We start from the raw sequence: 117,228 nt of genomic DNA on the forward strand, positions 1-117,228 counted from the left end.
GACAGAGTAGGGACAGACTGGGTATGTGGGGGACAGAGTGGGGACAGAGGGGGGACAGAGTGGGGACAGAGGGGGGACAGAGTGGGGACAGAGGGGGGACAGAGGGGGGACAGAGTGGGGACAGAGTGGGTCTGTGAGGGACAGAGTGGGGACAGAGTGGGTCTGTGAGGGACAGAGGGAGGACAGAGGGGGGACAGAGTGGGAACAGAGGGGGGACAGAGGGGGGACACGGTGAGGACAGAGTGGGGACAGAGTGGGTCTGTGGGGGACAGAGTGGGGACAGAGGGGGGACAGAGTGGGGACAGAGTGGTGACAGAGTGGGGACAGAGGGGGGACAGAGTGGGGACAGAGTGGGGACAGAGGGGGGACAGAGGTGGGACAGAGTGGGGACAGAGTGGGGACAGAGGGGGGACAGAGGGGGGACAGAGGGGGGACAGAGTGGGGACAGAGGGGGGACAGAGTGGGGATAGAGGGGGACAGAGGGGGGACAGAGTGGGGACAGAGGGGGGACAGAGTGAGGACAGAGGGGGGACAGAGGGGGGACAGAGGGGGGACAGAGTGAGGACAGAGGGGGGACAGAGGGGGGACAGAGGGGGTGGTGGGGGACGTTATCTTCTTTTGTGCTCCTTTTCTTTGGGAGGAAGCAATAAAGTAATAAAAGGCTTGGCTGTTGAGTCTTCCTGCTCTGCACTGGCTCCCCCTGCACTGCAGTGTGAAATACAGGGCCCAGTGACAGATTCATAACCACTAACGAGAGCTAGGCCTGTGTGTGTGTGTGTGTGTGTGTGTGTGTGTGTGTGTGTGTGTGTGTGTGTGTGTGTGTGTGTGTGTGTGTGTGTGTGTGTGTGTGTGTGTGTGTGTGTGTGTGTGTGTGTGTGTGACTGTGGATATATCCCTTGATTTTGTGACTGAAAGCAATTTCTCTGTGGTAGTACAGAGCAGGCAGCGCATTCAGATGAACTGTCTGACGGTGGCCAGCAGCGTTCATCTGAAATTCTCTCTCATACACTTGTATATATTTGTTTAGATTTTTTTGTCAGAAATATTGCGAAATTGCATTTTGAGTTATTTCATGAGTTAATATAAAGAAATGAAATATTCACCAGAAACCCACCCATTATTGTGGAAGTCATAAATGCCACAGGAATGACCCTGAAAAGTGGTCTTTAATATGGAAGAGGATTGAAAGACCCTAGGCTTTTGCAATGCACTATGGTTATTTATGTCAATACCTTTCTTGCATTCATATTCACTCTATGCTGTAATATATATGCTGTAAATATTTTAAGAAGTTATAAAGGCACATTTGTTTACACTCATTTGGTTTCCTCACAAAGTTTATTTCGCCTTCATAAATTGTAAATGATTGATGTTTTAATATGGCTTCACCATAGCTTTTGAGGATACTTCAAAACCCTCAGTCTCAGAAAACAGACACTACTGCAGGTAGCTAATATTCTTTATTTATTGTTTCCTCTATTAGTTCTGCTGTAATCTCTCCTTTCCACTCCGGCCCATATTCCAATGAGACCTTTGGCCTTAGGGGCCTGTTGGAGTTGAGGAGTAGAGGAGTAGAGGAAGAGGAGGGTGGTGGGCTGTGATAACAGGACCCACATGTATCGGCATAGTCTCTCACTCCACTACGCTGGCCAATAGAGACTGAGCAGGCCAGAGGTCATAGGTCAGGGCATCACATTAGTCAGGCATCATTTGGTGGTTTTGACTGATGCCAGGGTTGGGGTACTGGATAAAGCATCGGACTCTGCTGGACCTATGGGCTAAGATCTGAGTAATGGTTACAGTAATGCACATACCCCTGTTATGATGCTGATCCCCATTATCCTGTGATGCTGTTGATACAACACATTACTTTGAACCTGAAGGTGATGGTTGAGTGTGGAGAGCACTAGAACCTGGGACCTGTGTATTGGGATGGTCTCCCAAGGTCTGTATTCTCTGAGTAACATACAGTAGAAAGATGCTATGCTACTTTTCCCGACCCTCTTGTAGACACGACACAGCAGCACTCTATCACCCCCACTGTGACCCTGGATTGTGGACAGGAGTTCAAAGATATGTGCAGCCTCCCCATCAACCTAAGAATCTCTCCCATCGCCCCCGCCTCCCCCTCCCTCTCACCTCCTGCGCTGGCATCTGTCTTCTGTCCATATATCAGAGGTGAGTGTTGGCCGTAAAGGGGATTACTTCGAGGGGAGTATGTGCATCCATTTCCACCATTAAACAGGATTCAGGTGCTGCTGCCTCTCCTGCTCTCTATAGGCAACCTATGAGTAATGGATATCCCCTGCCTCTCTCTCTCTCTCTCTCTCTCTCTCTCTCTCTCTCTCTCTCTCTCTCTCTCTCTCTCTCTCTCTCTCTCTCTCTCTCTCTCTCTCTATTTCTCTTTCTCTCTCTCTCTCTCTCTCTCTCTCTCTCTCTCTCTCTCTGGAGACACACAGACACATAAACAAAGAAAGAAATATACTGTACACACACGTTGCGCGCTCAAGAATGTGCTAGGACGCACACAAGCATACACACACACACACATACACACACACATGTGCGCTCGCACACTTATATGCACTTTCCTTTAGTTATCTGCAGTCTGGAGGTACTCAGGACACGTTTATACATAGGAGACTTGTACTCAGGGGGAGGATTGTTGGACCATGACCCACCAAGAGATGGATCATTCAGCCTCAACTCTCCAATAACCCCCTGTTGTTTTCTACTGAACCCCCCCTGTCCTTTTCTACTGAACCATCCCTGTCCTTTTCTACTGAACCATCCTTGTCCTTTTCTACTGAACCCCCCCCTGTCCTTTTCTACTGAACCCCCCCTGTCCTTTTCTACTGAACCATCCCTGTCCTTTTCTACTGAACCATCCCTGTCCTTTTCTACTGAACCCCCCCTGTCCTTTTCTACTGAACCATCCCTGTCCTTTTCTACTGAACCATCCTTGTCCTTTTCTACTGAACCCCCCCCTGTCCTTTTCTACTGAACCATCCCTGTCCTTTTATACTGAACCATCCCTGTCCTTTTCTACTGAACCCCCCCTGTCCTTTTATACTGAACCCCCCCTGTCCTTTTCTACTGAACCCCCCCTGTCCTTTTCTACTGAACCCCCCCTGTCCTTTTCTACTGAACCATCCCTGTCCTTTTATACTGAACCATCCCTGTCCTTTTCTACTGAACCCCCCCTGTCCTTTTATACTGAACCCCCCCCTGTCCTTTTCTACTGAACCCCCCCTGTCCTTTTCTACTGAACCATCCCTGTCCTTTTATACTGAACCATCCCTGTCCTTTTATACTGAACCATCCCTGTCCTTTTATACTGAACCATCCCTGTCCTTTTCTACTGAACCATCCCTGTCCTTTTCTACTGAACCCCCCCTGTCCTTTTCTACTGAACCATCCCTGTCCTTTTCTACTGAACCATCCCTGTCCTTTTCTACTGAGCCATCCCTGTCCTTTTCTACTGTGCCATCCCTGTCCTTTTCTACTGAACCATCCCTGTCCTTTTCTACTGAGCCATCCCTGTCCTTTTCTACTGTGCCATCCCTGTCCTTTTCTACTGAACCATCCCTGTCCTTTTCTACTGAGCCATCCCTGTCCTTTTCTACTGAGCCACCCCTGTCCTTTTCTACTGAACCATCCCTGTCCTTTTCTACTGAACCATCCCTGTCCTTCTCTAGCCTTGAGAGGCTTGTCCACACATGAAAGCCAGAAGCGAATCTCTTACTGTACCTTGTCTGTGTTGTCGTTGAGTCCTCAGATCCCACACTGACCCACACTGAGTGCTAAAAGCCTTCAATGCATGGCTGTACTGGCTCTTCCGTTACACAGGAATGGTTTTCATGGCTGCCTGAGAGGATGACAGTGTCTGAGAGAGGATTCATGTGGAAGGGAGGCCTGTAACAGTTGCAGAGATGAAGAACCCTGTGATTTAGTATGGAGAGAGAGAGCTAGAGAGAGAGAGAGAGAGAGAAAGAGAGAGAGAATGCTCCTTAATTTCTTTCTCCTGTAAATGGAATGCATCAACAGGTCACACTCTTCAAATGAACAAACATAGATTTAAAGAACAAATAAATCAGTACACCAAGAGAACATCTGAGGCTCAACAGAGGAGATTACGGAAAGAGCCAAAACATTTGCAGAGCTAATTATGCTTATTTCTCTGAGTGGTTAGAGGTTGTGTGGAGAAGACACTGTTAATTAGCCTAGGGCTGCGTTGCTCAGGGACCATACTTTAACTTTTAATTACAGTCATCAAAATATAATCCTCTCCTTCCGTGTTTGTCTCTTACTGCTTTTATTCAGGTCCTCACAGTGTTTGGAATGACAACGTTTGTGTCTTTCAAAGATATGAGTAATGGTAGCAGTACAGGTTACCTGGGTTTGTTGTCTACCAATCATTTTTCATTGAAGTTCAAGATACTTAAAAAGAATGCTAACCTACTGTAGGACCTGAGTCACAGGAATAGACTGGATAGAGAGAGACAGTGTAATGCGTCTGTGTGTAGCTGGTGAAGATGAGTCAGGCGCAGGACAGCAGATATGAGTAATGTACGCAATTTTACTCAACAATAATCACAATACACGTCAAATAAATCCAAGGCCACAATAACGGACCGCAATACAATAAACAATCAATCACAAACAAACATGTGGGAACAGAGGGTTAAATAATGAACAAGTAATTGGGGGATTGAAACCAGGTGTGTAAGACAAGGACAAAAACAAATGGAAAATTAAAAGTGGATCGGCGATGGCTAGAAGACCGGTGACGTCGACCGCCGAATGCTGCCCGAACAAGGAGAGGGACCGACTTCGGTGGAAGTCGTGACAGACAGCATGTTGGAACTTAATGGAAGGTTCCACCTGAATCAAAGCCTGGAAAGAGAAGCCACTAATTTAGTCTCGTGATCTTAACTGTAACTCATGCATTCCCTGTCCTTTCCTCATCATCATTCCTCTTCACAGTCAACCATGCAGGTGCAGATATTTTATTCTGGAAGGAAGAGTTAGATAGTTAGAAGAACATGTAATTACGAAGCTATTTGTTGCTAATGTACATTCACGCTGCGTCTTAATTAGAATTTAAAACATGGCTGTGTGGCTTTGTTCCTGCTCCAACATGGTTACAGGCAGCCAATGTTGAATTGCCTTTGATATGCCTGTAAAAGCTGCTGGCTGGATAGGTGGTGATATGAGCATAGATATGAAAAGGCCTGACGCTTCAGTGTATGACACAGCTTTCTAAAAATAACAGTCCCTCGTCAAACCCTAAGCACAGGCCATAATAACCAATTACAGGCCTCTCCCTATATTTCAGATTTATAACTAATAAATCCTCAAAAATATTGTAGTGATGACGGTGAGCTGGAAGGCTGTACAGTGTCAATGTGCCGCCCGCCGTCCTCTCACTACACCAAAACATCTCTAATCACAACCTGGCCATGTTTAATCACCAGTGCTGAAAGAAGGACATCAAGAAAATGGGGTGTGGTGATCAAAACTCAGGTGATTTTACGCATTAAGACACTTGGTCACATGCTGATGGACTCTAAATGAATTAGGTGCTCGATGTCCTAATGGGGCTGTGTGTGTGTGTGTGTGTGTGTGTGTGTGTGTGTGTGTGTGTGTGTGTGTGTGTGTGTGTGTGTGTGTGTGTGTGTGTGTGTGTGTGTGTGTGTGTGTGTGTGTGTGTGTGTGTGTGTGTGTGTGTGTGTGTGTGTGTGCGCGCCCAATATGTACGGGCTGTGTATTCCATCATGGCTCTAGTGGAGAGAGAGCGCATGGGAGTCCTTGTCAGTGTGGAATCCATGCCTTTTGCCAAATAGGGTAATCTGTGAGAGGCTTGACATTCTGTTCATTAAGGAAGACTGCTTGTCATTGGCCAAGTCAATAGCTTACGTTACAGCAGTTTTACTAAATGCACTACCATGTGTTTTTTAAACTTTCACAAATTATAATGAATTTATATTTTTGTAGGAGTTGAGGAATTTTACTTTATTGCAAATCTAGTCTGAAATTGTAAAGTGCAAATAACACATTTTAGAAGTATTTTTAAACCTTGAATACACTACAATTTGAATTTCCTGCTGTGCAAGAAAATTCTCTGTGACAACAGAGTGATGAAATGAAGATCTGTAAGAGGCCTGTTGTATCATAAACCTGACCCTAACCCTCACCGTAAACATAAGTTAATGTCCACATATCGGCTCAACCCTAAACCAACCCTAAACCTAACGCTAAGGACCATGTTTTTTGGGCCCAACAGGTAACAGCCCATAAGGCTCACAGACTAAACACTGAAGTCATCTAGCGGTGCCCAAGACAGGAGAGACGGTGCTCAGTATTGTTCCGTTGCATTTGCACCAGTAGGGGTGCGTGGGTAAAATCACTGGGGAAGCCAAGCCAGAAAAAAACATAATACAACCTACAGATCCCTGTTGTGATAACTGTGTTGTCTGCTCTATAACCTGTTAGTTCATATGCCTTGACACCGTGATATATAGGCCTAAGGCCGAGACAATAAGAAGGCACAGTGGCAGAATGTCTTTCATTACAAAACCTGAGAGCAACATCTGTCCGGTAAGTCCACAATACATATTGCATGTAACAAACAGTTACTGTACATGACCGACAGCATGGTCAAGCAAGGTAATATTTCCGACATTTTCAGACTATTAAACAACTATTGATTTAGAACCATGGTGAGTTACCGCAAGTCACAAAGAAAACAGGAGCTGCCTCCACTAATCCAGCACCATTTCAACTTCAACATTTCAACATAATCTAATCACCTGTGCTTAGTCTAATACTCTAACAACTGTACCAAAAACAATTTAGTCCAACCAACCTACGCTAAATACGATGTGGCTGTCTATGGTACTGATTTTTGTGTGTGTTTGTGCGTACATGCATGCAAGTAGAAAAAACATCTTAACTCACCAATGCCATCCTCCTTTTTTCATGTTGCCTAAACGGTCTATGACTCTGTCATACAGTAAATGCTTTTCTTTTTTGTTGTCCTAGGCTACCTTGCTAAAATGCTTGCTCGCTAGCCTGACTTCCTTCCATAGGCAACGTTAGCTAGTTAACATTAGCCTTCTACATCTAGCTATATATTAAACTTCCATCCTCTCAGTCCAGGGGCACAATGTATGAATTTGTGGTTGGATCAGAACAACCCTTATAATCATTGGCCAGTACGGAGAATTAAGTAAAACCACAAGTCCAGATCCCTATCTCCGTCCATGGCTAATTTAGGAAAGGGGTGATTTTACCTAGCTAGCTAGCCACTATACGACAACAACACAATGAGACGCAACAATTACATGTTTTTTCTGTCAATTATGTTTGGCTTCTGATGTGATGTTATTAGTATGAAGCCAAATCCAGACTGGCTTCTCTTAAAACTTTTTTGGTGCGCCAGGACCATTCACAGCTGAGCTCACTCAGTTTAGCTCAACGCTGATTGGCTATTATTTTATATTATTTATCATGTGAGTCCAAATGCTTGCTGACTTCCCCTGCATTTAATGCTACGGGCGGCAACAATGTCATACTCTTTTTGACAAGAGAGCATCAGATAGATACACTACACATACTGAGACAGAGGGGCACTGTTTCGTTTGCTCGGATGCTTTCTCCGGTGAGATACATTAATCCTCTTGCGAATTGAACGAAATTTATGAAACACAGAGACGAAAGATAAAAAATAAATATTGGTACATTTTTTGGGAAGCCTGGCTTCCCTTGGCATCCATGAATACACACCACTGATCTGCAGATTAAGGGCTGAGGTGTGAGGGGTGACATTGACCTGTGTGAAACAGACATAAGGGAAAAGAGCACAGGGGAACCTGTGATGGCATGGCAACACACATGGCTGTGTTGGGGCGGTAAAATAAAACTCTCCCCCTGTAGAGCTCTACCTAGGCCATGTGTTTGACGTGAAACATTCCAGAAGCGTTAAATTATTCTGAATGAAACCCAATCCATCCTCCTTCTCGCCCAGTGCTAGCTCCAGTTCGGTCGGGTTTGATCATGCCACCACAGTTCAAAGTTGTCCTCTATGAAAGGCTGCTGTTTTTTCCCCTGGTTACTTCCTTTATTACAGGTAAACGTCCATAATAATTTAAGTCTCCTGGCTTGGGAGTAGAACATCTTTGATGAATGAACCACCCATATGAAAGGGGACCAGGAAGTGTCTCTGGGGAGCTTAGGTTATTCATCAAAGACCCTCCACGCTCCAACAGAACCAGAACCTCCGTTACCTCTCTCAAACAACACACAGACACACAGCAAAGCCTTCTGGAGGATCCTACACTGGACCCCTGCTAGAACACCTGAAAGACCTGAAAGAGAACCGACCGCTGGGAAATTCCCTATCCAGCAGCATATCGCAGAGGCATGGCGTAGAGTGGAGGTCTGTTGCTCTCAGAGTTCAGAGACTACTATGTAGCATGACTTAGATATATCCTTTTACTGTATCTCAGACCTCATATATCAAAGTCTATACTAAAAGTAGAGAAAATGAGACATTAATCCTCAACTAAGTATTATTGAGACAGCTATTTAGCATAGGGTGCGTGTAAGGTGATGTGCCTTTACGTTACGTGCATGGGTGTTGCCAGACTTTAAACTATGTGTTTCTTAACTATAGAGAGTGTTATTGCTTGCGACTTAAGAGCATGTGGGAGTTTAGTTAGTGTGTGGGCTGAGGTTATGTTTGTATATTTTGCCCTGACTCAGGGCGAGACAGAGAAGGACAGAGGGCAACTTAATGAGATGTACAAGACGTGACTGGATGACAGACGCCAACGGGGGGGACCTTATGCAAACAAACCAACTGAAGACAATGTCAATCAACAGACCCAGAATAGAGGTCAGAGTTTTAGGCTCTCACTCAGGACTAAAATCCTTCCTCTCCCCTTGACGAGAACAGAGCAGAGCTAAGAACTGAACTGACCCATATATAAACTACAGCACATTGACACAGGCTGCAGATATAACTTCAGTCCCATATGACTGTGAGAACACAGAATTTTTTAAGGCTGGTGGATCGATGTGTTTAGGGAAATCGCTCAATAACAGTGATTATTGTTTCCGTCCATAGAGCTATTATATCATAGCCTTCCATAGTGACAGATCTCATAGTGATTAAGGCAAGTTGATGGGCAAAGTTTTGCTGTTTAAAGCATCTGGTGAAGTTTATAAAGGCTGCCTGACTGTCGCTGGCTATTCCCCAGATCCCCACACACAGAGATTTACATCGCCAGAAACCAGGTGTTTGTTTATAATTGGCTAGCTGGGCGAGAGATCTGAAATGCCCGACTTAATCCCTCAAGTATGTAACTACCATGGACAGGAGATTGCATATCAGCCATCAATTGAAATACAGTGTTCTGTAGAATGTTGATGATGGAATGTTTACCATAAGACTACTTCTTTGGCTTGCCCCCGGTTCTCATGATGACAGAAGGGAAATGATGCATAATCAGATCAAAAAGAGAAAGCGGGAAAACAAACTTTCTGATATCATCTGACTAAAGAAACGTTCTCTGCCAAAGTTTACAAAGCCTCCATGACTTTGTCATCCCGGGAAGTCCCCCTTTACTGGTAGTGAGGTGAATATTTGTGTTTCTATGTTAAACGAACAGTAGGTATTGTTAATGTGATGTCTGAGGTCAGTAGTGTGGTAGGTTGTACAACTTGTACAGAGTCAATGCAGAAAGCAGGAAGGTAACAGAAATGACGTCAACGTCTCACCAGTTCATATTAGACAATGTGCTATTCTTATCTTTTCTTACTGCATACTGTTTGAGTATCGGGGTAAGGATGTGGATTCCTTTCTCTATAAACTATAAATCCAGACAACTGTATAAACCACATGCAGTGTATCTGTCGTAATGACAGATTGATGACACACACTATGTGATCTGTATCTAACAACTAAACAAGATTAACCAAGAAAATTAGATATTGCTATCTGGTTTCGCAATATTTTTTTTTTTTAGCAGTACACACTTCACATGGACATGTGCATGCTCACATGAACCCTGGTACACTCACATGAACACATGAGCGTGCCAGGGTTCACACTCGCACACTCACACATGCACACACAAACACATACAGTCTTGTACAGCTAACCTTGTGGGGACACACAATTCAGTCCCATTCAAAATATTTTTTTCCCTAACCCTAAACCTAACCCTAGCTCCTAACCCTAAAGGTAATTTTAACCCTAACACTAATTCTAACCTTAACCCTAAACCTCCTAAAGATAGCATTTGACCTCATGGGGACTAATAAAATGTCCCAAGTTGGTCAAATTTCTGCTTGTTTAATACTCTTTTTCAGAATTCTGATCCCCACAAGAATAGTTAAGCACGTCCACACACACACACACACACACACACACACACACACACACACACACACACACACACACACACACACACACACACACACACACACACACACACACACACACACACACACACACACACACTCACACACAATCAATCAATCACATTTATTTATAAAGCCCTTCTTACATCAGCTGATGTCACAAAGTGCTGTATAGAAACCCAGCCTAAAACCCCGAACAGCAAGCAATTCAGGTGTAGAAGCACGGTGGCTAGGAAAAACTCTCTAGAAAGGCCGGAACCAGGAAGAAACCTAGAGAAGAACCAGGCTATGAGGGGTGGCCGGTCCTCTTCTGGCTGTGCCGGGTGGAGATTATAACACACACACACACACACACACACACACACACACACACACACACACACACACACACACACACACACACACACACACACACACACACACACACACACACACACACACACACACACACACACACACACGTAGTTGCTTCAGGGGTGAGGAGTGCATAAACACGTGGGATTCCCATCGTCTCTGCTCATAGTTAGCTCTGTTTTACAGCCCCTCTTTATTCACGAATCTACAGCTGGTCCTTGGGTGATTTTTTTTGCATTGAAGTGAAATCACACATTTTATACATTTATAGATCTCACAAGCTCTTTTCCACACTCCAGCGACACTTGTAAATGCAATCTCTCTCTGTGGAGGGTTTTATGGTGTAACCCAATGAATTGCAAGAGGAGCAATAATGTATTAGAGTTCTTTCTCAATAGCTGCATGTGTGTGTCAGAGGAGGTCTGGTAATGTACAGCAGCATACATGTACTGTATGTGACTTGACAATGATTGGGAAGTCAGACCAGAGTTGTAATAATAGATGCACCTGGTTTTCAACTGCAACTAACTATTTTCCATAACAACACATTTCAAAACAAAGTTGTCCATCAGTGAATAATGCTGTAAGTCTGTCCGTTGTCTGACTTAGTGACAGGGGCCAAGGTCATTGTGTCTATGACATTAGTATGGACCTTATGCTCTCTCACTGCAATCAAAACCACAGAGAAAAGCACTGGAAACATGAACTTCATTTTGTCAGTACTGAATCCTTATCAAATCAAATGTTATTGGTCACATACACATGGTTAGCAGATATTATTGTGAATGTAGCGAAATGCTTCTGCTTCTAGTTCCAACAGTGCAGCAATATCTAACAATTAATATCTAACAATTCCACAACAAATACCTAATGGAATAAGGAATGGAATGGAATAAGAATATATAAATATAAATATATGGATGAGCAATGACAGAGCGGCATAGGCTAAGATGCAATAGATAGTATATAATACAGTATATACATATGAGATGGGGCGGCAGGTAGCCGAGAGGTTAGAGTGTTGGACTAGTAACCAAAAGATTGCAAGATCGAATCCCTGAGTTGGCAAGGTAAAAATCTGTCGTTCTGCCCCTGAATAAGGCAGTTAACCCACTGTTCCTAGGCTGTTATTGAAAATAACAATTTGTTCTTAATTAACTGACTTGCCTAGTTAAATAAAGGTAAAATGAATAATGCAAGATATGTAAACATAATTAAAGTGACTACTGTTCCATTTATTAAAGTGGCCAATGATTTCAAGTCTGTATGTAGGTAGCAGCCTCTGTGTTAGTGATGGCTGTTTAGTAGTCTGATGGCCTTGAGATAGAAGCTGTTTTTCAGTCTCTCGGTTCCAGCTTTGATGCACCCGTACTGGAAAAAGTACCCAGTCATACTTGGGTAAAAGTATAGATAACTTAATAGAAAGTTCCTCAAGTAAAAGTGGAAGTCACCCAGTAAAATACCACTCGAGTAAAAGTCTAAAAATATTTGGTTCTAGATATACTTAAGTATCAAAAGTAAATGTAATTGATAAAATATACTTAAGTATCAGTGGTAAAAGTAAAAGTATAAATCATTTAAAATTTCTTGTATTAAGCAAAGCAGACGGCACCATTGTCTTGTTTTTACATTTTCAGATAGCCAGGAGCACACTCCAACACTCAGACATCATTACTGATAGCCAGGGTCACACTCCAACACTCAGACATCATTACAGATAGCCAGGGTCACACTCCAACACTCAGACATCATTACAGATAGCCAGGGTCACACTCCAACACTCAGACATCATTACAGATAGCCAGGAGCACACTCCAACACTCAGACATCATTACTGATAGCCAGGGTCACACTCCAACACTCAGACATCATTACAGATAGCCAGGGTCACACTCCAACACTCAGACATCATTACTGATAGCCAGGGTCACACTCCAACACTCAGACATCATTACTGATAGCCAGGGGCACACTCCAACACTCAGACATTACTACAGATAGCCAGGGGCACACTCCAACACTCAGACATTACTACAGATAGCCAGGGTCACACTCCAACACTCAGACATCATTACTGATAGCCAGGGGCACACTCCAACACTCAGACATTACTACAGATAGCCAGGGGCACACTCCAACACTCAGACATTACTACAGATAGCCAGGGTCACACTCCAACACTCAGACATCATTACAGATAACCAGGGTCACACTCCAACACTCAGACATCACTACAGATAGCCAGGGTCACACTCCAACACTCAGACATCACTACAGATAGCCAGGGTCACACTCCAACAGTCAGACATCATTACAGATAGCCAGGGTCACACTCCAACACTCAGACATCATTACAGATAGCCAGGGTCACACTCCAACACTCAGACATCATTACTGATAGCCAGGGACACACTCCAACAGTCAGACATCATTACAGATAGCCAGGGTCACACTCCAACAGTCAGACATCATTACAGATAGCCAGGGTCACACTCCAACACTCAGACATCATTACAGATAGCCAGGGTCACACTCCAACAGTCAGACATCATTACAGATAGCCAGGGTCACACTCCAACACTCAGACATCATTACAGATAGCCAGGGTCACACTCCAACACTCAGACATCATTACAGATAGCCAGGGTCACACTCCAACAGTCAGACATCATTACAGATAGCCAGGGTCACACTCCAACACTCAGACATCATTACAGATAGCCAGGGTCACACTCCAACAGTCAGACATCATTACAGATAGCCAGGGTCACACTCCAACAGTCAGACATCATTACAGATAACCAGGGTCACACTCCAACAGTCAGACATCATTACAGATAGCCAGGGTCACACTCCAACACTCAGACATCATTACAGATAGCCAGGGTCACACTCCAACAGTCAGACATCATTACAGATAGCCAGGGTCACACTCCAACACTCAGACATCATTACAGATAGCCAGGGTCACACTCCAACAGTCAGACATCATTACAGATAGCCAGGGTCACACTCCAACAGTCAGACATCATTACAGATAGCCAGGGTCACACTCCAACACTCAGACATCATTACAGATAGCCAGGGTCACACTCCAACAGTCAGACATTACTACAGATAGCCAGGGTCACACTCCAACAGTCAGACATCATTACAGATAGCCAGGGTCACACTCCAACACTCAGACATTACTACAGATAGCCAGGGTCACACTCCAACACTCAGACATCATTACAGATAGCCAGGGTCACACTCCAACACTCAGACATCATTACAGATAGCCAGGGTCACACTCCAACAGTCAGACATCATTACTGATAGCCAGGGGCACACTCCAACAGTCAGACATCATTACAGATAGCCAGGGGCACACTCCAACAGTCAGACATCATTACAGATAGCCAGGGTCACACTCCAACAGTCAGACATCATTACAGATAACCAGGGTCACACTCCAACAGTCAGACATCACTACTGATAGCCAGGGTCACACTCCAACAGTCAGACATCATTACAGATAGCCAGGGTCACACTCCAACAGTCAGACATCACTACTGATAGCCAGGGTCACACTCCAACAGTCAGACATCACTACTGATAGCCAGGGGCACACTCCAACAGTCAGACATCATTACAGATAGCCAGGGTCACACTCCAACAGTCAGACATCACTACTGATAGCCAGGGTCACACTCCAACAGTCAGACATCACTACTGATAGCCAGGGTCACACTCCAACAGTCAGACATCATTACAGATAGCCAGGGGCACACTCCAACAGTCAGACATCATTACTGATAGCCAGGGTCACACTCCAACAGTCAGACATCATTACTGATAGCCAGGGTCACACTCCAACAGTCAGACATCACTACAGATAGCCAGGGTCACACTCCAACAGTCAGACATCATTACTGATAGCCAGGGGCACACTCCAACAGTCAGACATCATTACAGATAGCCAGGGGCACACTCCAACAGTCAGACATCATTACAGATAGCCAGGGTCACACTCCAACAGTCAGACATCATTACAGATAACCAGGGTCACACTCCAACAGTCAGACATCACTACTGATAGCCAGGGTCACACTCCAACAGTCAGACATCATTACTGATAGCCAGGGTCACACTCCAACAGTCAGACATCACTACTGATAGCCAGGGTCACACTCCAACAGTCAGACATCACTACTGATAGCCAGGGGCACACTCCAACAGTCAGACATCATTACAGATAGCCAGGGTCACACTCCAACAGTCAGACATCACTACTGATAGCCAGGGTCACACTCCAACAGTCAGACATCACTACTGATAGCCAGGGTCACACTCCAACAGTCAGACATCACTACTGATAGCCAGGGTCACACTCCAACAGTCAGACATCATTACAGATAGCCAGGGTCACACTCCAACACTCAGACATCACTACTGATAGCCAGGGTCACACTCCAACAGTCAGACATCACTACAGATAGCCAGGGTCACACTCCAACAGTCAGACATCATTACAGATAGCCAGGGTCACACTCCAACAGTCAGACATCACTACTGATAGCCAGGGTCACACTCCAACAGTCAGACATCATTACAGATAACCAGGGTCACACTCCAACAGTCAGACATCATTACTGATAGCCAGGGTCACACTCCAACAGTCAGACATCATTACTGATAGCCAGGGTCACACTCCAACACTCAGACATCATTACAGATAGCCAGGGTCACACTCCAACAGTCGGACATCATTACTGATAGCCAGGGTCACACTCCAACACTCAGACATCATTACAGATAGCCAGAGTCACACTCCAACAGTCAGACATCATTACTGATAGCCAGGGGCACACTCCAACAGTCAGACATCATTACTGATAGCCAGGGTCACACTCCAACACTCAGACATCATTACAGATAACCAGGGTCACACTCCAACAGTCAGACATCATTACTGATAGCCAGGGTCACACTCCAACACTCAGACATCATTACAGATAGCCAGGGTCACACTCCAACAGTCAGACATCATTACTGATAGCCAGGGGCACACTCCAACAGTCAGACATCATTACTGATAGCCAGGGTCACACTCCAACAGTCAGACATCATTACAGATAGCCAGGGTCACACTCCAACAGTCAGACATCATTACAGATAGCCAGGGTCACACTCCAACAGTCAGACATCATTACTGATAGCCAGGGTCACACTCCAACAGTCAGACATCATTACTGATAGCCAGGGTCACATTCCAACAGTCAGACATCATTACAGATAACCAGGGTCACACTCCAACAGTCAGACATCATTACAGATAGCCAGGGGCACACTCCAACACTCAGACATCATTACAGATAGCCAGGGGTACACTCCAACACTCAGACATCATTACAGATAGCCAGGGGCACACTCCAACACTCAGACATCATTACAGATAGCCAGGGGCACACTCCAACACTCAGACATCATTACTGATAGCCAGGGTCACACTCCAACAGTCAGACATCATTACAGATAACCAGGGTCACACTCCAACAGTCAGACATCATTACAGATAGCCAGGGTCACACTCCAACAGTCAGACATCATTACAGATAGCCAGGGTCACACTCCAACAGTCAGACATCATTACAGATAGCCGGGGTCACACTCCAACAGTCAGACATCATTACAGATAGCCAGGGTCACACTCCAACACTCAGACATTATTACAGATAGCCAGGGTCACACTCCAACACTCAGACATCATTACAGATAGCCAGGGTCACACTCCAACACTCAGACATCATTACAGATAGCCAGGGTCACACTCCAACAGTCAGACATCATTACAGATAGCCAGGGTCACACTCCAACACTCAGACATCATTACAGATAGCCAGGGTCACACTCCAACACTCAGACATTATTACAGATAGCCAGGGTCACACTCCAACACTCAGACATCATTACAGATAGCCAGGGTCACACTCCAACAGTCAGACATCATTACTGATAGCCAGGGTCACACTCCAACAGTCAGACATCATTACAGATAGCCAGGGTCACACTCCAACACTCAGACATCATTACAGATAGCCAGGGTCACACTCCAACACTCAGACATCATTACAGATAGCCAGGGTCACACTCCAACAGTCAGACATCATTACAGATAGCCAGGGTCACACTCCAACACTCAGACATTATTACAGATAGCCAGGGTCACACTCCAACAGTCAGACATCATTACAGATAGCCAGGGTCACACTCCAACACTCAGACATCATTACAGATAGCCAGGGTCACACTCCAACACTCAGACATTATTACAGATAGCCAGGAGCACACTCCAACACTCAGACATTACTACAGATAGCCAGGGTCACACTCCAACAGTCAGACATCATTACAGATAGCCAGGGTCACACTCCAACAGTCAGACATCATTACAGATAGCCAGGGACACACTCCAACACTCAGACATCATTACAGATAGCCAGGGGCACACTCCAACAGTCAGACATCATTACTGATAGCCAGGGGCACACTCCAACAGTCAGACATCATTACAGATAGCCAGGGGCACACTCCAACAGTCAGACATCATTACTGATAGCCAGGGGCACACTCCAACATTCAGACATCATTACAGATAGCCAGGGGCACACTCCAACACTCAGACATCATTACAGATAGCCAGGGGTACACTCCAACACTCAGACATCATTACAGATAGCCAGGGGCACACTCCAACACTCAGACATCATTACAGATAGCCAGGGGCACACTCCAACACTCAGACATCATTACTGATAGCCAGGGTCACACTCCAACAGTCAGACATCATTACAGATAACCAGGGTCACACTCCAACAGTCAGACATCATTACAGATAGCCAGGGTCACACTCCAACAGTCAGACATCATTACAGATAGCCAGGGTCACACTCCAACAGTCAGACATCATTACAGATAGCCAGGGTCACACTCCAACAGTCAGACATCATTACAGATAGCCAGGGTCACACTCCAACACTCAGACATTATTACAGATAGCCAGGGTCACACTCCAACACTCAGACATCATTACAGATAGCCAGGGTCACACTCCAACACTCAGACATCATTACAGATAGCCAGGGTCACACTCCAACAGTCAGACATCATTACAGATAGCCAGGGTCACACTCCAACAGTCAGACATCATTACAGATAGCCAGGGTCACACTCCAACACTCAGACATTATTACAGATAGCCAGGGTCACACTCCAACACTCAGACATCATTACAGATAGCCAGGGTCACACTCCAACAGTCAGACATCATTACTGATAGCCAGGGTCACACTCCAACAGTCAGACATCATTACAGATAGCCAGGGTCACACTCCAACACTCAGACATCATTACAGATAGCCAGGGTCACACTCCAACACTCAGACATCATTACAGATAGCCAGGGTCACACTCCAACAGTCAGACATCATTACAGATAGCCAGGGTCACACTCCAACACTCAGACATTATTACAGATAGCCAGGGTCACACTCCAACAGTCAGACATCATTACAGATAGCCAGGGTCACACTCCAACACTCAGACATCATTACAGATAGCCAGGGTCACACTCCAACACTCAGACATTATTACAGATAGCCAGGGGCACACTCCAACACTCAGACATTACTACAGATAGCCAGGGTCACACTCCAACAGTCAGACATCATTACAGATAGCCAGGGTCACACTCCAACAGTCAGACATCATTACAGATAGCCAGGGACACACTCCAACACTCAGACATCATTACAGATAGCCAGGGGCACACTCCAACAGTCAGACATCATTACTGATAGCCAGGGGCACACTCCAACAGTCAGACATCATTACAGATAGCCAGGGGCACACTCCAACAGTCAGACATCATTACTGATAGCCAGGGGCACACTCCAACATTCAGACATCATTACAGATAGCCAGGGGCACACTCCAACACTCAGACATCATTACAGATAGCCAGGGGCACACTCCAACAGTCAGACATCATTACTGATAGCCAGGGGCACACTCCAACAGTCAGACATCATTACAGATAACCAGGGTCACACTCCAACAGTCAGACATCATTACAGATAGCCAGGGTCACACTCCAACAGTCAGACATCATTACAGATAGCCAGGGTCACACTCCAACAGTCAGACATCATTACAGATAGCCAGGGTCACACTCCAACAGTCAGACATCATTACAGATAGCCAGGGTCACACTCCAACACTCAGACATTATTACAGATAGCCAGGGTCACACTCCAACACTCATACATCATTACAGATAGCCAGGGTCACACTCCAACACTCAGACATCATTACAGATAGCCAGGGTCACACTCCAACAGTCAGACATCATTACAGATAGCCAGGGTCACACTCCAACACTCAGACATCATTACAGATAGCCAGGGTCACACTCCAACACTCAGACATTATTACAGATAGCCAGGGTCACACTCCAACACTCAGACATCATTACAGATAGCCAGGGTCACACTCCAACAGTCAGACATCATTACTGATAGCCAGGGTCACACTCCAACAGTCAGACATCATTACAGATAGCCAGGGTCACACTCCAACACTCAGACATCATTACAGATAGCCAGGGTCACACTCCAACACTCAGACATCATTACAGATAGCCAGGGTCACACTCCAACAGTCAGACATCATTACAGATAGCCAGGGTCACACTCCAACACTCAGACATTATTACAGATAGCCAGGGTCACACTCCAACAGTCAGACATCATTACAGATAGCCAGGGTCACACTCCAACACTCAGACATCATTACAGATAGCCAGGGTCACACTCCAACACTCAGACATTATTACAGATAGCCAGGAGCACACTCCAACACTCAGACATTACTACAGATAGCCAGGGTCACACTCCAACAGTCAGACATCATTACAGATAGCCAGGGTCACACTCCAACAGTCAGACATCATTACAGATAGCCAGGGACACACTCCAACACTCAGACATCATTACAGATAGCCAGGGGCACACTCCAACAGTCAGACATCATTACTGATAGCCAGGGGCACACTCCAACAGTCAGACATCATTACAGATAGCCAGGGGCACACTCCAACAGTCAGACATCATTACTGATAGCCAGGGGCACACTCCAACATTCAGACATCATTACAGATAGCCAGGGGCACACTCCAACACTCAGACATCATTACAGATAGCCAGGGGTACACTCCAACACTCAGACATCATTACAGATAGCCAGGGGCACACTCCAACACTCAGACATCATTACAGATAGCCAGGGGCACACTCCAACACTCAGACATCATTACTGATAGCCAGGGTCACACTCCAACAGTCAGACATCATTACAGATAACCAGGGTCACACTCCAACAGTCAGACATCATTACAGATAGCCAGGGTCACACTCCAACAGTCAGACATCATTACAGATAGCCAGGGTCACACTCCAACAGTCAGACATCATTACAGATAGCCAGGGTCACACTCCAACAGTCAGACATCATTACAGATAGCCAGGGTCACACTCCAACACTCAGACATTATTACAGATAGCCAGGGTCACACTCCAACACTCAGACATCATTACAGATAGCCAGGGTCACACTCCAACACTCAGACATCATTACAGATAGCCAGGGTCACACTCCAACAGTCAGACATCATTACAGATAGCCAGGGTCACACTCCAACAGTCAGACATCATTACAGATAGCCAGGGTCACACTCCAACACTCAGACATTATTACAGATAGCCAGGGTCACACTCCAACACTCAGACATCATTACAGATAGCCAGGGTCACACTCCAACAGTCAGACATCATTACTGATAGCCAGGGTCACACTCCAACAGTCAGACATCATTACAGATAGCCAGGGTCACACTCCAACACTCAGACATCATTACAGATAGCCAGGGTCACACTCCAACACTCAGACATCATTACAGATAGCCAGGGTCACACTCCAACAGTCAGACATCATTACAGATAGCCAGGGTCACACTCCAACACTCAGACATTATTACAGATAGCCAGGGTCACACTCCAACAGTCAGACATCATTACAGATAGCCAGGGTCACACTCCAACACTCAGACATCATTACAGATAGCCAGGGTCACACTCCAACACTCAGACATTATTACAGATAGCCAGGGGCACACTCCAACACTCAGACATTACTACAGATAGCCAGGGTCACACTCCAACAGTCAGACATCATTACAGATAGCCAGGGTCACACTCCAACAGTCAGACATCATTACAGATAGCCAGGGACACACTCCAACACTCAGACATCATTACAGATAGCCAGGGGCACACTCCAACAGTCAGACATCATTACTGATAGCCAGGGGCACACTCCAACAGTCAGACATCATTACAGATAGCCAGGGGCACACTCCAACAGTCAGACATCATTACTGATAGCCAGGGGCACACTCCAACATTCAGACATCATTACAGATAGCCAGGGGCACACTCCAACACTCAGACATCATTACAGATAGCCAGGGGCACACTCCAACAGTCAGACATCATTACTGATAGCCAGGGGCACACTCCAACAGTCAGACATCATTACAGATAGCCAGGGGCACACTCCAACACTCAGACATCATTACAGATAGCCAGGGGCACACTCCAATAGTCAGACATCATTACTGATAGCCAGGGGCACACTCCAACAGTCAGACATCATTACTGATAGCCAGGGGCACACTCCAACACTCAGACATCATTACTGATAGCCAGGGGCACACTCCAACAGTCAGACATCATTACAGATAACCAGGGTCACACTCCAACAGTCAGACATCATTACAGATAGCCAGGGGCACACTCCAACAGTCAGACATCATTACAGATAGCCAGGGTCACACTCCAACAGTCAGACATCATTACAGATAGCCAGGGTCACACTCCAACAGTCAGACATCATTACAGATAGCCAGGGACACACTCCAACACTCAGACATCATTACAGATAGCCAGGGGCACACTCCAACAGTCAGACATCATTACTGATAGCCAGGGGCACACTCCAACAGTCAGACATCATTACAGATAGCCAGGGTCACACTCCAACAGTCAGACATCATTACTGATAGCCAGGGGCACACTCCAACACTCAGACATCATTACAGATAGCCAGGGGCACACTCCAACACTCAGACATCATTACAGATAGCCAGGGGCACACTCCAACAGTCAGACATCATTACTGATAGCCAGGGGCACACTCCAACAGTCAGACATCATTACAGATAGTCAGGGGCACACTCCAACACTCAGACATCATTACAAATAGCCAGGGGCACACTCCAACAGTCAGACATCATTACTGATAGCCAGGGGCACACTCCAACAGTCAGACATCATTACTGATAGCCAGGGGCACACTCCAACACTCAGACATCATTACTGATAGCCAGGGGCACACTCCAACAGTCAGACATCATTACAGATAACCAGGGTCACACTCCAACAGTCAGACATCATTACAGATAGCCAGGGTCACACTCCAACAGTCAGACATCATTACAGATAGCCAGGGTCACACTCCAACAGTCAGACATCATTACTGATAGCCAGGGTCACACTCCAACAGTCAGACATCATTACTGATAGTCAGGGTCACACTCCAACAGTCAGACATCATTACTGATAGCCAGGGTCACACTCCAACAGTCAGACATCATTACAGATAACCAGGGTCACACTCCAACAGTCAGACATCATTACTGATAGCCAGGGTCACACTCCAACAGTCAGACATCATTACAGATAGCCAGGGTCACACTCCAACAGTCAGACATCATTACAGATAGCCAGGGTCACACTCCAACAGTCAGACATCATTACAGATAGCCAGGGTCACACTCCAACAGTCAGACATCATTACTGATAGCCAGGGTCACACTCCAACAGTCAGACATCATTACTGATAGCCAGGGTCACACTCCAACAGTCAGACATCATTACAGATAGCCAGGGTTACACTCCAACAGTCAGACATCATTACAGATAGCCAGGGTCACACTCCAACAGTCAGACATCATTACTGATAGCCAGGGTCACACTCCAACAGTCAGACATCATTACTGATAGCCAGGGTCACACTCCAACAGTCAGACATCATTTACAGATAGCCAGGGTCACACTCCAACAGTCAGACATCATTACAGATAGCCAGGGTCACACTCCAACAGTCAGACATCATTACAGATAGCCAGGGGCACACTCCAACACTCAGACATCATTACTGATAGCCAGGGGCACACTCCAACAGTCAGACATCATTACAGATAACCAGGGTCACACTCCAACAGTCAGACATCATTACAGATAGCCAGGGTCACACTCCAACAGTCAGACATCATTACAGATAGCCAGGGTCACACTCCAACAGTCAGACATCATTACAGATAGCCAGGGGCACACTCCAACAGTCAGACATCATTACAGATAGCCAGGGTCACACTCCAACACTCAGACATCATTACAGATAGCCAGGGTCACACTCCAACACTCAGACATCATTACAGATAGCCAGGGTCACACTCCAACAGTCAGACATCATTACAGATAGCCAGGGTCACACTCCAACACTCAGACATCATTACAGATAGCCAGGGTCACACTCCAACAGTCAGACATCATTACAGATAGCCAGGGTCACACTCCAACACTCAGACATTATTACAGATAGCCAGGGTCACACTCCAACAGTCAGACATCATTACAGATAGCCAGGGTCACACTCCAACACTCAGACATCATTACAGATAGCCAGGGTCACACTCCAACACTCAGACATCATTACAGATAGCCAGGGTCACACTCCAACAGTCAGACATCATTACAGATAGCCAGGGTCACACTCCAACACTCAGACATCATTACAGATAGCCAGGGTCACACTCCAACAGTCAGACATCATTACAGATAGCCAGGGTCACACTCCAACACTCAGACATTATTACAGATAGCCAGGGTCACACTCCAACAGTCAGACATCATTACAGATAGCCAGGGTCACACTCCAACACTCAGACATCATTACAGATAGCCAGGGTCACACTCCAACACTCAGACATTATTACAGATAGCCAGGGGCACACTCCAACACTCAGACATTACTACAGATAGCCAGGGTCACACTCCAACAGTCAGACATCATTACAGATAGCCAGGGTCACACTCCAACAGTCAGACATCATTACAGATAGCCAGGGACACACTCCAACACTCAGACATCATTACAGATAGCCAGGGGCACACTCCAACAGTCAGACATCATTACTGATAGCCAGGGGCACACTCCAACAGTCAGACATCATTACAGATAGCCAGGGGCACACTCCAACAGTCAGACATCATTACTGATAGCCAGGGGCACACTCCAACACTCAGACATCATTACAGATAGCCAGGGGCACACTCCAACACTCAGACATCATTACAGATAGCCAGGGGCACACTCCAACAGTCAGACATCATTACTGATAGCCAGGGGCACACTCCAACAGTCAGACATCATTACAGATAGCCAGGGGCACACTCCAACACTCAGACATCATTACAGATAGCCAGGGGCACACTCCAACAGTCAGACATCATTACTGATAGCCAGGGGCACACTCCAACAGTCAGACATCATTACTGATAGCCAGGGGCACACTCCAACACTCAGACATCATTACTGATAGCCAGGGGCACACTCCAACAGTCAGACATCATTACAGATAACCAGGGTCACACTCCAACAGTCAGACATCATTACAGATAGCCAGGGTCACACTCCAACAGTCAGACATCATTACAGATAGCCAGGGTCACACTCCAACAGTCAGACATCATTACTGATAGCCAGGGTCACACTCCAACAGTCAGACATCATTACAGATAGCCAGGGTCACACTCCAACAGTCAGACATCATTACAGATAGCCAGGGTCACACTCCAACAGTCAGACATCATTTACAGATAGCCAGGGTCACACTCCAACAGTCAGACATCATTACAGATAGCCAGGGTCACACTCCAACAGTCAGACATCATTTTCTGATAGCCAGGGGCACACTCCAACACTCAGACATTACTACAGATAGCCAGGGTCACACTCCAACAGTCAGACATCATTACAGATAGCCAGGGTCACACTCCAACAGTCAGACATCATTACAGATAGCCAGGGACACACTCCAACACTCAGACATCATTACAGATAGCCAGGGGCACACTCCAACAGTCAGACATCATTACTGATAGCCAGGGGCACACTCCAACAGTCAGACATCATTACAGATAGCCAGGGGCACACTCCAACAGTCAGACATCATTACTGATAGCCAGGGGCACACTCCAACATTCAGACATCATTACAGATAGCCAGGGGCACACTCCAACACTCAGACATCATTACAGATAGCCAGGGGCACACTCCAACAGTCAGACATCATTACTGATAGCCAGGGGCACACTCCAACAGTCAGACATCATTACAGATAGCCAGGGGCACACTCCAACACTCAGACATCATTACAGATAGCCAGGGGCACACTCCAATAGTCAGACATCATTACTGATAGCCAGGGGCACACTCCAACAGTCAGACATCATTACTGATAGCCAGGGGCACACTCCAACACTCAGACATCATTACTGATAGCCAGGGGCACACTCCAACAGTCAGACATCATTACAGATAACCAGGGTCACACTCCAACAGTCAGACATCATTACAGATAGCCAGGGGCACACTCCAACAGTCAGACATCATTACAGATAGCCAGGGTCACACTCCAACAGTCAGACATCATTACAGATAGCCAGGGTCACACTCCAACAGTCAGACATCATTACAGATAGCCAGGGACACACTCCAACACTCAGACATCATTACAGATAGCCAGGGGCACACTCCAACAGTCAGACATCATTACTGATAGCCAGGGGCACACTCCAACAGTCAGACATCATTACAGATAGCCAGGGGCACACTCCAACAGTCAGACATCATTACTGATAGCCAGGGGCACACTCCAACACTCAGACATCATTACAGATAGCCAGGGGCACACTCCAACACTCAGACATCATTACAGATAGCCAGGGGCACACTCCAACAGTCAGACATCATTACTGATAGCCAGGGGCACACTCCAACAGTCAGACATCATTACAGATAGTCAGGGGCACACTCCAACACTCAGACATCATTACAAATAGCCAGGGGCACACTCCAACAGTCAGACATCATTACTGATAGCCAGGGGCACACTCCAACAGTCAGACATCATTACTGATAGCCAGGGGCACACTCCAACACTCAGACATCATTACTGATAGCCAGGGGCACACTCCAACAGTCAGACATCATTACAGATAACCAGGGTCACACTCCAACAGTCAGACATCATTACAGATAGCCAGGGTCACACTCCAACAGTCAGACATCATTACAGATAGCCAGGGTCACACTCCAACAGTCAGACATCATTACTGATAGCCAGGGTCACACTCCAACAGTCAGACATCATTACTGATAGTCAGGGTCACACTCCAACAGTCAGACATCATTACTGATAGCCAGGGTCACACTCCAACAGTCAGACATCATTACAGATAACCAGGGTCACACTCCAACAGTCAGACATCATTACTGATAGCCAGGGTCACACTCCAACAGTCAGACATCATTACAGATAGCCAGGGTCACACTCCAACAGTCAGACATCATTACAGATAGCCAGGGTCACACTCCAACAGTCAGACATCATTACAGATAGCCAGGGTCACACTCCAACAGTCAGACATCATTACTGATAGCCAGGGTCACACTCCAACAGTCAGACATCATTACTGATAGCCAGGGTCACACTCCAACAGTCAGACATCATTACAGATAGCCAGGGTTACACTCCAACAGTCAGACATCATTACAGATAGCCAGGGTCACACTCCAACAGTCAGACATCATTACTGATAGCCAGGGTCACACTCCAACAGTCAGACATCATTACTGATAGCCAGGGTCACACTCCAACAGTCAGACATCATTTACAGATAGCCAGGGTCACACTCCAACAGTCAGACATCATTACAGATAGCCAGGGTCACACTCCAACAGTCAGACATCATTACAGATAGCCAGGGGCACACTCCAACACTCAGACATCATTACTGATAGCCAGGGGCACACTCCAACAGTCAGACATCATTACAGATAACCAGGGTCACACTCCAACAGTCAGACATCATTACAGATAGCCAGGGTCACACTCCAACAGTCAGACATCATTACAGATAGCCAGGGTCACACTCCAACAGTCAGACATCATTACAGATAGCCAGGGGCACACTCCAACAGTCAGACATCATTTACAGATAGCCAGGGTCACACTCCAACACTCAGACATCATTACAGATAGCCAGGGTCACACTCCAACACTCAGACATCATTACAGATAGCCAGGGTCACACTCCAACAGTCAGACATCATTACAGATAGCCAGGGTCACACTCCAACACTCAGACATCATTACAGATAGCCAGGGTCACACTCCAACAGTCAGACATCATTACAGATAGCCAGGGTCACACTCCAACACTCAGACATTATTACAGATAGCCAGGGTCACACTCCAACAGTCAGACATCATTACAGATAGCCAGGGTCACACTCCAACACTCAGACATCATTACAGATAGCCAGGGTCACACTCCAACACTCAGACATCATTACAGATAGCCAGGGTCACACTCCAACAGTCAGACATCATTACAGATAGCCAGGGTCACACTCCAACACTCAGACATCATTACAGATAGCCAGGGTCACACTCCAACAGTCAGACATCATTACAGATAGCCAGGGTCACACTCCAACACTCAGACATTATTACAGATAGCCAGGGTCACACTCCAACAGTCAGACATCATTACAGATAGCCAGGGTCACACTCCAACACTCAGACATCATTACAGATAGCCAGGGTCACACTCCAACACTCAGACATTATTACAGATAGCCAGGGGCACACTCCAACACTCAGACATTACTACAGATAGCCAGGGTCACACTCCAACAGTCAGACATCATTACAGATAGCCAGGGTCACACTCCAACAGTCAGACATCATTACAGATAGCCAGGGACACACTCCAACACTCAGACATCATTACAGATAGCCAGGGGCACACTCCAACAGTCAGACATCATTACTGATAGCCAGGGGCACACTCCAACAGTCAGACATCATTACAGATAGCCAGGGGCACACTCCAACAGTCAGACATCATTACTGATAGCCAGGGGCACACTCCAACACTCAGACATCATTACAGATAGCCAGGGGCACACTCCAACACTCAGACATCATTACAGATAGCCAGGGGCACACTCCAACAGTCAGACATCATTACTGATAGCCAGGGGCACACTCCAACAGTCAGACATCATTACAGATAGCCAGGGGCACACTCCAACACTCAGACATCATTACAGATAGCCAGGGGCACACTCCAACAGTCAGACATCATTACTGATAGCCAGGGGCACACTCCAACAGTCAGACATCATTACTGATAGCCAGGGGCACACTCCAACACTCAGACATCATTACTGATAGCCAGGGGCACACTCCAACAGTCAGACATCATTACAGATAACCAGGGTCACACTCCAACAGTCAGACATCATTACAGATAGCCAGGGTCACACTCCAACAGTCAGACATCATTACAGATAGCCAGGGTCACACTCCAACAGTCAGACATCATTACTGATAGCCAGGGTCACACTCCAACAGTCAGACATCATTACTGATAGTCAGGGTCACACTCCAACAGTCAGACATCATTACTGATAGCCAGGGTCACACTCCAACAGTCAGACATCATTACAGATAACCAGGGTCACACTCCAACAGTCAGACATCATTACTGATAGCCAGGGTCACACTCCAACAGTCAGACATCATTACAGATAGCCAGGGTCACACTCCAACAGTCAGACATCATTACAGATAGCCAGGGTCACACTCCAACAGTCAGACATCATTACAGATAGCCAGGGTCACACTCCAACAGTCAGACATCATTACTGATAGCCAGGGTCACACTCCAACAGTCAGACATCATTACTGATAGCCAGGGTCACACTCCAACAGTCAGACATCATTACAGATAGCCAGGGGCACACTCCAACAGTCAGACATCATTACAGATAGCCAGGGTCACACTCCAACAGTCAGACATCATTACTGATAGCCAGGGTCACACTCCAACAGTCAGACATCATTACTGATAGCCAGGGTCACACTCCAACAGTCAGACATCATTACAGATAGCCAGGGACACACTCCAACACTCAGACATCATTACAGATAGCCAGGGGCACACTCCAACAGTCAGACATCATTACTGATAGCCAGGGGCACACTCCAACAGTCAGACATCATTACAGATAGCCAGGGGCACACTCCAACAGTCAGACATCATTACTGATAGCCAGGGGCACACTCCAACACTCAGACATCATTACAGATAGCCAGGGGCACACTCCAACACTCAGACATCATTACAGATAGCCAGGGGCACACTCCAACAGTCAGACATCATTACTGATAGCCAGGGGCACACTCCAACAGTCAGACATCATTACAGATAGCCAGGGGCACACTCCAACACTCAGACATCATTACAGATAGCCAGGGGCACACTCCAACAGTCAGACATCATTACTGATAGCCAGGGGCACACTCCAACAGTCAGACATCATTACTGATAGCCAGGGGCACACTCCAACACTCAGACATCATTACTGATAGCCAGGGGCACACTCCAACAGTCAGACATCATTACAGATAACCAGGGTCACACTCCAACAGTCAGACATCATTACAGATAGCCAGGGTCACACTCCAACAGTCAGACATCATTACAGATAGCCAGGGTCACACTCCAACAGTCAGACATCATTACTGATAGCCAGGGTCACACTCCAACAGTCAGACATCATTACTGATAGTCAGGGTCACACTCCAACAGTCAGACATCATTACTGATAGCCAGGGTCACACTCCAACAGTCAGACATCATTACAGATAACCAGGGTCACACTCCAACAGTCAGACATCATTACTGATAGCCAGGGTCACACTCCAACAGTCAGACATCATTACAGATAGCCAGGGTCACACTCCAACAGTCAGACATCATTACAGATAGCCAGGGTCACACTCCAACAGTCAGACATCATTACAGATAGCCAGGGTCACACTCCAACAGTCAGACATCATTACTGATAGCCAGGGTCACACTCCAACAGTCAGACATCATTACTGATAGCCAGGGTCACACTCCAACAGTCAGACATCATTACAGATAGCCAGGGGCACACTCCAACAGTCAGACATCATTACAGATAGCCAGGGTCACACTCCAACAGTCAGACATCATTACTGATAGCCAGGGTCACACTCCAACAGTCAGACATCATTACTGATAGCCAGGGTCACACTCCAACAGTCAGACATCATTTACAGATAGCCAGGGTCACACTCCAACAGTCAGACATCATTACAGATAGCCAGGGTCACACTCCAACAGTCAGACATCATTACAGATAGCCAGGGTCACACTCCAACAGTCAGACATCATTACAGATAGCCAGGGTCACACTCCAACAGTCAGACATCATTACAGATAGCCAGGGTCACACTCCAACAGTCAGACATCATTTACAGATAGCCAGGGTCACACTCCAACAGTCAGACATCATTACAGATAGCCAGGGTCACACTCCAACAGTCAGACATCATTTTCTGATAGCCAGGGTCACACTCCAACAGTCAGACATCATTTACAAAAGCTGCATTTGTGTTTAGTGAGTCCACCAGATCAGAGGCAGTACGGCAGTCTTGATAAGAGTGTTAATTGGACCCTTTTCTTGTCCTGCTGTCACGCCCTGACTTTAGTTATATGTGCTTTCTTTATTATTTGGTTAGGTCAGGGTGTGACAAGGGGTGGTTTGTTTAGTTTTTGTATTGTCTAGGGGTTTTGTCTTGTCTAGGTTTTTTTGGTTATCTATGGGGATTTTGTATTGTCTAGGGGTATGTAGGTTTATGGTGGCCTGAGTGGGTTCCCAATCAGAGACAGCTGTTTGTCATTGTCTCTGATTGGGGAGCCTATTTAGGTTGTCATTTTCCAAGTTGGTTTTGTGGGTAGTTGTCCTTGTTTAGTTGCCTGTGAGCACTACGTTGGCGGCACGTTTCGGGTTTGTTAAGTGTTCTTCGTTTAATAAATAGAAGAATGGGTAGTAAGTTTTAAGTTCCTCGGTGTACACATCACGGACAAACTAAATTGGTCCACCCACACAGACAGCGTTGTGAAGAAGGCGCAGCAGCGCCTCTTCAACCTCAGGAGGCTGAAGAAATTTGGCTTGTTACCAAAAGCACTCACAAACTTCTACAGATGCACAATCAAGAGCATCCTGTTGGCCTGTATCACCGCCTGGTACGGCAACTGCTCCGCCCACAACCGTAAGGCTCTCCAGAGGGTAGTGAGGTCTTCACAACGCATCACCGGTGGGAAAATACCTGCCCTCCAGGACACCTACACCACCCGATGTCACAGGAAGGCCATAAAGATCATCAAGGACAACAACCACCCGAGCCACTGCCTGTTCACCCCGCTATCATCCAGAAGGTGAGGTCAGTACAGGTGCATCAAAGCAGGGACCGAGAGACTGAAAAACAGCTTCTATCTCAAGGCCATCAGACTGTTAAACAGCCACCACTAACATTTAGTGGCCACTGCCAACATACTGACTCAACTCCAGCCACTTTAATAATGGGAATTGATGGACATTTATGTAAAAATGTATCACTAGCCTCTTTAAACAATGCCACTTAATATAATGTTTACATACCCTACATTACTCATCTCATATATGTATATACTGTACTCTATCATCTACTGCATCTTGCCATCTTTATGTAATACATGTATCACTAGCCACTTTAAACTATACCACTTTATGTTTATATACCCTACATTACTCATCTCATATGTATATACTGTACTCTATACCATCTACTGCATGTTGCCTATGCCGTTCTGTACCATCACTCATTCATATATCTTTATGTACATATTCTTTATCCCTTTACACTTGTGTGTGTATAAGGTAGTAGTTGTGGAATTGTTAGGTTAGATTACTCGTTGGTTATTACTGCATTGTCGGAACTAGAAGCACAAGGATTTCGCTACACTCTCATTAACATCTGCTAACCATGTGTATGTGACAAATAAAATTTGATTTGATTAGAATGGATTCAAATCACGCTGCGCCTTGGTCCACTCCTTTAAACGGCCGTGACACCTGCTAAGCATTCAAAATGTAACAAGTACTTTTGGGTGTCAAGAAAAATGTAGGGAGTTAAAAGTACATAATTTTCTTTAGGAATGTAGTAAAGTAAAAGTAGTAAAAAATATACATAGTAAAGTACAGATACCCCCAAAAAACTACTTAAGTAGTACTTTAAAGTATTTCTACTTAAGTATTTTACGATACTGCCTGTATTGGCCTCGCCTTCTGGATGGTAGCAGGGTGAACAGGCAGTGGCTCGGGTGGTTGTTGTCCTTGATTATCTTTTTGGCCTTCCTGTGACATTGGGTGGTGTAAGTGTCCTGGAGGGCAGGTAGTTTGCCCCCGGTGATGCGTTGTGCAGACCGCACCACCCTCTGGAGAGCCCTGCGGTTGTGGGTGGTGCAGTTGCCGTACCAGGCTGCGATACAATCCGACAGGATGCTCTCAATTGTATCTGTAAAAGTTTGAGGTTTTTAGGTGACAAGCCACATTTCTTCAGCCTCCTGAGGTTGAAGAGTTTGAGTTTATTTATTTTTACAGGGACAGTGCACATTAATCAACGTTTCAGTAAAAGTGACGGTTTTAGCCAGCCGGCTAATTTTCAACCGCAGTCCCTGGGCAGTTTATTAAACAATTACAATACAGACAGTCAATGAGCAGTGAGCACACGCAGAGCAACATAGGACAAGCAAGACGTAGCATACAGACAGCGCAACATGGCACAAAAAGCAACAAGACAAAATCCATAAAAGCAACAAAGTGTTTCTACACCTCACAAGCTACAGACAACAGACACAATGGAAAGCGGCAATACACAGCTAGGGATTATGTTCACATCTGATTGACCTTTAGCCATGTCTTCATGTATTTTGTGAAAGTGATAGGTGGTGCAGTTATGTGTGTCTGATGGCAGTGTATTCCAGACACGGGAAGCTCTCACAGAGAAAGCGGATTTACTAAAGGTGCTTTTCCTTAAGGGAACTATAGTCACCTCTCATGGCAGACTTTGTGGATCTGCTGCCATATGTTTGGGTTTTCTGTTTAACAAAATACTGAGTGGAGGGGGAGCCAGGCCATTTAGGATCTTGAATACAAGACATGCATTGGTGTATTGCACAAGATTTTCCCAACTCAGGAGCTCATGCTTTCTGAGGATGTAACAGTAATGATGGCTATTGGGCTTCCTATCAAGCACTTTGAGAGCCTGTTTGGAGACAGACTGAACGGGTTTTAATGTTGTACAGCAAGCTTGGGCCCAACTAGTCAAGCAGTATGTTAAGTGGGGGAGTATCATAGATTTGAAGTACAGTTTTGCTACCTCTGTAGTCAAACAATTTCTTATAAATCGGAAATTAGCTAGGTTGAATTTGGTTATTTGAATTACCATTTTCACCTGCTTTTTAAAAGAGGTTGGAATCAAGTATGATGCCAAGGTACTTAAAACCAGATACCACCTGGAGCTTCTCCCCTGACACATAGACATCTGGCTCAGTAGCATCTGTTGGCCTCTTTGTGAAGAACATGCAGACAGTTCTTTTCACATTGAGATGCAAACACGAGTCACTGAGCCACTTTGTAACCTGGACCGTTACAGTAGTGAGTTCTTGTGCAGCTTGTTTGCTCTTTGCATGCACATATATCACTGTATCATCTGCATACATTTAAACTTCAGACCCAGTAGACAGAATGCAGATCATGAATGTACAGGCTGAACAGGAGGGACCCCAGTATTGACCCTTGGGGCACGCCCACATCATAGCTAAGAGTGGGCGACAGCTCATTGCTCACTCTGACACACTGTGTTCTGCCTTCAAGGTATGATTTCATCCATCTCGGCATCGGGGAAAAGTTAAACTTGGACAATTTTGTGATGAGAATCTCATGGTTAACAGTATCAAAAGCCTTCCTTAGGTCCAGAAACACAGCCCCAACAACGCCCCCTTTGTCCATCTTGGACTTCACATTTTCCAGAAGAAAGCAGTTGACCGTTTCTGTGGAGTGTTTGGCTCTGAAGCCAAACTGCATGGAGTGTAATGTGAAGGGGCTGTTGTTGTGGGCAATCAGTTGTTCTGCTACACACTTTTCAACAACCTTCGACACCACAGGTAGTATACTAATGGGCCTGTAGTTACTCACATCAGCAGGGTCACCCGATTTAAAGATGGCCGTTATTATGGCCGACTTCCATACCCTTGGAAACACCCCCAGACCAATAGATGTGTTGGTGACCTTAGTAATGGGGCCAATGAGTGACTCTTTGTAGTTTTTAAGAAAGGTAGAGTCCAGCCCAAACACATATTTGGCTTTAGAGTTCTTTAGTGAGCTAATCACCTTGTTCACCTTTGACTCAAACATCCCTTATGATGAAGACAGGTTGAGCGTCATTTACTGACACCACACTCCAAGAGCCCTCACCTCCTCCCTGTAGGCTGTCTAATTGTTGTTGGTAATCAAGCCTACTACTGTTGTGTCATCTGCAAAGTTCATGATTGAGTTGGAGGCGTGCATGGCCACGCAGTCATGGGAGTGCAGGAGGAGGCTGAGCACGCACCCTTGTGGGGCCCCAGTGTTGAGGTTCAGCGAAGTGGAGATGTTGTTTCCTACCTTCACCACCTTGGGCGGCCGGTCAGGAAGTCCAGGACCCAATTGTACAGGGAGGGTTTGAGACCCAGGGCCTCAAGCTTAATGATGAGCTCGGAGGGTACTATGGTCTTGAATGCTGAGCTATAGTCAATGAACAACATTCTTACATAGTTATTCCTCTTGTCCAGAGGGGATAGGGCAGTGTGCAGTGTGATGGTGATTGCATCGTCTGTGGACCTATTGGGGCGGTGAGCAAATTGAAATGGGTCTAGGGTGACAGGTAAGTTGGAGGTGATATGATCCTTGACTAGTCTCTCAAAGCAATTAATGATGACAGAACTGAGTGCTACGGGGCGATAGTCATTTAGTTCAGTTACCTTTGCATTCTTGGGTACAGGAACAATGGTGGCCATCTGGAAGCATGTGGGGACAGCAGACTCGGATAGGGAGAGATTGAATATGTTCGTAAACACATCAGCCAGCTGGTCAGTGCATGCTGACCAGCCAGCTGTCGTCTGGGCCGGCAGCCTTGCGAGGGTTAACACGTTTAAATGTCTTACTCACGTCGGCCACAGAGGAGAGCCCACAGTCCTTGGCACTGTAATATCCTCAAAGCGGACAAAGGTGTTTTTAGTTTGTCTGGAAGCAAGACGTCGGTGTCCGTAACGTGGCTGGTTTTCCTTTTGTAGTCCGTGATTGTCTGTAGACCCTGCCACATACGTCTTGTATTGGAGCCGTTGAAATACGACTCCACTTTGTCTCTGTACCGACATATTGCTTGTTTGATTGCCTTGCGGAGCGAATAACTACACTGTTTATATTCGGCCATATTCCCAGTCACCTTTCCATGGTTAAATGCGGTGGTTAATGGGCCACTTGGATTTAACCACAAACTGTGTTCATCAATATTCAATTGGTTCTCTTAGTAATTCAGTGTTTGAAATAATCGTAACGTGTGGTAGACATCAGCATCTTTGTCAAATTAGACATGAGAAAATATCTCATGATGTAATTGCATATGTTTCTTACAGAACTCATAATCATCAAACCTAAAATCATATCATGATTTTTCCCATTTAAAGCATAACCTATGTTTCTGCACCTGATAAATCCAACATGGCAGCCGAACACAGCCAGCATATTCTAAACAGGCGACCCAATCACAGCCAAAGAAAATTGTTACTTGGCAACAGAGTAAAACAGTTCCTCAATCCAGCGTTGGCATCTGCTAATATACATTTATACATGAACATCAGGCATTCCAGGTCTTCTGAAGGTTCCTCTCTCCACTTACAGAGTCTACACTGAGACACATGATACGTATGCTGCTTATTAAACAGAGCTTACTGTAATTAACCCTCACAGATGCTTCAGTCTTCTCCTCTCAGAGTGATGAGTGAAGAGTAATGGGTTTCATAATGTGTTACAGAGAAATGACAGCCTGTTGAAAAGCAAGAATACAGCAACACACTTCCAACAAACTAAATTAAGCCAAACACTGTTTAGCCCTGCTTGCTGAACTTGGTAAATTATTCACAAAGTCCTTGCTGAGAATCTGTCATTAAAACATAATCTTCAAAGTTGTTAAACTGCCACAGTATTTATCAAGTCCCTGTGAAGTTAATGTAAGTGATATGGCAGTATAATTATGTCTTATATTCAGTAATATAGGATAATTAATATATACATTTCACTAGATGCGATTAAAGACGGTGCTGTGCAATTTAGCTGAGAACATGTGAAAAATCATCTTATCGGTCAACATACACATCATGGTAGGTGAAACCAGGGGAGGCCATTGAGACGGGATATGAAAGGTCTTTCCCTGTGTTTACCTGTTTACACTGGGAAGACAGAGCAGATAAGGACAAGTCATCCTGAAGTGAATCAACATGTTGAAAGATTACGATTGGGATAAATTACACTGTTTTTAATTCATCAGCTTCCTTTGTTTAACCATGCCCGTAAAACAAGGAAGCACTGTAATTAAATTAGTATAACTTCGGTGTAGATTTACATTTTAGTCATTTAGCAGACGCTCTTATCCAGATCGACTTACTGGAGAAATTATAATTAGAAAATCCCTTGCTCAAGGGCACATCGACAGAGTTTTCACCTAGTCGGCATGGGGATTAGAACCAGCGACCTTTCGGTTACTGGCCCAATACTCTTAACAGAAATAAATAACATACAGGTACAGTATTAAAGCTGAGCAGACAGACTAAACGTGGCATAACCCAGCCATGCAAAAAGGCAGGAAGCAACGTTTGCCCTGCACTTATTGCAAGCCAAAAGTGGTATCAGGAGCTGGTCCTTGACTGCGAATGTTCCTGATTCTGCATGTCTAGGCCTCCAACACCTCCCTCTAGACCTGCAAAGCACACAGAACACAGAATGTGTTTTACACAAAGATCTGGCAGCAAGTATGTCTTTCTCTCTCTGCTCCCTTGCCAATTAGTGTTCTTCCTCACTTCAAAAACCACCCTCCTGTAACGGTTTTCATCGTCTGAAGAAGAGTAATCGGACCAACGTGGTAAGTGTTCATGCTTTTTAATGAAACTGAACACAAATAACAAAGAATAACCGAAACAGTCCTGTCAGGTGCAAAACACTAAAAAGAAAATAACTACCCACAAAGCATCGGTGGGGAAAGCTACCTAAGTATGATTCTCAATCAGAGACAACGATAGACAGCTGCCTCTGAGAACCACACCCGGCCAAACACGAAGAAATACAAAACATAGAAAATGAACATAGAATGCCCACCCAAATCACACCCTGACCAAACCAAAATAGAGACATAAAAAGCTCTATAAGGTCAGGGCGTGACACCTCCTCCACATTCCCATTCTGGCATGCAGAGCACAGCACATTCCTCTTTCTGGTCTATTCTGTTCTCAACCTGCTCTACCTCACCAGGCTGGACACACAGGGACACAAACATGAGAAGAAACCTAAAAAAACAGCTAATCTTCCCATTTTTAAACATGGAGAGTTTATCTTTACAGTCTCCAGCTGGACTTTTCCTTCAGTGTGTGGAAGCAATCAGTTAACAGAGACAGAAAGAAAGGGAAGGAAAGAGAGAGAGGGGAAACTGAAAGCGATAGAGAAAGAAAGGGAGAGGGAGGAGAGAGAGATGAGGGAGAGAAATTAATAGAGAGAATGAAAATTGAGCGATCACAGACTGGTGCATCACCAAACCCCTAGAATAATTTATGGAACTCTTAAAATGCTCGTTAAAATAAATTCTGGTGTAAGTGCTTGGGCAATTGTCCACCAATTGATGCAGCATTGTTGCTTTTTTGTCGGTGAGGATGAAGGGTCAGTTTGTGAAAATTTAAACATTTCCTTTGTGTGTCTGGCCTACATGCCCCTCATCAACCCTGGAAAGCCACTTCAAAGCCTGTTAGTCACTCAACGACTGGTCCAATGGAGTGGATTGTAAGAGAACACAATTTCCACATCTTTGTCTCATATTGGTTCTATTGATGTACCCAGGAAGTCATTGTCAACCATATGACTGAAATGATGTGACTGTGATGTCTGTGTGCAGTTGGCTTCAGAACTTTAATAGACCAACCAACAACCCATCCAATAATAGCTATTTATTGTCTGTGTTCTCTATCATCCAACATTTTATGACGTGTGTCCCAGTGGAGTACACTAGTAGACATGTAGAACCACTGTGTCCCAGTGGAGTACACTAGTAGACATGTAGAACCACTGTGTCCCAGTGGAGTACACTAGTAGACATGTAGAACCACTGTGTCCCAGTGGAGTACACTAGTAGACATGTAGAACCACTGTGTCCCAGTGGAGTACACTAGTAGACATGTAGAACCACTGTGTCCCAGTGGAGTACACTAGTAGACATGTAGAACCACTGTGTCCCAGTGGAGTAGACATGTAGAACCACTGTGTCCCAGTGGAGTACACTAGTAGACATGTAGAACCACTGTGTCCCAGTGGAGTAGACATGTAGAACCACTGTGTCCCAGTGGAGTACACTAGTAGACATGTAGAACCACTGTGTCCCAGTGGAGTAGACATGTAGAACCACTGTGTCCCAGTGGAGTAGACATGTAGAATCACTGTGTCCCAGTGGAGTAGACATGTAGAACCACTGTGTCCCAGTGGAGTACACTAATAGACATGTAGAACCACTGTGTCCCAGTGGAGTAGACATGTAGAACCACTGTGTCCCAGTGGAGTAGACATGTAGAACCACTGTGTCCCAGTGGAGTAGACATGTAGAACCACTGTGTCCCAGTGGAGTAGACATGTAGAACCACTGTGTCCCAGTGGAGTACACTAGTAGCCATGTAGAACCACTGTGTCCCAGTGGAGTACACTAGTAGACATGTAGAACCACTGTGTCCCAGTGGAGTACACTAGTAGACATGTAGAACCACTGTGTCCCAGTGGAGTACACTAGTAGACATGTAGAACCACTGTGTCCCAGTGGAGTACACTAGTAGACATGTAGAACCACTGTGTCCCAGTGGAGTACACTAGTAGACATGTAGAACCACTGTGTCCCAGTGGAGTAGACATGTAGAACCACTGTGTCCCAGTGGAGTAGACATGTAGAACCACTGTGTCCCAGTGGAGTAGACATGTAGAACCACTGTGTCCCAGTGGAGTAGACATGTAGAACCACTGTGTCCCAGTGGAGTACACTAGTAGACATGTAGAACCACTGTGTCCCAGTGGAGTACACTAGTAGACATGTAGAACCACTGTGTCCCAGTGGAGTACACTAGTAGACATGTAGAACCACTGTGTCCCAGTGGAGTACACTAGTAGACATGTAGAACCACTGTGTCCCAGTGGAGTACACTAGTAGACATGTAGAACCACTGTGTCCCAGTGGAGTACACTAGTAGACATGTAGAACCACTGTGTCCCAGTGGAGTACACTAGTAGACATGTAGAACCACTGTGTCCCAGTGGAGTAGACATGTAGAACCACTGTGTCCCAGTGGAGTACACTAGTAGACATGTAGAACCACTGTGTCCCAGTGGAGTAGACATGTAGAACCACTGTGTCCCAGTGGAGTACACTAGTAGACATGTAGAACCACTGTGTCCCAGTGGAGTAGACATGTAGAACCACTGTGTCCCAGTGGAGTACACTAATAGACATGTAGAACCACTGTGTCCCAGTGGAGTAGACATGTAGAACCACTGTGTCCCAGTGGAGTAGACATGTAGAACCACTGTGTCCCAGTGGAGTAGACATGTAGAACCACTGTGTCCCAGTGGAGTAGACATGTAGAACCACTGTGTCCCAGTGGAGTACACTAGTAGCCATGTAGAACCACTGTGTCCCAGTGGAGTACACTAGTAGACATGTAGAACCACTGTGTCCCAGTGGAGTACACTAGTAGACATGTAGATCCACTGTGTCCCAGTGGAGTACACTAGTAGACATGTAGAACCACTGTGTCCCAGTGGAGTACACTAGTAGACATGTAGAACCACTGTGTCCCAGTGGAGTACACTAGTAGACATGTAGAACCACTGTGTCCCAGTGGAGTAGACATGTAGAACCACTGTGTCCCAGTGGAGTAGACATGTAGAACCACTGTGTCCCAGTGGAGTACACTAGTAGACATGTAGAACCACTGTGTCCCAGTGGAGTACACTAGTAGACATGTAGAACCACTGTGTCCCAGTGGAGTACACTAGTAGACATGTAGAACCACTGTGTCCCAGTGGAGTACACTAGTAGACATGTAGAACCACTGTGTCCCAGTGGAGTACACTAGTAGACATGTAGAACCACTGTGTCCCAGTGGAGTAGACATGTAGAACCACTGTGTCCCAGTGGAGTACACTAGTAGACATGTAGAACCACTGTGTCCCAGTGGAGTAGACATGTAGAACCACTGTGTCCCAGTGGAGTACACTAGTAGACATGTAGAACCACTGTGTCCCAGTGGAGTAGACATGTAGAACCACTGTGTCCCAGTGGAGTAGACATGTAGAATCACTGTGTCCCAGTGGAGTAGACATGTAGAACCACTGTGTCCCAGTGGAGTACACTAATAGACATGTAGAACCACTGTGTCCCAGTGGAGTAGACATGTAGAACCACTGTGTCCCAGTGGAGTAGACATGTAGAACCACTGTGTCCCAGTGGAGTAGACATGTAGAACCACTGTGTCCCAGTGGAGTAGACATGTAGAACCACTGTGTCCCAGTGGAGTACACTAGTAGCCATGTAGAACCACTGTGTCCCAGTGGAGTACACTAGTAGACATGTAGAACCACTGTGTCCCAGTGGAGTACACTAGTAGACATGTAGAACCACTGTGTCCCAGTGGAGTACACTAGTAGACATGTAGAACCACTGTGTCCCAGTGGAGTACACTAGTAGACATGTAGAACCACTGTGTCCCAGTGGAGTACACTAGTAGACATGTAGAACCACTGTGTCCCAGTGGAGTAGACATGTAGAACCACTGTGTCCCAGTGGAGTAGACATGTAGAACCACTGTGTCCCAGTGGAGTAGACATGTAGAACCACTGTGTCCCAGTGGAGTAGACATGTAGAACCACTGTGTCCCAGTGGAGTACACTAGTAGACATGTAGAACCACTGTGTCCCAGTGGAGTACACTAGTAGACATGTAGAACCACTGTGTCCCAGTGGAGTACACTAGTAGACATGTAGAACCACTGTGTCCCAGTGGAGTACACTAGTAGACATGTAGAACCACTGTGTCCCAGTGGAGTACACTAGTAGACATGTAGAACCACTGTGTCCCAGTGGAGTACACTAGTAGACATGTAGAACCACTGTGTCCCAGTGGAGTAGACATGTAGAACCACTGTGTCCCAGTGGAGTACACTAGTAGACATGTAGAACCACTGTGTCCCAGTGGAGTAGACATGTAGAACCACTGTGTCCCAGTGGAGTACACTAGTAGACATGTAGAACCACTGTGTCCCAGTGGAGTAGACATGTAGAACCACTGTGTCCCAGTGGAGTAGACATGTAGAACCACTGTGTCCCAGTGGAGTACACTAATAGACATGTAGAACCACTGTGTCCCAGTGGAGTAGACATGTAGAACCACTGTGTCCCAGTGGAGTAGACATGTAGAACCACTGTGTCCCAGTGGAGTAGACATGTAGAACCACTGTGTCCCAGTGGAGTAGACATGTAGAACCACTGTGTCCCAGTGGAGTACACTAGTAGCCATGTAGAACCACTGTGTCCCAGTGGAGTACACTAGTAGACATGTAGAACCACTGTGTCCCAGTGGAGTACACTAGTAGACATGTAGATCCACTGTGTCCCAGTGGAGTACACTAGTAGACATGTAGAACCACTGTGTCCCAGTGGAGTACACTAGTAGACATGTAGAACCACTGTGTCCCAGTGGAGTACACTAGTAGACATGTAGAACCACTGTGTCCCAGTGGAGTAGACATGTAGAACCACTGTGTCCCAGTGGAGTAGACATGTAGAACCACTGTGTCCCAGTGGAGTACACTAGTAGACATGTAGAACCACTGTGTCCCAGTGGAGTACACTAGTAGACATGTAGAACCACTGTGTCCCAGTGGAGTACACTAGTAGACATGTAGAACCACTGTGTCCCAGTGGAGTACACTAGTAGACATGTAGAACCACTGTGTCCCAGTGGAGTAGACATGTAGAACCACTGTGTCCCAGTGGAGTACACTAGTAGACATGTAGAACCACTGTGTCCCAGTGGAGTAGACATGTAGAACCACTGTGTCCCAGTGGAGTACACTAGTAGACATGTAGAACCACTGTGTCCCAGTGGAGTAGACATGTAGAACCACTGTGTCCCAGTGGAGTAGACATGTAGAACCACTGTGTCCCAGTGGAGTAGACATGTAGAACCACTGTGTCCCAGTGGAGTAGACATGTAGAACCACTGTGTCCCAGTGGAGTAGACATGTAGAACCACTGTGTCCCAGTGGAGTAGACTAGTAGACATGTAGAACCACTGTGTCCCAGTGGAGTACACTAGTAGACATGTAGAACCACTGTGTCCCAGTGGAGTAGACATGTAGAACCACTGTGTCCCAGTGGAGTACACTAGTAGACATGTAGAACCACTGTTTCCCAGTGGAGTACACTAGTAGACATGTAGAACCACTGTGTCCCAGTGGAGTACACTAGTAGACATGTAGAACGACTCTGTCCCAGTGGAGTACACTAGTAGACATGTAGAACCACTGTGTCCCAGTGGAGTACACTAGTAGACATGTAGAACCACTGTGTCCCAGTGGAGTACACTAGTAGACATGTAGAATCACTGTGTCCCAGTGGAGTACACTAGTAGACATACTAGCGCGTGGGGAAATCCCTCTTTGAACAGGCACGAATGTCTTCATCCACCACATGGGGTTTGAGTGAATATGTACATGTGAAAGTTCAAATATACAGTAGTGCATTAAAGTGTGAATTTCTCTGTGTGTGCATATGTGGTATGTACCTCCATGCTTACATGGACTAGTATGTCTGTGTGTAGCATTGGTGAGATAAAAAAGCCTCTTTAAACCTGGCTAGGACACTTGGTGCTCCCAGGGGCAGAGTATGACTCTGCTGTACCCCCGTTGGGCCTGTAGGTCTGATGGATGTGTTCTGTCCAGGCAAGGTGGCCCTGTGCTTTCATCAGGCTCTCTACAGGCAGACAGGCCAGGAGCGATGGAGAAGCATCACATGCTTCCTGCACTGGAGATAAAACGACCATCCTATGTCACCACGCGGGAGATAAAACAACTCTGCTCTTCACAGATCATACATCAACGTTATGCAGACTGACGACAGGAAACTGCAAGGTATGCTGGGTAAGTGACACACCTCAGAGATGGATGTCTTTAATCTGAGGAGTAAACATAAATGATCCTGCAGAACGAGAGACTCTTAACCATGGGAAGACATTTTCAAGTGAGGAGATCTAGAGATGTATGTTGAAGTGCAACAGAGAATAACAGCAGACATGACTGTAATAACCATACAACTATTGATAATGGTAATTATTTTATCTGATTCTGATTTTTCACTGTGAACCTGGCATGTTTTACGGTATAAATCTGATATCTGACATAAAACATGTCCTTTGTTAGCGTACGTACGTCTGTGGCCAGACACCCCGCTGGGATTTGGCATGTACAGACTGAGTAAAGGTCGTAAGATGACGCACACCCAAAAATGTTTTGTGGAGGTGCTGACTAACAGTCAACTATAAAAAGAAAGTGAAGAAGGCACTGCGTGCAGAAACGTTGGTTGCTATACCCATTTCAATCGGGTACAGGCTTAAATGAATGAACAACAGAGACAGAATGCAATATGGGATTTTATTAAATCATTTTGGGTAATGCTCCTCAGAGCCAGATTCTGATGACAGGTAGCCATTTGCTGGGCAGCTGGCATCGAACCCACCTCTGGGGTAAAGGAGTTCCAATGATGGGCCTTAAGGTTGTTATAGCTGGTGGTGGTGGGGAGGCGAATGGCTGTCGACAACCAGAAAGCCCATTGGTTGAGAAAGAGAAAGCCCGTTGGTTGAGAGAGAGAAGGCCCGTTGGTTGAGAGAGAGAAGGCCCGTTGGTTGAGAGAGAGAAGGCCCGTTGGTTGAGAGAGAGAAGGCCCGTTGGTTGAGAGAGAGAAGGCCCGTTGGTTGAGAGAGAAGGCCCGTTGGTTGAGAGAGAGAAGGCCCGTTGGTTGAGAGAGAGAAGGCCCGTTGGTTGAGAGAGAGAAGGCCCGTTGGTTGAGAGAGAGAAGGCCCGTTGGTTGAGAGAGAGAAGGCCCGTTGGTTGAGAGAGAGAAGGCCCGTTGGTTGAGAGAGAGAAGGCCCGTTGGTTGAGAGAGAGAAGGCCCGTTGGTTGAGAGGGAGGAAAGAGATAATTGCAGGACTGAGTCCATAGGTTAAACAGCAAGTTGCAGAATGTGCATTATTGTGCCGTGCTTATATGCTGAAGGTAAATAGGTGAATGACATTCCGCACATGGCTAATAGCAAAGAGAAGAATGAGACGCTATGCTGATTATGATACATTTGTATTCATGCCCACTATGCCAGTAGAATAGGAAACAAAGTGAATTTTGTTATGCTGCTTGATGAAGTTTAAAGAACATTCAGACCAGCCTTCCTGAGTGAACTTTCGTAAACTACATTAAATGTTTGGGAACATAATTACAGTGTGTGACTTTCTTTCTGTATGTACAGACTGAGTGACAGACTGACACCTCCCTCAGTGACACTCTTCATCTGAAGGTTAAATGGTTTTCTTGTCTCACCTTAACTGGCACCATAATGACTCATCAACAGCAGTACTCTTTTACCGCCTTTAAAGATATTCTATGAGAACGCAAATCAGCTGTCACCCAACTTAAAGGGGTCTCTTCAGCCCTCTTATCTGCGTGTGTGTGTTTGTGTGTGAGCGTTGCTGGAGACGGATAGAGTTGTGGACGGTAATAATATTCTGACAAACAGCTGACAGACTCGTTTGGCGGTTCCTCCTGTGTTCTCCACATTTCAAGTACAATTACACTTGATTGTTCTGTTATCCAGTGAGTGCTCTGAGCTCCAGTCACCCTGTCATCCTACTCTTTGCCACTTACCCAAATGTGGTTTTCATCTCGCTAACATGGTTTAGATTTCTCAGAGGAGCAGGGCTGCGTTTCCCCCCTCTGTGACCATGAACTGGGCCGCTGGGTGGATTACGGCGTGGTTGAGACGCCCGCTGCTCGCGGGGGACTGTTTATTTGGAGAGCTAGCCCTCACTCCTGCTGCAACACTAGCACCCAGATGAGAGCACTACATGCCTTAACTATTGGAGTTTGAAATGAGGCACTATTAAAATGAATGACCTCCATTAAAGCAGTATTAGGTAGAGGACAGATGCCTTTGCCGGTGGGGTGAACGTGGAAAGCAGGGGGGGGACACTTGACCCGACACACAAGTGCCTGAATAAACAGCTTGGCAGGTTTTCTTTCTCTCCATCTCTCTTTCTAAAGTCCCACTGTGACTGCCATCAAGATTACAACCACCTGGCAGTGCAGTCCAGCTCCCCCCTTCACCAAACATTTTAATCATGGATGAAATTAATTTATATGTTGCAATAATTGTCCCTAATTGTTTCTTTGAAAGGAGTGAGGCCGGCAGCATCTGGCTGACATATGGCTGCCTGCCCGCCCGCCCCGCCTGGCTGGTGGGAGAGTGACTTTGTGCCCAGCATGAAACTGCTGGCCCTAATCCTTTCCCTAATGCCCTTTGAGCTGTAATGGAGGTATGTCTTGGTGTTGACCTGCTGGCTGAGGAGGTTGACTGAGTACCCGGGGTAGGTGTAATGTGCTAATCCTCTCCCCCAGTGTGTGTGAGCCCCAGTGGAGCTGTGTCACCACAGGGACTGGCTGTCTGGTCTGGACCTGTTCTTTAGCTCAGGAATTCAGCAGCCATACTCCTTACTCTGGAGTTCTCCTGTCTGATGACACATTCCATACTCCTTACTCTGGAGGAGTAAAAATCAGAGTGTTTCTTGGTAGTCTAAACAACTCTACTTTGAAACAAAGTATACACCTCAAACACATGGTTATGGGTTTAAAGAAAATAATCCACCTGTACCATGTCAGATATAGAGTTGAAATAATCTTTATTCATTATGAAATTATGGAAAATATTAGTAAAATTCCACCCATGAGGCCAAAGAGGGCACGGGTTTCTTATTTTTTCTCATCTGGCCATTGGCTGCAGGAAAGGACTACCATGATTTTTTTGGTCACCTCCTTGACCAAGGCCCTTCTCCCCTGATTGCTCAGTTTGGCAGGGCAGCCAGCTCTAGGAAGATTCTTGGTGGTTCCAAACGCCTTCCATTTAAGAACGATGTAGGCCACTGTGTTCTTGGGGACCTTCAATGCTGCAGAAATTTTTTGGCACCCTTTATGGACAATTCCTTCGACCTCATGGCTTGGTTTTTGCTCTGACATGCACCTTATATAGACAGGTGTGTGCCTTTCCAAATCGTGTCCAATCGATTGAATATACCACAGGTGGACTCCAATCAAGTTGTAGAAACATCTCAAGGATGATCAATGGAAACAGGATGCACCTGAGCTCAATTTCGAGTCTCATAGCAAAGGGTCTGAATACTTATGTAAATAAGGTATTTCAGTTTTTTTCCTGTTTTCACTTTGTCATTATGGGTTATTGTGTGTAGATTGATGAGGGAAAAAATAATGTTATCCTTTTTAGAATAAGGCTGAAATGTAACAAAATGTGGAAAAACGGAAGGGGTTTGAATGCACTGTATAGTGTATTTTTCCTGATAGGAATAACACCATTCTCCATGCACTGTTATTTACCAATTGATAAGAGCTATTGATAAGATCTATTTAAATGAGCAAGCTGTCTGGATAAGGGAATTGTAAATATAAATGACAATTGTTTCAGATCTGTCTTATGATCGCTGGAGACAATGTGAAACTAGTCATATTTCAGCAAACGGAAAAACATGTCGACATGACAGGTATTTCGGCCTCTTTTTCACAAAGTAAAGTAGAAATAGCTGTGTCGTTATTCAGAATTGTAATTCTAGGCCTATGGCTTCAGAATTTGCAAGGCTGAAATTTGGAGACCCAAGCCGAGGCTGTATTCTATGGAAACCTGAGAGCACTGACATTAGTGCCTTACTTACCAAGTTGATGTATGCACTCTAGAATGTTTTAATTATATGCCTGGACTTTTCAGTATTTAAAAAAATAATTTCTATCATATTAAATATTAGCCACTGTCGGTAGCCACCGTCAATAATACCAACATACATAATAACTCACTTTACTGCAGTAGCCTACAATTGGTGCTGAAAAGGAGATGAATATGCGTGTATTTAGATGGCTTTCTTTCATTGATCCCTATGCTGAACCCATTCTCTCGATATACACCGAGTGTACAAAACATTAGGAACACCTTCCTAATATTGAGTTGCACCCCCATTTGCCCTCAGAACAGCCTCAATTTGTCGGGCATTGACTACAAGGTGTCAAAAACTTTCCACTGGGATGCTGGCTCCAAGTTCGCTGGAAGTCAATTGGGTGGTGGACCATTCTTGATACACACGGGAAACTGTTGAGAGTGAAAAACCCAGCAGCGTTGCAGTTCTTCACACCCTCAAACCGGTGCGCCTGGCACCTACTACCATAACCTGTTCAAAGGCACTTAAATATTTTGTCTTGCCCATTCACCCTCTGAAGGGCACACATACAGAATCCAATGGTTCAATTGTCTCAACCTGTCTCCTCCCCTTCATCTACACAGATTGAAGTGGATTTAACAGGTGACATTAATAAGGGATCATAGCTTTCACATGGATTTGATTTGATTTTGATTTGATTCACCTGGTCAGTTTGTCATGGACAGAGCAGATGTTCCTAATGTTTTGTACACTCAGTGTATATTCTAGTGAGTCTGTTGAGAAAATTCAAATTTAAAGGTATACTGTATTTAAAGAGATGGCTTTAGATAAATGTACTAAAAACCTTATTGAATGAAAACTCCATGAGAAAATCTGTTGGCCAGCAAGTGGGACGGTTTTCAGAGGTTGAATTACATTTATTCAGCAAACACAATGCAACCACACCTGAAAAGTCCATTACACACCTGCATAAGGTAAGTCTGAATGCCAACTACTGAAAAGTGCGTAGGAAAGGCCTGCGTAGGAAAGGCGTAAAATCTGAATCGGGCCCTTAGTGTCTCATAATTACTTCAGAATAGTTAAAAAACTTATCTTGGGTAGGGGGCAGCATTGGGAATTTTGGATGAAAAGCGTGCCCATATTAAACTGCCTGCTACTCAGCCATGAAATCTAGAATATGCATATCATTAGTAGATTTGGATAGAAAACACTCTGGAGTTTCTAAAACTGTTTGAATGATGTCTGTGAGTATAACAGAACTCAAATGGCAGGCAAAAACCTGAGAAAAAATCCAACCAGGAAGTGGGAAATCTGAGGTTTGTAGTTTTTCAACTCTTTGCCTATCGAATACACAGTGTCTATGGGGTCATATTGCACTTCCTAAGGCTTCCACTAGATGTCAACAGTCTTTAGAACCTTGTTTGTTGCTTCTACTGTGAAGTGGGTGGATTGAGTCATTGGTCTGCCAGAGCGCCACGAGCTGACCATGCGCATTCACGTGATAGTTAGCAAAGGAATTCTCCGGTTGGAACATTATTGAAGATTTATGTTAAAAACATCCTAAAGATTGATTCTATACATCGTTTGACATGCTTCTACGGACTGTAACGGAACTTTTAGACTTTTCGTCTGCACCTAGTGATCGCGCCTCGTGAATTTTGATTACTGTGCTAAACGCGCAAACAAAAAGGAGGTATTTGGACATAAATGATGGACATTATCGAACAAAACAAACATTTATTGTGGAACTGGGATTCCTGCGAGTGCAATCTGATGAAGATCATCAAAGGTAAGTGAATATTTATAATGCTATTTCTGACTTCTGTTGACTACACAACATGGCGGATATCTGTTTGGGTTGTTTGGGCTCTGAGCGCTGTACTCAGATTATTGCATGGTGTGCTTTTTCCTTAAAGTTTTTTTAAATCTGACACAGCGGTTGCATTAAGGAGAAGTGGATCTAAAATTCCATGCATAACAGTTGTATCTTTTAGCAATGTTTATTATGAGTATTTCTGAATATTGATGTGGCTCTCTGCAAAATCACTGGATGTTTTGGAACTACTGAACATAACGCGCCAATGTAAACTCAGATTTTTGGTTATAAATATAAACTTTACCGAACAAAACATACATGTATTGTGTAACATGAAGTCCTATGAGTGTCATCTGATGAAGATCATCAAAGGTTAGTGATTAATTTTATCTCTATTTCTGCTTTTTGTGACTCCTCTCTTTGGCTGGAAAAATGGCTGTGTTTTTCTGTGACTTGGCTCTGACCTAACATAATCGTTTGGTGTGCTTTCGTCGTAAAGCCTTTTTGAAATCGGACACTGTGGCTGGATTTACAACAAGTGTATCTTTAAAATGGTGTAAAATACTTGTATGTTTGAGGAATTTTAATTATGGGATTTCTGTTGTGTGAATTTGGCGCCCTGCAGTTTCACTGGCTGTTGACGAGGTGGGACGCTACCGTCCCACATACCCTAGTGAGGTTAAGGCTGGTGCTAAATCTGAGCTGAACTGTTTTGGCCTCTTGTCTCCAGGATACGGGGCTGTCCTGACACACACACGGACGCACGCGCGCACGCGCACACACACACACACTGGTGTTTTCCATAAAAACAAACATTATCACCAACCACAAATCGTCTGTCCTCGGTTGCAACACTCACTACCGAGTTGCAAACCGAGGACGTCAGCACAAACAACAAACAACGTCAGCACAAGAACTGTTCATCTGGAGCTTCATGAAATGGGTTTCCATGACGGCGCAGCCACACACAAGCCTGAGATCACCATGCGCAATGCCAGTCATCGGCTGGAGTGGTGTAAAGCTCGCCACCATTAGACTCTGGAGCAGTGGAAACGCGTTCTTTGAAGTGATGAATCACGCTTCACCATCTGGCAGTCCGACAGACGAATCTGGATTTGGTGGAGGTCAGGAGAATGCTATCTGCCCGAATGCATAGTGCCAACTGTAAAATTAGGTGGAGAAGGAATAATGGTCTGGGGCTGTTTTCATGGTTCAGGCCTCTTAGTTCTAGTGAAAGGAAATGTTAACGCTACAGCATACAATGACATTGTAGACAGTTCTGTGCTTCCAACTTTGTGGCAACTTGAGGTCCATACAGAATGGTTTGTCGAGATCTGTGTGTAAGAACTTGACTGGCCTGCACAGAGCTCTGACCGCAACCCCATCGGACACCTTTGGGATAAATTGGAACACCGACTGCGAGCCAGGCCTAATCGCCCAACATCAGTGCCCAACCTCACTAATGCTCTTGTGGCTGAATGGAAAGCCTAGTGGAAAGCCTTCCCAGAGGAGTGGAGGCTGTTATAGCAGCAAAGGGGGACCAACTCCATATTAATACCCATGATTTTGGAATGAGATGTTCGACGAGTCACGCACTTTTGGTCATGTAGTGTATGTTACACTTTGAAAGGAGGTGGAATTATGAATGAATTAAGTCAAGGTCAGAATATGGCGTATTTGTAAACACACCTCCACCACATCTTAATTTCTTTGATGTCCACCCCAAAGGAATAGCGGGTGAATAGCATGTTATTCTCATGCACAAGTTCAAGGTTAGAATACGTGTAGAGAGAAAAGTGCATCAAAATGGAATTATGTTCCGTTTATGCACGCTTCACTCAGGTTGGAATTACCCCTAAATAAAGAGTGGGATTGCCTTGTCGCCAGCGGTGCAAAAAGTCACTCCACATGAAGGTGATTTCAAGAGATGCAAGAGTCTCTGTGCCATGGCTACAGGGCTGAGTGAGGGGTCTCCAATTGGACCTCACACACACGCACGCACACTGGTGTTATCCATAAAATAAACATTATCACCTACCAAAACAGGGCACACATACCAGACTCAATCGGTGCACTTAAACACTGAAACATGCCCTTGTGTTGATAGATACACACACAGGTTGCCATTGAAGAGGTGATTATTTTTCTCTGCCTGAGTGATGTTTCAGTCCACTTTTGAGAGCCTGTCACTCATCCCCCCTTCATTGGATGTCCTTGATGATGACATGTCACATCTGGAAGCTCTTCTGTGTGTTTGATACATAGACATTCTCATAGACATTTATTTGCTCTGCTTTCCCATGGGCGGGTTGTGCTCCTGTGATGTGAAGAGGGAAACCAAGACCTCCACAACAGCAGTCAAGTCAATTGAAGTCATTCTGTTATTCACCACCTCAAGTTTTCAAAGGTAGGGCATTTTGGGAAATCTGGGTCTGCACCCAAAAAAGTGTTTAGCACAGTTGTTTAGAATCAACCCTTTAATGCCATTTGCTTTCTACAGGTGTGGCTGCAACCTAAGTAAAGCCAACCTTTCCTACATACAACATAGCAATATCAGTGTCATGCACACTGAATAAATGTGTAGCCACTAGGCCATGTTAGAGTAGGATATTGTTTCAAAGGAGAAAGTGACACTGGTCTAGATTGACTCCTAGGCACTGAGACACACACACACACACTTTTTTGGAGTGGACTTTTTGGAGTGTAAAAACTGTTTTCGCTAGCCACTAAACCTAAACCTAACCCTAATACTAACCCTTATCCTAACCCTAACCTTAACCCTAAACCTTAGCCCTAACCCTAACCTTAACCCTAAACCTAACCTTTAAGCTTAAAATAGCATTTAAACAAATTCAGGATCTGAAAAAAGTCCTGACTTCTCAAAGTTATTGTTTTCCTTCCTTTTCAGAACATTCGGGTGAAATGTTAGGACTTCGGGGTCCTGAAAAACACACCACTGATGTACCATCCCCCAGAAGAGGCCAGTCTGCTTCCAGTTTGATTGTACATAGTTACTGTTGATGTACAAAGGGCCGGATCCACTTTCAGGATATGCTTTTAATGAAACTCAAACTGTAACACATTTCAGATCTCAGAACAAAGAGGGAGAATCAAAAGCGTCAGAGATGACCTGGGGTAGAGCGTGCTCTCCGTTCTAAACACAGCACCTCACCATGATGATCCAACTGTAAACAAGACCTCTCTGAAGCCCATCTCAATTACCCAAACAGGTGGGTGAAAGAAAACCATGTTGGTATTTAGAGTTAAAGCTCAGTGATATAAGCATAAACTACAATTTAAAGTCAAGTTTACTTCCACAGCAGTAGAGCCCGAGTGAAGAGGCTACTGAAACTAACTGGCAAAGCTTTGAAGATGATAAACTATTTAGAAAATCTGTTAAATGAATGTTAATCCTTAACAAATGTGCTCAGCTGCCATCGAGAGTTGAGTTATCTTAGACGCAGCGAGGACACGTGAAAAGTAGCGAACGCAAATAGAACAATATGTACGTCAGCAGATAAGTTATGACTTTTCAGCAGCTTTGAAAAGCCACAACTCCATCTTAAACAAACGTATTATGAAGTTATGGAGTGAGCGATTTATTGGAAATAAACTCTTTGCCGAATGTTATAAATCACAACAGTCTCTGTTAAGTAGTGGGTTGTTCCACCCAGAAGAATGAAAGGAAACGCCATGCAGCCTCAAACCCACTGTAGTGCTGCCTCCGCCTATGTAGAACATAACAGTGCATTATGGAAGGTTTTTGATTAGATTATTGAATTGTTTACCTGAATATAATTTGTATCATTAGGCTAAGGATTCATAGATCAGAATGGGTTTTGAATTGTGTAAGTTAACTTCACAGAAATTGTTTACAGAGTTACATGTGAGGTTATGAGAACCAGCAGCCGCAAGTTAGATTGTGGGTGCTGATATTCTTTAATGTACTTATCTAGTATATCTTGTATCATCAGCCTACAGTATACATCTTCAGTGTAAATACTCCACCTAGAATAGGCCTTCAAGCCCCGAGCCCTGAGGCCACAGCATTGAATTGTACAGCCCTGTCCTATTACCTCTCCCCCCTGGAGCCCTGGTTGGTGGGCCGCCCGGCCTCCCCCTGGAGCCCTGGTTGGTGGGTCAGAACACACCTGTGGCCAGCGATGTTCAGAGCTGATAAATGCTCATGCTTAATGGAGTTTGGGAGGAGGCGCTCGCTGCTTATTGGCCGTGAAGAACATTCCATTTGAAATGGTTCTTACAGAGTGGCATAGCGCTGCCCAGTGTGAGCGGTCCACAGTTGTGTTGTGCATGAGTAAACTGGTGATGGTATCAGTTTAAACTGAGTGGTGGGATCGAGAGATGTGAGATCAGCGATAGTAAAGGTTTGCTGCAGAGGTTAAATATATGGGTTGCCCACATTCACGGGGAGAAACAAGCGGAAAGTCCTACAAACACAACATTGTGAGTTATTGAAGCAGAGCGAGTGAGGTTTGGGGTTTAGACACAGAGCCCTGGTCTACACCACCTCATCAAAGACTAGCTCAAGGACATAGACATAAACGGTCAGAGCCCTGGTCTACACCACCTCATCAAGGACATAGACATAAACGGTCAGAGCCCTGGTCTACACCACCTCATCAAGGACATAGACATAAACGGTCAGAGCCCTGGTCTACACCACCTCATCAAGGACATAGACATAAACGGTCAGAGCCCTGGTCTACACCACCTCATCAAGGACATAGACATAAACGGTCAGAGCCCTGGTCTACACCACCTCATCAAAGACTAGCTCAAGGACATAGACATAAACGGTCAGAGCCCTGGTCTACACCACCTCATCAAAGACTAGCTCAAGGACATAGACATAAACGGTCAGAGCCCTGGTCTACACCACCTTATCAAGGACATAGATGGTCTCAGTCACACACGCTGAAACCTGAGGATGAGATCAGGGCGTCTTTCATTTGTTTTCAGATTCAATGTTGTCGTCTATCTATCTGATGAACACAAACAACAGTAGCTGTTTCATGTTTTTGTCTGTATTTAAACCCTTCATTGTGCTCTGTTGTGTGTCATTCTTTCCTTCCTTGCCAACATGATTCACATGATGCTATCAGCTATTGACTGTGGTTTACAGTACACAGAAGCTTGATATTTTCCACATCTTCCAGTTGATGAGTGTGGACAAAGTTCGTATTTATAACAAGGGGATAATGGATGGTTGTGCGAGGGGCCCGGCCACTCTGTCCCCAGGTCAGCCTCTCTCTCTGTCTCTGTCTCATGAATCCTGCTCACTATGGAAGTAACAGAGGCAGTAAGGGAGAGCACTATCTGATCTCATTCACGTGTGCTGCTGCTGTTTTTAGACCTTGTCAATGTACTGTGAGAGAATTACCTTTCTACTGTACTGTTATAGTGCTGTCTTTTGCTGTACTGTTATAGTGCTGTCTTTTGCTGTACTGTTATAGTGCTGTCTTTGTAGTACTGTTATAGTGCGGTCTTTCGTAGTGCTGTTATAGTGATGTCTTTCGTAGTACTGTTATATTGCTGTCTTTTGTAGTACCGTTATAGTGCTGTCTTTTGTAGTACTGTTATAGTGCTGTCTTTTGTTGTACTGTGATAGTGCTGTCTATCGTAGTACTGTTATAGTGCTATATTTTGTTGTACTGTTAGTGCTATATTTTGTTGTACTGTTATAGTGCTGTCTTTTGTAGTACTGTTATAGTGATGTCTTTTGTAGTACTGTTATAGTGCTGTCTTTTGTAGTACTGTTATAGTGCTGTCTTTTGTTGTACTGTTATAGTGCTGTCTTTTGTTGTACTGTTATAGTGCTGTCTTTTGTAGTACTGTTATAGTGCTGTCTATCGTAGTACTGTTATAGTGCTATATTTTGTTGTACTGTTAGTGCTATATTTTGTAGTACTGTTAGTGCTATATTTTGTAGTACTGTTATAGTGCTGTCTTTTGTTGTACTGTTATAGTACTCTTTTGTAGTACTGTTAGTACTCTCTTTTGTAGTACTGTTAGTACTCTCTTTTGTAGTACTGTTAGTACTCTCTTTTGTAGTACTGTTAGTACTCTCTTTTGTAGTACTGTGTTAGTACTCTCTTTTGTAGTACTGTGTTAGTACTCTCTTTTGTAGTACTGTTATAGTGCTGTCTTTTGTTGTACTGTTATAGTGCTGTCTTTTGCTGTACTGTTATAGTGCTGTCTTTTGTTGTACTGCTATCTTTAGTTGGAGTGTAATAAACAGGTGACAGCCATTTACTGTTGAAAGTCTCTCAGTTGGTTTGGCATCTTTAGTTCATAGTCTTTGAATTATGTCCAGGATTTGGCCCCAATTTGTCCAACATGGATTTGGCCCCAATTTCAATATGGCGGCTAAAGAAGAATATTGAGTATGGGGCAGCCAACGCACATCTGATGTGACGATACTGGTGTCATAATGTCTTGTCCCCCTTGATTTCCCCAGAATAAACAGCACTGAGCACATAGAGTACACATGAGAGTATGTGTGTGTGTGTTTAGACAAGCAGCTCTCAGTGCAACAGAGGCAGGCTGTGTTTGCAAAGCACTGAAGCCACAATGTGTGTGGGAGTGAGGCATCTTTTATGAAGCAGGACCTCAGCCTTGCTCATCTGTCTCCACTCCACAGTAGCTGTTACCGTGTGTTTGTGCGTGTCTGCACGAGTGTGTGTGTGCATTTATGTTTATGTGAATCGTGTGAGAACTGTGTTTGAATATGTTAGACAGATACGGTCACAGTTAAATGGCTCAAACAACAAGACAGGAACACTGGATCCATTACATTTGTTTGACCAATAACTTCCTGTGAAAGATAGATGTGTTTTGGCCCAGGCAGGTGTTCATTCTGACAGCAGAGTCACTCCCCTTGCATGATGTCCCTGTATGCTGGGGGAATTACCATTCAGTGCAGTATGTGTCTGCCTGTGTGTGTTGGGAGCAGCAGGTTCAGCGTGCCTAATGTAAAGATCTCAGACAGAGACCCTGTCTCACCTCACCTTCACGCCACGCATAAAGGACAGAGACCCTGTCTCACCTCACCTTCATGCCACGCATAAAGGACAGAGACCCTGTCTCACCTCACCTTCACGCCACGCATAAAGGACAGAGACCCTGTCTCACCTCAACTTCATGCCACGCATAAAGGACAGAGACCCTGTCTCACCTCACCTTCACGCATAAAGGACAGAGACCCTGTCTCACCTCACCTTCATGCCACGCATAAAGGACAGAGACACTGGAGGCCATTCTCAGCATCTAAGTCACAGCTCTGTGTGTGTGTGTGTTTATGCGTAAATACTTGCCTGTGTGTTTTCAGCACATGAAATACTTGCCTGTGTGTGTATCCCAGGGTCGCTTTTCTCTGCTCTGAAACAAACCTTCAGTCTGGTGTTAAGTTTCTCAATTTCTCTCACACGTGGGATTCTGTGAAACCAGCTAACTTTCAAACACAAAAACAAATCGAAAAAGAGAACTTCCTCCTGCAAAGGGACAACTACAGCATTGTCAGTGTTAACATACAACTCTCTACATTTTCATTCATGCCACTCTCAAACAACAACAACCCTATATGTGTAGTTTACTACACAACATGACATGTATTTGTTTGTGTCCGCTCCTGAGTTGATAATGTATCAAGGCACAAATGGCGTGAGTCAGTCAAGGACTACATTTACCAGTGCTATTGTGCATGTCTGTATGGGTGAGTGAGCCCAAGGGCCTCAGTGTATGTCTCTGTGTGTGGTGTTAGGAGATTTGTGTTGGGCATTTCAATGTAGCCAAACCCTAAAAGGCAGTTTTGGGAGGGCAGAGAAACAGAAAGAGAGAGGGAAGAATGAAGGAGAGGGAAGAGGAAGGTAAAGGGACGAGTAACTGTCTGACCAAAGCAAAAGAGAAGAAATATGGTGGATCTCTCATCACGTTCACACAAATGTTTTGACTAGACCATTTAAGACATCTCTGTCATCACCAATCACCTAGCGATAAATCCCAGAACAGCTATGAGTGAACCTCGGTGGAAAGGGAATAAGAAGGGGATTCCTGAAAGATGGCTCTGGTTTAAAGAGGAGAGCCATCCACTACACAGCAGCAGCATTCAAAATGAATTAAAGAACGCCTTGAATTAGATTATGCAGCGGCTCTTGACATTTGTTTCTAGTTTCCTGAGCTACAACGAACCTTGGCAGCCGGTCAGAATTTGATAGGATCTTCTGTTCAAGTAGTGGATTTGTTGTTAAGGACATTTTGGATGGAGAAACTTAAATCGTTTTAGGTGTTATGTGATGTCGGAATCCTTGTCATTGTATCTATATACTGTATGTCGTTTTCTCCACAAAGATCTCATCTTGAAGGACACATATGTCTTTGTTAGTGTAAAATGAATAAAGTTGAGTTAGTGGAGATTTTCCTTTTCTTTAGGTATAATTGTTTGTAATTTTAATGATTTATCCTTTATTTAACTAGGCAAGTCAGTAGTGTGCTTGACTACATTTCCCAAGTGTTTCCCAGTCAACAGCCTGTAAGGTGCAGACAGGGCTGTGGTCACTAATGACACTGCACGGTGAAGGCAGGCGCAATGCACCTGATGACAGGACTGAAGACCACTGGGGCTATAGAGGTGGACTTACTGAATGATGCCTTTTACTCTTCCAACATTCATTATCAACATCCAGGTTTTCTGTGCTATTTTGCTTTTCTCTCATCCTGCCTCTGTCCAATTCTCCTCTTTCATCTCCCTCTCTCCACTGTGAGAAAAAGAGGGGAAGAGTTTGTTGGATCAAGAGAAACCTCAACACATTTGCCAGATATTGGTTAGAGCCTGTGTAGACCCCAGGCCTCAAATACAGTTACTGCTCAGAAGGAACATAGTATGTGACAGAACAGGGAAAACAGTTGTGTATATAAGATGAAATTCTTGAACTTTAACATTGTTTTGGGACAATGCCTGTTCAGATTTGTTCTCTGTACATTGTCACATTCATTGCGTTTCTCACGAGCCCCAGCTTCAGCCTGGAGTCTGAGACAACTTGTTCAAATCACATCCTGGCAGATACAGGGTAAACAAGGACACAATATCTGCATCTTCTCAAACAATGTGAGAAACCCCTATTCCTTTCCTTTTCAAGACCATCACTGAAATGCAACATGCTTGTGATACTGGGCTGAATTATGTCAAAGGATTTGGATTACAAGCAAATGTGCAAGCACATACACACGCACGCACGTACACACACAAGGACAGATTCATATTAGTGTGATGAGTTTGTATTGCTGCAATGCTTTCTTAAACCAGCAGAGGCTGTGAGGTAAAACCATAGATGTTTCACTTCCAATCTGTTTAACTTCAACCTGTTTTTTATTCTCTCCACCTATAACTTTCAATTATTTTTACTACATTTTTTTCAATTACTCTTTTTGCTGCTGGTGTTGTGTTACTCACTGTCAAATTCTTGACCTCCTAAGTGGTTTTGGTCATCAGGGTTTGTTGCTACCCATGAGTACCACTCCCTTGGTTTCCATGGACGCAGGCCCTCAGCTTTAAAGGAATGTCCAGGAATGTTGGAACGGACACCCAGAATAGACCCGCACACCCTCCCTATACATATAAAATGCCCATGGATGGCACCCTTCACGCGGGGCACCCAACAACTGTGCATTCCCCTGGTCACGGAAGTGTTCCAGACTATCTGTTACCACGGCAACAGCGGCCAAACACAGTGTTGAGAACTTTGTCCGTATCATTCCCAGCGTGACTGTGGTTTTGCCGTAAACCCCGGCTGGCGTGGTAATGACACTCCATGGCGGTTCAGCAGGGCGGTGGGCGTGGCTGACTGGTGCGGGGAGCAGTGGGTGGACGCTGGTCTGGGCCCAGTCTGGCCATATTCAGATGGGGAGGAACAGCAGGAAACTCCGGCTTCCAGTAAAAACATGCAATTAGAAACACATTGAGTCGCTGGGAGCCCCGGTGTGCATGCTCTGTATGTGGCGGTGGGGGCTGTCCCAAGAAAAGGGAATAGCCAACATCTTTTAGAGCCATTAACCCTCTGCGTTGAGGTGTAGGAAGAAAGGAGTATTCCACAGCTGAAAAAAGCAGCCATACTTTGTTTAGATTTTTTTTCTTTAAATGCCACTGTGTTTGAGAGTGTCAGCACGGCCCTGAGGCCTGACCACTAAGAGCAGGCAGCGGGCACAGGCGGCAGGCACAGGCACCGGGCACAGCTGAACCAGTGGGGAGCGTGGGCCAGGGCCCTGTGTGCAGGCTGAGCCACGCCCTGCCTGGACGGCCATGTGGTGAAATCAGTTCCAGAGGGAGTAGAGGTTAACATGGCCACATCTGATCTGAGAACCCTGCAGAACAGCCAGCTACCACAGTCCTCAGGGACGCTGGGTGTGTGAGTGGTGGAGATGCGCATGTAGAGACACGTGTCTCATTCCATATCCACGATCTCCCATGAGTTTAGCAAAGCAAGAGCAGCATAGGCCTAATCAGTCTCTGGGGGGGATAGGTGTTACTAGTTTTCTACATTGATTTATTGATTGATTTTACACCATATCCACATAAACAAGCACCCAAACACAGAAAATAGACCTACCGACTATTGGTTTTATAAACCGGAGTGTGATTTTGAGGAGACTGACTGTCAAACATGACAGGATTTATAGCCACTTCAACAGCACCGCAGCCTATTTGATGACAAGTTTAGAGAGACTTCCAGCTCAAGCATCCAACTGCCATTCAGGAGATTCTCACAGACTCAGTAAACCCTACAAACCAATGCCTTTGAGCCCTTCAGGAGCATCAGCAGTGGATGAGTTTGAGAAACGAGTCCGAGTGAGTCCCTTTATAGAGAGAGCAGAGAGTAGAGCAAACATCAGAGAGACTCTTTAGTGGGTGGCTTTAGATCAGGTGGTGATCAGAGTGATGACTGTGGCCTCTGAAAAAAGCACTTAAATTACCTCAGGCTCCCAGCAGACTCCCAGCCAACCCAAGAATAGGGGTTAAATTAACAACAACAAAGTCAACAATTTTAACCAACTCTCAAAGCGTTTCCGAAATACCCCAACGTCAACAGTTAACCAACACGCACTTAGAATGAACAGAGTAAATGTCTGTTTTGTAGGTAATGAGGCTTTTATGAAGTAAAAACATGGAAGTGTGATGTGAAATATTCACAGTTTGAGATGAACAGTAAAAGAGAGGGAATGTGTAACAGTCTGTGGAATACAGGAAGGCTATGGTCTGGTCATATAAAATCTACAGAGAAACAAACATAACTGCACCATCCATTAAATACATTTCCCATTTAACATACAGGATTACAAAAACAGGAGTGTAAACACAAAGAAACTACTTGGTCCCTCAGAATATGAAATAACCATAAAAAACATTCTTCTTTTGTCAAACCGTAACAGTAACTTTGACAATGGTAATGAATTGCATTTCCAGGCAATGCGTAGGCTGGAGGAAGGGAGTAGGCTGGCTGTGTTTGGTAAACATCTTTGGCTTGGAAACTCTTTGGAAAGTTTGTACCTGGTCACAATAGTTGTGGCAGAGTAAGACACCTGAGTGGAGGTGCTAAAGGCACTGTATGGTTGGCATGAGGTGGGAACCTAGAAGCAGACAGTGGGATAGAGACTTTTTGAACTAGGCTAGTTATTGTATTGTGCTGCATTGTCTGGAAATGTCAATCCCAAACTTTTATATCAAAATTACATTGAATGTAAACTACAAACAGGGACAAAATGGCAGTTTGGAAGCAGATCAGAACTGTGTGGGTCTTGTGCCTCATCCAAAAATCCCTGTGAATGTAATATCTAATGTTCATACTCCATAACTCATACGTACAGGATTTGTTTCAATATTTAAATGTATATTTTCCATATTCTGCATTTGCATATACAGTATTTAATAGCAACAAACACTGCGTATTGCTACATATGAAATGCATAGCAAGTCATCCTGTATGTATAACACTGTAAATATAGTATACTGTATCTTTAGTAAACTGTCTCAAATAGATGGGTTCCTTAGCCCTCGGTCTCTCCGTGAACGTTCTCCATGTGCACTTTGAGGTAGTCGTTCCTGGTGAACTTCTTATGGCACAGCGAGCATTCTGCCATGGGCCTGTTGGGGTTGTGGGTCAGCTTGTGCCTGCTCAGCATCTTCTTCAGACTGAACGACAGATCACACACCTACAGAGAGCAGAGCAAACAGAAGTGTGTTAGCTCTGTTAGAGATGGCAATTATCACACCTTAAATACGGTACATACAAATCTCTGTTTTAGTAGGTCTCTGACGGATCATATTGAATTAATTCAGTCCTAAACTAAAGGACTATGCTGCAGAGGAATATTAAGCTATGAAATCCCTATTATGGGTACAGCCAGCTAATTGAACCAATCACATGAGAGAAGGCTTCAAGGCAGAAATCATATTTTCCCAGTAAAGCAAGGAGGAAATAAATTAAACTAAACATCCATCACAAATGATACATTTTACACCCTACAAATGACTCCATCTCAAACTATCAATCATATTAATCCTGTATTGGCATGAGCACAGCAGTTCCCCACATGGACTCAGGCTTCCCAGCATGTCTTCTTCACACTCAAATACTGTATCCTCCATTCAAAATACAAACCATGGAGAAGTACCCTAAAGTCCACCTGCAGAGAGTGAGTGTTTCTGTGATTACGTCATCAACCCGGTTTAATCAAATGTGTGATACACGTCATCACACAGATGGCTGGAGATACCAAAGAAAAATAACGCTCAATACATTTAATACTGAATCAACAAAGTATTTCATCAACTAAATTCCAACACGGTCAGGAAATTATTACAATAAAGAAATGGCATTAACTGAGAGCCTTCGTTTCCCAAACCCCCTAGTGCTAACCCAGGCATTTTGAGCTTAAAGGACCCGTCATGTCAGACAGTTCTGAAGGTGAAGGAAACAGCAAATTTGATTGGCTTAAGGATTTAAAACTCTCTTAACTCAAAAAGACACAATTGTGGTTCTTCCATGAAACAAAATAAAAAGAGTGGAAGGAAAGATGTTTTCAATTTCCAGACATGGTTAGAGGAAAGTGAGGGGGATCCAGAAACTTTAACTCGTCTTAAAAGTTTCTTCCAGAGCATCATCAGGATCCATGGTCGCGTGTTTCTCTCTCTCTGAGAATCATTATCACTCCTGTGGTATTATAAACAGAGGGTCATTTCTCCCTCTGATCCTCTCACTGTGTTTACGTGAGATCAGCCGACTGCCTCTCCAGAGATCTTTATCTTACTCATATTGACTTTTAGCCCACATCTGGCCACGTGCCACAGTCTGGCTGAGCAGAGCATCAGCACACACATACAGAGACATGCATGGACATAAACATACGCGCACACACACACACACACCACTTGGAGTTATGGTTAGGGTTAGAGTCCAGAATAAGGTGGTTTGAGACTCACATCACACTGGAAGGGTTTCTCTCCGGTGTGGGTCCTCATGTGTTCGTCCAGACCTCTCTTCTGACTGAAGGCCTTGTTACACTCACTGCATTTATATGGCTTCTCCTGCAGGGACACACAGACAAACACACACTTTACAGACAGATCACCTCTCAACACACAGCTAATCTGTATACCACGGGTCGGCAACAGGCGGCCCGCAAATGTTTATTTTTATAAACGGTATTTTCACCAAGGATTCAGCTAAAAAGGAGTTTAATTTTGGAAATCTATTCCCAAATATCCCCCCCCCCCCCAAAAAAAAATTATGTGATCGTGTCTCAATGAAATTATTGTATTTGAACATCTGAATCTAGCTGCCTACCCCTGCTGTATACTGTACACAAATACTGAAACACAAATTAACTCTCTCACACATGGAAGAAACCTGGATAGCATTTAGCATCCCAAAAAAGTACCAACACCCACACACTCTCATATCCTCTCACTTCACACCCCGCCGCCCCCCAGTGAGTTTATGAAGATATGAAATGAGAGGTTGTACAGCACCTGCAGTAGGGAAGAAATGACCAGCGTAGGAACACATCTTTTTTTATTTTGTTTTTGGATCCCTAAGGAACACATGGATCCCTAAGGAACACATGGATCCTCTAAGGAACACATGGATCCTCTAAGGAACACATGGATCCTCTAAGGAACACATGGATCCTCTAAAGCGTAAGCAAAACATGGCACAGAAAAGCCCTTTGAACATATATCAGTGCACTGGCTCACAGGGGCTGTAGAATATCACTCCTGTCTCCACACCTCATCAGTTCACCAAAGACCATTTCCTCTGTGCCTTTCAGAGGCCTATCTGGGTGTCACTCAAAAGCAGTTATCGCTCTGTGGGTGTGTTATTGTGTGTGTGTGTGTGTTTCTCAATCTAGGTGTGTGTCTGACTTCAGGGAAATATTTTTGACACTTCAAAGCTTAGAGTTAAATAATAAGCACAGAGATAGCAAGACTTCTTGTTTGGGTGTCAGTCTTTGACAAGACTCACTGATAGCAAAATCTCTACCCATTTATGGATCAGTTGTCAAGGGTACAGGGTGAATGCAGGAAGTTGGGGTCCTGGGAAAAGGGCTATCATGTGGGCGGGACACAGTTAGTGCCCAGAGATACAAAAGGAGGTACAGATCAGGTTCAATGCACATGTCTGCATGAGTATGTTTGTGTGTGTGAGTGAGAAAGAAACATAGAGACACCTAACAGAGTGTATGTGGGTGTGTGAGAAACTTGGGTGTGGAGGCCAAACCAGAACATAATTGACAGTATGTGTATTGTAAACCACCAGTAAAATCTGCTAGTTTAAGGTATTGCTTTTCTAATAAAGTATCACTTTCCCACTTTGGGGAAATCTTCCCCCCTGAATGACGTACAAAAAAAAACAAAAAGGGTTAAAGTTCAGAGTTTAGGAAACACATGGATGTAGAGGGGTAATGTGGAGGACCCAGAATGCATCACTGTGGCCCCAGTAACATCTAACATCTATACCTGGTGACCTCTGCTCTTCAGCAGCTGTCCACCCTAGTGACCTTTGACCTGACCCTCTGACTGGCTCACCTCTGAATCTGGCCCCTCAGGAGTCAGTAGGGTTATGAATGGAGGGATAAAGCTCTGTTTATTTACACAGAGAGGCAGGAGGATCACATTTCATATCAAACGTGTGGTCAATGGTCATCTCTAAACCAACATGGCATGTCCTCATCTTCTGTTACCCAATACAACATGAAACCCTTGCCCCTATACCCCTAGGCACTTCGTATAGCTCTGAAAGGATTGGAGAGGTATTAGCTATATGATGATAATTCACTTAGCCTACCAGAGGGCAAAGTGGAGCACCTGCCATATTGCTAATACTCATTTCAACTGGACCGATCACTTAATGCTGTGATTAACCAATCAGAGACTGCTATACTGGATCAATAGGAGCCAGCTGAAACTGACCAATGGAAAAGTATTACAGTAAAACCCTTTTAGAGGTTTTCAAACTGAAAACAGAGGTGCTTGGAAGATTATGTTGGAACTATCAGAACTCTAGGCCAAAGTCAAACAAAACCGAGCAGGCACCCCCACAGAGAGAACCAGTGGAATGTTAATCAGTGTGTTTACAGTCAGATCACTCTTGTCACATCACAGAACCTTAAAGAGATTAATAAAAATCTCTGACCAGGCAACATGTCAGCAGCTTTATAGGAATCACATGTATTCTCATTGTTGCAGATGGTTTGCTATGTGGGATAAACACACAATTCTAAACAGATCCATCTCTAAACTATACATTAACACTGAGCTGGAGCTCCTTCAGCCAAATGACATTGTTCTGCTGAGTAGTGATGTCATCGTCCAGCTCTCTGCTGTGTATCACAGCTCAGCCCATATTTCACTACTGCAGTCACCGTGCACTGAGCAAAGACAGAGCCGGGAACACACAAAGCCATGTCTCAATTCAAACATTAACATTTCATCAAGTCCTCTCAAGAGAATTGGAGCTGATAGGAGTTTCCCGGTCCCGCCAGCTGCCTGTTTCCACTGTACCGTTTCAGGCCAGAAGCTTTATACTTTACCTGCAGCTCAGATTCAAAGGGTGCAATGAAATGGTTTGTGCTTGAGCAAACAGGAAATGTACTTGAAACATGTCAACAAAACCCTCAGGCCATACCCTTATGAATTAATGATCATGTTAAAAGTCATAAATAAATACTGTATATATGAATATACAGCCCCATATGGCTATAACCACAAACACAAACACACACTTCAACACACATAGCTCATGGAAAGCTGTGAAGTGGTGGAGAACATCAGTGGGTAGAGAAGTAGTGCAGAGGCACAGGCAGAAAATGATCTAATGAGAGACCAGTGTGACCATGACCTTCCTCTTACAACACTGATCTCTGAGTCAGGTTACACCTACACTGCATTTGGAAAGTATTCAGATCCCTTCCCCTTTTTCCACATATTGTTAAGTTACATTCTTATTCTAAAATTGAATAAAAATAATCTATTTACACACAATACCCCAAAATGACAAAGTGAAAGCAGGTTTTTCCCCAAAAAATGTAAATACAAAAGAAAAGTATTTACATAAGTATTCAGACCCTTTGCTATGAGACTCGATATTGAGCTCAGGTGCATCCTGTTTCCATTGATCATCCTTGAGATGTTTCTACAACTTGATTGGAGTCCACCTGTGGTAAATTCAATTGACTGGACATGATTTGGAAAGGCGCACACCTGTCTATATAAGGTCCCACAGTTGATAGTGCATGTCAGAGCAAAAACCAAGCCAAGAGGTCGAAGGAATTGTCCGTAGAGCTCCAAGACAGGATTGTGTCGAGGCACAGATCTGGGGAAGGGTGCCAAAAAATGTCTGCAGCATTGAAGGTCCCCAAGAACACAGTGGCCATCATTCCTAAATGGAAGAAGTTTGGAACCACCAAGACGCCAAACTGAGCAATCAGGGGAGAAGGGCCTTGCTCAGGGAGGGGACCAAGAACCCGATGGTCACTCTGACAGAGCTCTAGAGTTCCTCTGTGGAGATGGGAGAATGTTTCAGAAGGACATTCATCTCAACAGCACTCCACCAAATCAGGCCTTTATGGTTGAGTGGCCAGACGGAAGCCACTCCTCAGTAAAAGGCACATGACAGCCCGCTTGGAGTTTGACAAAAGCCACCTAAAGGACTCTCAGGCAATGAGAAACAAGATTCTCTGGTCTGATGAAATCAAGATTGAACTCTTTGGCCTGAATGCCAAGTGTCACGTCTGGAGGAAACCTGGCACCATCCCTACGGTGAAGCATGGTGGTGGCAGCATCATACATTGGAGATGTTTTTCAGCGATGGGGACTGGGAGACGAGTCAGGATCGAGGGAAAGATGAACAGAGAGGTCCTTGATGAAAACCTGCTCCAGAGCGTTCAAGACCTCAGACTGAGGCGATGGTTCACCTTCCAACAGGACAACGACACTAAGCACACAGCCAAGACAACGCAGGAGTGGCTTCGGGACAAGTCTCTGAATGTCCTTGTGTGGCCCAGCCAGAGCCCGGACTTGAACCCGATCAAACATCTCTGGAGAGACATGAAAATAGCTGTGCAGCGACGCTCCTCATCCAAACTGACAGAGATTGAGAGGTTCTGCAGAGAAGAATGGGAGAAAATCCCCAAATACAGGTGTGCCAAGCTTGTAGTGTCATATGCAAGAAGACTCTAGGCTGTAATCTCTGCCAAAGGTGCTTCAACAAAGTACTTAGTAAAGGATCTGAATTCTTATGTAAATGTGTATTACGTTGTTTTTTTTGCTTTGTCATTATGAGGTATTGTGTGTAGATTGATGAGGGAAAAAAACAATTGAATACATTTTAGAATTAGGCCGTAAATGTTGAAAAAGTCAAGGGGTCTGAATACTTTGTAAATGCACTGTACATGCTCATCATATCAACACCAAATGATACCTATCATGTTCTCCGCTCGTATACATTCAGGAACCCAATGACTGTCTTTCAGTACGACTTAATGAGATTGATATGAGATGTGGATGTATTCTAGTCTACCATCTACAGCTCTAAGTAGTCTTCATTATCCTCCCCAGTCTTAAAGAAATTCACTGTGGGAGCAGCCTAAGTGAGGGTCCTGGCATCACCGCATTGGAAAAAAGATCTTCAGCGTTCATGTCTGCAGAACTAGACCATGACTGGCAAGACAGGACTCCTCTCTCGCTCCCTCCCTGCTTGGCGGCCTGACAGAGGTGTGTGAACCTCTATTCCTGGGTGTGTTACGTTCTACAGCTTGGCTGAGCACTGAGCAGATCAACCAAAGCATAGTACTGGAGATGGAGATAAGACTTTATGGACACCTAGGAGTTGGTATCTCAGCAAATACTCAACACACACACACACTCGCAAAAACAGTAGCGTGTGCAGATTTTCTATAAAAAGAGAAAAGTATGCTTCAGGATATTTCATGTGACTTATTGAATATATCATAACTCATGTTGCGGTCAGAAGTTATTTCCTAATGGCCAGCTGGTTTAGAGGTTAAAAACCTCCGTCAAAGAAAACAGCTCCAAAATGTTACTGCTATTCCCTGGCTTTCATGACAGTTTTCTTTTACTCACATACATAAAGACACACACACACACACACACACACACACACACAGCGCTGTGGGGAGGTGGAGGGAAATACAATAATTTCCATGCGGGTAACACCAACATCAAACGGTTCCTGGAACAAAAAGAGGGGGGAGTGTGGGAGGAGTGGGTGTGGAGACTTACCCGAGTGTGTGTGCGGATGTGCATCTTCAGACCATCATTCTTGCTGAATGCTTTGTCACAGTAGGGGCACTGGTATGGGCGCTCACCTAGGGAGAAAACAGAAGGATCAACACACATCAGAGAGAAGGAAACAAAAAAACGACCCAGAGCATACTACAAAGACAATGTACAGATGCTGTTAAGTAGTTAACTACTTAGCAGTCTTATGACTTGATGGTAGAAGCTGTTCAGGGTCCTGTTGGTTCCAGACTTGGTGCATCGGTACTACTTACCGTGCAGTTGCAGAGAGAACAGTCTTTGATAATTTTAACGGCCTTCCTCTGACACCGCCTGGTATAGAGGTCCTGGATGGCAGAGAGCTCGGCCCCAGTGATGTACTGGGCCGTATGCTCTACCTTCTGTAGCGCCTTGCAGTTGAATGCCAAGCAGTTGCCATACCAGGCGGTGATGCAGCCAGTCAAGATGCTCTCAATGGTGTAGCTGTAGACATTTTTGAGGGTCCATGACAAATCTGTTCAGCCTCCTGAGGGGGAAGAGATGTTGTCGTGCCTTCTTCACGGCTGTGTTGGTGTGTGTGGACCATGTTAATTACTTAGTGATGTGGACACTATGTCTCAATTCCCATTATGTAGTGAATAACACCCTGTTGAAACAGGAGTAAATGGTGAAAAGCGATATTGATGAGAAAGACGCACCTGTTTCAGTAGCGCGAGTCGCGTGTCAAATGGAGCTTGCTGTCCTCCATTTAGCAAATGACCTTGCAACTATAGTAGGCCATTGACATTGGCTGCATATCAACAAAAGTAGGCCATTGACATTGGCTGCATATCAACTATAGTAGTCCACTGACATTGGCTGCATATCAACTATAGTAGGCCATTGACATTGGCTGCATATCAACTATAGTAGTCCACTGACATTGGCTGCATATCAACTATAGTAGTCCACTGACATTGGCTGCATATCAACTATAGTAGGCCATTGACATTGGCTGCATATCAACTATAGTAGGCCATTGACATTGGCTGCATATCAACTATAGTAGTCCACTGACATTGGCTGCATATCAACTATAGTAGGCCATTGACATTGGCTGCATATCAACTATAGTAGGCCATTGACATTGGCTGCATATCAACTATAGTAGTCCACTGACATTGGCTGCATATCAACTATAGTAGTCCACTGACATTGGCTGCATATCAACTATAGTAGGCCATTGACATTGGCTGCATATCAACTATAGTAGGCCATTGACATTGGCTGCATATCAACTATAGTAGTCCATTGACATTGGCTGCATATCAACTATAGTAGGCCATTGACATTGGCTGCATATCAACTATAGTAGTCCACTGACATTGGCTGCATATCAACTATAGTAGTCCACTGACATTGGCTGCATATCAACTATAGTAGTCCACTGACATTGGCTGCATATCAACTATAGTAGGCCATTGACATTGGCTGCATATCAACTGCAATCATTCCTGTAATCAGCGCTTTTTCCCCAAAAATTTTAATGACGATGATTTGTGGAGTGCTTTATATCCGTGGCAAATCATATGAAAGATGCATCCACTTTTACTAACGTTACACCATTGTTTCATTAGGTTGGCCTATATGTTACATTTTTTCCCTTTTTGATGATGATCGGGACCTGTTAGTGGTAGTTTTGTGATAACTGCACTGTGATTTAAATTTGGGATTTTTTCTTAACGTTAACGATTCAATTTGGTTTAAATGTTTTAACGTTCACACCCCTAATGGATTGTAGTGTGTCCTTACTCTTTGACTCTGGTCTTTCACGTGACAAGCGGTACTACTGATTGTGGGGGCTTTTATCACATGACTAATAATAATACTTTTCTCAGATTAAACTCTAGGCAGATGTGTGTTGCATTTATTAAGATAAAGTGGTATTTTACTAAATCTGATTCTGAGAAGGCTTGTGGGGGTTCTGTTTGCTTTGCTTCATCATTGGACAATGAGGGTCTTCTCAGAACACATCTACATTAAAATAACCTCAACCCCAAACCTGAGACACATAGAATCCCATCGTCGATAGTTCCTGTGAGGACCTACATCCCGGAGAAGAAGAGTTTCCCTGCATGGAGGAGCATCATAAACACATCAGAGGCAGCATGGCTGGAGGGAGAAGAGGGGCCTTCAGGAGAACCAGATGCTCCAGCTAGCAGGAGGCTCAGTGGCAGAGTGCAGTGTATTGCATCGGGGCAGGGCTGGCATAAGCATGTAGACCTCCTCAGCTCTCTCTGTGGTGCTGCATAAGAGCTGGAGGCCTGGCTCTGTATGTGGCCGGCCGCAGCTCAACATCTTAGTTTTTCTCCCTCCCTTTCTTTAAACCTCCAATTCTTCTTTTAAGCTCAGATCTGCTGTATTTGGGGTGTGAATATTTATGTAAATTAGATATTTCTGTATTTAATGTTCAATACATTTGCAAAAATGTCTAAAAACATGTTTTCACTTTGTCGTTATGGGGTGTTGTAGATGGGTGAGAAAAAAATATTTATTTAATTAATTAATTTTGAATTCAGTCTGTAACACAACAAAATGTGGAATAACTCAAGGGGTATGAATACTTTAAGGCACTGTATGTACTGTATGTCTAATGTTTGATCATCATATAGTATTTTATGTTTCAAAGAGTTTGTTGCCTACTGCCTAGTGTGTAGACAAATGTATGTCTTAACTACTTATCTTAACCAAATAGCTACCTGGACTACCTGCATTGACCCCATTGGCATTCACTCTTTTGACTCATCACATACGCTGCTGCTACTGCTTATTATCTATCCTGTTAGCTAGTCACTTTACCCATATCCAAACTCTTCAGGATCCTGTCTTTCAAAGATAATTCGTAAAAATCCAAATAACTTCACAGATCTTCATTGTAAAGGGTTTAAACACTGTTTCCCATGATTGTTCAATGAACCATAAACAATTAATGAACATGCACCTGTGGAACGGTCGTTAAGACACTAACAGCTTACAGACGGTAGGCAATTAGGTCACAGTTATGAAAATTTAGGACACTAAAGAGGCCTTTCTACTGACTCTGAAAAATAAAAAAGAAAGATGTCCAGGGTCCCTGCTCATCTGCGTGAACGTGCCTTAGGCATGTTGCAAGGAGGCATGAGGACTGCAGATGTGGCCAGGGCAATAAATTACAATGTCCGTACTACTAAGACAGCGCTACAGGGAGACAGGACGGAACGCTGATCGTCCTCACAGTGGCAGACCACGTGTAACAACACCTGCACAGGATAAGTACATCCGAACATCACACATGCGGGACAGGTACAGGATGGCAACAACAACTGCCCGAGTTACACCAGGAATGCACAATCCCTCCATCAGTGCTCAGACTTTCCGCAATAGGCTGAGAGAGGCTGGACTGAGGGCTTGTAGGCCTGTTGTAAGGCAGGTCCTCACCAGACATCACCGGCAACAACGTCGCCTATGGGCACAAACCCACCGTCGCTAGACCAGACAGGACTGGCAAAAAGTGCTCTTCAGTGACGAGCCGTGGTTTTGTCTCACCAGGGGTGATGGTCTGATTCACATTTATCGTCGAAGAATTTTTTTTTTTTTTTTTTTTTTTTTTTTTTTATTTTTTTTTTTTTTTTGGGGTGTCGAAGAAATTAGCGTTACACCGAGGCCTGTACTCTGGAGCGGGATCGATTTGGAGGTGGAGGGTTCGTCATGGTCTGGGGCAGTGTGTCACAGCATCATCGGACTGAGCTTGTTGTCAATATCAACGCTGTGCATTACAGGGAAGACATCCTCCTCCCTCATGTGGTACCCTTCCTGCAGGCTCATCCTGACATGACCCTCCAGCATGACAATGCCACCAGCCATACTGCTCGTTCTGTGCATGATTTCCTGCAAGACAGCGAAGAGCCCGGATCTCAATCCCATTGAGCACTTCTGGGACCTGTTGGATCGGAGGGTGAGGGCTAGGGCCATTCCCCCCAGAAATGTCCAGGAACTTGCAGGTGCCTTGGTGGAAGAGTGGGGTAACATCTCACAGCAAGAACTGTCAAATCTGGTGCAGTCCATGAGGAGGAGATGCACTGCAGTACTTAGTGCAGCTGGTGGCCACACCAGATACTGACTGTTACTTTTGATTTTGACCCCCCCTTTGTTCAGGGACACATTATTCCATTTATGTTAGTCACATGTCTGTGGAACTTGTTCAGTTTATGTCTCAGTTGTTGAATCTTGTTATGTTCATACAAATATTTACACATGTTAAGTTTGCTGAAAATAAACGCAGTTGACTGTGAGAGGACGTTTCTTTTTTTGCTGAGTTTATATACTGTATGTACCTATCTACCTCATACCCTTGCACATTGACTCGGTACTGGTACCTTGTGTACATAGCCAAGTTATCGTTTCTCATAGTGTATTAATTCCTTGTGTTATTGTTTTTCTATTTTTCTCTCTGCATTGTTGGGAAGGGCCCATAACGAAGCATTTCACTGTTAGTCTACACCTGTTGCTTAAGAAGCATGTGACAAATACAATTTCATTAAATGTTATATAGTTAACAGCATTAGAAAGTTAAAATTCTTCCCTTTTCAACCAGGTGATACTGGTTGTGAGCTTAAGCTTTTGTTAAACATGAAACAAAGTAGACCCCCTAGACTAATGAATATGCTATTTGTCTTCATCAAAACCATGTTTTGTTGCATATTTCAGTCTGGAACCTGTCTAGGTTGTAACCTATTCTAAATGGCACACTAGCAGTTCGCAACAAAAGACTAAAATAGAGGAGACATCTATTCTTCCAAAACTGCAGCTTGTGGTTGGAACACATAATTCCATACTTCAATCAAACAGTCCAGTTTGAGTTTCTGATAAAGGTGTAATGATTTGGCAAGGAATGCTGCTTGTCTACAGTTTGGTTGGTGTATCCCATCAATTAGATTGGTTTTTATAGGCAGTCATTTCTGTAGCCCTTTAGAGCTTGTGTACGCAGCACCCATGCGTGTAGAGGGAGCGGTCAAATCGAAATTGAGTGAGAGACACGTAACGGAGGGAAAAAAGAATGTAGGGAGAAGTTGGCTAGGTTTCTTTTTTGTTGTGAGTTGGTAATGCACATAACAAATGGAAGGAACACGAGTCAATGTGAATTAACGGTTGTCTTCGGGACAAAATTTCACCTGCCCATTTGGGCACCAACGAAGCAGATTCCAGATGCCTGAAGACTCGTACACCGATTGCGTCCAACTGTAAATCACCTCATGTTTAAGCATTTTAATGCACGACCCCACTGAGCATTTCTCCTTAGCTAAAATAATCCATCCACCTGACAGGTGTGGCATATCAAGAAGCTGATTAAACAGCATGATCATTACACAGGTGCACAATAAGGGTACAATAAAAGGCCACTCTAAAATGTGTAGTTTTTTCACACAACACAATGCCACAGATGTCTCTAGTTTTGAGGGAGCGTGCAATTGGCATGCTGACTGCAGGAATGTCCACCAGAGCTGTTGCCAGAGAATTGAACGTTCAGTTCTCTCCAACGTTGTTTTAGAGAATTTGGCAGTACGTCCAACCGGCCTCAACCACAGACCACGTGTAATCATGCCAGCCCAGCTTATTCACCTTCGGGATCGTCTGAGTGGGGGTAGTGGGGTGCTGAGGAGTATTTCTGTCTGTAATAAAGCCCTTTTGCGGGGAAAAGGTCATTCTGATTGGCTGGGCCTGGCTCCCCAGTGGGTGGGCCTGTCTGACAAGTGGGTGGGCCTATGCCCTTCAAGGCATATCAAGAAGCTGATTAAACAGCATGATCATTACACAGGTGCACCCCTGTCCAGTCATATGAAATCCATAGATTGACTGATTTCCTTATATGAACTGTAACTCAGTAAAATCTTTGAAATTGTTGCATGTGTAATTTTCAAAAACACTCACTTGTTGATATTTAGCTAACATTATAAAAGCAATATGAACTAGAGGAGACAATGGCCTGTGCTTAAATGTTTATTTTATTACAGCTCATCGGTTTACATTGTGCTACTTTCGTCCCACCCGTCTCTCCTGTAACTTCTCCCAGGCTGACACCCAAGGCTAGCTAGCATGATACTTGAAACCTGTGCTGTCATTTAGTCACTAGATGGGTTAAGAAAATGACATACTGTATGTTTGGAACCGTAAACAACTAAACACAACTCTACAACTGAAAAACACTTCCGGGTCAGTTTTTTTTCAAACTTACATCGCTCAAAACAACTTTTTGTCAGTGAAACGTTGTCAGACTGGGCTGTTTTTTGCAGGGAGGTTTTCCTCCACATTAGGAGCGTGTAACACTACATGACCAAAAGTATGTGGACATTATATGCTGTAGCGTTAAGATTTCCCTTCACTGGAACTAAATGGCCTAGCCCGAACCATGAAATCAGCCCCAGACCATTATTCCTCCTCCACCAAACTTTACAGTTGGCACTAAGCATTGGGGCAGGTAGTGTTCTCCTGGAATCCGCCAAACTCAGATTCGTCCATCAGGACTGCCAGATGGTGAAGCGTGATTCATCACTCCTGAGAACGTGTTTCCACTGCTCCAGAGTCCAATGGCGGCGAGCTTTGCACCACTCCAGCCGACACTTGGCATTACGCATGGTGATCTTAGGCTTGTGTGCGGCTGCTCGGCAATGGAAACCCATTTCATGAAGCTCCTGATAAACAGTTATTGTGCTGATGTTGCTTCCAGAGGCAGTTTGGAACTCGGTAGTGAGTGTTGCAACCGTGGACAGACAATTTTTACGCCCTACGCGCTTCAGCACTCGGCGGTCCCATTCTGTGAGCTTGTGTGGCCTACCACTTTGCGGCTGAGCAGTTGTTGCTCCTAGACGTTTCCACTTCACAATAACAGCACTTACAGTTGACAGAGGCAGCTCTAGCAGGGCAGAAATTAGACAAACCAACTTGCTGAAAAGGTGGCATCATATGATGGTGCCACATTGAAAGTCACTGAGCTCTTCAGTACGGCCATTCTAACTGTCAATGTTTGTCTATGGAGATTGCATGGCTGTGTGCTCGATTTTAAACATCTGTCAGCAATGGGTGTGGCTGAAATAGCCGAATCCACTAATTTGAAGGGGTGTCCACATACCTTTCTATATATAGTGTCCTTCCATCCCGGGTCACCCTTATTTTATGAAATTTTCTTATCGTTTTAATAGTAAAAATATTTTTTTTAAATCCTGTTTAAATGTAAATAACAATTATCCATTTGTCACATCCCTACAACCCATACACAGGCTGGCCCGGCCCAGTGTAGCTCAGCTGAGCCTGGGCCCAATGGATCAAAGGCAGGCCAGCCTAACTCCCTGAGTTCCTATCTGAGCACGCTCCGTAAGATGGCAAAGAGGATGTGACAGGCTGTCAGTCAAAGAGCCAGCAGACACGTGGATCTATTTACCCCTGAGCTGATCCTCAGCCCAGATAGCACAACCAGCACTGATTACCAACCTATATATGGAAGATGAGGTAACCCATATAAATGCAAAGAAAAGAACCGTTCCAAAGGAAAATACAGTACAATACATGTAAGGAAGTATTTTGGGGTTCCACCACAGCTATGTTACTGGTTCTGAACTATTGAAGTCAGAGGCAGAATATTCCTTTCACAGAGGCTCACAGTAAGTTATTGTTAACTACACCTCAACAGTCACGACCAGGTAACACAAGGAAACACCAAGTTATGAAACTAAAGACAAAAATTCGGCTCATTTCTGGGGTAATGGAATCAGGGTATTTTGGACAGAATGAGTCCCTTCTGAACAAGAGCTGCTCCTGCTGGTGTTAATGGAGCAGATCCAGGGGGAGACGTGAAACAGCTAAATGTTAACTTAATAAAACACTGCCTTAAGAGGGATACAGATTACTCTGTGTGTGTGTGTCCTTGCGGGTACCAAAATCTAATTTCTCATTCATTTTGTTGTAGCATAATCTCTCTTTAGTGACTAATTATCAAAGAGAAAAAGAGAGTTTCTTTAATCAGATAGAGGAGGAATTGATGGGGAGATGTTTTGCTCTTGTATGTCATAAGGTTAATGAGCTGAGTGTCCCAGAGAGATGGAGAGTTAACATGCAGGGATGCTTATTCAATCAGAGGAACCACAACCACCCAGAGAGAGAAAGAGTACACAGCAGAGAAATATCACCCATAACAAACATTTAGCTCTGTTTGGGTCTATTTCACCACAGACACAACTTAGACAGGTTTTAAACTGAGCTTCCAGTTGAATGTCATTCACATGTACGAGATGATGTGGTTTTGGGTTAAACACTATTCCTGTCGGTCTTCTATTACCAGACTTCATTGGGAGTGGACTAGCCCGCAAGGCTGCATCCTTTACAGATTCACTCATTTTCTGGGGAGGGAAAAAAATTTATTTGTCATGTTTCAGAGTGTCAAATCTGTTTAAGTCTCCTCTAACTCAAGGGTGGGATTTTACTGGTTTGTTTTAATTTGTGTCTGTGTGTCTGCCCATTTCTTCCAACCCAGTACATTTTTATTAAAACCAGGCTAGCTATCACATTGCTGTCCTTACAAATGTTCTTTTTTTTTTACTTAACCTTTATTTAACTAGGCAAGTCAGTTAAGAACAAATTCTTATTTACAATGACGGCCTACCTCGGCCAAACCCGGACGATGCTGGGCCAATTGTGCGTCGCCCTATGGGACTCCCAATCACAGCCGGTTGTGATACAGCCTGGATTCAAACCAGGGTGTCTGTATTGACGCCTCTGGTACTGAGTGCCTTAGAACACTGCGCCACTCGGGAGACCCAAAACCCCATAAACCAGGAGTGGCCACAGAGGTAGAATGAGCACACCAGACTGTCCTGTCTTATCCATCCAACATATAGCTTGTAAAGGGTTAACAACAGGCCTCATGTACAGTGTGGAATGATCACACATTCAGAAACATGAGCAGAGAGGACAGCTCAAAATCACATCCCTGGAAAAAAATCCCTGTTCTGCTCAATTTCAGCCTCTAGGATGCCTTTGTTGACAAACAGGAAAATCGGAATCCCAGATGTGCCATCTCTCACAGAGGAGAGAGAATCTGTCTGTTATGTAGCATAATGGGGTATCAGGTTAAGGCTGGTCCTTTCCTTGGGGAGCCCTGGAGAAGGCATTCGTGTGTTCTAATATGGTTGATACAGTGTGGTAGTGTGCTCTGACTGCCTCTGCTCTGCGGCTTGCAGCGCATCCCTCTCAGTAGGAGCAGAGGAGCAGGCTGAGTATAAACTGATATAGTGTATAGACACCCACACTCTGCAAACGGAGCATTAGTCCTCACCATTGTTAACAGCAGGGTACAATGTGGTCACTATGATCAAACTTACGTAAATGTTCAGTAACATTATCCTCCTTCCACAGTTGACTGACACACAACCCCAACCCTTTGGCACCACTCACACCAAACCAGACCAGCTCTCTCTAACACACGCCTGGCGACCAGAATACCCCGAAAAGATCAGCTCAATCCTTTACAGGATACAAACATGGACCAGAACCAATAGGGATCATTTCAGGAATAATTTCCTTGAGGTGGCATGGTTCATATGAGAGGCGCTATGTCCTTTAAGTTGAACACTAATGTAACTGGAACCCATCCACTTATTATCTAGATTGTTGGGGATTATGTGGTGAGGCTGGGCTCTGTGTGGTGGAGATGGTAACTGATTTAGTATGCGCTGAAATGGGACACCAGCTCTCTGTGACCCTGGGTGTCTCTCTGCCACCCAACCCCCACTGTGCTCCTTACACCCCTTGTCTGCTAATCGATCCGTTTGGCACCCCTAACAGTGTGCCTGTGTGCGTGTGTGCGTGTGTGTGTGTGTGTGTGTGTGTGTGTGTGTGTGTGTGTGTTTGTGTGTGTGTGTGTGTGTGTGTGTGTGTGTGTGTGTGTGTGTGTGTGTGTGTGTGTGTGTGTGTGTGTGTGTGTGTGTGTGTGTGTGTGTGTGTGTGTGTGTGTGTGTGTGTGTCTGGTAAGCAGATGGTCTTGCTCGTCGCATGTCTGCCACACAGCGTTCGTGTTACGGAGAACGCTTTGTAGCTCCAGGCCCTAGTCTGAAAGACATTATCGCTGTCCATCAGAAATGTATTCCTGGCTTCCTCCAGTCCAGCAAGACACTGGCGCTCCCCGGCCCCTCTCTCTCTCTCTGCCTCTCTCTGCATGCCGGCAGGGGCCACTGAGGTAATGTGATATCGATCTGTTTTATCCGATAAGCAATTTGCCTTTGATCAGCCCCAGAAACACTCAACAACTTTACACTTGGCCTTGCCATTATGGCCAGGGCCTCCAAAGACTGCTCTACTTCCTCAAACATTTCTCTTAAACTGGCCCATGTGAGAGTACCTGTATCACAGAACTTCACGCCCTGCCCTCGGCTCTACCACAAACACACACACCACAATGATCCATACCTTAAAACTACCCTCACCATACACCTTTTTCAGTGGAAACCAACCTCCTTAGGCCTTAAGAGAGGAGATGAGGAGATGAGGAGAGAAACTTGTCTCTGGGACAGACTGTACTATTAGAACCAGGGGACCTCAGATATCAACATGACATCATGTCCCTACAGGCTGACAAAAACAGAGACAAACAGCCATAAATAAGTCGTCCTTCAGTGTTTTGCAGAGGTCTGTCAGATGTACATTTGAACTGCATGTTGTGACCAGAGACACTACTGCATACTTAACAACTGTCAAGACACTGGTCTCCAGCAGAGTACATTTCCCTTAGAATTATCCATCGTTTTCAGTCCAGAAGACACAGAGCCACTCCTCGCTCTGGTCTGGACTCTCAAGGGGAACTCAAGACATCTGCTTCACTGTCTTTATAATGACAAACAGTACCATATCTTTACACACATCATGCAGAGGGATGGGTCATGGGTGGAATGACTCAAACATTTTACTTCAATTGTATCCTGCACAGAGGACACCGATTTAAAAAAAACTAAACTACCAATTCATCTTCATGTTTAACCAATAACTGCAAAGTTCACCATTGTAATGTACGTAGGTTGAGCCAATCATACATTTGGAACCCTAAATATTACAATTCCAGAAACGTAATCCAAAATATAAAATCTCACACAAAGAACTTCTCTGTTTAGAGACACTAAATAGTTGAACTGGGTAATTCCACAAGTGACCCTTTGCGAGCGTTAAACTATGACATTTGCTATGATGTCAGTAACGCTCAGGCCACTGGGTTTTGTAAACATTTCCTTTGGCGTAAGCACCTGGGTCAACCCCAGGACTACCATATAACATCACTGCACACTGTAGAAAACTCAGTCACACTGACCAATTATCTATTTATGTTCATTTGCATTTACACCAGTTTTATGCCAAGATGAATCATCTGGTGAATTAATACTTAATATTCTCTGGAATCACCTGTAATGTCCCCACCCCCTTCCACTTTTCAATTTAGAATGGAAGGATTTCTGATTGGGACTTTCAGACATGGAGTTTGGTGGATACTCACATGGTCTCTCCTATCATTGCTATGCAGACGACACACAATTAATCTTCTCCTTTCCCCCTTCTGATAACCAGGTGGCGAATCGCATCTCTGCATGTCTGGCAGACATATCAGTGTGGATGACGGATCACCACCTCAAGCTGAACCTCGGCAAGGCGGAGCTGCTCTTCCTCCCGGGGAAGGACTGCCCGTTCCATGATCTCGCCATCACGGTTGACAACTCCATTGTGTCCTCCTCCCAGAGCGCTAAGAACCTTGGCGTGATCCTGGACAACACCCTGTCGTTCTCAACTAACATCAAGGCGGTGGCCCGTTCCTGTAGGTTCATGCTCTACAACATTCGCAGAGTACAACCCTGCCTCACACAGGAAGCGGCGCAGGTCCTAATCCAGGCACTTGTCATCTCCCGTCTGGATTACTGCAACTCGCTGTTGGCTGGGCTCCCTGCCTGTGCCATTAAACCCCTACAACTCATCCAGAACGCCGCAGCCCGTCTGGTGTTCAACCTTCCCAAGTTCTCTCACGTCACCCCGCTCCTCCGCTCTCTCCACTGGCTTCCAGTTGAAGCTCGCATCCGCTACAAGACCATGGTGCTTGCCTACGGAGCTGTGAGGGGAACGGCAACTCCGTACCTTCAGGCTCTGATCAGGCCCTACACCCAAACAAGGGCACTGCGTTCATCCACCTCTGGCCTGCTCGCCTCCCTACCTCTGAGGAAGTACAGTTCCCGCTCAGCCCAGTCAAAACTGTTCGCTGCTCTGGCACCCCAATGGTGGAACAAACTCCCTCACGACGCCAGGTCAGCGGAGTCAATCACCACCTTCCGGAGACACCTGAAACCCCACCTCTTTAAGGAATACCTAGGATAGGATAAAGTAATCCTTCTAACCCCCCCCCTTAAAAGATTTAGATGCACTATTGTAAAGTGGTTGTTCCACTGGATATCATAAGGTGAATGCACCAATTTGTAAGTCGCTCTGGATAAGAGCGTCTGCTAAATGACTTAAATGTAAATGTAAATGTAAATGTGGGGGATGTCCCCTGGATGCCCATGACATCACCAGCAGTACTCTGGGGAGAAGTGTCCCATCCGCTCTGTCTGCCTGGAATAATGCTTGTGAATCAATCAACAGCTAAATTCCATGTTACTATGTGTTAGCCAAACAACATCCTAAATTAATGGGATGGCCATTCACTTCCTCATAAACAGGCCACACTATTAGTGCATTCAATGGAGCACTTCGATTGTTTTTCAATTCAAAGTGTGCTATAAATTCAATTATTAGAGTTAATACATAACCTCTCCAAAATATTTTTTACAATTCTGTGATGATCAGAGTGTCCAGTGAAACAGTGATTACCAGTGTCCAGTGAAACAGTGATTACCAGTGTCCAGTGATAACTGCTCCCGGGGGGGGGGGGGGGGGACCTGCTGTGACAAAACCTTGCAAAGCATCCAGTGTGTTTATTGTTTATCCAGTAAATAAGTGAAGCTGTGCTGTTCCTGTGAAGGGACACTGGTAAAACAAAGAATACCAGGCTTTAACTTAGTACCATCCAGAGAGGCTGTCAACATACAGGCCTTTAACCTCAGCTGGGGGCTTCCTTTAAGGAGATTATTGACAGGGAGAGATGGCACGTTAAAGGTTTATTTACAGAACTAGCAGCCACATGAACAAAACGACACCTAGTAGTGTACAGAGACAACACAAGTCTTTCATAAATGTCTTGTTTTTTTACACAGTTTGTCTTACATGACAAGTGTCCTTCCTTTTTAACTGTACTTAAGCCAAACAGACACTAGTCATGCCTCTGTCTTCCTACCTGCAGAGAGGTCAAATGCCACTAGAAGGGAGAGACCCCAATTAAAATACCCCCACTACTGGTTCAGTTCATACAGCATCATGTGTAAGCCCACACTATGCATTCCCTGTATATTTCATGCATAATGCTACACTAAGACTTCAAAGCTGTTCTGGAAAGAACAGTATGTATGCCCAACAAATAACTCCTCAATGTGAGAGAACAAAATGAGCCTTGTTGAGTTTTTTTAATGGGAATAACTCACACTTTTCCTCAACTTTCTTTACACAAGAAACAACAAAAGCTTGGTCAAGTGAGTTCTGGGCTATAGAATGAGAGGACAGATTTACAGCCAGTCAGGGTCAAGGGTCATCCCGCTGTATGCTTTCTTGGAGTGGTCTTTTCTCTCTCTTCTCTCCTTCCTCTTTTCTTTCTTTGAGGTGTCCCCTCCGCTCCCCTCCGCTCCCACCCCTCCCACTGCATTCCCCCACAGCCCCGCTCTTTGGTTTATTCTATATAAATACAAACAGCCTCATCCATGTTCCACACTGCCACACACACACACGAACCAGATACACACACACTCTTTATTTTGTGCCTTGGGAACCTGTAGAGGGTGAGTAGAACTGAGCTAGCAATGAAATGGTTTCAGACTAAATCCTTACCTAAATAAGTAGGAATAGGCATTAGGTTAATAGATATTTAGTTATAGATAAATTAGCACATTATAAAAACAGTCAAAAGGCATTTGATTGCCTAATCATAGAGCCCTGATTAGGTAGATATGACTGGAAAACGGGACATAATTCATTAAATTGGATGGTGGTCAGTGATAGTAGTGATGGTCGTGATAGTGATTGATGCACTAGTGATGATGTGTGTGCTTTGGATCTCAATGGCAGAAAAGCCCATGGAAAATATTTTGTACTAAAAAGCTGCAAACACATTCTAGAGATTAAGGGGATTGGGGAAGAGAAATCACCATTGTTTGTTGGGAGCTACGTAGCCTGAGAGGATGTATGTGGCATGACTGGAGTGACGATTCAATCTCACATACAGGGAAGACAAGAGGAGAACAGGAAAGATAGTTGGGGAAAGACAGGGGAGATAGAATAGGAAGGATAGGTGGGGAAAGACAGAGGAGAGAGAATAGGAAGGATAGGTGGGGAAAGACAGAGGAGAGAGAATAGGAAGGATAGGTGGGGAAAGACAGTGGAGAGAACAGGAAAGATTGGTGGGGAAAGACAGTGGAGAGAACAGGAAAGACTGGTGGGGAAAGACAGTGGAGAGAACAGGAAAGATCGGTGGGGAAAGACAGGGGAGAGAACAGGAAAGATCGGTGGGGAAAGACAGTGGAGAGAACAGGAAAGATCGGTGGGGAAAGACAGTGGAGAGAACAGGAAAGACTGGTGGGGAAAGACAGTGGAGAGCACAGGAAAGACAGGTGAGGAAAGACAGTGGAGAGAACAGGAAAGACTGGTGGGGAAAGACAGGGGAGAGAACAGGAAAGATCGGTGGGGAAAGACAGGGGAGAGAACAGGAAAGACTGGTGGGTAAAGACAGGGGAGAGAACAGGAAAGATCGGTGGGTAAAGACAGGGGAGAGAACAGGAAAGATCGGTGGGGAAAGACAGGGGAGAGAACAGGAAAGATCGGTGGGGAAAGACAGGGGAGAGAACAGGAAAGATCGGTGGGGAAAGACAGGGGAGAGAACAAGAAAGATCGGTGGGGAAAGACAGTGGAGAGAACAGGAAAGACCGGTGGGGAAAGACAGTGGAGAGAACAGGAAAGATCAGTGGGGAAAGACAGGGGAGAGAACAGGAAAGATCAGTGGGGAAAGACAGTGGAGAGAACAGGAAAGACCGGTGGGGAAAGACAGTGGAGAGAACAGGAAAGATCAGTGGGGAAAGACAGGGGAGAGAACAGGAAAGATCAGTGGGGAAAGACAGGGGAGAGAACAGGAAAGATCGGTGGGTAAAGACAGGGGAGAGAACAGGAAAGATCGGTGGGGAAAGACAGGGGAGAGAACAGGAAAGATCGGTGGGGAAAGACAGGGGAGAGAACAAGAAAGATCGGTGGGGAAAGACAGTGGAGAGAACAGGAAAGACCGGTGGGGAAAGACAGTGGAGAGAACAGGAAAGATCAGTGGGGAAAGACAGGGGAGAGAACAGGAAAGATCAGTGGGGAAAGACAGTGGAGGGAACAGGAAAGACCGGTGGGGAAAGACAGTGGAGAGAACAGGAAAGATCAGTGGGGAAAGACAGGGGAGAGAACAGGAAAGATCAGTGGGGAAAGACAGTGGAGAGAACAGGAAAGATTGGTGGGGAAAGACAGTGGAGAGAACAGGAAAGATTGGTGGGGAAAGACAGTGGAGAGAACAGGAAAGACTGGTGGGGAAAGACAGTGGAGAGAACAGGAAAGATTGGTGGGGAAAGACAGTGGAGAGAACAGGAAAGACTGGTGGGGAAAGACAGTGGAGAGAACAGGAAAGATCGGTGGGGAAAGACAGGGGAGAGAACAGGAAAGATCGGTGGGGAAAGACAGTGGAGAGAACAGGAAAGATCGGTGGGGAAAGACAGTGGAGAGAACAGGAAAGACTGGTGGGGAAAGACAGTGGAGAGCACAGGAAAGACAGGTGAGGAAAGACAGTGGAGAGAACAGGAAAGACTGGTGGGGAAAGACAGGGGAGAGAACAGGAAAGATCGGTGGGGAAAGACAGGGGAGAGAACAGGAAAGATCGGTGGGTAAAGACAGGGGAGAGAACAGGAAAGATCGGTGGGGAAAGACAGTGGAGAGAACAGGAAAGATCGGTGGGGAAAGACAGGGGAGAGAACAGGAAAGATCGGTGGGTAAAGACAGTGGAGAGAACAGGAAAGATCGGTGGGTAAAGACAGTGGAGAGAACAGGAAAGATCGGTGGGTAAAGACAGGGGAGAGAACAGGAAAGATCAGTGGGGAAAGACAGTGGAGAGAACAGGAAAGATCGGTGGGGAAAGACAGGGGAGAGAACAGGAAAGATCGGTGGGGAAAGACAGGGGAGAGAACAAGAAAGATCGGTGGGGAAAGACAGTGGAGAGAACAGGAAAGACCGGTGGGGAAAGACAGTGGAGAGAACAGGAAAGATCAGTGGGGAAAGACAGGGGAGAGAACAGGAAAGATCAGTGGGGAAAGACAGGGGAGAGAACAGGAAAGATCAGTGGGGAAAGACAGTGGAGAGAACAGGAAAGACCGGTGGGTAAAGACAGTGGAGAGAACAGGAAAGATCAGTGGGGAAAGACAGTGGAGAGAACAGGAAAGATCAGTGGGGAAAGACAGGGGAGAGAACAGGAAAGACCGGTGGGGAAAGACAGTGGAGAGAACAGGAAAGATCAGTGGGGAAAGACAGGGGAGAGAACAGGAAAGATCAGTGGGGAAAGACAGGGGAGAGAACAAGAAAGATAGGTGGGGAAAGACAGTGGAGAGAACAGGAAAGATCGGTGGGGAAAGACAGTGGAGAGAACAGGAAAGATCGGTGGGGAAAGACAGTGGAGAGAACAGGAAAGATCGGTGGGGAAAGACAGGGGAGAGTCTAAGTGGGAGAGAGGCAAGAGCCAAAATGACAAGTAGAAGTAGAGAAATAAAAAGGGAGGGAGGGAGGGGTAGATGGAAGGAGTGTGTGACTGTGCCAGGTCTCTGCACTAGTCTGTTGGTAAGGAAACACACAGGAATGTGTAGCTCTCCAGTTCAAGGCAGTTTAATGAACATACACTGTGGGACACTGTTACCATTCTGGTAGACTGGATTGGATCTGGTAGACTGGATTGGTCGATCTCACACCGTTTTACAGTTTGTGACGTTCAATGACAGTTGATGAATTTAACCAAACAATTAGGACAATATAGTTGAATTTGTCCAAATGACCGGTTATGGGAGGCCTACTGACCTGTATGGCTGCGGATGTGAACCCTCAAAGTTCCATTGCTGGCAAACTTCTGTCCACAATATGGGCAGATCTTCTCCTTTTCCCCTGTGTGCGTCTGGTATGGAAAAGATCAGAAAACATATTGTTGGTATTTAGGAAAGACAATTGTAACATGCAGTGGTACAACTTTGCCTCATTACAGAGCACAGTGATCACTGGTAGAGCATACCCATCACTTGGATACTATGAGCACTGCTAATACACTTGGATACTAAACAGAGAAGCTCTTAAAGTCCAGTTAAATGCCCCATGGTTATATACCATTTACAAAGTATTTTTAATAAAGTGTTGGATAAATGATCAAAGATGTTTAATATACTGTATATTGTCAACAACAACAAAAAAGACTCAAAGTCGACCGCATGCAGGGTGAATTCAAGGGTGGTCTTCTGACAAATGTCTGATGTCAGTCATTTAACCAGAGACCCTGTTCAGCACTGGGAGCATTTACCCCACTGAAAGACCAGACCACACTGCCGCTAGACACTGTTACTAGACACTGTTACTAGACACTGTTACTAGACACTGTTACTAGACACTGTTACTAGACACTGTTACTAGACACTGCCGCTAGACACTGTTACTAGACACTGTTACTAGACACTGTTACTAGACACTGTTACTAGACACTGTTACTAGACACTGTTACTAGACACTGTTACTAGACACTGTTACTAGACACTGCCGCTAGACACTGTTACTAGACACTGTTACTAGACACTGTTACTAGACACTGTTACTAGACACTGTTACTAGACACTGTTACTAGACACTGTTACTAGACACTGTTACTAGACACTGTTACTAGACACTGCCGCTAGACACTGTTACTAGACACTGTTACTAGACACTGTTACTAGACACTGCCGCTAGACACTGTTACTAGACACTGTTACTAGACACTGCCGCTAGACACTGTTACTAGACACTGTTACTAGACACTGGTGTTCATGGGATCTCTACAGCTCTCCAATGGGAACTCTATAGGCTCTGAACTCTACAGCTCTCCAATGAGAACTATACAGGCTCTGAACTCTACAGGCTCTCCAATGAGAACTATACAGGCTCTGAACTCTACAGCTCTCCAATGGGAACTCTATAGGTTCTGAACTCTACAGCTCTCCAATGGGAACTCTATAGGTTCTGAATTCAACAGGCTCTCCAATGGGAACTCTACAGCTCTCCAATGGGAACTATACAGGCTCTGAACTCTACAGGCTCTCCAATGGGAACTATATAGGCTCTGAACTCTACAGGCTCTCCAATGGGAACTCTATAGGTTCTGAATTCAACAGGCTCTCCAATGGGAACTCTACAGCTCTCCAATGGGAACTATACCGGCTCTGAACTCTACAGGCTCTCCAATGAGAACTATACAGGCTCTGAACTCTACAGCTCTCCAATGAGAACTATACAGGCTCTGAACTCTACAGGCTCTCCAATGAGAACTATACAGGCTCTGAACTCTACAGGCTCTCCAATGAGAACTATACAGGCTCTGAACTCTACAGGCTCTCCAATGAGAACTATACAGGCTCTGAACTCTACAGGCTCTCCATTGAGAACTATACAGGCTCTGAACTCTACAGGCTCTCCAATGAGAACTATACAGGCTCTGAACTCTACAGGCTCTCCATTGAGAACTATACAGGCTCTGAACTCTACAGGCTCTCCATTGAGAACTATACAGGCTCTCCAATGAGAACTATACAGGCTCTGAACTCTACAGGCTCTCCAATGAGAACTATACAGGCTCTGAACTCTACAGGCTCTCCAATGAGAACTATACAGGCTCTGAACTCTACAGGCTCTCCAATGAGAACTATACAGGCTCTGAACTCTACAGGCTCTCCATTGAGAACTATACAGGCTCTGAACTCTACAGGCTCTCCATTGAGAACTATACAGGCTCTGAACTCTACAGCTCTCCAATGAGAACTATACAGGCTCTAAACTCTACAGGCTCTCCAATGAGAACTATACAGGCTCTGAACTCTACAGCTCTCCAATGAGAACTCTACAGGCTCTGAACTCTACAGCTCTCCAATGAGAACTATACAGGCTCTAAACTCTACAGGCTCTCCAATGAGAACTATACAGGCTCTCAAATGAGAACTATACAGGCTCTGAACTCTACAGGCTCTCCAATGAGAACTATACAGGCTCTGAACTCTACAGCTCTCCAATGAGAACTATACAGGCTCTAAACTCTACAGGCTCTCCAATGAGAACTATACAGGCTCTCCAATGAGAACTGTACAGGCTCTGAACTCTACAGCTCTCCAATGAGAACTAAACAGGCTCTGAACTCTACAGGCTCTCCATTGAGAACTATACAGGCTCTGAACTTTACAGGCTCTCCAATGAGAACTATACAGGCTCTGAACTCTACAGGCTCTCCATTGAGAACTATACAGGCTCTGAACTCTACAGGCTCTCCAATGAGAACTATACAGGCTCTGAACTCTACAGGCTCTCCATTGAGAACTATACAGGCTCTGAACTCTACAGGCTCTCCATTGAGAACTATACAGGCTCTCCAATGAGAACTATACAGGCTCTGAACTCTACAGGCTCTCCATTGAGAACTATACAGGCTCTGAACTCTACAGGCTCTCCAATGAGAACTATACAGGCTCTGAACTCTACAGGCTCTCCATTGAGAACTATACAGGCTCTGAACTCTACAGGCTCTCCATTGAGAACTATACAGGCTCTCCAATGAGAACTATACAGGCTCTGAACTCTACAGGCTCTCCAATGAGAACTATACAGGCTCTGAACTCTACAGGCTCTCCAATGAGAACTATACAGGCTCTGAACTCTACAGGCTCTCCATTGAGAACTATACAGGCTCTGAACTCTACAGGCTCTCCATTGAGAACTATACAGGCTCTGAACTCTACAGCTCTCCAATGAGAACTATACAGGCTCTAAACTCTACAGGCTCTCCAATGAGAACTCTACAGGCTCTGAACTCTACAGCTCTCCAATGAGAACTCTACAGGCTCTGAACTCTACAGCTCTCCAATGAGAACTATACAGGCTCTAAACTCTACAGGCTCTCCAATGAGAACTATACAGGCTCTCCAATGAGAACTATACAGGCTCTGAACTCTACAGGCTCTCCAATGAGAACTATACAGGCTCTGAACTCTACAGCTCTCCAATGAGAACTATACAGGCTCTAAACTCTACAGGCTCTCCAATGAGAACTATACAGGCTCTCCAATGAGAACTGTACAGGCTCTGAACTCTACAGCTCTCCAATGAGAACTAAACAGGCTCTGAACTCTACAGGCTCTCCATTGAGAACTATACAGGCTCTGAACTTTACAGGCTCTCCAATGAGAACTATACAGGCTCTGAACTCTACAGGCTCTCCATTGAGAACTATACAGGCTCTGAACTCTACAGGCTCTCCAATGAGAACTATACAGGCTCTGAACTCTACAGGCTCTCCATTGAGAACTATACAGGCTCTGAACTCTACAGGCTCTCCATTGAGAACTATACAGGCTCTCCAATGAGAACTATACAGGCTCTGAACTCTATAGGCTCTCCAATGAGAACTATACAGGCTCTGAACTCTACAGGCTCTCCAATGAGAACTATACAGGCTCTGAACTCTACAGGCTCTCCATTGAGAACTATACAGGCTCTGAACTCTACAGGCTCTCCATTGAGAACTATACAGGCTCTGAACTCTACAGCTCTCCAATGAGAACTATACAGGCTCTAAACTCTACAGGCTCTCCATTGAGAACTATACAGGCTCTCCAATGAGAACTATACAGGCTCTGAACTCTATAGGCTCTCCAATGAGAACTATACAGGCTCTGAACTCTACAGGCTCTCCAATGAGAACTATACAGGCTCTGAACTCTACAGGCTCTCCATTGAGAACTATACAGGCTCTGAACTCTACAGGCTCTCCATTGAGAACTATACAGGCTCTGAACTCTACAGCTCTCCAATGAGAACTATACAGGCTCTAAACTCTACAGGCTCTCCAATGAGAACTATACAGGCTCTGAACTCTACAGCTCTCCAATGAGAACTCTACAGGCTCTGAACTCTACAGCTCTCCAATGAGAACTATACAGGCTCTAAACTCTACAGGCTCTCCAATGAGAACTATACAGGCTCTCCAATGAGAACTATACAGGCTCTGAACTCTACAGGCTCTCCAATGAGAACTATACAGGCTCTGAACTCTACAGCTCTCCAATGAGAACTATACAGGCTCTAAACTCTACAGGCTCTCCAATGAGAACTATACAGGCTCTCCAATGAGAACTGTACAGGCTCTGAACTCTACAGCTCTCCAATGAGAACTAAACAGGCTCTGAACTCTACAGGCTCTCCATTGAGAACTATACAGGCTCTGAACTTTACAGGCTCTCCATTGAGAACTATACAGGCTCTCCAATGAGAACTATACAGGCTCTGAACTCTACAGGCTCTCCAATGAGAACTATACAGGCTCTGAACTCTACAGGCTCTCCAATGAGAACTATACAGGCTCTGAACTCTACAGGCTCTCCATTGAGAACTATACAGGCTCTCCAATGATAACTATACAGGCTCTGAACTCTACAGCTCTCCAATGAGAACTATACAGGCTCTGAACTCTACAATCAATAAATCAATCAATCAAATGTATTTATAAAGCCCTTCTTAAATCAGCTGATGTCACAAAGTGCCGTACAGAAACCAGCCTAAAACCCCAAACAGCAAGCAATGCAGGTGTAGAAGCACAGTGGCTAGGAAGAACTCCCTGGAAAGGCCAGAACCTAAGAAACATAGAGAGGAACCAGGCTATGAGGGGTGGCCAGTCCTCTTCTGGCTGTGCCGGGTGGAGATTATAACATGGCCAAGATGTTCAAATGTTCATAGATGACCAGCAGGGTCAAATAATAATACAGGCTCTCCAATGAGAACTATACAGGCTCTGAACTCTACAGGCTCTACATGGGAACCCTACAGGCTGACTAGTGGTTTCAATGAAGTCTTTCTCCTGGAAGCTGGATTAAAGAATCCAAACGATGCAGGCCTCTCATTAGAGTCAAAGAGCCAGGAGGGTGAGGGGAAGGGTGGAGACCAGATAGATCTGCTCTGCTTGCATTCCTCTCCTCCTCCCTCTCATCCCGCTTTCTCCCCTTGCTCCTCAAACACACTCAGGTCAGTCTTTTCTCTGAGCTCCAGACTGGGGGGCACTATATGTACGCACAAAGGAGAATGTGTACAAAGAGAGGAGTGTGCTGCACCCCCCAGCAAGCCTAAATGTTCTCACCCTCGTTCTCCTTCATTCTCCTTCACTCCCTCTCTTTCTTACTCTCTACTGAAAGGTAGGTATGTTGTGAATTCTGCTGCTGGCCTGATGTCAATTCCACAGAATAAACACAAGTATAAGAAGCTGAAATGCTGAGTGACAGTTTAAACAGCAGTACAACAATATAGACAGGAGTACCCCCTTTCTATCCTCTTCTCTCCATCCCCCATCACCCCCTGCATCCCACGCCACCGGCGTTATGTTACATAAGCCCTTTCCTTCATTCTCCCTCTCTCACACACACAGACAGATGTCTTCCAGATGCCTCAATGTACAATTGTTTGGTTTGTTGTTTGTAGGACAAGGAGAAATATCACTGGTATTCTTACTTCATAAAAGGCTTCATATAGTTTTCCCTATGGAACATTATGTTCCAAAACAAAACTTTTCAAGGTATTGGGGTTAGACATAATCATTAAACCATCCTTGTAATATGGATGTGACATTAATAACTTGGCTAAAACCGCTGTCATTTCTTCACACACAAAACAAAAACAATATACCGGGACTGTACATTTGACCATTTTCCATTTTAGTCATTTAGCAGATGCTCTTATCCAGAATTAGTACATTCATATTTAAATAGCTAGGTGGGACAACCACATATCACAGTCATAATAAGTATCTTTTTTCTCAATGAAGTAGCTATCAGCAAAGTCAGAGATAGCAGAAAGGGGGGGGGGGTTAAGATACTCTTTGAAGAGGTAGAGTTTCAGGTGCTTTCAGAAGATGTGCAGGGACTCTGCTACCCTCCCATAGTGCCAAAAGCAGAACGGAGTGCTCGGGTTGGGGTGTAGGGTTTGAGCAGAGCCTGAAGGTAGGGAGATGCAGTTCCTCTTGCTGCTCTGTAGGTAAGTACCATGGTCTTGTAGTGGATGTGAGCTTCTACTGGAAGCCAGTGGGGTGTGAGGAAGGAGCAGGGTGACATGAGACGAGCGGGGTGACATGGGAGAAGCGGGGTGACATGGGATGAGCGGGGTGACATGGGAGGAGCGGGGTGACATGAGAGGAGCGGGGTGACATGGGAGGAGCGGGGTGACATGAGAGGAGCGGGGTGACATGAGAGGAGCGGGGTGACATGAGAGGAGCGGGGTAGCATGAGAGGAGCGGGGTCACATGAGAGGAGCGGGGTCACATGGGAGGAGCGGGGTGACATGGGAGGAGCGGGGTGACATGGGAGGAGAGGGGTGACATGGGAGGAGCGGGGTGACATGAGAGGAGCGGGGTGACATGGGAGGAGCGGGGTGACATGGGAGGAGCGGGGTGACATGGGAGGAGCGGGGTGACATGGGAGGAGCGGGGTGACATGGGAGGAGCGGGGTCACATGAGAGGAGCGGGGTGACATGGGAGGAGCGGGGTGACATGGGAGGAGCGGGGTCACATGAGAGGAGCGGGGTGACATGGGAGCAGCGGGGTGACATGAGAGGAGCGGGGTGACATGAGAGGAGCGGGGTGACATGGGAGGAGCGGGGTGGCATGGGAGGAGCGGGGTGACATGGGAGGAGGGGGGTCACATGGGAGGAGCGGGGTCACATGGGAGGAGCGGGGTGACATGAGAGGAGCGGGGTGACATGGGAGGAGCGGGGTGACATGAGAGGAGCGGGGTGACATGGGAGGAGCGGGGTGACATGAGAGGAGCGGGGTGACATGAGAGGAGCGGGGTGACATGAGAGGAGCGGGGTGACATGGGAGGAGCGGGGTGACATGGGAGGAGCGGGGTGACATGGGAGAACTTGGGAAGGTTACAGCGTTCTGGATAAATTGCAGTGGTTTGATGGCACAAGCGGGGAGCCCAGCCAGACAGGAGATGACAAGTGCCTGGATTAGGACCTGCGCCACTTCCTGTGTGAGGAAAGGTTGTACTCTACGGATGTTGTACGTTGTACCTGCAGGAGCGAGTCACTGCTTTGATGTTTGCTGAGCGTTAACGACAGGGTGTTGTCCAGGGCCACGCCAAGGATCTTTGCACTCTGGAAGGGCGACACTGTGGAGTTGTCAACTGTGATGGAGAGATCTTTGAGCGGGCAGGTCCTTCCCCAGGAGGAAGAGCAGCTCCGTCTTGTCGAGATTGAGCTTGAGGTGGTGGGCCGACATCCAAGCTGAGATATTGGCCAGGTACGCAGGGATGCGTGTCGTCACCTGGGTGTCAGAAGGGGGAAGGAGAAAAGTAGTTGAGTGTCATCCGCATAGCAATGATAGAAGAGACCATGTGATGATATGACAGAACCGAGGGACATGGTGTAGAGAGAAGAGGAAAGGACCAATAGACCTGGGAAACACCAGTAGTGAGGAGACTACGTGGTGCAGACACAGATCCTCTCCATGTCACCTGATAGGAGCAGCCTGCCTGGTAGGATGCAATCCAAGAGTGTGCAGAGCCTGAGACGCCCAGCCCTGAGGGTGGAGAGGAGGATCTGATGGTTCACAGTGTTGACGGCACACACTGCATGGCAGAGAGAGAGAAAACACATGCTCCATGTAGGGGAGACCCGGAGGCAATTGTTAAACCTTGAATTTCTCCACAGAAACAAGCTAGAGTGATGAAAGTCTATCATTACATGTCCATTCAGGTTCCCTCCCGGCTCTCACTATGTGCACCTTTTATCGGCAAATGTTTGTTCTAGTTTTTTTGACCAGCTATATTTTTCTTTTACTGTCCTGAGCATTAATGTTCAAGAATTCAAACTAGCATCATTTTTATCACTATACTGTATGTTGACTAAACATTGACATGTGTCATGTGTCCTCACTGGAGGCTTCGTGCCATGGATCATCACTGGAGGCTTCTTAACGTGGATCATCACTGCAGGCTTCTTGCCATGGATCATCACTGGAGGCTTTGTGCCGTGGATCATCACTGGAGGCTTCGTGCCGTGGATCATCACTGGAGGCTTCGTGCCGTGGATCATCACTGGAGGCTTCGTGCCGTGGATCATCACTGGAGGCTTCTTGCCGTGGATCATCACTGGAGGCTTCTTGCCGTGGATCATCACTGGAGGCTTCTTAACGTGGATCATCACTGGAGGCTTTGTGCCGTGGATCATCACTGGAGGCTTCTTGCCATGGATCATCACTGGAGGCTTCTTAACGTGGATCATCACTGGAGGCTTTGTGCCGTGGATCATCACTGGAGGCTTTGTGCCGTGGATCATCACTGGAGGCTTTGTGCCGTGGATCATCACTGGAGGCTTCGTGCCGTGGATCATCACTGGAGGCTTCGTGCCGTGGATCATCACTGGAGGCTTCTTGCCATGGATCATCACTGGAGGCTTCGTGCCGTGGATCATCACTGGAGGCTTCGTGCCGTGGATCATCACTGGAGGCTTCGTGCCGTGGATCATCACTGGAGGCTTCTTGCCGTGGATCATCACTGGAGGCTTCGTGCCGTGGATCATCACTGGAGGCTTCGGACTGGAGGGACACACAGGAGGCCTGGCTCTGGGAGCGGGCACAGGATACACTGGGCCGTGGAGGCGCACTGGAGGTCTCGAGCGTAGAGCCTGCACAACCCATCCTGGCTGGATGGTTACTTTGGCACGGCACGTGCGGGGCGCAGGCACAGGACACACTGGGCTGTGCAGATGCACCGGAGACACAGTGTGCAGAGCCGGCGCAGGATATCCTGGGCCGTAGAGACGTACTGGCGGCCAGATGCGCTGAGCCGGCACCCTCCGACCTGGCTGGATGCCCACTCTAGCCCGGCTGATTCGGGGAGCTGGAAGGTAGTGCACCGGGCTGTGAACACGCACTGGAGACACCGTGCGCTCCACCGCATAACACGGTGCCTGACCAGTACGACGCTCGCCACGGTAAGCACGGGGAGTTGGCTCAGGTCTATAACCCGACTCCGCCAATCTCCCCGTGTGCCCTCCCCAAAAAGAAATTGGGGGGCTGCCTCTCGGGCTTCCTTGCTAGCCGTGTTCCCTCGTAACGATGGGCCCCTTTACCAGCTGCCTCCGCCTTCCTGGCTGCTTCCACCTGTTCCCATGGAAGGCGATCCCTTCCGGCCAGGATCTCCTCCCATGTCCAGGATCCTTTGCCGTCCAGGATGTCATCCCATGTCCAGTCCTCCTTTTTACCACGCTGGTTGGTCCTTTTGTGGTGGGTAGTTCTGTCACGGCCGATGGAAGAAGTGGACCAAGGTGCAGCGTGGTAAGCGTACATTTTCCGTTTTATTTAAAATGTCGCCAACAAAACAACAAACGAAAGAAACAACCGTGAAGCTTACAGGGCATTAGTGCCATAAACAAAGTGAATTACCCACACCGAAAGGAGGGAAAAGGGGCTACCTAAGTATGGTTCCCAATCAGAGACAACGATAGACAGCTATCCCTGATTGAGAACCATACCCGGCCAAAACATAGAAATAAAGAAACATCGAAAACAAAACATAGAATGCCCAACCCAAATCACACCTGACCAAACCAAATAGAGACATAAAAAGGCTCTCTAAGGTCAGGGCGTGACAACATGATTGACATGTGTCACTATTGTGGCACATGAGGTGTTGTCATGGCTGCTGGGTTGGGGGCAATTGTAACGCGGTGTTAAAATGAACCTGAGCCAAGCAGCCAAATTATGCTTTAAAAAAAAAAAATACTTTAGGATTGTATGAATTACACATTCATTATACAAAAACTAACTTTAGCCTTGGGGTCCTGTAGAGTGCCAAAGAAGTTGTAAACAGATATCGCTGAGCACCATCAAATTATTCAAATGTTCTGAGGAACCCAATGGCCATGCGCAAACAGGGGTGTTACTGTAAATATTGGTTACGTACATATAAATAATAATATTTCTTGCAAAATCATTACATATGTCTATGATAATTCATAAACATGAATGTTTTTGAAGTTAAGTCTTTTTTGGGGTTTATTTTTTAGGTGTTACATTTGGCCCCAGCCCTTGGCAAGGGGCAAATGTAACGTCTGGACTTTTCAGACTAAAATCAACAATGTTATCTGACTGCTTAATTTACAGACCTATAAATTGTATGAATTTGTAAGTTTCTTATATCAAAAAAATGACTGGCCTAAAATACAAAACATTTTACAATTGTCCCCGGTCTCCCCTATACACAACTCTGACTTTAAGAATAATGTTTACGCCAATTGCAGGATGTTCTGAGAGGAAGACTAAACTAGGGCTGCCAGAGAAACACATCATTACTGTTGATGTTCAGATCAACCTGTCAGTGGAAAGGACACTCAGACAGCACCTGGAGGAAAAGAAACTCAGATGACAGGAACAAGACGATCCTTACTCTCCTGTCATGAGTGGAATAGAAAATGGAGGATAAAGACTGTGCTCTCTACAGTGTGGTACACCACACAATGCACCATGTACTCAGTATCTTTCCCGTCTGAAACGGCACCCTATTTCCTATATAGTGCACTACTTTTGACCAGGGCCTGGCCAAAAGTAGTGCACTATATAGGACAAAGGGTTCCATTTGGGACACCTGGTGTTCAGTCCCAGCCAGGTCTCTTGGGCTCAGCCACCTGTCTTTAACGGGCCGCCCCCAGGTGGTGAAGGTAGGCAACAACATCTCCACCCCGCTGATCCTCAACACTGGGGCCCCACAAGGGTGCGTTCTGAGACCTCTTCTGTACTCCCTGTTCACCCACGACTGCGTGGCCATGCACGCCTCCAACTCAATCATCAAGTGGTAGGCTTGATAACCAACAACGACGAGACGGCCTCTTCAACCTCAGGAGGCTGAAGAAATTCGGCTTGTCACCAAAAGCACTCACAAACTTTTACAGATGCACAATCGAGAGCATCCTGTCGGGCTGTATCACCGCCTGGTACGGCAACTGCTCCGCCCACAACCGTAAGGCTCTCCAGAGGGTAGTGAGGTCTGCACAACGCATCACCGGGGGCAAACTACCTGCCCTCCAGGACACCTACACCACCCGATGTCACAGGAAGGCCATAAAGATCATCAAGGACAACAACCACCCGAGCCACTGCCTGTTCACCCCGCTATCATCCAGAAGGCGAGGTCAGTACAGGTGCATCAAAGCGGGGACCGAGAGACTGAAAACCAGCTTCTATCTCAAGGCCATCAGACTGTTAAACAGCCACCACTAACATTGAGTGGCTGGTGCCAACATACTGACTCAACTCCAGCCACTTTAATAATGGAAAGATGTATGTAAAAAATGTATCACTAGCCTCTTTAAACAATGCCACTTAATATAATGTTTACATACCCTACATTACTCATCTCATATGTATATACTGTACTCTATACCATCTACTGCATCTTGCCATCTTTATGTAATACATGTATCACTAGCCACTTTAAACAATGCCACTTAATATAATGTTCACATACCCTACATTACTCATCTCATATGTATATGTATATACTGTACTCTATATCATCTACTGCATCTTGCCATCTTTATGTAATACATGTATCACTAGCCACTTTAAACAATGCCACTTAATATAATGTTTACATACCCTACATTACTCATCTCATATGTATATACTGTACTCTATACCATCTACTGCATCTTGCCATCTTTATGTAATACATGTATCACTAGCCACTTTAAACAATGCCACTTTTATGTTTACATACCCTACATTACTCATCTCATATGTATATACTGTACTCTATACCATCTACTGCATCTTGCCTATGCCTTCTGTACCATCACTCATTCATATATTTTTATGTACATATTCTTTATCCCTTTACACTTGTGTGTATAAGGTAGTTGTTGTGAAATTGTTAGGTTAGATTACTCGTTGGTTATTACTGCATTGTCGGAACTAGAAGCACAAGCATTTCACTACACTCGCATTAACATCTGCTAACCATGTGTATGTGACAAATAAAATTTGATGTGATTTGATTTAATCACTGCCAGAGCAGAGCTCTCTCTCAGAAGTCCACAGTTTCTGAACATCGACAGACCGGAGAGAGACAACTCATGTGCCTGTCTGTCTTCAGTCCTACTGTACTAAGGCCATGTTATGTTTTAGTCTTTCTGTGGCAAGAAACATTTTGGTCTCAATCTGATCAATAACCCAAGCGGACAATGTTATATTGAGGCTGGTAATCTGCTCTGGGATCTGTCCTGTGCTTTGAAACCCTGTGGAGCTAATGGACTAAATGCCATGTGTCATTTACAAACAGAGACCGGATGATTCCTGGGCTGCATGGGGAACAATGGTGGAGGCTGACTATATACTGTAGCCTAGTTCCTAAGAGAGATAACAAGAGAACAGCAATCTCAATTTCCTATACTTTCCTTTAACTTTCAAAGGACAATCATACATATAATTATTTTTTGAAAAAGCACACACACACACATACAGGATAAGTATTTGAAAGAGGATTTTCTCTGGGAAAGATTGACAATGTCTGGACTGGGCTCTACAGTGTGTCAGACTGGCTGGGATTGCTGAACTCACCTTCTTGTGGCTCTTGAGAACAGAGGGGGTGACGAAGGCCTTCTCACACAGGTCACACTTGTACTTCTTGTGTCCGTCGTGCACCACCTGGATGTGCACGTTGAGCGTGTCTTTTCTCTTGAAGGTGGCATCACATTGGTCACACTTAAATGTCCTCTCACCTGGAGAAGTGACAAAAGATGACAGTAAAGAAAGAGACACTTTCCAAGTCTCTTTTCTGCACTGTCTTATTTTCTAGGGAGGAGAAGAGATGGATCCATTATTATGCTTCTAAAAGCAGAACTATCCCTCACAGTAGGACTGAAAACTACTTCTACAGGATAAATGTATGGGCTAAAGAACATTGTGTGTTACGGTGCTGCTCCCTACAATGTTATTTTCATTCTGGACAGTACTTATTTGTTTACCTTTTTCTAAAATGACACTCATTTTGAATCCTTCCCTAGTAACACAGATTGCAGGAGAGGACAGAAACAGACGGACACTGAACATACACAGCTGCCTGCTCTTTGAATGGGTTTCCTATTTAACAGCAATAAAATAAAATAAATGCAACTAGCACTTAACTTATTCATTCATTTAAAAACATAAAAAACACCAGACATCACTCTGACATTAAACAAAAGCAGAACTCTCAGCTGTTCCCAACGAGAGCCATATAAACTACAGCATGATGTTATTCCTCACGCCTTAACTCAGTGACTCCATACAACAGAGACTATTGTTGAGAAGTGCTTTACAGGGGGATCAGTGGGTTGGATAGTGTGTGTTTGCTTGGCAGAGTGAGTATTGGCTCCAAACGTGTGTTAATTCTCCCATTACGAAGAACGAACATGATGGTCAGAACAATAAAGTGGGACACAAGTAGACGCCTGTGTCCGTTAACGCTCTAGTGGTCCAATAAAAACCTTCCATCCATGAATATTCATGTCAGGGACTCCTTTAAATACTGGCTTCATTAATGCTGAGGTTTTAAGTCATTCACAAACATGATTGATTATGAGAAGAGATGAAGGGCTATTGTTCATTCAATAAAGCCTTCAGAAACACACACGGATACTCAAACACACACACACACACACACGCACCCCGAGGATCATAACACACACTGAGGGCTTACCACTGAGTGACATTTGACCCTACGTAAAGGTGTAATCTTTATTTCAAGTGAAAATTATGATAGCTGTTCTTCATTTTCTCACAGCGGAACACACGAGTGGACAGAGACATCACATAAACACACAAACAAAAACACAGAGATTTAGTCTCTTTCTCTCTGTATATATACTTAACAAAAATATAAACAACATGTAAAGTGTTGATCCTATGTTTCATGAGCTGATGTAAAATATCCCAGAAATGTTCTATATGCACAAAAAGCTTATTTCTCTCAAATGTTGTTTACAAATTTGTTTACGTCCCTGTTAGTGATCAGTTCTCCTTTGCCAAGATAATCCAGCCACCTGACAGGTGTGGCATATCAATATGCTAATAAAACAGCATGATCATTAAACAGGTGCGCACATTGTGCTGGGGACAATAAAAGGCCACTCTAAAATGTGCCATTTTGTCACACAACACAATAGCGTGCAATTGCTGACTGCAGGACTGTCCACCAGGGATGTTGCCAGATAATGTAATATTCATTTCTCTACCATAAACCGGTTCTAACGTTGTTTTAGAGAATTTGGCAAAATGTCCAACCGGCCTCATAACCACATGTAACCACGCCAGCCCAGGACCTCCACATCCGGCTTCTTCACCTGCGGGATTATCTGAGACCAGCCACCCGGACAGCTGATGAAAATGAGGAGTATTTCTGTCTGTAATAAAGGCCTTTTGTGGGGAAAAACTCATTCTGATTGGCTGGACCTGGCTCCCCAGACTTTACCATACTTTTTTCCCACATGCTGTTTCTCTTATTCTCTTTTCTCTCTCTCACACACACACACACACACACACGATACATAATACCAGTCTCAGCCTCATGGCCCAGTATCCTAGTGATTTGTGTGAATAGTGATCTGTCTCCAGAGACACAAGCAGGAAATGCCTTGAGCTTCACAATCTCTGTGTCATCAGTCTAGACTGGGAGACCATGCAGGACTCCATCCTGCCAAGACCAACTGTCTGTAGGGCTCCTCAGTCCTCAATGACCACTGTGTCTGTCTGGCTATGACACTCAGGACTAGGAGGACCACTGTGTCTGTCTGTCTGGCTATGACACTCAGGACTAGGAGGACCACTGTGTCTGTCTGGCTATGACACTCAGGACTAGGAGGACCACTGTGTCTGTCTGTCTGTCTATGACACTCAGGACTAGGAGGACCACGCTGGCTGGCTGGCTGGCTGGCTGGCTGGCTGGCTGGCTGGCTGGCTGGCTGGCTGGCTGGCTGGCTGGCTGGCTGGCTGGCTGGCTGGCTTTGCCACTCAGGACTAGGAGGACCATGACACAGAGGACCAGGAGGTTGTGGAAGCCCTCAGTATCTCGTGCTAAAAAAAGGTCTGAACTAGGGGCTATATATAGCATCTATGTGTTGCAGGGGCCCTGAACGTTGGTACTAGCGGCTACAGTCTCACACTCTGAGAGATACACACACAAACAAACTCATACTTACTGTTGTGGATGAGCAGGTGGCGCTGTAAAGAGAAGGGGGTGCGGAACAGGGCCTTGCACTCCTCACACTGGAACGGCCTCTCCTCTGAGTGAGTCTGGAGAAAGAACAGGACAGCATTTACAGTGAAGGTACACAGCATCACTGGAAACTACCTCTGACTACCCCTCTCTACACATCTTGGTATAAACATACCAGTTAGCTGACCATCAAAACATACACCTTCCTTCCTTTCTATTTAACTGACTAATATAGAGTAAATAAGTATTTAATGATGCGGTCAGTTCATGAGAACAACTAACAGAGCTAATGTGTGGCCCTGACACCCCCTAAATACACTGCATTTGGAAAGTATTCAGACCCCTTGACTTATTCCAAATTTTGGTACATTATAGCCTTATTCTAAAATTGATTCAATAGTTTTTTTCCCTCATCAATCCACACACAATACCCCATAATGACAAAGCAAAAACAGGTTATTAGAATTTTTTTGCAAATGTAACACAAATCAGAAACGGAAATATCGAATTTACATAAGAATTGAGACCCTTTACTCAGTACTTTGTTAAAGCACCTTTGGCAGCGATTACAGCCTTGAGTCTTCTTGGGTATGACGCTACAAGCTTGGTACACCTGTATTTGGGAAGTTTCTCCCATTCTTATCTGCAGATCCTCTCAAGCTCTGTCAGGTTGGATGGGGAGAGTTATTTTCAGGTCTCTTCAGAGATGTTCGATCGGGTTCAAGTCCGGGCTCTGGCTGGGCCACTCAAGGATAATCAGAAACTTGTCCCGAAACCACTCCTGTGTTGTCTTGGCTATGTGCTTCGGGTTGTTGTCCTGTTGGAAGGTGAATCTTCGCCCCAGTCTGAGGTCCTGAGCACTTTGGAGCAGGTTTACATCAAGTATCGCTCTGTACTTTGCCCCCGTTCATCTTTCCCTCGATTCTGACTAGTCTCCCAGTCCCTGCCACTGAAAAACATCCACACAGCATGATGCTGCCACCATCATGCTTCACCATAGGGATGGTGCCAGGTTTCCTCCAGACTTAACGCTTGGCATTCAGGCCAATGAGTTCAATATTGGTTTCAGCAAACCAGAGAATCTTGTTTCTCATGGTCTGAGTGTCCTTTAGGTGCCTTTTGGCAAACTCCAAGCGGGCTGTCATGTGCCTTTTACTGAGGAGTGGCTTCCGTCTGGCCACACTACCATAAAGGCCTGATTGGTGGAGTGCTGCAGAGAGTGGTGTCCTTCTGCAAGGTTCTCCCATCTCCACAGAGGAACTCTAAAGCTCTGTCAGAGTGACCATCGGGTTCTTGGTCACCTCCCTTGGTCACCTCCCTCTCCCCCGATTGCTCAGTTTGGCCGGACGTCCAGCATTAGGAAGAGTCTTTGTGGTTCTAAACTTCTTCCATTTAAGAATGATGGAGGCCACTGTGTTCTTGGGGACCTTCAATGCAGCAGACATTTTCTGGTACTCTTCCCCAGATCTGTGCCTCGACACAATCTGGCTCTACGTACAATTCCTTCAACCTCATGGCTTGGTTTTGTGGGACCTTATATAGACAAGTGTGTGCCTTTCCAAATCCTGTCCAATCAATTGAATTTACGACAGGTGGACTCCAATCAAGTTGTAGAAACCTCTCAAGCATGATCAATGGAAACAAGATGCACCTGAGCTCAATTTCGAGTCTCATAGCAAAGGGTCTGAATACTTAAATAGGTATTTCTGTTTTTTATTGTAAATAATTTTGCACAAATTTCTAAAAACCTGTTTTCGCTTTGTCATTATGGGGTATTGTGTGCAGATTGATGAGGGGGAAAAATAATTGAATCCGTTTTAGAATATCGCTGTAACATAACAAAATGGGGAAAAAGTCAAGGGCTCTGAATACTTTCCGAATGCACTGTATACCTCATCTCTTCTCTCACTCCCTCTAAACCTCCCCTCCATCTCTTCTCTCACTCCCTCTAAACCTCCCCTCCATCTCTTCTCTCACTCCCTCTAAACCTCCCCTCCATCTATTCTCTCACTCCCTCTAAACCTCCCCTCCATCTCTTCTCTCACTCCCTCTAAACCTCCCCTCCATCTATTCTCTCACTCCCTCTAAACCTCCCCTCCATCTCTTCTCTCACTCCCTCTAAACCTCCCCTCCATATCTTCTCTTGGTTCAATCTGAGCGCTGTCTCCTGTCTCTGTGTTGATGTGGGATCAGATGTGTGAGCATTGGGGTTTGGGTTAGAGTTAGGGTTAGGCTCCATGGCTGATTTGGTATGTTGACTTGATGAAGACAAGTAGCTTGAGGGGCTAAGGTTCAAAGTACATTTGTTTATGTGTACCCCGCTTTGCCCCCCACATGTCTGTCTGAGTGACACCCTATTCCCTTAAGTAAATATGGAAGTCTTCAGGGGGAGACAGGCCACAGACGCCACAGAAACCCAATGAAAACTGAAGAGACGTCTAACAATGTTAGCTCTGAAGCAGTGAGATTATGCTTGTATGTTAGTTTGTGTATGTATGTGCTTGTTACGTTTCAGCATTATCTCCATCAGTAAAACTTGCATATTAAAAAAACACCCATTTAAATCTGTCACATCCACCTTTTATGTAGTTGAAGCATTCTGTCATTCTGAAAAGAGACTACAGCTTTCTGACCCTCCCTGTTCCCTGCTCACCTTCTTGTGGTTCTTGTAGACGTTCCTGTGGGCAAACTCCTTCCCACACAGCTTACACTTGTAGGGCTTTTCCTCACTGTGGATGATCTTATGGGCCGTCACCTGGTCCAGACGCTTGAACGAACGACTGCAGATCTCACAGGTATACGGACGTTTCTCTAACCAGGAACAGAGAGAGAGGGAGAGTAAACGATGTCTGAGTGTAGCTGTGTGTGTGTGTGTGTGTGTGTGTGTGTGTGTGTGCGTGCGTGCGTGCGTGCGTGCGTGCGTGCGTGCGTGCGTGTGTTCTCTTACCTGAGTGAGTGATCATGTGGCGCTTGAGCTGATTGGTCGAGATTAATTTCTTGTCGCAGGCAGCACAGTCGAATATCTCATGTACCTGGAGATACATAAATTAGCCAACAGACCAGATACAGGGGGGTTATGTAAGAGACAGAGATCATGGATTTCGCTGCACGCTGTGTTGTGTAAATGACAATGTATGACCTTGATGTGTAACCTTTTCCACACTTGCAGGCAGAGGAATATTCACAGACACACATACACACACTCTTTCACTCCTTGCTCAACTAAGTCTGCACACAGAAATATAATTAAACAGCTGAAAAGTTTGAATCCTTCTCCTGCTCTCAGCATGGTTTGAATAATAGCACATTTGATAGCTGTTCTGCCTAATGCTACAATATGCTGAGACTGAATTGCTCCTCTGCTCAGAGCTTCAAAGATTGAGCAGTCCAGGATAATTCTAATAATGACTGGACTGGTTTAAGTAGCTTTTGTGCAAATGTATCATTATGCTAAGTTTGAGTGCTCTTGTGCGAATCATAATCCTGGGTTCGGAAGTGTCTGTCTCTAGCTCAGCTGTGACATGTCTTCTGTTCTATAGAGCTTTGGCCCAAAAATGTTTTCTCTTTCTTTGCTTCATGTCTTTTTAACCTCAGCACATGACTGTTCCAATGAAATCTGTAACATATGAGCTGTGTAAGTATGACTAAATAAACTACTTCATACAAGAGAAGAATGAAGCATTGATTGAATTCGGGTGGCAACTGACCCAAATCTCCCTGTATCAATACACATTTTCTGTGTCTACTGTCAATGAGGAAAGAGCCTCTCTCACAGACAAAGACTGATGATTAAAGCATCAGTAATACAGAAAAGCTTGCTTAAAACTTTTTCAAGTTCACATGTGCCACATATTGAATGGATAGGACTGGTGCTGGCAGCATGAAAAGGTCAGAATAGGGCAATGTACTCTCCCTTTTCAAATACATTGGGTGGAAGTTTGGAGATAAGAAAAACCTGATTGATTGACTGATAGTTCAGGAACAGATCAACCAACCAACCTATCTAAAAATGTCTAAGTGATTAACAGTAACACAACCTTTGCTGATGAAGTGTGTTCATTATGAATCTCTTATGACCCTGTTCAGTTCATTAGAGTGGATTAATGTCTTCTAATTAATCTATTGGATCAATGTTGACAGGGAACATGAAACCTCACCCAAACACCAGCTGGGTTCACGGATCATAAATATCAAATCCTCATTTGGATGGGAAGCGAAACCAATTGCAAGACAATCAAATAACTCACTGCAAATATACTCTCCAAGATAATTCACTTCAAGCATATAAAGATGCTTCACTGTGAAATAGTTTGTGATGGAAATACCTTACCTCCATTAATCTCTAAAAGTAATGTAACATAATGGTTCTGTGGTTCTGTCATTTTTCAGGGTCCATCTCTGAGAGGTAGAATCCTGCCGCCACAGTTAAAGCCTTATTGTCTACTCACCATGCCTCTTAAGTTTCATGAGAGTCTGTGGGGATGAGCTTGTGAAATAAAAACCAACCTTTCTCTACTGTCACACGGTCTGAAAATGTAACATCTTGAACATAAAGCCATACCTCCTACTGAGAGAGAAGAAGAGTGAGACAGGAGACAGAGCGTGGGATTAGGGGACAGGAACAAAGGAATGGAACAAAAAGAGATGGAGGGATATGGAGGAAATAGAGCTTAAAGGAACAGACATGGCCAGTGTGAAACCATCCACACGCACCTGGCCCTAGACACCAGAGGGCTAAGTGGACTGGGAGCCATTACAACATACACCTTACACCTATCCAGTCCTTCCAGATCTCTGAAGGATCAAAACATGTCTAGGAATACATGTAAAACAGAGGCAGTGAAAAGGTGAGACAGTGAGGTAGTAGGTCTGACCTTGCGATGTTCCTGGAGGTTCAGTAAGGAGGAACATTTCCTGTTGCAGATGGTGCACATGAGCTTCCGCCTGGAACTTCCTGAAACACAATGATTGGACAAGCAGAGTTACCAATCCTGCTCTTCATGCTTCAATCTACATTGTGATGATGTGGTGGCTAGCAGTAGCAACAATGGTCAGGGCATTCCACATGTTAGTGAACAGCATCATCACTCACCTCATGGCAAAGCCAATTCCATCGGAAGCAAATACACACATTCTATCAGATAATCACTTGAGGTCAAAGTTTAATTACCAGATGTATGTTCTCTTCTGACTGTCGGGGGCAACCAAGATGTAACATAAACATGACAGGGTCACTAATGAAGGCTGTCTGCATCTACTGCCCACACATTGGTTAAATCAACATTGTTTCCACTAAATTTCAACAAAATGTTTAATTTCTATGTCCCTCTATGCAACCTCTGTGACTTCTAGGAAGATTCTAACCCACTTAACCCCAACATTTCTCCAAGTTTTCACCATCATTGTAAATCCCTAGTTATTTTGTTGCTTAGACAAATTCAAAAAAGAAAAAATGGAAGAATCATTGAAAATCTAATAGTCAAATCATAGTGTAAAAGCAGGTGAGCTGGTTCTACTCTGTTCGGCCATTTGCTGGTTTTTGTGGAGTAAAACTGAGCAGGTCGAGCATAACACGTCAACCATGTTACGCATAGATAGACAGGCTAGAAATGTTTTAAATTGTTTATATATATTTTATATATATTTTGTGAAGCTTGCATTCAATTGCCACTGCCTGTTGCACACAACAAGCTTCCATTCCCCTAGTCACAACGGGACTCATGGTTGATTTAAGGTTCACCCTGTTACGATCAACCCTGTTACTTTATTTGGCATTTAATAGGCACTTACTTTTGTAATTCCTTATATTTAACCTCGAAATGGGAAAACACATTTTTTATTAGGATAACCATGTGCTCTTTATAACAGAATGTTAACATCTTGTGAAATCAAATGTTTCTTTGGACCAAGTTACACTTCTCAAAAAGCACAGAATTGATGGAACGACCCATTTATTTACGAGTCATGTGTGCCACATTTATAGAGCCTACACCACATCCCGCTCACCTACACACTCCTATACTGACCAGACTGCTAAAAGATCAAGGCAGATACTTGTTTCAAAAGTCAGCAAAAAAAGAAACGTCCTCTCACTGTCAACTGTGTTTATTTTCAGAGAACTTAACATGTGTAAATATTTGTATGAACATAACAAGATTCAACAACTGAGACATAAACTGAACAAGTTCCACAGACATGTGACTAACAGAAATGGAATAATGTATCCCTGAACAAAGGGGGGATCAAAATCAAAAGTAACAGTCAGTATCTGGTGTGGCCACCAGCTGCATTAAGTACTGCAGTGCGTCTCCTCCTCATGGACTGCACCATATTTGCCAGTTCTTGCTGTGAGATGTTGCCCCACTCTTCCACCAAGGCACCTGCAAGTTCCCGGACATTTCTGGGGGGAATGGCCCTAGCCTTCACCCTCCGATCCAACAGATCCCAGACGTGCTCAATGGGATTGAGATCCGGGCACTTTACTGGCTATGGCAGAAACCTGACATTCCTGTCTTGCAGGCAATTACGCACAGAACGCGCAGTATGGCTGGTGGCATTGTCATGCTGGAGGGTCATGTCATGATGAGCCTGCAGGAAGGGTACCACATGAGGGAGGAGGATGTCTTCCCTGTAACGCACAGCGTTGAGATTGCCTGCTATGACAACAAGCTAGGTCCGATGATGCTGTGACACACCGCCCAAGACCATGATGGCCCCTCCACCTCCAAATCGATCCCACTCCAGAGTACAGGCCTCGGTGTAACGCTCATTCCTTCAATGATAAACGTGAATCCGACCATCACCCCGGTGAGACAAAACCGCCACTCGTCACTGAAGAGCCCTTTTTGCCAGTCCTGTCTGGTCCAGCAACGATGGATTTGTGCCCATAGGTGACGTTGTTGCCGGTGATGTCTGGTGAGGAACTGCCTTACAACAGGCCTACAAGCCCTCAGTCCAGCCTCTCTCAGCCTATTGCGGACAGTCTGAGCACTGATGGAGGGATTGTGCGTTCCTGGTGTAACTCGGGCAGTTGTTGTTGCCATCCTGTACCTGTCCCGCAGGTGTGATGTTCGGATGTACTGATCCTGTGCAGGTGTTGTTACACGTGGTCTGCCACTGCGAGAACAATCAGCTGTCCGTCCTGTCTCCCTGTAGCGCTGTCTTAGGCGTCTCACAGTATGGACATTGCAATTTATTGCCCTGGCCACATCTGCAGTCCTCATGTCTCCTTGCAGCATGCCTAAGGCACGTTCACGCAGATGAGCAGGGACCCTGGGCCTCTTTCTTTTTTAGTTTCTCAAAGTCAGTAGAAAGGCCTCTTTAGTGTCCTAAGTTTTCATAACTGCGACCTTAATTGCCTAACATCTGTAAACTGTTAGTGTCTTAATGACCGTTCCACAGGTGCATGTTCATTCATTGTTTATGGTTCATTGAACAAGCATGGGAAACCGTGTTTAAACCGTTTACAATGAAGATCTGTGAAGTTATTTGGATTTTTACGAATTATCTTTGAAAGACAGGGTCCTGAAAAAGGGCCGTATCTTTTTTTGCTGAGTTTACTTCATCACCAGTGTGGACTATGTGTCTGTATACATGTCTGTGAGACGGAGACCAACCTGTGTGGACGTTCCCTTTGTGTTTCTTCAGAGAGTCTTTGCTCTTGAACCTCTTCCCACAACTCTCAGCCTTACAGATGAACCTGGCGTCTCCTCTACACGCCTCCTTGTGCTGGTCATAACTACATACACACACAGAAAATACAGACACAGTCACTCAAATACACAGGAACTCAGACAGGAACAGATGGCAGCCCCTGTATACATATTATAATAGTATGTATGTTCGTATCTAGTTATGTAAGCCTACCTGGACTCTGAGCTGAAGGTGATGTAGCAGAGGGAACACTGGTGGTGGGCTCTGGAAGAGTCTCCTGAAGGACCCAGGGACTCCGCACAGTGCAAAACACTGAGGGCAAAATGAAAGAGGTATACAGAGTCAGAGTAGGAGTAGGCTATAAAGATATGAACAGCAATACTATTACATTTCCAGGTGTCCTACATCAGGAAACGAATAAAGAGGCTGATTCAGTTGTAAGAAAATGTACTGAGTGTGTGCAAATCTGTCAGTTCCATTATATGATCCACTTGGTAGCATACTTCTGTGTAACTCAATAGACTGTCAGGTAAGTAGAGTAGAGAGATGATGTAGGCTACACACTGGCGCTGCAGGGCTTGTTTGATGGGGAACTTCTTGCCACAGTTCCTGCACTTGTACTCCTTCTCCTCAGTACTGGGTCTCTGGTGGAGGGTCTGGAGGTGGGCTGCTAGGATCTCCTCGCTAGGGAAGCTGCTCTCACACAGCAGGCACGGGTGGTCCTCCTTCTTGATCAACAGCTCTGCCCACATACAGTCATTATTACACATTACACACACACGCAGCCGTATCAGCTGTGTGTGAGTATAAGCAGTGTGTGAGTATCAGCTGTGTGTGAGTATCAGCTGTGTGTGAGTATCAAGTATCAGCTGTGTGTGAGTATCAAGTATCCGCTGTGTGTGAGTATAAGCTGTGTGTGAGTATAAGCTGTGTGTGAGTATCAGCTGTGTGTGAGTATCAGCTGTGTGTGAGTATCAAGTATCAGCTGTGTGTGAGTATCAGCTGTGTGTGAGTATCAAGTATCCGCTGTGTGTGAGTATAAGCTGTGTGCAAGCATTACACACTTCAAGCATAAACTGTTGGACTGACAAAACACTGTTTATGAAGGTTTAGGTAAAACTTTGTTAGGCATTTACCCATTTCAACGAGATGTTTGGCATCTTTGCTGTTTTCATCTTCATATTTGATGATTTCCTCTTCCTCCTCCTCTGACTCTTCCTCCATATCACTGTCCAGGTAGCCTATCAGCAGCTCTCTGTCTGTCTCAATGTCGTCCACTGCCAGGTAGAAGATATTCTCTCCGTCCTGAGAGATCAGAACCATAATCATCCCCCCCACACACACACACACACACACACACAATGGAAAAAAGGGGTAGCTGAAGGATGAACTCAATAAACCTAGACATTCGTCTGCTGAGGCTTGATTAAGGTCGAAGGTCAAACACTTCAACTCCTAAACATGTCGTCATTAACTTCCACATCCTAAAGGTCACGGTCTAATCAAATCAAAGAGTCATTTTCTTTTGGATAAGGCATTTATAAATACACATATATATTAATTTAACAGAGAAACACAATAAATCAAACTTTTGATGTAACACAGAGCTCTAACACACATGAATGACCTTTGAACAAGTGATCACTTTAGCACTCTGGCATTAATGACAGAACCTCAGCCAGAAGATCACAGGTTCTGTTCTACTTCCCTTCTAAATTCTCCCTTCTACCACGGTTTTTATTTTTCCTCTAGCTGAGATGTCCCAGGCCAAGCCCTGACTCTGTGTGTGTGTGTGTGTGTGTGTGTGTGTGTGTGTGTGTGTGTGTGTGTGTGTGTGTGTGTGTGTGTGTGTGTGTGTGTGTGTGTGTGTGTGTGTGTGTGTGTGTGTGTGTGTGTGTGTGTGTGTGTGTGTGTGTGTGTGTTCACGACTTTGGCCAATAGATCTGATTGTGTATGGGTTGTATGTGTTTGTGGGTTTATGGATATAATTAATCTGATCTTAATCACAGACTGACATGTTTTGTTACATTTTAATGTAAGGGATGCACAAAGCACTAGAGAAGATTTTCATAATAAGTTCAGACACTTTGAGAGAGAGTTACTTACAGCTGTGAAAGACGCCTCATCTCATACAGTCATCAGACAGCATCACATCTCCTTCTGATATGGCAGGCTTGATCAGTAACACATGGTGCAATCTTACAAGCTGTCTGCACAGGCAGACAAAACAAACAAAAAATCCACATTCCCCTTCATTTCACTTTCACTATCCATCTCAACTCACTCTCACTAACTTTCCCTCGCTTCTCTTCTAGTCTTTCTCTCTGATGTCCATCTTCTCTCTCATTATCCCTCTCTCTCTCTCCTTCTCCCTCTCTCTCTCTCTCCCCCCTTCTCTCTCAGAGATATGTGCTGATATCCAGCTCTATCTGTGTCTCTCCCTGTAGATACGTCTGAAGGTGTTACTATCTTCAGCGTGGGGCTGTACCTGGATTGCTGCCAGGTTCTTCTCCTCTTGTGATGGCGCCTGATGGACAAAACGCAGCCAGTTGGCATGGCGAGGGTTACTGGCATCCAAAACATAGAGCACATTGCCTTTATTACCTCGGACCTGAAACAGAAAACAGACATGCCTATCAAGAACATGAAATACTGTCGGCTGGAATTAACGTCTCACTTCCATACAGACCTAGCTTCTTGATCTAGCTTTGTGTTCATCTGGAGATGCTGTTTTACAAACTAAATCAGAGTTGCCATGAAAAACCCTGTGATATAAAACAATGTGCTTCTATCCAATATAACATGAAAGTTATAGAGGACTAGATGATTATACAACACTGAGAAAAAATATAAAATGCAACATGCAACAATTTCAAAGATGTTACTGAGTTACAGTTCATATAAGGAAATCGGTCAATTTTTTAAAATTAATCAGGCCCTAGTCTATGGATTTCACATGACTGGGAATACAGATATGCATCTGTTGGTCAAAGATACCTAAAAAAGGGTAGGGACGTGGATCAGAAAACCAGTCAGTATCTGGTGTGACCACCATTTGCATCATGCAGCACAACACATCTCCTTCACATAGAGTTGATCAGGCTGTTGATAGTGGCCTGTGGAATGTTGTCCCACTCCTCTTCAGTGGCTGTGCGAAGTTGCTGGATATTGGTGGGAACTGGAACACGCTGTTGTAGACTTCGATCCAGAGCATCCCAAACATCCTCAATGGGTGCCATGTCTGGTGAGTATGCAGGCCATGGAAGAACTGGGACATTTTCAGTTTCCAGGAATTGTGTACCGATCCTTGCGACATGGGGCCGTGCATTATCATGCTGAAACATGAGGTGATGATGATGGATGAATGGCACGACAATGAGCCTCAGGATCTCATCACAGTATCTCTGTGCATTCAAATTGCCATGGATAAAATGTAATTGTGTTTGTTGTCCGTAGCTTATGCCTGGCCATACCATAACCCCACCACCACCATGGGGCACTATGTTCACAACATTGACATCAGTAAACACTCGCTCACACGACGCCATCTGCCCGGTACAGTTGAAACCGGGATTCAAACGTGAAGAGCACACTTCTCCAGAGTGCCAGTGGCCATCAAAGGTGAGCATTTTCCCACTGAAGTTGGTTACGATGCCGAACTGCAGTCAGGTCATGATCCTGGTGAGGACAACTGACAGTTTGTAGATTCGGTTGTGCAAAACCACAGTTTCATCAGCTGTCCGGGTTGCTCATCTGAGACTATCAGGCAAGTGAAGAAGCCGGATGTGGAGGTCCTGGGCTGGCCTAGTTACACATGGTCTGCGGTTGTGAGGCCGGTTGGACGTACTACCAAATTCTCTAAAATGACGTTGGGGGTAGATTATGGTAGAGAAATGAACATTACATTCTCTGGCAACAGCTCTGGTGGACATTCCTGCAGTCAGCATGCCAATTGCACGCTCCCTCAAAACTAGAGACATCTGTGGCATTGTGTTGTGTGAAAAAACTACACATTTTAGAGTGGCTTTTTATTGAACCCAGCACAAGGTGCACCTCTGTAATGATCATGCTGTTTAATCAGCTTCTTGATATGCCATACCTGTCAGGTGGATGGATTCTCTTAGCAAATGAGAAATGCTCACTAACAGGGATGTAAACAAAATTGTGCACAAAATTTGAGAGAAATAAGCTTTTTGTGCATATGGAACATTTATGGGATCTTTTATTTCAGCTCATGAAACCAGCACTTTAAATGTTGCATTTATATTTTTGTTCAGTGTATAATTTCAGACGACACCTGAATTCTTTATGGCTGACATATAATCAATTACTTGTACTTTTAACTACACAGAAAATAAACATCATCTCACTGATCTGAAATGTAATTAAACCTGTCCCTTATCTCAAATAAATTCAAAACCTCATGATGGGGATAAAACATAATTGCACTTTGAATAACAAAGGCACACGATGCGGGTGGAGTTTGCCAAACCAAGACTCTACAGTCAACAAGTGTATGTTCATCAAACTAGAAGCTCCAATTAAGCATCACCTGTGCTGTATCTGAACTGCAACAGAATTAAACTATTTACCCTTTCATTTCAATAGTAGGCCTACAATGAACATAAATATTATTTATTGTACTATATAAAAGTATAATACAATTTATTGTGCTTATGAAGAGAAACATGCTGTGCTGTGACTGCAGTGTTAAAGGACTGAAGGTAGTCTGTTTCAGTATCACCTCCCACATCAGTCTGGTGTCTGTGCTCTCATCCAGCTCACTCGGTAGTTTCTTCTCTCCAGCAAAAGGGCCAAACTTTTCCCCCTTGTAGAAAACACATGTTGTCAGAATTTGAGGATACAAGATATTCATTTTCTTGTCTTTCTTTTTTACTAGAGGCATTTTCCATTTTGTCAGGGGGTATGTGAAGGCAATCAGATATAAATTGTGCGATGGAATAGATGCCAAAAATAATGTAGTAGTAAACATTGTAAAACAGTATAGGACTATAGTATTATAATACATAGTATTGTCCATGAATCCATCCTATGCGTTTCACTTTGGACCCACTAGATGTAGTAGCCTAGTTCAAACACCCTACAAGAGGGGGTGTGGTCAAGATGTCCTCCTCGTGAATGAAGCATTCATGTTCAGTTTTGACCAATGTGAGATTGCCTAATGAATAACGTTTGGTAGCCTGGCCGTTTGCAGTGTTTAATAAGTGTCAGTAAAAAACATTGTTTGCACCATCTTCAAAGACCATTGTTTGTAACATTGTCAACTTGGTTACAATATTGTGTAATATCCTATAATACTAGACACATTTTGAGTATGCAAGTTAAATGACAGCATAGGAAACGTAAATTAGAAAGTGTTCAATATGTATCAACACGTGTTACTGTGTAACACACGAGAGTTGAGTTCTAAGTGAACATTGTTATGAAGTGAGCTAGTTACAGTATCTACGTGGCACTGCACCTCAGAGCAGCATTAAAGTAGGCTATGGCTTGAGATTTTGGGAGCGACCCGCAAAAAGAAACCAAAATACGAACAGAAAACTGCCTTTCTCCCATTCACCGAATGAGTTTTGCACGTTGGTACGTTTCTTCATGCCCAAATCATACAAAATTGTCCTGTCCAAAAAAACAAACCTTTTTCACTCGTCTCGCCGTGTAAAGCCCGATTCCATCCTGGACATTAGATGATTTCAAAGAAAATCTATCTGGCACATACATTCCCAACATTGTCATTGCTCTGAACGAATCCCTAATGTGATCATTAGAAACTATGCAAGCGGGGAAAGTAATGACTATTGTCTGTTTTCGCACAGACACGAGAGTTTGCAGCGGGGTGTTCTCTGTAATTCGGTCCAGGTTAACTTTCCACTCTTGCTGCAAGACTAGCAGGCGTCCTGATTGGTTCAAAGTTTGTTACCAGAAGCTACATATTTTGTGAAGGATGCTCACGCACTTTGAAGTCCCTCTATCCTCTAACTTTGGATGACTAACGGTAACCACAAACATATGCAAATCTAAAGTTGATCAGGTCTTTACATTGGTTCTTATTATTTTTATTTATATCTTCAATGTGCCTATGTATATATACACTACCGTTCAAAAGTTTGGGGTCACTTAGAAATGTCCTTGTTTTTTAAATAAAAGCACCAGTCTCAATGTCAACAGTGAAGAGGCGACTGCAGGATACTGGCCTTCTAGGCAGAGCCTTCTAGGCCAATAAAAATAAAAGATTAAGATGGGCAAAAGAACACAGACACTGGACAGAGGAACTCTGCCTAAAAGGCCAGCATCCCGTAGTGGTCTCTTCACTGTTGACGTTGAGACTGGTGTTTTGTGGGTACTTTTTAATGAAGCTGCCAGTTGAGGACTTGTGAGGTGTCTGTTTCTCAATCTTGACACTCTAATGTACTTGTCCTCTTGCTTAGTTGGGCACCGGGGCCGCCTAATCCTCTTTCTATTCTGGTTAGAGACAGTTTGCGCTGTTCTTTGAAGGGAGTAGTACACAGCGTTGTACGAGATCTTCAGTTTCTTGGCAATTTCTCACATGGAATAGCCTTCATTTCTCAGAATAAGAATAGACTGACGAGTTTCAGAAGAAAGTTCTTTGTTTCTGGCCATTTTGAGCCGGTAATCGATCCCACAAATGCTGATGCTCCAGATATTCAACTAGTCTAAAGAAGGCCAGTTTTATTGCTTCTTTAACAGTTTTCAGCTGTGCTAACATAATTGCAAAAGGGTTTTCTAATGATCAATTAGCCTTTTAAAATTATAAACTTGGATTAGCTAACACAACGTGCCATTGGAACACAGGAGTGATGGTTGCTGATAATGGGACTCTGTACGCCTATGTAGATATTTCACAAAAAATCTGCCGTTTCATGCTACAATAGTCATTTACAACATTTAACAATGTCTACACCGTATTTCTGATCAATTTTATGTTATTTTAATGGAGAACAAATGTGCTTTTCTTTCAAAAACAAGAACATTTCTAAGTGACCCCAAACTTTTGAACGGTAGTGTGTATATATATATATACAGTATATCACAAAAGTGAGTATACCCCTCACATTTTTGTAAATATTTGAGTATATGTATCTTTTCATGTGACAACACTGAAGAAATGACACTTTGCTACACTGTAAAGTAGTGAGTGTACAGCTTGTATAACAGTGTACATTTGCTGTCCCCTCAAAATAACTCAACACACAGCCATTAATGTCTAAACCGCTGGCAACAAAAGTGAGTACACCCCTAAGTGAAAATGTCCAAATTGGGCCCAAAGTGTCAATATTGTGTGTGGCCACCATCATTTTCCAGCACTGCCTTAACCCTCTTGGGCATGGAGTTCACCAGAGCTTCATAGGTTGCCACTGGTGTCCTCTTTCACTCCTCCATGACGACATCACGAAGCTGGTGGATGTTAGAGACCTTGCACTCCTCCACCTTCCGTTTGAGGATGCCCCACAGATGCTCAATAGGGTTTAGGTCTGGAGACATGCTTAGCCAGTCCATCACCTTTACCCTCAGCTTCTTTAGCAAGGCAGTGGTCGTCTTGGAGGTGTGTTTGGGGTCGTTATCATGTTGGAATACTGCCCTGCGGCCCAGTCTCCGAAGGGAGGGGATCGTGCTCTGCTTCAGTATGTCACAGTACATGTTGGCATTCATGGTTCCCTCAATGAACTGTAGCTCCCCAGTGCCGGCAGCACTCATGCAGCCCCAGACCATGACACTCCCACCACCATGCTTGACTGTAGGCAAGACACACTTGTCTTTGTACTCCTCACCTGGTTGCCGCCACACACGCTTGACACCATCTGAACCAAATAAGTTTATCTTGGTCTCATCAGACCACAGGACATGGTTCCAGTAATCCATGTCCTTAGTCTGCTTGTCTTCAGCAAACTGTTTGCAGGCTTTCTTGTGCATCATCTTTAGAAGAGGCTTCCTTCTGGGATGACAGCCATGCAGACCAATTTGATGCAGTGTACGGCGTATGGTCTGAGCACTGACAGGCTGACCCCCCACCCCTTCAACCTCTGCAGCAATGCTGGCAGCACTCATACGTCTATTTCCCAAAGACAACCTCCGGATATGACGCTGAGCACGTGCACTCAACTTCTTTGGTCGACCATGGCGAGGCCTGTTCTGAGTGGAACCTGTCCAGTTAAACCGCTGTATGGTCTTGGCCACCGTGCTGCAGCTCAGTTTCAGGGTCTTGGCAATCTTCTTATAGCCCAGGCCATCTTTATGTAGAGCAACAATTCTTTATTTCAGATCCTCAGATAGTTCTTTGCCATGAGGTGCCATGTTGAACTTCCAGTGACCAGTCAGTATGAGGGAGTGTGAGAGCGATGACACCAAATTTAACACACCTGCTCCCCATTCACACCTGAGACCTTGTAACACTAACGAGTCACATGACACCGGGGAGGGAAAATGGCTAATTGGGCCCAATTTGGACATTTTCACTTAGGGGTGTACTCACTTTTTTTCCAGCGATTTAGACATTAATGGCTGTGTGTTGAGTTATTTTGAGGGGACAGCAAATTTACACTGTTATACAAGCTGTACACTCACTACTTTACATTGTAGCAAAGTGTCATTTCTTCAGTGTTGTCACATGAAAAGATATACTCAAATATTTACAAAAATGTGAGGGGTGTACTCACTTTTGTGATATACTGTATACATATAAACAGTGTACTGTATGCCTATTTGACAGGACTAGTTGAAATATTTACTACATTT

The 117,228-nt window shown here is 45.0% G+C and overlaps 1 protein-coding gene across 1 annotated transcript; it reads right to left on the reverse strand.

The window, feature by feature from the left end:
- Nucleotides 1-61,343: 61,343 nt before the first annotated feature.
- On the reverse strand, nucleotides 61,344-114,204 carry LOC120054512 (PR domain zinc finger protein 5-like). The gene is made up of 16 exons (XM_039001948.1): nucleotides 114,112-114,204; nucleotides 113,201-113,284; nucleotides 110,945-111,067; nucleotides 109,593-109,761; nucleotides 109,021-109,198; nucleotides 108,670-108,768; nucleotides 108,420-108,541; nucleotides 105,678-105,757; nucleotides 103,751-103,835; nucleotides 103,457-103,614; nucleotides 100,787-100,880; nucleotides 98,169-98,329; nucleotides 85,363-85,456; nucleotides 68,098-68,183; nucleotides 62,779-62,883; nucleotides 61,344-61,508 (listed from the first exon to the last, which is right to left on the reverse strand). The coding sequence occupies exons 1-16, from the start codon at nucleotides 114,202-114,204 to the stop codon at nucleotides 61,344-61,346; spliced, it is 1,896 nt and encodes a 631-aa protein (XP_038857876.1).
- Between the last annotated feature and the right edge of the window lie 3,024 nt (nucleotides 114,205-117,228).

The sequence above is a fragment of the Salvelinus namaycush genome, chromosome 10 (genome assembly GCF_016432855.1).
Source record: "Salvelinus namaycush isolate Seneca chromosome 10, SaNama_1.0, whole genome shotgun sequence".
NCBI lineage: Eukaryota > Metazoa > Chordata > Actinopteri > Salmoniformes > Salmonidae > Salvelinus > Salvelinus namaycush.

Excerpts from the sequence above, each read along its gene's own strand:
- LOC120054512 (XM_039001948.1), bottom strand. The coding sequence starts at position 114,204 with ATGTTGGGAATGTATGTGCCAGATAGATTTTCTTTGAAATCATCTAAT. Across the intron at positions 113,285-114,111 it reads CGGCGAGACGAGTGAAAAAG|GGGGAAAAGTTTGGCCCTTT; the intron begins GTTTGTTTTTTT and ends GTTTTCTACAAG. Across the intron at positions 98,330-100,786 it reads CCACCTGCTCATCCACAACA|GTGAGAGGACATTTAAGTGT; the intron begins GTAAGTATGAGT and ends TCACTTCTCCAG.